General features: G+C 48.1%; 3 protein-coding genes, 1 long non-coding RNA gene and 1 pseudogene across 9 annotated transcripts in view; all 5 read right to left on the reverse strand.

The window, feature by feature from the left end:
* HSD17B3 (hydroxysteroid 17-beta dehydrogenase 3) overlaps positions 1-683 on the reverse strand; it is a gene marked incomplete at both ends in the record, with an annotated part of 52,445 nt that extends 51,762 nt beyond the window's left edge. Inside the window, one exon of the mRNA XM_079790988.1 lies at positions 530-683. Within this exon, the coding sequence (XP_079647114.1) occupies positions 530-683 (154 nt within the window). The remainder of the gene's footprint in view (positions 1-529) is intronic.
* A 4,488-nt stretch (positions 684-5,171) lies between these two features.
* On the reverse strand, positions 5,172-13,268 carry LOC307111420. Its single transcript, XR_013814566.1, has 3 exons — positions 12,966-13,268; positions 8,312-8,410; positions 5,172-7,278 (listed from the first exon to the last, which is right to left on the reverse strand). It is a non-coding gene; the product is annotated as an uncharacterized lncRNA (long non-coding RNA).
* A 6,415-nt stretch (positions 13,269-19,683) lies between these two features.
* On the reverse strand, positions 19,684-93,597 carry SLC35D2 (solute carrier family 35 member D2). Of its 5 annotated transcripts, none has more exons than XM_079791332.1 (12): positions 93,020-93,595; positions 73,976-74,009; positions 72,139-72,225; positions 55,417-55,484; positions 48,553-48,624; positions 47,041-47,109; positions 43,943-44,045; positions 42,323-42,415; positions 35,995-36,062; positions 26,479-26,588; positions 25,236-25,318; positions 19,684-24,175 (listed from the first exon to the last, which is right to left on the reverse strand). In XM_079791332.1, the coding sequence occupies exons 1-12, from the start codon at positions 93,145-93,147 to the stop codon at positions 23,864-23,866; spliced, it is 1,227 nt and encodes a 408-aa protein (XP_079647458.1). In that variant the 5' UTR covers positions 93,148-93,595; the 3' UTR covers positions 19,684-23,863. The 5 variants fall into 5 exon arrangements, with proteins under 5 accessions (XP_079647458.1, XP_079647459.1, XP_079647460.1 ...); XM_079791334.1 differs by having other exon boundaries at positions 23,927-24,175; positions 26,479-26,653; positions 93,020-93,597; XM_079791335.1 differs by having other exon boundaries at positions 23,927-24,175; positions 26,479-26,557; positions 93,020-93,593.
* A 1,292-nt stretch (positions 93,598-94,889) lies between these two features.
* ZNF367 (zinc finger protein 367) lies at positions 94,890-117,899 on the reverse strand. Its single transcript, XM_079790934.1, has 5 exons — positions 117,056-117,899; positions 109,481-109,631; positions 101,408-101,527; positions 99,953-100,091; positions 94,890-97,490 (listed from the first exon to the last, which is right to left on the reverse strand). The coding sequence occupies exons 1-5, from the start codon at positions 117,452-117,454 to the stop codon at positions 97,268-97,270; spliced, it is 1,032 nt and encodes a 343-aa protein (XP_079647060.1). The 5' UTR covers positions 117,455-117,899; the 3' UTR covers positions 94,890-97,267.
* LOC307111098 (protein S100-A10-like) lies at positions 112,383-116,838 on the reverse strand (annotated as a pseudogene). Its single transcript has one exon. The product of its transcript is annotated as a protein S100-A10-like (transcript).
* Positions 117,900-144,179: the final 26,280 nt, after the last annotated feature.

Here is a 144,179-nt window from a genome sequence, read left to right on the forward strand (position 1 = left end):
ACACACACCAGACCCAGATCCTATCTTCCAAAGGTGTCTCCACAGAGATCTTTGTTGCCTGGATTTTGTAATACACTCACTTCCCAAAAGGGCTCGGGGAAAATTTTGTAATAAAGTGCATTAAAACTATTTGGATTTCAGACTATTGAGACACCCTGTAACAACACGGAGGCACTCTGGGCTTCTGGCAATCTGGAGAGGAGGATGCGGAGCGTCTGCAGCATTTATATTTGTATCATCAGAAACTCCCCAAGGAAGAAAGTGCAGCTAGTGGGGACCGCGGACAAGCACGTGGGCGGTGGACACAGTCTCCCCCGGCCCCCAACTACTCTCCGCAGACCCCATCTTGTTGGCCCAACAATTCTAATTTTACTCATGCTTTCTAGACACCCTCCTCCTCCGCCCAACTTAAAATCACCCAAAGGAATTCCATCTTTGCTCAAAGGAAGAAAGATGCAGAATGCCTTTTGAGACACAAATAATAATAAGCAGGAACAACAAAACCCAAGAGGCGGAGCGCTTTCTTTACCTGCCCACTGTCCCATTGACTTCAAGAAAGACCTTGGCAGAACTTTCCAGAAGTGCAGGAAAATACATCTGCAGAATCTCGCCCACTTTACCAGGTAGACCAGGCACACCAGCAGCCCTACGGGAATGAAGACGAGCTCCAGGGCCTCCCCCATGATCGCACCGCAGCTCGGGCTCCCAGGCCTCGCAGACCCGCCGGGCCTCCTAGGGCGCAGCTGCTGAGGAGGCGGGTCAGGCACCTTCTGGTGTCCCTGGGTGAGTTCCACCGTGTTCCACTTTAGATTAGAGTGACTTCTTTGCACAATCCTCCGATTCACAGGCTTGGGAATAAAGTATTCTTTCTAATATCTTTAGAGCACTGTTAGGCTCTTGTGACCGTGGGGGAGCTGGTGAAGGAGTGGAAGGACGTGAAGAGAGATAAAGTGTGGACGAAATGAAAATGGCAGCTCAAGGTTCTCGCCCTGATTTGGAAGCTAAAAAGAATGCAATATCCTGTAAGACGTTTATTCAGAAAACACGTATGACTGCCTGCCAGGTGGCATAGCAGTCCGCTCGTTGGGAACATACCATGGAGAGAAGCCTGGGCCACGGCCTGGGGGAGCTGAGAGCCTCGAAGGGGGGACAGATGATAGGCAGAGAGCTCATAGGCTGGCAGACATCAGTGGCACAAAAAGTGCTATGAGTGTCCTGCTAGGGTGACTAGTGATCAAATAGCCCAGGGAGTGTTCAGGAAGGAATTCTGTAGAGATGGGCCCTTGGAGCTGAAATTTGAATGAAAAGACGGAACCGGCAAAGATGAGGTTTCCCTCCCGGCAGGAGGGGCAGCTAGTACAGATGCAGGGAAATGGGAAAGATCCATGAGTCTGGGGAATACATAACACAACCCAGTAGGGGCCGGTGTGCAGAGGACAGGAGAGAAGAATGGCGAGCGGTGGAGGTGTGGGGACCAGCCAGAGCTCTGCTGAGGAGTTGGGGCTTCAGTCCAGAAACAACAGGAAGCCATTGAAGAGACTGAGACAACGAAGTCCCGGCATCGGAATTATGCTTTTACAAGGTCACTGCACGCTGAACGGTGACCTTCTGGCGGTGGAGATAGAGGGTCGGCATGACGACTGAGGAAGGGGGAGTGAGACTACAGCAGTCATCCAAGACGTGCCCAATGTCACCCTTGTCTGTGATATTACCCAGTCTCTTGACTGTGGGGACTCTGTATGCTGAAGACTCCCCCAAATGTACACCAACCCAGGCTAGTCATCCAGACTTGCATATCCAACTGCCTGCTTGACACCTCCATTTGGGTGCCTCATAATATATCTGAAACCAATGTCTGATACTATCTTCAATGTCAAGCTTGCCTATCTCAAGAGATGGCAACTCTTATCTTCCAGTTGTTCACATTAAAAACCTTGGAGATACCTATGACTTTTCTCTTTCTCTTCCATTGCACAGCCAAGCTGTCTCCTGTTGGATTTGCTCTGTTTTAGATTGTGCTAAACATTGCTATGAATATTGTTGTATCTGTACTTGCCACACATGTGCAAGTTCCTCTCTCTCTTTTTCTCTCTTTCTCTCTCTCTCTCTCTCTCTCTCTCTCTCTCTCTCTCACACACACACACACACACACACACAAACACACACATATCTACACACACAAACACACACACACACAATAGCTGGTCATACAAATTACATATGTACAAGCTCAATTTTACTTTTATTAGTGTATCAATCAGCCCCACTTAGAAGACACAAATCACATAGCAATGTTAACAGGGACTACACAACATAAAAAATTATTAATTACTTATAAGGAATTTGCAACTAAAAGGACATAAAAGACAACTCAAAAGAATACCCCAGGGCTGAAGGAGAATATCTAAGGAACAAACCAACTTGGAAGGAGGCCCTGGACCCAAGATGGTTCAGGCCTCACTGGAGGAGTGTGGTTGCAGCCAACTCGATGGTGACATTCTCTGGGTTGCACTGAGAAACTGTTCCCAGTGAGGAGGAGGAAGAGGCTGGTTAGCAGAACTGCTGCCTGGGATAGGAAGTCCCCACTGGAATGCTGGCAAAACTTGCAGAAATCACCGGGGCCAGTTCTACTGGGGCTGAACTGGAGGAGAACTAGAACTATTTATTTTACACTATTGAGTCTTTCGACCTATAAACAAGGTATATCTCTCCTTTTAGTCCTTCTTAATATCTTCAATAAATTTTTATAATTTCTTTTAAAAGTTTTGCACTTATAAAAATTTATATTAAGAAAAATATCAAAAACATACATAAGTAGAGAGACTAATTTAAAGGACCCCCAATTACAGATATTCTCTAATGACATTTAATAATAAAATTTATTATCCTTTAATGTCCACTGTTACTTTGTATATACCCACTTTCCCCCCATCCGCAGAATGGCAAGGGCTTTTTTTAATTGAGATAACATGGGTTTATAACATTATACTAGGATAAGTTTCAGAGGTACAACATTATAATTCAACATCTGTATACACTATAGCATGGTACCACCAAAGGTCTAGTTTCCATCTGTCACCATACAATTGACCTAAATTTATCCATTTTGTTCTCCTCCTGACCACTTCCCCTCTTATAACCACCAATCTGTTTTCTGCATCTATCAATCAATTTGCTTTGTTTTGTTTGTTCATTTCCTTTACTTAGCATCATACCATAATGGGGTGGTAGGTGCATTAATATCACTAAAAGATTCATCAAAATGTTGTTTCTGGCATTAAAGAACAGCCTGCATTCTAAAATACAGAAGTTCATTGCAACCCTCCAAATGACAACTTCCAACTTGAAAAATGTAAGCTCTTTTCTCTATCAGCTATGGAGGATCTCTTAGATGTTGTTCTAAGAGAAACTGGGGTAATCTGATGATTGAAGCTTCTTAACTTGAAGGAGCAATAAAGAAAAGGATTCTTTATAACTTTATATATATCAGACTTATATATATACTAGAGGCCCAGTGCATGAAAATTCATGCACTTGGAGGGGGGCGTCCCTCAGCCCGGCCTGCCCCCTCTCACAGTCTGGGAGCTCTAGGGGTGAAAGACAACTGGCAATCAGGGGAAGACAACGCTCCATCACACCTCTGCTGCTGCCACTACCGGCGACGCAAGCATTGGCCGGCCCTGGTTACCTGAGCCTCAGATGGCCCTGGGCAGCTGGGCAGCCACCATGCAAGGCTTGCCTGTGCCTTGGGCCACACCTGGGCAGCTGGGGGTTGAGGGGACTGGGCAACGCCATCTATGGCTGTGGGCACCGCCATCTTTGAGGGCGGGGGAGTCAATTAGCATATCCCCTCCTTATTGGCTGTGGGTGCCACCATGCTTGCTATGGCATGAGGGTCAATTACCATATTCCCTCATTATTAGATAAGATATATACTAGAGGCCCAGTGCACAAATTCGGGCATGGGTGGGGTCCCTTGGGGTGACCTACAGGGATCGGGCCCCAGTTTGGGCCCCCAGGCTCACAACCCCAGCTCGTGCTCCCAGCCTTGCAGAACCGCAGCTCTGCTTGACACCCCACCATGGCCTGGCACTGCCCCTTCATCTGCTCCACCATCCTGCCTGTGGGGCAATCGATCAGGGCTGGGCCCCCTGCACAACTCCCTTAGCACCTAGGAGCCGGGCAGCAGGCCCACCCCCCCATTGCTGGTCGCCATCTGCAGGGCAATCAGGCCCCTGCTTGCACACGCCTTGGCCTGGCACCTCCTGCTCACCTGCTCCACCATCGCACTGCAGTCCTGTTATCATCAGGGCCCATCAGAACCAGCAGCACCTTCACTACCACCCACTGCCAGCACCTCATCACTGACACCCACCATGTTCCACGCCACACCCTGGTGGTCAGCGCATGTCATAGCGAGTGAAGGACCGCCCGCCCGAGGGGACAACTTGCATATTAGGCTTTTATTATATAGGATAACAGTAGGTTATATTGAGAGATGGAATCTAAAAGGAAAGACCCACACATAAATAGCATGACCTTCTGAGCCTGAGCTCTTCCTGATATGAAGGCCTAGTAAAGACGATCACTCTGGGAAGTGACTCCAATGAGCTGGCACTGGGAGACTGAACAGGGACAGACAAAATGAAAAGACACGGATGTGTCCCTGAGCTGGTCACTGCTGTGGGTGACTGAGGGTTCGTCCTGCTGGGAAGCCTCTGAGAAACTGTAGGATGCAGCTCAGACTCTTCTGGCTTACGTAGAGAAGTAGAGGGTGTTGTCCATTGATCAAGCCCTTGGGTATGACCTCCCTCATTTCCAGGTTTGCCCACATATCAGATGACTTGTGAGTGCCAGAGGGTGAAGAGGAGCCCCAGAGAGGAAAGTGAGAGATGCAAGTGTTAAAAAAAACACACACACATCACCTGAGAAAGTTTAAGTATCTCATTGGCTTTATTCACCTATTCAAAGAGGACGTTTCTAGCGAAGGTTGGATTATCTCAGGCAAGTTCATCTACCTATGGAAGACAGAAGGAGTCTGTCAGACTGACTGCCTCACTAGTATTGACCAGCTAATGCAAATTAACTGGTTAAAGATTACATTCCTCGGAGAGGCTAAAACTGCAGTCAGGTTAGGTATGAAGTCTTGGTTTGCTGACTGGGGGCTTAGTACCAGTGACTCCATTGGGATCTATTGTCTCCTTTAAAAAAAACCCTCTCCCACCCCTTTGATCAGATTCTCAGCCTGAGAGATGTGATCTAAATTTAAGGGACTCGTGCCCCTCGCACCTACTGCTCTGTAGTTCTCATAGCTTTAATACCCTCTGTGTGGTATTCACAGCTCATGACCATAGGCTCACAATTTTTAGTCAGTCATTCTCTTCATCTTTTTCCGGTGTTCCCATCTTCAGGAGATCATTTGCTTGGTGGTTAGCAGCTGTGAACATGCATTTAAAGCTTTTGGGAGAATTTAGTACATCAAGGAGAACATTATGATTATAAGCAGGGTAATTCCCTCCAACGTTTGGAGTGAACTTCAGAGCATGGTCCCCAGACCCAAACCATTCAAAATCAAGTAAGGAAAGAAAAGACTCCATTGTAGGGGTCACCCTTATAAACCAAGTGGCTTGCTCAGTGATCTTATGTAACTGACTTCTAGCTTCCCCACAGGTGTTAATACAGGCTCTGCAGGTGTGCTGGCTACAGCACAGGAACTCCTTTTTCAGCTAAAACCGTGGTGGTCAGCAAACTGCGGCTCGCAAGCCACATGCAGCTCTTTGGCCCTTGAGTGTGGCTCTTCCACAAAATACCACGGCCTGGGCGAGTCTATTTTGAAGAAGTGGCGTTAGAAGAAGTTTAAGTTTAAAAAATTTGGCTCTCAAAAGAAATTTCAATCGTTGAACTGTTGATATTTGGCTCTGTTGACTAATGAGTTTGCCGACCACTGGGCTAAAAGATAATCAAGGGCTGTTTAACTATCAAGAACAACTCTATCCAGAGTCTACGAATTTTTTGTTGTTGGGTAGCTATTGTCTTAGCAGTGGATTCATCAATATTTTCAAGAGTTAAGGAGAGGATCCTGACCATAACCTCATTTACACTCACTCCTAACCAGGGACGCAGGGCCCTGCCAAAGCAAGCAAATCCTGAGTCATGAATGCCTCCTGGCAGGTCTTTTCTAACGCCATGATGTAAATTCAAGGGAACTGACCAATAAAGTATCTCACTTCATTTGTGAACAGTTGAGGGCACAGATAAATAACCGAAGGGGCATTGCTTGGTTATGTGCCACCCATCTAGGCATTCATAGGCCCAGGGAGAATGATAATGACCACACAAAAAAAAAACCCTGTTGGGGCACAGCCATTCCCCTTAAGCTGGCATTGTCAATGAATTCATTAGCAGGAACTGTTGCATTTGCCCATTCAAGCCACGGGTTGGTTAGGTTTCCAGCGCATTTGGGAAGTCAATCTAACCTGAAATAAAAGTTGTTCTAAATTCCTTGCAAAGATGGGAGCTGCCGGTGAGATCTTTTTGTGATTGGGGGCAGATGTGGTGTAGATAATCACGAGAACATAGGGGTGGGAACGTACTAGGACTTACGTAGGCATTTATGTCGAATTGGGTAAGTACAGTGATCATTAGAGAAAGGAGAAAACGGGCACTGGGTGTTCTGGCCTCAAAGGTTGGCCTTGATAAGAGACTTCTGGGGCTGGAGGGGTGCAGTCAGTCCCAGTCTGCAGTGACGTTGGGGTAGAAGAGAAACTGCTCACAGGGCGTAGCCGGGAGTCTTTAGCATCAGGGACAGGTCAGAATATCTGATGGTGAATCTAGCAGTCTGAAAGGTTACCCCCTTAACAGTGGCCTGGGGTATACGGATGAGGACATTAAATTGTTAGACCAGTGCCAGAGTCAAGGAAAGAAAGGGGGAAATAAACAGTTTCGTGGTTAAACGATGGAGTCATGATCCAGTATCCTGAGTCGAAGTCAGCTACTTCTCTTCCTTGTCAATCTGATTCCAAGGTCTCCAGCGTCTGTTCAGGAAGGACCAGCTGGCGATAGAGCCTGGGAGATGGAGAGCCCAGGCTCAGGGCCTGCTGATGGGCGGCAGTGTTGGTGGTCAGCAGCACCTGGTACAGTCCGGTCCGCTCCAGTGGGGTGCGAGGGCTGTCTTCCTCGGATGGCATGTCCAGAACACCCAGCCACCAGGTCTCAGACCATGACCACCAGGATTCTCTGAGTCAAAATCTGGAAAAGTTTTTTTAACCTGTTGAAAGACTGTAGTATAACCCATTAAACATTTACCAGTATAATCAGCAGAAAGTCGTTTACCGATTTACATTGGTCTGCGGGTGGCTATCGCATGTGGAGTGAGTTGATTTCCCAAAGGGGCTACTGTGAACAGTCAGCAAGACCCAGGGCAACAGCTCAGGCTTCTAGTAGCTTCAGCAAGTTTAGAGATTTTAAATCTGAGGATCCCATTAGTTCTCTCAACCTTGCCTGATGGTCGAGGGTGATAGGAACGGTGATAATTCCAAGTATGTAAGGCAAAAGTCTGGGCCTGTTTTTGCAGAAGCAGAAGAGACTTTATCCACATGTCACAACCGTGACAGGTCCTGTTGCTGCTGCCTGTGCATGAAAGTCAGCTAGGGCCTTTCTGCAGCAGCAGGCGCTGTCCTTCCAGCGTGAGCCTCAGTGTGGGGGACAGTCCTTTCAGAAGGTTGGAGAATAGCTGTTTACTGGTTGCCCTTATTCTTTAAGATTTTTTTATTGGTTTTTAGAGATAGAGGAATGGGGGGAGGGAGGAAAAGGAGGAGGAGGAGGAGTGGGAGGGGACCAGGGAAAAAGAGGGAAACATCCATGGGTTGCCTCCTGCAAGCCACCCATCAGGGATGGAGTCTGCTACTCAGGCATATGCCCTGAATGGAAATCAACCAGCACCCTTTTGGTGCACAGGATGACACCCAACCAACTGAGCCACACTGGCCAGGGCATTGGTGCCCATTTTTTACTGGGGTCCTTATAAACATAAGAAAACCCCTTTGTTTCCATAACATTGAAAATCATGGAGGACCTCACAGGCACACGCGCTGAACATTAGCAATGTGTCCCTTTGGGCTAATGGAGACTCAGGGAGGTTCCCCCTTCCAAGTAGTTCATATTGGGTAGTAAGGGCATAACCAGCTTGGAAATTCCCTTTTTCATCTTTACAGTAGGAATCATCAACAAACACAATCAGATTCGGATTAGTTAAAGGGGTGCCTTGTACTAGGAAATCAGAGCGCAGTGTCATAAAAGGGGACGTGCTTACCTCCCGGTCATGGGGCTCGCCTTAGCTGGGAACCTGATGGGGCAGGAATGAAAACATTGCCATGTGGATGATGCAGATTGGGTGGTGAGGGCAGAGGACCTGCAGAGAAATGCTGAGTCAGTTCAGAGTTAGGAAGACTTCAGACGGCCTGTGGGGTTTGCAAGTAAATTAAAGCGCTGCGGCTCCCACTCACTTTGCTGCCACCCTGCCCTTCAGGTGGGGGGACGGGCACCAGCAGTGGAATGAGACTGGGATGGGCACCAGACGTGGAATGGGACTGGGACAGGCACCAGCAGTGGAATGGGACTGGGATGGATGGGCACCAGCAGTGGAATGGGACTGGGATGGACGGGCACCAGCAGTGGAATGGGACTGGGATGGGCACCAGCAGTGCAATGGGACTGGGATGGATGGGCACCAGACGTGGAATGGGACTGGGATGGGCACCAGCCGTGCAATGGGACTGGGATGGGCACCAGCAGTGCAATGGGACTGGGATGGGCACCAGCAGTGGAATGGGACTGGGATGGATGGGCACCAGACGTGGAATGGGACTGGGATGGGCACCAGCAGTGGAATGGGACTGGGATGGGCACCAGCAGTGGAATGGGACTGGGATGGGCACCAGCAGTGGAATGGGACTGGGATGGGCACCAGCAGTGGAATGGGACTGGGATGGATGGGCACCAGACGTGGAATGGGACTGAGATGGGCACCAGCCGTGCAATGGGACTGGGATGGGCACCAGCAGTGCAATGGGACTGGGATGGATGGGCACCAGCAGTGCAATGGGACTGGGATGGGCACCAGCAGTGGAATGGGACTGGGATGGATGGGCACCAGACGTGGAATGGGACTGGGATGGGCACGAGCAGTGCAATGGGACTGGGATGGGCACCAGACGTGGAATGGGACTGGGACGGGCACCAGCAGTGGAATGGGACTGGGATGGGCACCAGCAGTGCAATGGGACTGGGATGGATGGGCACCAGCAGTGGAATGGGACTGGGATGGATGGGCACCAGCAGTGGAATGGGACTGGGATGGGCACCAGCAGTGGAATGGGACTGGGATGGATGGGCACCAGCAGTGCAATGGGACAGGGATGGGCACCAGTAGTGCAATGGGACTGGGATGGATGGGCACCAGCAGTGGAATGGGACTGGGATGGATGGGCACCAGCAGTGCAATGGGACAGGGATGGGCACCAGCAGTGCAATGGGACTGGGATGGGCACCAGCAGTGTAATGGGACTGGGATGGATGGGCACCAGCCGTGGAATGGGACCGGGATGGGCACCAGCAGTGGAATGAGATTGGGATGGGCACCAGCAGTGGAATGGGACTGGGATGGGCACCAGCAGTGGAATGAGATTGGGATGGGCACCAGCAGTGGAATGGGACTGGGATGGGCACCAGCAGTGCAATGGGACAGGGATGGGCACCAGCAGTGCAATGGGACTGGGATGGGCACCAGCAGTGGAATGGGACTGGGATGGGCACCAGCAATGCAATGGGACAGGGATGGGCACCAGCAGTGCAATGGGACTGGGATGGGCTCCAGCAGTGCAATGGGACTGGGATGGGCACCAGCAGTGTAATGGGACTGGGATGGATGGGCACCAGCAGTGGAATGGGACCGGGATGGGCACCAGCAGTGGAATGGGACTGGGATGGGCACCAGCAGTGTAATGGGACTGGGATGGATGGGCACCAGCAGTGGAATGGGACCGGGATGGGCACCAGCAGTGGAATGAGATTGGGATGGGCACCAGCAGTGGAATGGGACTGGGATGGGCACCAGCAGTGGAATGGGACTGGGATGGATGGGCACCAGCAGTGGAATGGGACCGGGATGGGCACCAGCAGTGGAATGAGATTGGGATGGGCACCAGCAGTGGAATGGGACTGGGATGGGCACCAGCAGTGGAATGGGACTGGGATGGATGGGCACCAGCAGTGGAATGGGACTGGGACGGGCACCAGCAGTGGAATAGGACTGGGATGGGCACCAGCAGTGGAATAGGACTGGGATGGGCACCAGCAGTGCAATGGGACTGGGATGGATGGGCACCAGCAGTGGAATGGGACTGGGATGGGCACCAGCAATGCAATGGGACTGGGATGGATGGGCACCAGCAGTGCAATGGGACTGGGACGGGCACCAGCAGTGGAATGGGACTGGGACGGGCACCAGCAGTGGAATAGGACTGGGATGGGCACCAGCAGTGCAATGGGACTGGGACGGGCACCAGCAGTGGAATGGGACAGGGATGGGCACCAGCAGTGCAATGGGACTGGGATGGGCACCAGCAGTGGAATGGGACTGGGATGGATGGGCACCAGCAGTGGAATGGGACTGGGATGGGCACCAGCAGTGCAATGGGACTGGGATGGATGGGCACGAGCAGTGGAATGGGACTGGGATGGGCACCAGCAGTGGAATGGGACTGGGATGGGCACCAGCAGTGCAATGGGACTGGGATGGATGGGCACCAGCAGTGGAATGGGACTGGGATGGGCACCAGCAGTGGAATGGGACTGGGATGGGCACCAGCAGTGCAATGGGACTGGGATGGATGGGCACCAGCAGTGCAATGGGACTGGGATGGGCACCAGCAGTGCAATGGGACTGGGATGGGCACCAGCAGTGGAATGGGACTGGGATGGATGGGCACCAGCAGTGCAATGGGACTGGGATGGTAGGGCACCAGCAGTGGAATGGGACTGGGATGGGCACCAGCAGTGCAATGGGACTGGGATGGATGGGCACCAGCAGTGCAATGGGACTGGGACGGGCACCAGCAGTGAAATGGGACTGGGATGGGCACCAGCAGTGGAATAGGACTGGGATGGGCACCAGCAGTGCAATGGGACTGGGATGGGCACCAGCAGTGGAATGGGACAGGGATGGGCACCAGCAGTGGAATGGGACTGGGATGGATGGGCACCAGCAGTGGAATGGGACTGGGATGGGCACCAGCAGTGCAATGGGACTGGGATGGATGGGCACCAGCAGTGGAATGGGGCTGGGATGGATGGGCACCAGCAGTGCAATGGGACTGGGATGGGCACCAGCAGTGGAATGGGACTGGGATGGGCACCAGCAGTGGAATGGGGCTGGGATGGATGGGCACCAGCAGTGCAATCGGACTGGGATGGGCACCAGCAGTGTAATGGGACTGGGATGGGCACCAGCAGTGCAATGGGACTGGGATGGATGGGCACCAGCAGTGGAATGGGACTGGGATGGGCACCAGCAGTGGAATGGGACTGGGATGGATGGGCACCAGCAGTGCAATGGGACTGGGATGGGCACCAGCAGTGCAATGGGACTGGGATGGGCACCAGCAGTGGAATGGGACAGGGATGGCACCAGCAGTGGAATAGGACTGGGATGGGCACCAGCAGTGGATTGGGACTGGGATGGGCACCAGCAGTGGAATGGGACTGGGATGGATGGGCACCAGCAGTGCAATGGGACTGGGATGGGCACCAGCAGTGCAATGGGACTGGGATGGATGGGCACCAGCAGTGCAATGGGACTGGGATGGATGGGCACCAGCAGTGGAATGGGACTGGGATGGGCACCAGCCGTGGAATGGGACTGGGATGGGCACCAGCAGTGGAATGGGACTGGGATGGGCACCAGCCGTGGAATGGGACTGGGATGGGCACCAGCAGTGCAATGGGACTGGGATGGGCACCAGCAGTGGAATGTGGCTGCTTTACTGGGCCACAGGCCTGTGGTGATTGCCATGTTCTTGTGTGAGCATTCCCAGGGCGTGGTCCTCTCTTTCACACACCAATCAGGTGAAAGGTTCTGACAGTCAGGTAACCTTAGGGCAGGAGGTCCTTCCAGCACTTGTTTTGGTCTCAGAAAGGCCCCTGGAGTAAACGTGTAAGACCTCAGATTAGAGAGACGAATCTATGTACTTAACTGCAACATCCCCATGTTTGCTGTGGGAGGAGAAAGGACTGGGCCATATAAAGAAGTAAACAGGACGGAGTAACCAAGTTCACGGGGGTGGAGTGGGGGGGGAGACCAGTAGACATGCCAAGCAGCTGGTAGAACTTGGAGAGACACTCTGTCAGGTGAGGCCTCGCCTAGATATGGGCCCAAAGGGAGCCCCAGATTCAGGCCAGAAGATCAAGGAGAAAGGTCAAAGAACATCTTTGCGCTAAAAGACATGTGCAGAAAATTAAACAGAGAAACACTACAACTAGTATGCAAACGTGTGAAATAACATTTAACCGCATACATGATTAGAAATTCAAATCAGAGAGGGCAGGATGGGGGGTGAGAGGGTGTCTTCCCAAGGCTGAGGACCCCACGTGGACAGTAGGGCCGGCAGGGGTGGGCCGGTCACACAAGGCTCCAGGCCTCGGGAAGGGTGAGGCCGAGCGGGTGCTGCCTGCAGAGGGCTGGGCGCTCCTGGAGTCGGGATGTGGTACCACCCACAGGGTGAAGGGTCAGGTAGGGGGGTCAGGAGCCAGGGCGCAGACTAAAGGGGAGGGCACCCAACGGAACAGACCCGGTCTAGACCTCCCGCTGAAAGGGGTTGGCTGTCCAGGGCGGGATCGGGGTCAGAGGTTGCAGGTCTGGGGGTGGGTCCGGCCATTGGTCAGGAGTCGGGGGTCGGGAACACGGTCACCTTGAGCAACACCAAGAGGCGGCGGAAGGCGGGCGAGAAGAGCCGCGAGTAGGTGACTGCCATCGTGAAGAAGCGCGCGTGGAAGAGCCGGTCGCGCACGTTGATGAGCGGGTTGGGGGTGCGGGGCCCGAGCGCGGGGTCAGGGCCGCCGCCGGTGGGTCCGGGCCCCGGGGCCCCGGGTGCCGCGTGCTCCGACTTGCCGCCTAGAGTCGCGCCCTAACGGCCCGCGGGTGCTCGAGGGCGTCTCCCGGCCGCCAACGGCCGCCCTCTCCGCCGCCGCCACCTCCCGCTGCCCTGGCCCTTCTCTGCCCGCGAGGGAAGTGGGGTGCCCGCGCGGCCCCGCCCTCTCGCCCGCCGCGCCGGGGGGCGGGGCTGCGTCTGCCCGGACTTTTGCATACTGCCCCCACAATACACCGCGGCTACTAGGACATGCTTGGACTGTAAAACTAGAACAATATATAGAGTTTTACGTGATCAAAGACACCTTACATAAGCGCATCGATAGGAGATGATCTATGATGTGGCACTGTAAGGAGTCAGGTCAAATGGAAGTGTAAACTATGTCGCTGTAACTGTACAAATTATTTAACTGGCCGCCTTTAAAGGCTTGGCGCACGGCCGCCGTGCTAGTGCTCTTTGCAAATCGCTGCGGGCTCCACCCGATTTCCTGTGACGTCCGATGTTCCAGGCTAGCTTGGCCAGGCCCATTCACAGCTGCATTGGGCCCATTTGGCGACATAGGCTGTCTCGGTGCCCCGCCTCTCCCCTCATTGGCCAATTTGGTGTTTCGGGGCGGCTAGAAGGGGCGGCTTCCTAGCCGGGGTGCCAGGCTCGGAACCAGCAACTGCGCCGGCTGGGGACGGGCCCTTATGACTCATGAAACCCTGGCATGAGGGAAGAGTGGTTTGTTGAGCCGCGTTTTTTCTCCCCTAACCCCTGGCACATGCCCTCATTGCCTTTATTCCTTACAATAGGTTTTTGCCATCCTTCCTAACTGTTCCCTTTTCCCTCTATAAAGTGTGCTGTGTACTTCGCATGCCCCAGGACAGTGATCAGCAAACTGCGACTCGCGAGCCACATGAGGCTTTTTGGCCCCTTGAATGTGGCTCTTCCACAAAGAGCCTGGGCGAGTCTATTTTGAAGAAGTGGCATTAGAAGAAGTCTAAGTTTAAAAAATTTGGCTCTCAAAAGAAATTTCAATCGCTGTACTGTTGATATTTGGCTCTGTTGACTAATGAGTTTGCCCACCACTGCCCCAGGACTTCAGTAATAGGACCCAACAGTCATTGTGTGCCACGCGCTTCCCCTCCCACCACCGCCCCTACACACTCCAACATTCCAGGTTGGCTGCGTGCCAGCGCCCAAGGCAGGAGGACCAGACAGGAGGCATGGGGCCAGGACCTGACCAGGGCCCTCAGGGACAATGGACACCTCCGTCTGCGGAAATGGCTGGAGGGGAATGAGCACACAATGCCCAGGGCCCGTGCCAGTGCTGGTCACACACGCAGGGTCCCCGCCCTCACCAACTTGGGGGGCAGCATGGACACACGCAGACAGACAAGGGGGTGTCTGCTCTGCTTCCTGAAGTTGAGCGCCCAGCGTGAGGGATGCAGAGGGGGCCTCTGAGAAAGGCCACGACATGGGAGGTGGCGGTGGCTCTTCTCAGTTGAGTCGTCTGCTAAGGGAGGGAGGTGACTTCAGCTGTCACCCAGAGGCTGAGGAAAACCTTCCAGACAAACCTGTCGGGTTTCATAATCCTGGGAGCCCGACAGGCTGAGTGGGCGACAGACCCATACCTGCGCTACCACAACCAGGAGGCAAGAGTCCTTCTCTTCCTGTGCTCTGCGTGGTGCCCGCATTCAGGAGGTGCTCAAAAATGCACATTCCTGAAATTATTATGAATTCTCCCCTCCACCCCGCCCCCAGATCACTTGTTAGTTGCAAAGGGGGAAACGTACTTCTTTCCAATGGAGAGGCCAGGCCAACTTTACCCCTTGACCTGGGGAGCATACCCAGCCGCACTGTGGCAGGCGCTGGGGTCTCTGATATGTCCAGCGAGGCCCCATGCGCATGGGCTCCTGAGCAGGGAAATTTAGCCAGTCTGGCCAAGAAGCAGAATGTTAAACTTAGTGTGTTTTGATTAACATAATATACGTTGAAGTAGCCCCACGTGCCGGCGGCTGCTATATCCGGCAGTGCAGTCTAGAGCTCACTCCCACTTCATAGATACACGAGACCCACAATGCCAGCGCAGCTTCACCACGAGTTAAAACTGTGCCAGCCTCCGCACAGGCCTGGCCTCCTTGGAGAGTCACCGTCAAGAAAGGGAACAAGTGGGGAAAGAGCTCTACTCCTAAACCACAGGAGACGGAGGAGGACTGAATGCCGCGCTATCCTTCCGGGAACAGCAGGGAAGGTAGAAGCTTGGCTGGGTTTCCGGGGAGGCTGCGGGCTGTGTGTAGGTGGGGGGCGTGGGGGTGTAGCTGGTCTGGGGCATGTTGAGAGTTAAACTGGGGCTTGAGAGGGGGCACTGAGCAGATGACCCTCCAGCAGGGGCGGGAAGGAGGACCGTGCGGGCACCAGGTAGGAAGGTCAGGCAGAGGGTGTAGCTGAAGCAAAGGCCCTGAGCAGAGCAAGGAGAAGGCCCGCTGCCCTGAGCGGAGCAGGGAGCCTGGCGGACACCTTGTGGAGGGGTCAATGGGGACCTGGGGCGGATTGTGCGCAAGAGAGGTTCCTGACCCGAGTTGCCAGGCTGAGATTGTGACTTGTGTTGCTTTTGCTGCATCATGCTTCTTTGTCTGAAGGGTCCAGGAGCAAATAATGCCTTTTTGCACAGAGCCAGGGGAGCGCCTGAAGCCCCCCAGGAGGTGCCCAAAGCCTCTGCTGAAGGGCCCAGTCCTGGGTCCCACCCTGACCCTCTGGGTCCGGCTCAGAGCCCAGACACTGCAGGGACAGGATTGCCATAGAGGTGGCTGCCGGAAAGGGGCACCAGGGCCATCTGCTCCCGCAGCCCCCCTGTGCCAGACACCAAGACCCCTGCGCTCACTCCCGGCTGCGTGGCTCAGTGGTTGAGAGTCAACCTGTGAACCAGGAGGTCACTGTTCGATTCCCGGTCAGGGCACATACCCGGGGTGCAAGCTGGATCCCCAGTGGGGGGCGTGCAGGAAGCAGCCAATCAATGATTCTCTCTCATCATTGATGTTTCTGTCTCTCTCCCACTCCCTTCCTCTCTGAAATCAATACAAATACGTTTTTGAAAAATATCTCTGGGCTCACACCCCTGCCCAGCACCCGAGGCCCCTGCCGTCTCCCCAGGGGTCAGCCTGGTTGGATCAGTGAGTGCCGTGGGCTCAGGGCACAGGGTAGTTGCAGAAGCTCAAGACCTCCCGGCCAGGTTCCCTGGCTGAGGCCAAAATCCCTAAGATTTTGACATGTGTTAACTCAACAGCCTTTATCTCAGGGTTTACACAGATGAATCCACAGATGTCAGTCCTAAGGGCAGCAGGCGCTTTACAGACAGGAGAGGGAGGCACAGACGGGGGGAGGGTGACTGTGCAAGGCCACACAGCCAGGTGGGCAGTCATCATTTGAACCCGGCTCCAAGGCAGGGACACTGAAGTCAGAGAACTAACTACACAGAATCATATAATTCTATCAGTCAGGAAAAAAAAGAAATTCAAATTAAATAATAAAATACTACGTACACATAAATTAGTAAATACAACTACAAGCAGTTACACACTGCTCATGAGGATGCAATGAAACTGACATTCTCCTTCACGCATTAGTGGCCGTAGATTAAACTGGCAAAACTTTGTTGAAATGTACGGTATACAAGCAGGTGAGTGCTTAGGGCTGGGGATAGAAATGGAGATTGACTATAAATGGAATGAGGGGTTGTTTGGAGGGTAATGGAAAGGCTCTAAAACTGGATTGTGGTGATGGTTGCACAACTCTAAAAATTTACCAAAAAATCATTAAATCATACACTTTACAACTGGTAAATTTTATACTATTTATTTTTTTTAATATATTTTATTGATTTTTTACAGAGCGGAAGAGAGAGGGATAGAGAGTTAGAAACATCGATGAGAGAGAAACATCGATCAGCTGCCTCCTGCACACCCTCTACTGGGGATGTGCCCGCAACCAAGGTGCATGCCCTTGACCGGAATCGAACCCGGGACCCTTGAGTCCGCAGGCCGACGCTCTATCCACTGAGCCAAACTGGTTTTGGCAATTTTATACTATTTAAATAAAACCTCAATAAATCTATTTGTTTATTTGTTTTAATTGGGAAGGCTTGGATATAAACCCAGTCCATCTGATGCCAGAAGGTACCATCACAACAGAAGAATATACCACAGTTAGAAAATGCCAATCATCTAGACCGCAGAATATCCTCGGTTGATTTCCCAGATAAAATACACAAGGACTAGACCATCCCATTCAAAACTACACACATGGGAACACTATCCACCTCCATCTCTTCTGGCCAGGACCCCAAGTTTGCGATGAAAATGCATGAGCAACTCATCTAAAGGAATTGTCCTACCTAAACAAAAATCCCCAAGTCCCTGGGGAACTTCTTTAAAATTCACCCTCAAGTGATTTTTAGTCTCCTGTTGGAGACCGGGTGTAAGCTGACACGGTCCTTGCACCCGAAGGGAGTAACAAGGCTCAGTCCCCTATCCACACAGAATGTTCCCTGGCTTGTTTTGATGGCACTTTCCTATTGTCAGCAGAATGAGCAGAATGAGAGCGCCCTTTCCTAGCTTATCAGAAGTCTGTAAATATTTACCGAAAATTTGGCTTCCTGCTTTATCTTAGAGATTACGAGGAACAGAGAGTACATTCCTCTTAACTGACCTCCCATTCAGTATCTGTGTAGAAAAGGCATTACGCAGTCAATAAAGTTGCTGCAATCGGTCGATGGCTTGCCGCCCTCCCGATCCCGCTCTCCTGTCTTTCTTTCTTTTCTCAATTCCCACCTCCCTACCTCAGCCTGGTTCAACCGTCAGGTTGGCCCTGACAGTCTCCCCAAAAAGCCAACTTTTCAGAACAGTTTTCCATCAGCACGCCGCAAGGGCTAGGAGAGAGCAGAGCAGAGTCTGAGGAAGTACCTAACAGGAGCCACCATTGCTCTCCGTGGAGTCAGGACACACGACTTCCCCAGCACCGAGATGTGAGCACAGGCATGGAGTCCTGCCGACCAGGGACTCGGTGTTCAGAGTGGGGATCACGTCACAGCGTTTTCCATCGTGGCTCCGTTACACAGGCAGGACCGATTGCCCAATGGCGACCTCAGTCTGCAGCACCCCCAGACATCACCCATAGCCCCCACCCTAACCCACAGTATTGATCTTTCGGGGGTGGCCAGCCCCCACTCAGGTAAGGCCAGCCCCCATCTCAAATCACCCAAAGTCCCCAAGCAAACAATGACATTTCCATCAGGCCTCACAGGCCAAGGGACCAGGATGATCTCCCAGAAGCCCAGGGCCAAGCAGGCATCTTTTTGGCTAAGAGGTTAAATTCTTTACTGCACAGCCTGCACCTCCTGGGGAAAGTCTCCGACCTGCTCCTCTGGGTGCCAGGCCGGGTAGCAGCCTCCTCTGGTCTTGTCTGCTTGCCTCTCCCCAGCGTGGAGCCCCTGCCCTACCATCAGGTTGGGGTGAGGGTGACTGGGAACCCAGTATCTTGGCTACTGCCCCTGGGGGAGAGCCTCCATCCTATGGCTAGGGGCTTGGTGGAGGGTGGCCCTCTCGTTCAGCTGCACGCACCAGTCATTGAGCCTCTTCAACTTGAGATGAGAAATGCTGGCGGCCTGCCCTCCTACTCGCTATGGTGGCACTCCATTGGGACCTGAGAAGAGAAAGAGCCCGCCTTCTTGGCCACACGCACCTGGGATGGGGCCACCATCAAGCTGGGTAGGGGCTGGGGCAAGACTCAAATGCCACAGCCTCTCACTGTTCTTACCAAGTCTTACCAGGTTTTCTTGAATCAAGGTTCCCCCTTTGCTACATTAGGACAATTTCAAGAGATCTTAAATTTTTTATAGTCGTCTTTAGTTTCGCTGGTTCCCCTGGGAAGTGGGTTCACAGGGCTCCTCACGCGGTCATCCCAGGCCCATGGACGTTCAGCTTACACTCCAGCAGCAGGCACACAACCTGACCAATCAAGTTCTGTGCAGTGACACGGAGGACCCACATCCCTGTTCTCATCTTCGAACAAGGAGGCAGTGAAGACTCTCTCTCTCTCTCTCTCTCTCTCTCTCTCTCTCTCTCTGCCTCCCTCTGGCTGCAGACAGCTGACAGCACGGGCTGGAGGATGGCCCCGCCCACCATGTCAGATGCAAAAGAAGGCCCAGGGCTCATCTGCACCCATTCAGACAGCAACTCCACTGGACTCACCTGAAAACGGAACCATTTCTGAGAAAACAACCTGGACTTTTCCTCCCCCCGATGCAGGGTCCTTCCTTTTTCCTGTGCTGGAGGCCACAATGGCTCTCTAGGGATGGCTGTAGCCTCCTTCTCTGAATAATTTTAAATGCATAAAATAAAATACAAAAGATTACAAAGGAAACCCCTTTTAAAATGTTATCACACTATTTTCTAATTAGGACCTCCTAAAACATGCTTCTTGATGAACAGACTAAATAACAAGGCCTGGCGGAGGCTCTAAAAACTACCAAAACACAGAGCAGGGCATCGATGATTTTTTTAATAAAAACTGCAGGTGATAAATAAGTATCCCAACTTCTATTGATAAACAAGTACAGCTAATACAACTGTGTTTTTTTGCCTACGTTCAAATAAAAATAAATGCTAAATTTTGTTTCAGGGAATCAAGATGTATCGTTTCCCTACGCAAGTTCACCAGCCCCCTAGCCCAGGTTAAGAACCCCTGGTACTAACAGTATGGTCTAGAGTCTAGGCCAATGGCCCGGGGTAGCGCTTCTCAAATCCCGGGTTAAAATGCAGATTCTAACTCCGAGCTGCAGCCCGATGTTCTGCGTTTCTAACAAGCCCCAGGGGATGCCGAGATGCTGTTCCTGGGAGCCCACCGCGGGGAGAAAGGGCTGCAGGCTCAGCGTGGGGGGCTTCCCCCTGCAGCGGAGCGAGTCAGCAGTCACACAGACGGCACTTCCCGGCCTGCGGGGTCCCCAGCAGCAGCTTGGGGACATCCCAAAGGGCCACACTGTCTTTTCCAGGTGCTTCAGGATCTGAGGACGGAAATATGGAGATTCGGAGCTGCTGGGCGCCCTTGGTTTCCAGAAAACTCCCGGGAGTAGCCCTGGCTGGCGGGCTGGAGCTGACCCTGGGCAAGTCTCGGCACAAGGACACGTCTCCACGCGCAGAACACAAAAGTGACTCGCTAGTCGGAAACAGGACTCCCCGGGACTGAACAGTTGAAGTGATCGTGCAAAAGGAAGAAAGTAACTAAAGATTCTGAAATTATTGGCGTACATGTACCTTCATCATTTTCCTAAGGGCATAGAAAAAGAATAGAAGTAGATCTAAGAAAAGATGTAATGTGGATTGTTATATGTAATACATAAGAATGTATGTACTATGTAATATATGAACTGTGTAATATATAAAAACTTCGTTTCGCCCTCACCGGTTTGGCTCAGTGGATAGAGCGTCGGCCTGAGGACTGAAGGGTCCCAGGTTCGATTCCGGCCAAGGGCATGTACCTTGGTTGCGGGCACATCCCCAGTAAGGGGTGTGCAAGAGGCAGCTGATCGATGTTTCTCTCTCAGCGATGTTTCTAGCTCTCTGTCCCTCTCCCTTCCTCTCTGTGGAAAATCAATAAAATATATTTTTTTAAAAACTTCGTTTCTACACTAGGTTCTATTATTGAAGCAAGTTCTGCTGTCACAAACTGCAGTACCCTGTACTTGAGATATATTTAATATACAGAAAAATATTAAAACAACAGAAAAAAAAACAAGTGAACAATAAGTTGCTGTTATGAGCAGTACAACAGCCGAAGTAAGCAACATAATAAGGGCAGTTTTAGTTGTGCCATCCAGAGTGGTTTTGATGGATTTTTAGTGACAAAAAGGCAACGGGGGCCTAAGGGATTGTTTTCTTCTCGAGACTCCTTGGAGCTCAGGGATCCCTGGGAACCGCCTCTCCACGTCCAGCACCCTCAGCTCCCCGTCATTTAGAAGCCAGACTGGAGCTGCCACCTCGGGGACCGGACTGTGAGCGGGATGCAGAAAAGCCAGGTGCCCCCTCCTGGCCACCGAGGGAAGCAGGTGTCTTCCCACACAGGTAAAAAGGAAAGGTGGTTGAAGAACAGGCGAGGAGAGGTGTTTGGATGATTGCAAAAGGAAAAAAATCAGTAAGAGCCCCCATTCCCAACCAGCCTAGCTATGAAAACAAAGGACTGGCCATGTTGAAACTGGAAAAACACAAAAGCAATTTCCTTTAAGAATTCTAAAAATGAAAATTAGAAAACATTTTTGGAAGAAAGCAAAAGCTCATTTTTGTTTCTTGTCACTAAAAACGGATGGTGGTTACACAGCCTGGGAGCCCAGGGTCACACTCCACAAGCCTTTTAAAAATTAAAGAATAAATAAATAAAATAAAATAAAATAAAATAAAACTGGAACAATAAAGAACTCCTACAACTCAACAACAAGAAACAACCCAATTCAAACACGGGCGAAGAATGTGAGCAGACATTTCTCCGGAGAAGACACACAAATGCTCAGCAAGTACCTGAAATGGTGCTCCACATCACCGGTCACCAGGGAAATGCAAACCCAAACCACGAGACTCCACCTCAGACCCACTAGGATGGCTACGGCCAAGAAGATAATAACAAGGCAAGTGGTGGACAGACGTGAGGAAACGGGAAACCTGGTGCACTGGGCAAGGCTGTGAGTGGGGCAGCGTGGTCCAGGTGCCCGTGGCTAAGGGGATCGCAGCCCCATCGGTGGGGCTTGGAGGGCTTCCGGCTTGGTGAGCGCATTGCTGTGCCGGGGAGAGGAGGCCCAGAGAGGGCCGGCCGCTCCACCGGTTCCCACGTCCCTCGCCTGGGCACCTCTTCCCTCTGGCTGTGCCTGAGTCCTTTGTCATCAATCGGGAAGAGAAAGTAAAGCCGTCCCTGCCCTCCGTGAGCCCTTCTAGCAAACTATGGAGCCCGAGGGAGAGGAAAGCCCTGGTGATGGCTGGTTAGGCAGAAGCACTGGTCACAGCCTGGGACTCGGGGTTGGCATGTGAAGTGGGGGGAAGTCTGGAGGGACTGGGCCCTCGCCCTGCGGGGTCTGTGCTGGCTGCGGGGAGTGTCACCGGCGTCCAGAGAGCGGGAGAACTGCGGGATGTGACAGAAAGGCCCCGCACATGTGGTGTCAGAAGTGCTCCGTGGCAGGGGAAGCGAGTTTTACTTTGAAATCCAAAAAGAGCCCAGTCGGTTGGAGCGCCATCTCAATACGCCAAGGCTCGGGTTCCGTCCCGGGTCAGGGCTCACACAAGAACCACCACTGAATGCACAGCAAGTGGAACATCTATCTATCTCACTCCCTTCTCTCTAAAAATCAATAAATAAGGGTTAAAAATAATATCCAGAAAGAATTGAAAGCAAGGTCTCAAAGACACAGTGTACACCCAGGTTCATAGCAGCAATATTCACTCATGGCCAGGAAGTGCAAAAGCCCGTGGGCAGACAGACGTGGTCTCTGCACACGGCAGCTTAGCACTCAGCCTTAAAAAGGAAGGACATTCTGACACACGGGACAGCACGGTGACCCTTGAGCACCTTCTCCTGAGTGAAATAAGCCCGTCAGGAAAAGCGAATGCTGTGTGACCCCCCCTACAGGAGGCGGGAGAATGCCCAGCTCATGCAGGCGGAAAGCAGAACGGTGGCGTCCTTCGGAGAAGGGGACGGAGGAGTTGCTGTTTCATGGATACAGTTTCAGTTTGCAAGATGAGAAAGGTCCGGAGATCGGCTGTACCACGTGTGAATATATTTAGCACTACTGACCTGGACCCTCAGAAATGGCTAAGAGAGTGCATTTTATGTGTATTTTACAATTTAAAAATTTTAAGTTGAAACAACACATCAGCACAATCATTCCTTCATTTGCTGCCCTGGCCACATCTGGCTCAGCTTCCAAAAACTTAGGAAGTTAGAGCCGGCGGGGACTGAAAGGCCGACTTCGGTTTCACAGGGCAGACCCTGGAGGCCACGCGAGGTGCCGGGGCGGTCTGGTGGCCAGCAGCAGAGACAGGGCTGGAGGGAAGGGCTCTCGTAGCTCAGACCGAGGCCTGCCCTGCACCCCGACCCCAGCTCGCGATGGAAGAGTAAGAATAACTCGCATTCACTGGGGGGCCTTCCCACACCCAGGGCCTGGGGGCCAGGCGGGCTTAGGGAAGGAAATAGGCCTGTGGTTAAAGGCCACATGGTCTGACCGTCACGGCCCACGAGCGCACCTGGAGGGAGACAGGAGAGAGGTGACCCGCGGAGACGTCACAGGCACACGCGGTCTCGCAGCGTGTTCCCCCGGGCTGTTCGGTAACTTTCCCCCACACAGACCTTAGAAGGAACGGCACCCCTCAGGCCGTGAAGGACTGACCCTTCTCCTGCCCGGCTACCGGAACACCACACACAGCAGGAGGCGTGCGTGTGGGTTATTTTTTATTTTACTTTGACGGTTGGGAAAAGACCAACACGTAAGACGGAATTGAAGCTAACAGGTGATTGTACTGGCGGTTAATCGGATAATTTTGTGAAAAAAAGATAAAAAGCACTCTTGGTCACTGCTTGGGCTGGGACCTTTGCCATGAAGGCGGAGGCGCGGGTGAGAAAGTGATCGCCCTCCCAGCGCCTTGCCCCTCCTCAGGCACCTGCAGTCCAGGTCGGCCGAGGGCGGCCCGGCACCCACTGGCTTATTCCCATTCCCTTTGGGCGGGGGAGGCTTTGCCCGGACGCAGCTCTCGGGGCGGGCGCCGGGGCTCACTTGGCAGTGCGCGAGGTAGGTTCTCTTCGCGTTTGGCAGACATTCCTTTTCTTGCTTTAACCAGAGGGCGGCCCACGTCCAAGGTCAGAGCAACCCCTCGGCTGCCAGGCTGCCCGGAGTCTGCGATCTGCCCAGCGTCTAACTCTTCACCTCGGGGGCGACGTTCTCTTCGTCCACAGGCTGCTTGGGCTTCAGCTGGCTGCTCAGGGTCAGGAAGGAGTATCGCAGGCCGCCCGCCATGCTGAAAGGAGAGGAAGGGGAGATAAAGAACGCCCGCAGCTGCTCCATCGCGGTCAGCACGGTCAGCTTACTCAGAAGGGAGCTAGCGAGCCCCGTTTTACCCCTGTTTTTAGGTTACTTGATGAGAATTACCCCTCTTAGGTCAGAAATCTTTTGGGGCAGAGAAAAAAAGAGTAGATCAAATCGAATACAGAACTTTGTTGAGAAAATAAGCACTTGGTTATTACTGAATAAACTGTACATTATTACCCTAAAATAGCGCCCCATGTCTAGGACCCCAGAATGCCCTTTAAAAGTATTTTGGTCTCCCCTCCCGCTATCCTCAGCCCGTGGTGCTTCGATGGCGCCCGAGTTTAACGAGGCCAGTGCACCAGAGGGAGACAGACCGGGGGCTCTTCCGGGAGGAAGGCCGTGGATCAAAGCCGACCTCAGCCCTGGAATGTTCATTACTCATGACACACAAGGGCAAACAGATGAACGGAGTGATTTAAGTGAAATTATCTTAGAAATTGGCCTGTCAAACACCTACTCCTTCACTTATAACACACTAGAGGCCCAGTGCACGAAATTCGTGTGTGTGTGTGGGGGGGTGTCCCTCAGCCCGGCCTGCGCCCTCTCGCAATCCGAGACCCCTCGGGTAGGGTCCCTAGGCCTGGCCGGCGATCAGGGCCTATCCAGGCTTTCCTTCCCCGGGCTGCTGGCAGCTGGGCCCACCCCCGCCGCTGCCACTGCTTGCCATCTGTGTGGCGCTGCCCTCCCACCCCCACTACTGGTCGCCTCCCTCTGCAGGCGACAGGCGTGGGGTGTGGTCACTTGGCTGGCCTGGGCTTCCCTCTGCGGGGCAATCATGGGGCAATGGCGGGGGCCCCCCAACCAATCGCATCGCACCCGCCTTCGCTGGCCTGGCGCCAGTGCATGTCATAGCACCGTCATCCCGACGGTCGTTCTGCTGTTCGGGCCGTTCAGTCAATTTGCATATCACGCTTTTATTATTATAGATTAGTCAGACTTTTACCAATTCATATTTTGCAAAAATGTGTTCACTTAAAAACCCCACTTACCAGATATTTAACCCTATGAAGTTTAACACAGAGAAAACGTAGTCTCCACCGACTAACATCCCAATGTAGGCAATGGATACGTTCTGCAGGGAAAGAGACGATCGGTCATTTTAAAAGTGCAGAATTTAGGGGGAAAATACATGTCTAAGGTGAAATCTGAAATTAACTCTTTTAGTTACTTTGCACACAGTAGGTGCTCACAGAATGTTGGATGAATGGAAATCCATTGCATATAAAAAGAATGAAGTGAACTGTGGCGTGGCAATCACAGAAGACTGCATTATCCGTGCTTCACACACAGGAAGAAGAGGTAAGAGTTGGGTAATAATCCACTTTCCAGAGCCCATCTCTCTCCCATCACTGGGTAGTGAACGTTCATTATATTGACCCTGAACTTGAACGGGTCAGAGACGTCTCAACCATTCCACGCCGCGCTCTGCCCAGCGTACCGCAGGAGGCCTCCGGAGCGGCGGACAGCCTCCGGGCCCAGCGGCTTCCCCACCTCGTCCACGTGAGGAGGGAAACAGAGCAACTGTGGAAGGGAACGCAGACACCGTTCTCTCCGTCCGGGTGTGCACTCCGCTGCCTGCACGCACACACGTGCCCAGGCCCACGGTGAGTGGGCACCCTGCCACGGAGCGGCTGTCTTCACCAGGATTCCCTTTCTTCGTCGGCAGGTTCTCCCAGGAAGCCAACGTGCAGATGACGGGGCGTTTCGGCGAGCGTGGAAATTTGGCCACGTTTCAGCTTTTTTTACCCCATTTCCCCAGACCACGTCCCTGCACCACCCCTAATTAAAACATCATAATGTGCCTCCCCTTTTGCAATTAGCTAGTCCTCCCTCTGTTTTATGGGTTAAAACAGTGGTTGGCAAACTCATTAGTCAACAGAGCCAAATATCAACAGGACAACGATTGAAATTTCTTTTGAGAGCCAAATTTTTTAAACTCAAACTTCTTCTAACGCCACTTCAAAATAGACTCGCCCGGGCCGTGGTATTTTGTGGAAGAGCCACATGTGGCTCGCGAGCCGCGGTTTGCCGACCACTGGGTTAGAAGACGGGAGAAGTGATCGCCCAGGCACAGCTGGAAATGTCACAGCCTCCACTCTTACTCCACTGATAACAACAAATTCAAACTCGGTTTCTACAGCAAAGACTGGGTTCACAGAAAGTCCTGCTTCGACTCCACACCTCCCCCCCTCCCCCCCCCACCACACACACACCCCCGGCGTCAGCCCTTACCTTGATGGCGCCCACCACGGCCGTGGTCAGCGCCGAGTTGTAGTGGCTGCACAGCACGGTGGAGTACATCAGCAGGAACCTGCGAGGGAGCAACACCTGAGCGCCGGCGGCTGCGTGAGAACCGGGCTGCGTCAGCCGGCGAGTGACCCGCGGGCACTGGAGTGGGTTGTACCACCTACACGTTAAAGCGTCTTTTAACGCTGACCTCCCACAGGAGAAGGGTCCAGTCATGCGTTTGCCAGACTTCCTACCTTAAGTGTCCTTTTCATTTTGTCTGTCTCTTTCCCATTCATGGTTCCTCAAAAAGGGGGTAGGAACAATGAGGTGTTTTGAAAACGATCTGAAATGTCTCATTTGACAGATACAGCACTGGGTTTTCATCCCCTCTGTGCATCAGAATCACCTGGTGCACTTTGTTGTTGTTGTTAATCGTCACCCGAGGATGTTTTTTCCATTGATTTTTTGTGTTAGAGAGAGTGGAAGGGAGGAAGGGAGGGAGGGAGAGAGAGAAACATCGATGTGAGAGAGACACATTGATTAGCTGCCTCCGGCACGTGCCCCCACCGGGGCAGAGACAGAACCTGCAACCCAGGTCCGGGCCCTTGACTGGGACTTGAACCTGAGAGCCTGCGGTGCACAGGCCGGCACTCCGAGCACTGAGCCACCAGCCAGGGCACCGGGCGCGTTTCCACACGATGGTGCCTGGCAGAGGCTCTCGGCCCAGTGGTTGGGGGTGGGGGGGCGAGGCGGGGTGGGGGGCGGGGAGGCGTCCCGCAGGCAGTCTCAGCTCCGTGAGGAAGCCCACGAGCAGCCAGCGCTGAGCAGCACAGGTGTTAGGGTGGAAAATCAGCGAGCAGCCCGCTGGCTTTGGACAAAGGCGATTGACGTGAATGGATTTCCCGTGTCAGTGACACCCCGTACCCATTACCGAAGTTAACGGACAGGCATTCGACACTGTCAGTACTTTCTTACCCACTTGCCAAAAAAATGTCCACAGAACTGTGCCCAAGCACCAGACAGGAAAATACACACACCCAGGAAAGAACCTACAATCCAGTCACAGGGACAGAAAGAGATTCGTTACCACCAAGTAGTGAAGAAAACTGGCTTCCAGCTAAGTGGGGTGCAAAATACCACCCACCTGAATCGGGTGATCAAATGCTGACAGAGATCACAATCAACATGGGTACGGCAGGGGGGCGGGGAGGGGGGAATAACACTGGATTTTAAAGCCAAATCCCAGTTGGAAGGCAGGAGCAGAGGGAACCCCGAGAGAGGACTCAGCTGTGCACCTGGAAGATAAATCCTGCGGTAATTCAGCGCTCAGTCTCCAGTCCAGGCCCAAATCTCTCACTGCTGGCAACAGAATCAGAACCAGAACAGTGACGGCGTTTGGCCTGAGATGTTTATTAGCAGGGGTGGTAGCGAACAAAGATTAAAGTACATCACATGTTAACATAAAGTTGAGGAACAGACTCAATGACAATCTTCAATTTTGTAATTCTCAGAAAAATGTCTGTTCTCGAGGTAATTACAATAATTTGACAAGTGAGAGGAGCCACCATCTCGGCCCGTGTGGCTTTAACTTGGAGTGTGCAGCTGACAGACTTGCAGGTTTCATCTGAAAGGAGTCGGAGAATCTGAGTAAATAGGCACACGCTACTCGCACGTTGAAAAGAAGCTGATTTATTTTCAACTTCGGTTTCTTAGATTTCAGAGGGCTGCTTTGCTGTGCAAAACTACCAGGTTCATTAGCTTTGCTGGGGCCGAATTAGGGCCTGGCATTACTGGGGGGAATCAGGTAAAGCAGATTGTAAATGCAGTTTTAAGGGGTTAAAAACCTTTTAATTCACTAAGTTGTAAATGGAACTAATTTACAGTAAATTGGTTAGGAGATTTTAATCAGTTAAACTTGAGATAACAAACCATTAATCAAATAATGAAAGTAAAATTATGTTTATGCAGAAATTACTGGCTTTATAAATCGAGCAGCAGTATTTATATATTAAAGGCTTAACGAAACCTCCGTTTTAATTTTTTATAAATTCAACATTAATGTAGAGCCCCGAGGAACTATAAACAATCCCGCTCATGCATAAAACGAAAAGATTAAAAAACGCAGCCTGCGGCTGGTGAGGGGCGGCTCTGCGGGCCGGGGAAGAGACAGTGGCCCAGCATCTGCTCCGGAGGAGCCCAGTCTACAAAACCAGAGTGAGCCCGGGCAGGGACCAAGCCCACGCAGGGGCACAGGAGAGCGTCCAGCAGGCTTCCTCGCCGGCACTGCGGCCTCACCAGGACCAGCATGGACATCCTTTACTGTTATTTTCACTTTGAAGTTCCGATCCCAGGGTTCTGGTCACGCATTTTCTCCATCCCACGTTGTAGTGAAACCATCTGGGCCTGCGTTCAGAATCACGGACACCTCGGATCTAAGATCCCAATGTCCATCTACCACGAGTGTGGGCGACCAGGACACTCACTGGACAGCTGGGGGGGAGCCCCCTCTCTAACGTCCTGGCGGGCGCGGGGGGCGGGGGGATTGGAGGGGGGTGTTGGGTCTGAATTAGCCAGCAGATCTTGGTAAGAGATGGCATCTCCACAGAAAGGCTGCAGTTCTTAGGGTAACCACAGGGTGTCCCCAAAGAGGATGAATATAAAACCACAAGATCAAAGTGGTGTATTTTTTTTTTTTCTCTAAGAAACAGAATGGATTTCTATATGCAAATAAGTACCCTGTGCAATCCTTTGGTAAAGACCCAGGTTCTAAACTAAAAGAACCTCTATTAACTCAGTCCAAAGGAAACCACACCACTTTTAACACCAAAAAGTCGACCTGCACATGACAGTTTTGATTTTGGCACCTGTGGTTGAATAAAATGCTAAGATATTTAAAAGCACTGCAAATACTCAGCAGCTTTTTGCCACTCTGAATTTTTTAAATCGCATATCATCTGTGTATATTTGAAAAGTAATAGCACATATATGATACACATCTATTTAAAAAGTAATAGCACATATATGATACACATCTATTTAGATAGCAGATGCCAGCTATGCCCAAGGGATAGAGGTGCCCATGTGGACAGCCCTGGACCAGAACCCGCGCTCAAAGGTTTCCTCCTGTTTCTGCAAATCACACACACACACACACACACACACACACACACACACACACACACATTTACCCAAGCCTGTCTGGCACACGGGTGGCCGTCACAAACAGAACTCAAATAACCTCATTTACAACCTGCTGCTGGTTACCATCCCATGCACAAGCATATATAGAAATTCAAAACAGATGTTCAGATAATAAAAGGCACTGTAATACTCCTTGCACCGACCACAATGGTACCCGGAACATCATGTTCTATAATTCTGGGTTTCAAAGAACGTCAAGCATTCTCATCTTGCCGTCTCTGGTAGGACTCTCCAACCCCAGGCCTCCATGATGTGTGATGACGCTGGTCATGGGAAGAATAGGCCCGTCTTCCTAGAGCATCGATCACACACTAAGATTTGTTTGCTGAGGAACTATGGGAATATCTGCCACCTTCAAAGCTCTGTCGTCCCAGTGCCCAGCAATTCACAGCATCCTGTTTTCTCATGTGCTGCATCTTGCCAGTATCAATGACAGTTCAAAGAATAGAACACTTTTTAACCCGAGTAGGGAAATCTGATGCTTTTGTGTTTTTTATTAAGGAACTAGAGGCCCGGTGCACGAAATTCGTGCACGGAGGGGGGTTGTCCCTCAGTCCAGCCTGTACCCTCTCCAATATGGGACCCCTTGAGGGATGTCCGACTGCCCGTTTAGGCCCGATCCCACCTGGCAGTTGGACATCCCTCTCACAATCCAGGACTGCTGGCTCCCAACTGCTTGCCTGCCTGCCTTCCTGATTGCCCCTAACCGCTTCTGCCTGCCAGCCTGATCACCCCCTAACCACTCTGCTGCCAGCCTGTTTGCCCCCAACTTCCCTCCTCTGCCAGCCTGGTCACCCCTAACTGCCCTCTCCTGCAGGGTTGATCACCTCCAACTGCCCTCCCTTGCAGGCAGGGTGCTTCCCAACTGCCCTCCCTTGCAGGCCGGGTGCCTCCCAACTGCCCTCTCCTGCTGGCCATCTTGTGGTGGCCATCCTGTGTCCACATGGGGGCAGGATCTTTGACCACATGGGGGCAGCTATATTGTGTGTTGCAGTGATGATCAATCTGCATATTACTCTTTTATTAGATAGGATAGAGGCCTGGTACAGGGGTGGGGGCCAGCTGGTTTTCCCTGAAGGGCGTCCCAGATCAGGTGGGGGTTCCCTTGGGATGTGGGGTGGCCTGAGCGAGGGGCCTGTGGTGGTTTGCAGGCCGGCCACGCCCCCTGGCAACCCAAGCGGAGGGCCTGGTATCTGGAATTTATTTTCCTTCTACAATTGAAACTTTGTAGCCTGGAGCGGAGCCAAGCCTGGGGCTCCCTCCGAGGCCCGCAGCCATTTGTGTTGGGGTTATAATTGAAACTTTGTTGCCTTAAGCGGGTGGGCCCGGCCAGGGTGTGCGGAAAGCTTTGCTTCCCCTGTTGCCGGCGGCAACCCTGGCCTGCTCTCTCAAGCTCCATTCTGCCGCCATTTGTTTGAATTTGTTTACCTTCTATAATTGAAACTTTGTAGCTTGAGTGGAGGCTTAGGCCTGGCCAGGGCAGGCGGAAAGCTTGGCTTCCTCTGTTACCTAGGAAACCTTGCTCTCTGTGGCTGTAGCCATCTTGGTTTGGGTTAATTTGCATACTCACTCTGATTGGATGGTGGGTGTGGCTTGTGGGCGTGTCGGAGGTATGGTCAATTTGCATATTTGTCTATTATTAGATAGGCTAGGAGTCCCCCTTCAGCCCGTCCTGCGCCCTCTCACAGTCCAGGACGCCCTCAGGGGATGTCCAACTGCCATGGAGTCAGGAGAGGCTCCCACCACAACCCACCACCGCTCACCAGCCATGAGCTTGGCTTCTGGCTGAGCAGGGATCCCCCTGTGGGAGTGCACTGACCACCAGGGGGCAGTTCCTACATTGAGCATCTGCCCCCTTGGTGGTCAGTGCACATCATAGCGACCAGTCATTCCACTGTTTGGTCTATTTGCATATTAGCCTTTTATTATATAGGATACATTACTGCTTCCGTGGGGTTTAAAGGGTGTGTTTCTGGGGCAGAAACAGAGTAGGATAATCTCCCTCGGGCCTTGGGGCGGGTGCCAGTGGCTGGTATCAATGAACTGGAACCTGTCATTTCTCAGCGAGATTAAAAAGACCTGCAGAACCAGCTCTTAAAATCCAGCTGGGCAGCTTACTTCCAGTCTGTGTTTTACAATCTTCAGTCCCACAATCCAGCTTATCTTCCTGACACATTTCACTCCGTCATACGCTTTATTACAAATAAACTCCGACAAACGCCTGATTACAAATAACATTTCTTAACGCTGAGTCCTTCACCATAACTCCAAAGAAAAGTCCCTCCTTTTCACCATTCCATTGGCTTTTAAATCACATTTTTAAAGTGTTATAATTTTTAAAATTTACTTTCAACTTGGAATAGAGGTTCGGTGGTTGAAAAAGTTTGAAAAGCAAACTTGAGCGCAGTGACTGTAAGTAGGAGGCTGAGCGTCCGAGGCCTCGGGCGTCTGGGGTGGACGCTCCTTGAGCAGGGACCTGAGAGAAGGGACAGGCGAGCCCAGCGCCAGGTGTCTGGAACCCAAGGACGCTCTCAGAGGCTCAATCGTTCCTACTACGGTGAGGAAGCAATGGGCCCACCCCAGGGTCCTGTGAGTGAGAAACGGCAGAAAGCAGGGTTCTGGAAAACCCTCCAGGCCGAAATGGAAGCTTCCCTCTAGAGCAGCTTCAGAATGAACACTGGACCCTGGAGTAAAGTATACACCACAGCAGAAAACTCTCAAATCCATGCTAAGGTAGACCCAAATCTGTCCGAGTGAACAGAGGGCAGCAAGCCCTGGCCGCGTGGCACAGTTGGTTGGAGCGTCGTCCCATAGGTTGCAGGTCTGATTTCTGGGCAGGGCACCTACCTAGGTTGTGGGTTCGATCCCCGGTTGGAGTGTGTACAAGAGGCAACCAACCGATGTTTCTCTGTCTTTCCCTTCCTCTCTCTAAAATCAATAAAAACATATTCTCAGGTGAGGATTAGAGAGAGAAAGAGAGAGAAAAAGAAAGGACAGCCAAACTGAACAGGCTGGCCTCAAGAAACAGAAATATTAACAGCAATATATAATCCTTATTGAGCATTTCTATATGTGTGTAGCACTGTTGTAAGTGCTCTTTACTCATTCAGTTCACAGAACCCCACCTTATAAATAAGATACTTTAGCAGCTAAAGTTTAGCTCATTGTTCCCAGTTTAGAGGTAAGGAAACTGAGGCTCGACAAGGTTAAATAACTTAACCAAGAACCACTGATAATAAGTGGCAAAGCCACAATTGAAACACAGACCATCTGATCCCAGAGTTCAGACACGTAGCTGTTGGAATGATGTGATGATTTTAGTGTCCTCAAAAGACCTACTTAAAAAACTGAGGCCTACCAAGTTTTCATCCTTAACCTTTTGCACTCAGATGTCGAGTGTGACTTGACACGGTTAGCATCGGTAGCAGCTCTTTTTATACTCTTTGAATGTATCAATAATTTGAAATATAAAAAAAATCCAAATAAATAAGTTTGTATGAAAAGAAACTCCAGTTTTTTATTCTACTGCCGTGCTTTGTAAAATCTGGGGTATTTAAAAAATTAAATCCCAAGTAGAATAAAGGAATCGAGAAAAAAGCAAGCGAGTGCAAAGGGTTAAAGTTGGGTGAAATCTGAAATGTTAATGATTTCATCATTTTTACTAATTTATTTATACTTACTATGCTTTAGGACATTTTCATTTGCAAAGTGAGTACTGATAAAATAGTATACTAAAAACGTTTAAGAGGAGAGTATTTGTTTTCTAAGAAGCACATTATTAAATGGGGGGGGGGGTATATGGAACTGTTCACAGATGGGGTCAAGCCCCAGAGAGTGACAGCTCCCACCCAGCTCGCAGGCCACAGCACTTACAGGACAGCTCCCCCAGAGGGCTCACTTCTTGATTCCCTCCATGGAATGGTCACATGGTAAAGTACAGGTGAAAAAAAGTATCTCATCAAGTTTGTAACAACACTCAAAGCCTGGTGCACAACATTCGTGCACTGTGGGGGGAGGGGAAGGGAGTCCCTCAACCCGGCCTGCGCCCTCTCACAGTCCAGGGCCCCTCGGGGGATGTCCAACTGCCGGCTTAGGGGGAGCGGGCCTAAGCCGGCAGTGGCACAACCCCCGAGGGTTCCTTAGCGCTGCCATGGAGGTGGGAGAGGCTCCCGCCACCACCACTGCGCTCGCCAGCCGTGTGCCCAGCTTCTAGCTGAGCGGTGCTCCCGCTGTGGGAGCACACTGACAACCAGAGGGCAGCTCCTGCGTTGAGCGTCTGCCCCCTGGTGGTCAGTGCACGTCATAGCGACCAGTCGTTCCCCTGGTTCAGTTGATTTGCATATTAGGGTTTTATTATATAGGATGAGAAAAGACTTGGGAACTTGGCTCGGCTGCTCACAGGTGAATGGGCTGGGGCAGTAGAAAGGCGCTGGTCTGAGTTTGTATTGATATAGGTTGATTTCTTTTTAATTGGAAAGGGGGAAAACGATGGTTTGATAAGGGTAACTTACAACATGACTGTGTAGTCTGTTTTTGCAGTTAAGTGATCTCAGGCAACAACTGGGAAAACTACAAATATTTTACTAACTTATGTTAGTAAACAACAATGGCTGCCTCAGCACTTTGAGTACTTAGTACTCTCTCTCCCCTTGAGAACAACCAATGACTGGAAAGAACACATTACTGGAGAGACTGTTGGTCTTTCAAAAGCACTCCTTTGAAAGAGGAGGAACTGGTGCAGAGTAGTAAGCAATCAGGGCCAGGCAACAGTCAGGGCCGCAGACAGCGGGGCAGGGGCAGCTGCCTCGGGGCAGGCAGAGCGGACAGCACTGTCTGAAACTGAGCCCTGGGCCAACTCCAGGCGCGGGAGACGGACCAAGTAGCCCCCGTACCCAGACCCTCAAAAAGGCCTGAAGTGTCCAGGTCAGGGGCAACCAGCTGGAGCAAAATCGATTTGTCCCTGTAGGCAAGTTTCTCAAACTCCCAATTTCAGCCAATAGGCCTGATGAAGCCATAGACTCACAATCACAAGTCATCAAGCACACTAGAAAGAAGACCACAATGACAGTCACAAACTACACAGTTAGTCAATAAAGTACATATTTAGATTCTCAAGAACTGTGGATGTTGGAATCATGAGATACAGAACACAGAATAGCTATGCACGGGACACTTAAGGAAATAAAAGGGGCAGTCACAAGGACTGCCAATGAAAGAATGAGAAGACAAGTTTGAAAAAAGGCTGTGAACTTGGACAAATAAAACATAAAATCATTCAAATAAAAGACCTCCATCATCAGGTTAAACATTAAGTCAGACACAGCTACAGAGAGAATGACTGAACTGGAGGATATACATAAATATTTTTACTGTATGTGGCTGCATTATGCAATTACAACCCAGTTTGAAAATTGAGTGCTGATCAAAGAGATCATGAGTTACCTTTCTTCAGATACACATAATTAAAATGGCAGTATTCATGGTTAAAAAAAATAAGGGGGAAATTCATCTTTCTTCACAGGAAAAGCCTTTTGATAAGTAACTCCCTGAGACTCATGCAAAAACCCTTTTGTGTGGGAAAAGACACAGGTGCTTGTATACACATGGAGCCCAGCCCCGGAAGGATGCTCCAAAGACTTCCATCGGCGCTTGTCTCTGGAGAGGAGCCTGCGGGGCTGTCGGGCGGGAAGCAGGGACCGTGGGCGGATGGAGGAGGAGGAGGGAGGGAGGGTGGCTGCCTGCCCTGTGCATTCTTTCGCAGGTTTGGATTATTTGCTAGTTGCATGTATTACCTGTTCCTGAAAATGTTCAAGTTCAGGGAACATATAAAAGAGAAGAAGAAAAGAGAGACATGGCTACATGGCTCTGACAGAAGAATATTCCTAAGAAATTTTTTAAGAACAAAAGCCTAAAATTATTGGACAACATAATGACCTTGACACCTCTCAGAAATTTCCCTGAGTACAGCAGGTGCAGCACTCCAGAAAATGGCTGTCATTTCCACTATGTATGTGGGGTGGAGCTTGGAAAACGTGGGACATTGTGACAAAGACAAACACAGTACGGAATCTGACATGTCCGCTAACTTCATTTCAAACTCACTGTCGGAAATCAGTAGGCAGCATCATATCTGGAATAGACTGTGACACGTGACGTGGGTCCCAGTCCACTCCTCTGCTACAGGGGTACGTTCCAGAGAAAAGTGGAGAAGCCGAAACAAAGGAATTTTGACAGAACAGAGAGAATGTATATATATTTTTATATTACCTGTCAAGAGATGCCATAGACCAAAGCTTGTACTTATCTATGGTTTCTTACCCCAAAAAACAGGAAAGAAGAAACTGTATGATAAATAGAACATTCTTCCATTGGTTGAATTCAGTAGCCTGAAGAAAATGAATGATTAGATTAATAACATTACAGTTTAGATCTACTGGTTTTACCAAATTGTGCATTTTATTTAGTACATGAACCAAGTTCCCAAGCAGAAATACTTTTTTTTAAAATCCTAGGCAGTACCAGTTATGTGAAATTGGGCAAATTACTCTTCTTCCCTAAAACCTCAGGTTCATTTTACAAAGGAAGGATTATTTTCTTAAAACCTCCTCAAAAGATCCATCTGAGGATTTAATGAAATTGTTTAGAACCTTGCAGGTGACAAGGACAAAATGGTAGTTATGTTGCTATGGTTATCGTTAAATCTTCACTAAAATTGTAGTCACAAAATCAGGTTAGGTTTACTTTCTATAAAATAACCTTAGAAGAAAGTTTATTATAAAATTAATAATACTGGCATTAATTATTAATTATGAACTTAAGAAAACTTTAAGTTTTCAAGAACTTGCAAATGCTTAGGAAGTATCATAAACAAATAAACAATTATTTGTTGTTTACAAAGCAATAAAGTACTTCGATGGAGGAGCCAATGGACAGAGAAGTTTAGGACATGCTTTCTGCTCAGTCCCCAGCTAAGAAAATAAAATCAACCCTCTTGAAATGACAGGTGACAATAAAAAGGAGTATTTGAGTCATGATTTGTCTCTTGCCTGCCTCCAAAACTAATTTTAAGGTGACTCAAGACTATACATAAGTATTGTGAATAACATGATTAAACGTAAGTTCTATTCACTTTCTGTTAAGCAATTCTGTTAGCCAAGTTTTAATAATTTCAGGTTTAAAATTATTTAAATCCTTCTTAAGTTTATAATTCAAACTGTTTAAACCAATTAAATGGAATTCTCTCATCTGATTACTACAGCCTTGTCACACTTTACTGTCATTATTTCATTAGTAATGCTTTGCCCACCTCTCTTATAAAAAGACACACAAACCCCAGCCAGTTTGGCTCAGCAGTTAGCGCGTCAGCCTGAGGACCAAAGGATCAGGAGTTTGATTCCTGGTCAAGGTCATGTACAGCCTCAGGCAGTGCATGATCAATGTGTTTCTCCCATGTCGATGTCTTTCTTTCTCTCTCCCCTCCCCCCACACCCCCCTCTCTTTCACTCTCTCTGGAAATCAATGGAAAAGGTATCCTCAGGTGAGGATTAAGAAAAAAAAAAAGACACATATTAAATGTTGATAATTTCTGAAACTGGTTGCTGGGTACATGGGGATTGTTATACTATTCTCTCTCCTTCTGCATAGGTTTGAAAGTCTCCATCTTAAAACATTTTTCAAAAAGTGCTTACTTGTGAAAGAAAAATATGTAATGAGTACAAACCTGTCATACTGACTGGCAAGCCCCAGGCCAATCAAAGGGGCAGAAACCATCCCCATGGCTGACGCCAGGACTGAGATCAAAACCAGAGAGAAACTACGGACGGCTCTCTGTGTCTGAAAATCAGATAAAATTGGGAACAGGAGAAAACCATAATCCCCAAACTAAAACACTGACCTACTCAAAGAATGGCAGGTACATGTGTCAACAGTAAATGAAAGTTATATATTCCTGATGCCACATAACCAGGGGCGATGGAGAAATGTTCATGAATCACGACAACATCGGGATTCTCTGCCAGCTGAAAGTTTGACAGATTCAGCGGGAAGGTGAGGGAGAGGTGGGGGAGATAAGAGATCAAACAAAGGTCTTTTATGCATGCATATAAGCATAACCAAGGAGGGCATGTATGAGAGTGGGGTTGGGGGGGGGGGGGCAATGGTAAGATATGTACACATGTAATACCTTAATTAAAAAAGCGTGGAAAAAAGAAATCAGAGAAACATGTTACTTACTAGAAAAAAAAAGTTTGACAGGTTTTAGTTTTGTTTCTCTCATAATGATGAGGCTGTGTGGGTAGCATTTTAAAAAAACCCACAAGGTAGCATGACATTTATTTAAAACACAAAATAATTCATGAATAACAATAAAGTACTTCTTCCTTTACACTTATTATTGCTGTAAAAATATGTTGGTGTATGAATCCTTTTCACTTGCATTTAAGGACTTTCTAATCATAAGAAGGCATACTTATCCCTATTCATCAACTGTAGCTCACTAAATGTTCTGGGCACAGGGCCAGGCAGACAGTCGCGGGAATGGGAAGGGCAGCCTGGGGGATACAGACAATAACATGGTGATAACGACATACGGTGTCAGGGGCACAGGTACCGGAGTTACCCAGGTGACCACTTCTCAAGTTACATAAACCTAAGTGTCTAATCAACACACTGTACACCTGAACTGATACAATACTGCGTGTCAACTATAACTTCAAATTTTTAAAATAATTTTTTAAAATAAGTAAGTACTTTGATTCAAATGACTAAAGGAAGCTCACCCACTGAGTGTTCTCACAGAGGCCCAATCTGTGAACAGTCGCTGCTATTGGCAGGCCTACTGCCTGTGAAGTCGGGGCCCAGGAGCGACCCCCACACAGCGGCTCACACACACACACACACACACACACACACACACCACGGACCCGCTCCAGCCAGCCAGCAAAACTGACTCAGCACATGCTCCTGCCACCAACACCAGAAGTGGACATTTAGTCTAATCCATGAATCAGCTCCTGGTGCAAACCCCACTGGGCAAGTCCGGTGCAGTTTCACGTGGCGGACGCACACACCTCTGTACAGAAATGCCTCCTTTGTGTCCGTTCACCTCCTAACAGGAGGCAGCCCTGGTGGAACGACCCACTGGAGAAGCTTGTCCTGACTCAGCTGCGGGAGGAAGAACCCGCCCCTCGAGGCTCCCCGCCGGTCTGGACCACACACTGAGGAGGTGAGCAGCAGGCGGCACGGGCCACGGCACACTGTTCAGCCTCGTTTGCTCACCAGGTACCTAAGGCTCAGTTCTGGTCGCCATGCCTTCATAATATTGCTCCTACGGGGAAGTATGCTTTTCGTTTCCATCAGGTGCTGAACGAGTTTCTAGGAATTTCTAGATTTCTATTTCAAGGAAGAGATCCAGGCCATCTCTGAAACGGCCCTGAAACACCACCCGTCAGCACAGGAGGACTCCGGGGCGCCGCTGCCAGGCCCACGTGCTGTCCCCTGGTTTTCCGGGAGGAATTGTGCGAGTGAGACAGTGGTTTCAGAAACAACCATCGCCCTGCCATCGGCCCAGGAGTCCGGGGAAGCCCGCAGCCTCCCAGCCCCTGAAGGACAGCGATGGGGCTGCCTGTCAGCCTGAGTGCCCCGCCCACTGAGCCAGGATGGGGCTGCCTCTCAGCCTGAGTGCCCCGCCCACTGAGCCAGGATGGGGCTGCCTCTCAGCCTGAGTGCCCCGCCCTCCGAGCCAGGATGGGGCTGCCTGTCAGCCTGAGTGCTCCGCCCACTGAGCCAGGATGGGGCTGCCTCTCAGCCTGAGTGCCCCGCCCACTGAGCCAGGATGGGGCTGCCTCTCAGCCTGAGTGCCCCGCCCACTGAGCCAGGATGGGGCTGCCTGTCAGCCTGAGTGCCCCGCCCACTGAGCCAGGATGGGGCTGCCTGTCAGCCTGAGTGCTCCGCCCACTGAGCCAGGATGGGGCTGCCTCTCAGCCTGAGTGCCCCGCCCACTGAGCCAGGATGGGGCTGCCTCTCAGCCTGAGTGCCCCGCCCACTGAGCCAGGATGGGGCTGCCTCTCAGCCTGAGTGCCCCGCCCACTGAGCCAGGATGGGGCTGCCTCTCAGCCTGAGTGCCCCGCCCACTGAGCCAGGATGGGGCTGCCTCTCAGCCTGAGTGCCCCGCCCTCCGAGCCAGGATGGGGCTGCCTGTCAGCCTGAGTGCTCCGCCCACTGAGCCAGGATGGGGCTGCCTCTCAGCCTGAGTGCCCCGCCCACTGAGCCAGGATGGGGCTGCCTCTCAGCCTGAGTGCCCCGCCCACTGAGCCAGGATGGGGCTGCCTCTCAGCCTGAGTGCCCCGCCCACTGAGCCAGGATGGGGCTCCTCTCAGCCTGAGTGCCCCGCCCACTGAGCCAGGATGGGGCTGCCTCTCAGCCTGAGTGCTCCGCCCACTGAGCCAGGATGGGGCTGCCTGTCAGCCTGAGTGCTCCGCCCACTGAGCCAGGATGGGGCTGCCTCTCAGCCTGAGTGCCCCGCCCTCCGAGCCAGGATGGGGCTGCCTGTCAGCCTGAGTGCTCCGCCCACTGAGCCAGGATGGGGCTGCCTCTCAGCCTGAGTGCCCCGCCCACTGAGCCAGGATGGGGCTCCTCTCAGCCTGAGTGCCCCGCCCACTGAGCCAGGATGGGGTTCCTCTCAGCCTGAGTGCCCCGCCCACTGAGCCAGGATGGGGCTGCCTGTCAGCCTGAGTGCCCTGCCCACTGAGCCAGGATGGGGCTGTCTGTCAGCCTGAGTGCTCCCGCCCACTGAGCCAGGATGGGGCTGCCTGTCAGCCTGAGTGCCCCGCCCACTGAGCCAGGATGGGGCTGCCTGTCAGCCTGAGTGCTCCGCCCACTGAGCCAGGATGGGGCTGCCTGTCAGCCTGAGTGCCCCGCCCACTGAGCCAGGATGGGGCTCCTCTCAGCCTGAGTGCCCCGCCCACTGAGCCAGGATGGGGCTGCCTGTCAGCCTGAGTGCCCCGCCCACTGAGCCAGGATGGGGCTGCCTCTCAGCCTGAGTGCCCCGCCCACTGAGCCAGGATGGGGCTGCCTCTCAGCCTGAGTGCCCCGCCCACTGAGCCAGGATGGGGCTGCCTCTCAGCCTGAGTGCCCCGCCCACTGAGCCAGGATGGGGCTCCTCTCAGCCTGAGTGCCCCGCCCACTGAGCCAGGATGGGGCTGCCTGTCAGCCTGAGTGCTCCCGCCCACTGAGCCAGGATGGGGCTCCTCTCAGCCTGAGTGCCCCGCCCACTGAGCCAGGATGGGGCTCCTCTCAGCCTGAGTGCCCCGCCCACTGAGCCAGGATGGGGCTCCTCTCAGCCTGAGTGCCCCGCCCACTGAGCCAGGATGGGGCTGCCTCTCAGCCTGAGTGCCCCGCCCACTGAGCCAGGATGGGGCTGCCTCTCAGCCTGAGTGCCCCGCCCACTGAGCCAGGATGGGGCTCCTCTCAGCCTGAGTGCCCCGCCCACTGAGCCAGGATGGGGCTGCCTGTCAGCCTGAGTGCTCCCGCCCACTGAGCCAGGATGGGGCTCCTCTCAGCCTGAGTGCCCCGCCCACTGAGCCAGGATGGGGCTCCTCTCAGCCTGAGTGCCCCGCCCACTGAGCCAGGATGGGGCTCCTCTCAGCCTGAGTGCCCCGCCCACTGAGCCAGGATGGGGCTGCCTCTCAGCCTGAGTGCCCCGCCCACTGAGCCAGGATGGGGCTGCCTGTCAGCCTGAGTGCCCCGCCCACTGAGCCAGGATGGGGCTGCCTCTCAGCCTGAGTGCCCCGCCCACTGAGCCAGGATGGAGCTCCTCTCAGCCTGAGTGCTCCCTGCTGTCCTGACACCGACTCCAGGACCCCACTGCGGCCCAGCAACGCGCAGGGTAACGCCGCAGCAGGGGGTTGGCGCAGGCCACATGGACGAGGGTTTGCCCAGCACCTAGGGTTGCACCTGAACTTAAACATCTGCTGAAGGGGCAGGCAACGCAGGGCTGGCAGGGCGGGCACTCCCGCCACGGCTGGCGTCCCGGTCACACGCCCCCTAAGAGCGCCCCACTCTCTCCAGCGGGGCCTCCTGCATTCCTACTCACCCATCGCCGTGCGTCCCTCGCTGGTGTGCAGCACCGACACCCAAAGAAAAACACCTGCTCCCGACTTAAACACAGAGCCGGGACACAGAGACAAACGGGCACGGTGTCTGGAACGTGCTTTAAAGTATTCCGGGGGGGGGGGGCGCAGAGGGGAAGGGAGAGGGCACAGAGAGAGATGCGAGGTGAATGGGAAGATGCCAGGCAGCGTGGAAGCTGGGTGGGCCCCGGAGTTCGTTAAGTTATTCTCTCTCCTTTGTCCAGGTTTGAAAATGTCCGTGATCGAGGTAATAAATGAATAAGTTTGCTTTTAGCGTCAAAATCCTCTTCCCAGGCTCCCCACATCAGCACAGCGCAGCGAGACTCACCCTCGCACTTTTATGGGGCTTTTCCCCAAAAGCTCCCAGCCACCTTCCAGGCCCAGGAGAAGACATTACTGGGACGCCGGCCTCTCGCTGTCATGGAACCCAGCAACCTGCTCCCCTTTTATTTCAGCGGGACCGGAGGTCACGCATGAAAACTGCCGGCTGCTGGCGAGAGAGCAGCCGGGCGGCTCACCTGCCGGAGGTCCCCGGTGGAGGCGCTGAGGATGAGGGTGGGGACGATCATGAAGCAGGCGTTGTAGAAGAGCACCCCGTACTTGCCCAGCTCCTGCGACAACGAAACTCCGCTCAGCACCCGTCCCATCGCCACAGCGCGTGTCTGTGCAGTGAGCACGTGCACCCTGGCCAGCTCTGTGGTGGGCTATTTTCAGCACATTTCTGGCATAAAATGCTGCCCTTCAAGTACACTGTCATCTCAGAACAAACATTTGTGTCACACGGAAAGGACAGATAAAACGGAGGGAGATGCATGACCTCCAAGGTGCCACCCTTCTCTGACATCCTAACTTTTTCTATAACAGGCTGTTACAAATAGGAACTCTGGAACAAAATAAAGAACATAAAAAATGTTAATATACTAGCCATTTTGGCTCAGTGGATAAAGTATCAGCCTGCGGACTGAAGGGTCCCCGGTTCGATTCCGGTCAGGGGCACATGCCCGGGTTGCGGGCTAGATCCCTAGTAAGGGGCGTGCAGGAGGCAGCCGATCAATGATTCTCTCTCATCATTGATGTTTCTCTCTCTCTCTCTCCCTCTCCCTTCCTCTCTGAAATCAATTAAAAAAAAAAAGAAAGAAAGAAAGAAAGAAAGAAAGAAAGAAAGAAAGAAAGAAAGAAAGAAAGAAAGAAAGAAAGAAATTGTTTCAGCTTTGGCCTTGCGAGCTCTTTAAAAAAAAAAAAAAAGTTACTATAAACAAAACTCCTTAGAAACATCTGTTCTTTCCATTAAAGAACCACAGGTTAAGACACCAGGTCTCTCATTTTCCAATCTCCCGTAAACTGGCTTGTCATTGAAGTGGCTCCACCGCTTCCCACACAGGGTGACACACTGTGATTCTCAAAAGGCCACAAACCTGTTTTTGTAAAACTGCCACCGTCAGAACAAGTGGCTGAGCGGGGAAAGGCACGGGCCGTGAACGCAGCTCGTGGGAATAAGCCTGTCATCAGAGCAGCCCCTCGCGCGACACAAAGAACTTGGAACAAAGAAACACCCGTCTGGCTCATCCTCGGAGTCTCCGGAACAGCTGGCTGGGGAGAGGCTGGGCCTCCACGGAGGCAGCGACTCAGAAGAAAAGCTCATCCACCCACCAGCCCCTCGGGACTGGGCGAGGCGGGACGCGGACAGGACTCAGCCGCTGCGCGCTCCAGGCGTCCCGTCCCCAGAGGAGGACACTGAGGTCTGAGGAAGTCAAGTCACAATGGCCCCCGGTAAGCAGCACGACTTCGCTGTGGCCCGCATCCCAGACTCTCACACTGGAGTCCCTCTCAGTCTCTCCCTGTCGCAGAGGATGATGGGAAAAAGCTGCTTTTCACTTTAATTTCCTTTCAAAACAACCCCTTTTATATATTCTGACTTTGCTTCAAAAGGGTGGCATCTTTTCCTGTCCTATCTAATTTTCAACCAAAACTTTGCAAGGCAAGGAGTAACAAGAAACTATATGGACGAGATCACTGGAAAGAAATGAGGGACATTAGGTAAATTACATTACTTGCCAACTTTACAATTCATTTTCTTTGTTCACGTAAGTTCAGGGGCCAGATGACAACGCCTGAGACACAGGAGGGAGAGAGGGTACCTGTGGGTCCATTTTCTGCTTGGTGTAGACCCCATTCGCTGCCGTGAAGATGTCGTTCAGGAACACGAACACATAGCCTTCCAGGCTAAAAGCCAGGTCGGACCTGGGGGAGAGCACGGAGGGGGGTCATTCAGCTCACAGCTTGGCCTCCACGGCTGCCTGTTCCATCTTTCCCTGATAGATCCGCTGTGATGCTAGTAATTACTCCCCCCAACCCCCCCCCCCCCCCCCCCCCCGCGGTGAAGGCCCAATTCTCCTGCTTGGCCTCCAGACAAACAAAAGCAGGCCATCAGGCGGCGGCGCCTCCATCACAAATGGCTTAAACCCAGAGGACATGAACCGTCCTGTGACTGCAAAGCCCTTTCTCGTGCTGACTGACCAGCTGGCGTGACTGCTGAGCTCTGCTTTTCCAAGGGGAATGACGCTCCCACACAGCCCGCGGCCGTTGCTTATTGTAGCAAATAGGGCCATCCCCAGGGTCCAGCGTGGGGACAGCTGGGCAGTGACTGGGGCAAGAGGAGAAACGGACACCTCCATCTGGTGCCCAGTCACATCCCCAGCACCCCAGTACCCCGTCCGTCAAAAAGGCCAAGCAGGGGCCCATGCTCTCTCCACGACTCCTCTAAGGCTCCCCTCTTCCTATGCTGTTGAAACGTCTTCTCCTCCATTTCCACGTTACATAGGTGACACTAGCAGGAACAGGTTTGGGGGAGTGTGGCATAGGGAGGAGAGAGAACAGCAGCTCCGCCATGCATCCAGCGGCACTTGACCTTCAGGCAGCATCAGACCCACGTCCCAAGTCACAGACGGACACTGCCCAGGAGGTCCTCTGCCCTCTCAGGGTCAGTGAGTGGGGCCTGCGAACGTAACTGGCAATAGTCAGGGAAACGTAAAACCAGGTATACGGATTGCAGTCAGTGTTCTATGTGTACAGAGCCCACAGAGGCCAAGTGGAACTCCATGAAGCTGGGGGCTCTGGGGCTTCTACACCATTTTAACAAAGAAGAGGGTTTGGGTTTTGAGGAACAAATAAGTTGCAGGAGTGAGGGAAGCTCATGAGGAGCAGGGTTGTGTGAGTGAGGTCTGTTATGCTGACTCCTCACCGCCCGTGACAAGAACGGCCTTCCTGTTCCTGGGGGAGGGCAGGGCACCCTCACAGGGAAACTGTGGCCCGCTCGTAGGCAGAGAAGTCCTACACCTGTTGATTCTCAACCGCCTGGTGCTCAAAACAATGCTTAGGCCAAAGCGGCCTGCTTTGGAGCAGCATATCCTGGTCCCCTTCAATATCAAAACAAGATGATTTCTAACCAAAGAGGAGGGGTAGAGAGGGGCAAAAACTGCACCAGGATATGAACACAAACTAAACCAGATTTTGCTGGAAGCTTCCGCTGGCACTAGTACCTACAAATATATTTGCGAGGAAGTAAATTAATTTTAGATCATCGTAAATCAGGATCCTCTGGCTCAGGCACAGAAACAGAATCTCAGACCTCCTGCCTGTGCACATTCGGCTCAGTGTTTGAAAGGTGGCCGTTCCCTAAATTGGCAGAGTTGAGTGAGCAGAAAGCCAGGCTTCTCAGAGGGAGGGAGGGAGGTGGAGCTCGCTTCCTCAGGGAGCTGAGGGATCCCGGAGTTCTCAGATCTCTCTGGGGCTGGGGGTGGGGCGGAGTTCATCTGTTTAGGCCAGTAGTAAAAGCACAGAGGTTTGAGAAGAATTTACTTGTTTATAAATGCACAGATTCATGGTTAACCCTTGTGGTTCAGCTAGGGCTGTTCACACACATTCTATTTCAGCTTCTTCTGGACATGTGCCTTGATTTGGCAAATAAAACGTCAGAGGAATTAACTCGTCACTGCGGGCCAAAGTGCGCAGAGTCGGTGCGCCGTCCCCACAGGCCCTCTCCCGGCCTGGGGAAGGTAGGGTCCCTCAACCTGGATCCCTGAAGCTACACTGAGCAGAGCACACACAGCATGAACTGGTGGTGGGAGCAGAATATACTTGGTATGCTAAACCACCGATCTGAGATGTGGGGGCTGTTTGTTACAGCAGCGTCAGGCGGCTGATCCAACTGAGTCCATTCTAGGATTACTTGCATTTGGATGAGTTAATCTCAGCGAGAGGAGAGAAGGGTGGGTCTCCGCTGGCCTACAGCTCAGAACGCACGTGTCACCCACCAGGGTGGTATCCAGGCTGCGGGTGCTGAGAAGGGGGAAATCGAGACTCATGTTCCAAGCTGGCTCCCAGGGTGTGTGGGACATTTGGGAAGCACGCCCCCCTTCCCGCTCATCAGGGTGCCACGCAGGTTAACGATGAGATGAATTTCCACCAAGTGGTTCTGGAATGTGCTTCCCGCTCGCAGCACCTGAAGTGCCACTCCTCACCACCAGCTCGCAGACATTCTTCTAAACCAGTTTCCGTAAAAGTCTTCAACTGGCTCTAGGTCAGCGGTTCACACTGAGCTCTAAGAAACCCAGAAGGGGAGGCTGTGCAGAGACCCCCGGAGTGCCCGCCCCCTGCGTGAGGGGGGCACTCTAACAGAGCACCCCCTTTCGTAGCTACTTGACTCGTCTGATTTTGTTTGAGCAAAAGTCTTCAAGAATAAGACGGGCTTTCAAATGCCAACGTGGAGTTGCATACCAGGGAATAAGATGGGAGGCATGCGCTGGCACTGGCTCAGGTCTCAAACACACCAAAGCCTTTCATGGGAGGTTTCTGCCCGTGGACATACTGACTCCGAAGGCATCACAGCATTCACCGGCTTTATGAATCTGCTATTCTTCTTGATCAAGTGCCCACGTTTTCAAGTAAAAGTTTTATACTGAAGACAAATACTCAGTAATGAAAGTAAACAGTTCAGGCCTTTTTATGAGGGAAAAGCTGCATTAATATCCTATAACGCTCTCTTTGTATATTCTCGGACACGTTCTGGCCCACATGGAATCCAGCTTGGCTTTCACAGGAACACACGGGGGTTCCCCTGACATCAACGTGTCTGTCTCCCGGCTGCTCAGCCAGATGGGAAATAAAAGTGAGAGCGGCTGCGCCTATTGTCAAAGACACAAAGAAGTTCCTGAGCAGCAGCCGCCCAGAATCTTACCCTGCTGCTATGAAAGCGCCGAGAACGATGGCAAAGACGCTGATGACGATGTTCAAGGGATACTTTTTCCTGTCGCGGATAAATAGATGGTTAGCTAGACAGACAGACAGGCCAAGGAAAGAAAGAGAGTGGGGGCCAGATGACAACGCCTGAGACACAGGTAAACGTAAAACCAGGTATATGAATTGCAGTCTGTTCTTTCCATTGAAGAACCGCAAAACAAACAAACAAACTGAAAATAGACCTTGTTAACCGTTTTATAGCTAAAATCTAATGAATACTGCTTTTTAGAAAGCATTAAAAAAGTATCTTTAAGTAGATGAGTAAGTCGAACCAAATTTACTGCATTTCTTAAGCAACTGCCTTCATCTGATTATGAATGTCTTTCTCTGTTCTCACTGGAGAGATGCTGAGACAAAATGCAGGACAGCTCGTGCTGGTGGGGCTAGCCAGTACGTCCTTTATCAGGCATCCAAAGGTTAAGATAAAGTTCAACAGCAGGACTTCAAGCATTGGGCCACCACCCAAATTTCATGGCTAAATAACCTTCACAGCAAATCAGGAATGACCTTTTTGAATGTCAACCTCAGTATCCTTATGAGAAATTTCTAAACCAACATTATAAAAATCAACTTATTCTGATTATGTCACATCATAATCTCTGCATCAGAATGGGTATCCCAGCTCCCCTCCCCTCCTACCCTAACAGTTTGGTGTGGACAACTGTTCCTCTGTATTCCAAAATCAGTGTACGTTCCATCTGGATCAGGAAACAGATTTACATCTATTTGGTGGTGGTGGTGGCTTTTTATAAATATCTACCACAAACATGCATTATTTGTCTAATGTAAAACTACAATTAAAAAAATCACTCATGACTTGGTTAGTGTGGCAAAGTTGGTTGGACATCATCCCCTACACCAAAAGGTTGTGGGTTCCATCCCTAGTTGGGGGTGCATGTGGGAGGCAACCCATCGATGTTTCTCTCTCTCTCCCTTCCTCTCTCTCTCAAATCAATAAAAACATATCCTCAGGTGAGGATTTTTTTAAAAAAATCACTCGCCCTAGCCAGTTTGGCTCAGTGGATAGAGTGTTGGCCCTCGGACTGAAGAGTCCCAGGTTCGATTCCCGGTCAAGATCAGGTACCTGGGCTGCAGGCTCAATCCCAGCCCCCATCAGGGTGCATGCAGGAGGCAACCAACTGATGTGTCTCTCTCACATCAATGTTTCTCTCTGTGTCTCTCCCCCTCACTTCCACTCTCTGTAGGAAAATCAATGGCAAAGATATCCTCTGGTGAAGAATAATAAAACAAAACAAATCATTCATTAAGTTGGTAGGGAATCATGAAAACAGGAGACTGCTTTTAAGTTAAACTATTTGTCCTTAAGTTACAGCTACTAGTAATTCAAATCAACTGTTTGGAAAGAGGACAGGATGCTGAGGATTTGCTAGGGAGAAAGACTGCAGGGAAGGGAGAGAGGAGTCAGAGGGACCGAGGAAGAAGCAATCACCCGAGTATGATGGTTTCCAGGAGTAAAGTCAGCGGGATGGTAAACTTCCTGAGCACGGTGAACATCGGCAGGCTGTCAGGGAAAGATGCAAGCAGAATAACATCAGACCAAAAAAAAAAGGTTTCACATGTTTTACATTTTTAATTAAGGCACCGATTTTCCAAGTGAATATGAGGAATTAATCTAATTCTCACATATACTACTACTAACAAATCACATTAAATAATTCCAAAAATGAAGGTGAAATAATTTCATGCCACTTTCACTTATTAGCTATTTAAAACATCATAACATCCAACTACTACAAAACTGTGCTAAAACTAGTAGACAATGTGAAGAACCAATGGACCCTTCGGCAAAACGAACTGGGACTAGGTATCAGGAGTCATTAAATGGGCCCTGGCAGGTGCCTCAATTGGTTGGAGCATCTGGTAGACCTAAAGTTGTGGCTTCCATTCCTCATCAGGGCACATACCTAGGTTGTGGATTTGATCCCTGGTCAGGGCGCCTATGAGAGGCAATCTCTCTCTCTCTCTCTCTCTCTCTCTCTCTCTCTCTCTCTCTCTCTCTCTCCCCCCACCCCCCAATAAACATGCCCTCAGGTGAGGCTTTAAAAAGTATTAATGAAATAAAAGCAGGTAAGGTATACTTAATGATCAAAAGTTAAATTTTTGCCCCTAAGATCAAGAATAAGATCAGGAGGTTCTCTCTCACCACTATTCACTATTAAACTTGAGGTCCTAAAGAGGGCAATTAGGGGGGAAAAAGAAAAGAAAGGGAAGGGGGAAAAGCATACAGTTTGGAAAAGAAGAAAGAAACTTATCTTTATTTGGAGTGGATATTTAGAAAAGCCTAAGGAACTCATTTAATAATTATTACAACTAATGAGCTAAGCAAGTATGCAGGAAACAAAATGAGTCTACAAAAGTCAATTGTATTTATATTCACTCTCAATGAACAATCCAAAAGGAAATTACAACAATTCCACTTGGATAGCGTCAAAAAGAACAAAATTCTTAGGACTAAATTTAACAACAGAAGTGTAAGACTTCTACACTAAAAAGTACAAAATAGCCCTGGCCGGTGTGGCTCAGTTGGTTGGAGTGCCATCCCATACACCAAAAGGTTGCGGGTTCAATTCCTAGTCAGGAAATTGAAGTTTGCAGGTTCGAGCCCTGGCTGGGATGCATACCGGAGGCAACAGATTGATGTTTTCTCTCTCTTTTCTTCTCTCTCTAAAAATCATTAAAAACATATCCTCAGGTGAGAATTACAAAAAAGAAGAAAGAAAAAAAAAACCTACAAAAATATTGCCGAAAGATGAAAGATGATTAAATAGAAAGACATTTCATGTTTATGGATCAGATGGCTTATTGTTGTTAAAATGGAAATACTCCCCCAAATGGATCTATAGATGCAACACAATCCCTATCAAAACCTCAGCTGGCATTTTCCCCCCAGAAATTGACAAGCTGATTCTAAAATTAATATGGAAAGGCAAGGAACCCAGAAAGCCAAAACAATATTTTAAAAAGAACAGAGTTGGTGGACTGAATTTCAAAATTTACTACAAACCTACAATAATCAGTACTGGTTTAAGGATAGACATATAATCAATGGAATAGGGTCAATCAATAAACCCTTGAGGGTGTGTGTGGGAGGCAACCTCTTACATGGATTTATTTTTTCTCTCTCTCCCTTTCTCTCTCTCTAAAAATCTTTTTTTTTTTAAGTATTTAGGAGAAGCGTCCGTAGCAACAGTCAAACAAAGAGAGGACTTGGTTGCCAGAGCACCCCCTCAGAAGTGAGTTGGAAGTGAGTTGAGCTGTTGGTCATTGCCGTGGAGTCTTGAGAAGCTCAGCATCAGACTGAAATTAAAGATGGTGGCAGAGTAAGTGGATGCTGCACGGACATGCTCCCAGGAACAAACTGGAATTACAACTAAAACACAGAAAATTTCCTGAATAATCCAGACTCACAGGAGAGAACCCTGATACCGCATAGAGACTGGTAGGAAGGGTGGAGGCACAAAAGGGCTGGCCAGGTGCCCACAGATAGCAACTGAAGTTCTGAAGAGATATCTCAGCTGTGGGGTGGTGGTGGGGGGGCACTGAGAACTCTGGGGTCTAATCCCCAGGCTGAGCCCCCCAGCAGAGAGCACCACAACTGAGAAGGGTGCCCACACAACATTTGGCCGGGTTGCCATCTGCCAGGGAGAGACAGCTGGAAATGCAGGCACCCTCGTAAAGGGCCAACACAAAAATTCCCTGTGGAGCCACCCACCTTGTGCTCTGGCAGAGGGAGGGCAGAGTGGACTGGAGCTGTGTGAGCAGAAGCCAGGACTGGGGACTTGGGGTTAGAGCTCAGAAGGTAGACACCCCCAGTTTCCTGTTCTGAGTCATTCCCTCATGCATAGGAGGACATCTTTTCCACACAGACATCTGCCTTGCCTGGGAGGAAGACAGTTGACACACCCTATTGGAAAACACCTTGCCTGAGGCCACTTAAGAGATTAAAAGTAATAATTAGCCTCCAGGCAGAAGCAGCTGCCCCACCCTGTTGAAAAAAACTCTTGCCACACCTGAGGATGATTGCCTGGGGGCAATTCAAGTTGGAATCCTATTAGTCTGTAGGTAGAGGCAGTCTCTGGAGGCTTTGAGTCTTTGCCTGATCTAATTAGTCAGAAACAGTGTTTGACACTGTCCTGCACTAGAGATTGAGAGGTGTAGAGGACCTGCCTAATACATAGTCACAAACCAAAATAGACAGCCAAAATGAGGAGACAAAGAAACAACCCAAAAATGAAAGAACATGAGAATTCTCCAGAAGAAGAGATAAATGAAGCAGAGGTAAGAAATTTATCTGAAATAGAGTTCAGAGTAATGATAGTAAAGATGCTCAACAGCATGAATAAAGATATAGTAACTATGAAAAAATGAAATAAATCCTTACAATTATAGTCAATTATTTCCAACAAAGGTGCCAAGACACTACAATAGGGAGAGAACAGTGTTTTGAACAAACAATGCTGGGACAATTAAACATCAATTTTTCACCTAATAGTGACTTATCATCTAGACCCATTATTTCCACTCCAAATTGCAAAATGGTGACTTTCTAGCTATATCACCCCTTCTGCATTTTTTGTCTAAATTTCTTCAATAAATACAAATTTTCACCATTTCCCACAGGAAAGGCAGGATAAAAGTATCATTTATAAAGGTTCAGAGTCATAATAGTGTTCTGTCACCTTTATTGGTAACCAATGAGAGTTGTTTTTGCTGTCAATATGAACTCACAAATTTTCATTTACTTGATACAAGTCCTTTATCAGATATGTGTTTGCAAGTATTTTCTCTCAGTCTGTGGTGTGTCATTCTCTTAACACTGTCTTTCGGAGCAAATGCTTTCAATTTTAATGAAGTTCTGCTTTCATTTTTTTTCTTTCATGGACTGTACTTTTGGTGTTGTATTACAAAACTCATTGCCAAACCCAAGATCATCTAGATTTTCTCCTAAGTTTTCTTCCAGAAGTTTTATAGTTTACGTTTTACATTTAGGTGTATGATCATTTTGAAGTTAATTTTGGGAAAGGTGTAAGGCCTGTGTCTAGATCCAGTTTTCCGTGTGTAGATGTTCAGTTGTCTGAGCACTAATTGTTGAAATGACACTCTTTTCTGCTGGTGGGAATGTAAATTGGTACAGTATGAAGGTACCTCAAAAAATTAAAAATAGAGCTACCATAATACCCAACAATCCCTCTTCTGGGTATCTACCCCCAAAAAAGAAGATGTGGTACATGTATACAATGAAATAATACTCAGCCATGAAAAAAAAAGATAAAACACTGCCATTTACAGCAACATGGAAAGCTCTTAAGTAAAGTAAGTCAGATGGAAAAGAACAAGAACCATGTGTTTTCACTCATACTGTATATTCAATATAAAAAAAAAGGCAACAAATGAAGAAATGAAACAAATTTTTTAAAAAAAAACCTCACAGAAACAGACAACAGAATGGTGGTTACCAGAGGGGAAAGGAGTTGAGGGGAGGAAAAAGGGTAAAGGGGGTCAAATACAGGGTGGAGCAAAAGTGGGTTTACAGAGTATGCAAAACACAGAGTTTATTCTTGTATTATTATTTATTTATTCTTTGTATTAGCTTCCGTACGAACAACTGTAAACCTACTTTTGCCCCACCCTGTATATGGTAACAAAAGGAGACTAGACATCAGCTGGTAAGCACACAACAGAGTATATGGATGTTGTATTATAAAGTTGTATACCCGAAATTCATATCATGCTATTAATCAATGTTACCCCAACAAATTTAATTTAAAAAAAAAAAAAGATATTCCCACTAGGATCACTAAAAAAGAAGCCCTCATCTGGGAGGCAGAGCCCCGAATGTGAGAGGTGGGCAGCTGTCAGTTAGCTGAGGGCACGCCCAGAGCTGCAGCTAAACTCAGAGGAAGCCCAAGAGGATACATGGTAAGACAGCAAAAACCTCCACCATAGGGAGCTCTAAAACAAATTTGAGACAATTAAGGAAAAATGATTGCCCTGATCCCAGAAGGAAACAACAAACCAACTAAAATGTGTAACTGAAGCCCGGCCAGTGTGGCTCAGTGGTTGAGCATCAATCTATGAACCAGGGGGTCTTGATTCGATGCCTAGTCAGGGCACATGCTTGGGTTGCGGGCTCAATCCCCAGTGTGGTGTGTGCAGGAGGCAGCCCATCAATGATGCTCTCTCATCATTGATGTTTCTATCTCTCTCTCCCTCTCTCTTCCTCTCTGAAATCAATAAGAATATATTTTTTTAAAATAAAATAAAATAATACATTGTATATCTGAAAACAGTATTTTATGTTTTATTTTTGGGTGGTTTTTTTGTTTTTGTTTTGTTTTTAATCCTCACCTAAGGATATTTTTTCCATTGATTTTTCAGAGAGAGAGTGGAGAGGAGGGGGGTATAGGGGAGAGACAGAAAGAGAGAGGGGAGAGAGAGAAAAATCATGTGAAAGAGACACATCGATTGGTTGCCTCCCAAATATGCCCTGCCCAGGGACTGGGGATCGAACTTGCAACCCAGGTACATGCCCTTGACCAGGAATCAAACCCTCAACCCTTCGGTGCGCAGGCCGGCGCTCTAACCACTGAACCATGCCAGCCAGGGCACTTTTTTTTTTTTTCTGACCACACCTGTCCTTTCCAAACAAGAGCGAAAGGTAACAGGCCTAATTTCACAATTCTTCGTTTTATATGTACTTTTCCTTCTGGTCTACCTCCCACCTGCCTCTTCCACTCTTACTATACAGGCAGGTTTTCTCCATTTTTAAAAATGTTTTTATTGACTTTTGAGCGAGAGAGGAAGGGAGAGTGACAGAGAGAGAGAAACGTTAATGAAAGAGAAACATCATCAATTGGCTGCCTCCTGCACGCCCCCTACTGGGGATCGAGCCTGCAACCCGGGCATGTGCCCTGACTGGGAATCAAACCGGTTCATGAGATGATGCTCAACCACTGAGCCACACCGGCTGGGCATTTTCCTCCATTTTTTTCACCCTTTGCATAAACTTAATTATTTATATCTTTGTCACAAGATTAGTGATTATGATGTGTTCATTAGGCTACATATTTCACACCAGGTTTCCTCATTTATATGATGGCTGGTTCTTTCTACACTTACTTTTTTTAAAATATATTTTATTGATTTTTTACAGAGAGGAAGGGAGAAGGATAGAGAGTCAGAAACATCGATGAGAGAGAAACATTGATCAGCTGCCTCCTCACACCCCCCACCGGGGATGTGCCCACAACCAAGGCACATGCCCTTGACCGGAATCGAACCCGGGACCCTTCAGTCCGCAGGCCGACGCTCTATTCACTGAGCCAAACCAGCTAGGGCTACACTTCTATTTTTATTTTTTACAGTGACTTTTAACAAAAGTAGGGTCAATCAATGGACCCTAAAATAAATATAAATGCAAATTTCAGAAGTGTATAGCACATACTTGAAAATAATGCCTGTTATTTCAATCTCCCTGTACTAAGCTCAACCTATACCAAATCTAACAGAATGTTTCAGCTTTTATAAAACTGTGATGAAACCAAAAGTTACACAGAAATGGTTCTTCCTGAATAAATCACCCCTCTGTATCTTGATTCTAGAGGTCTCACTTTCTATGTTCAAACTTGAACATAAACTCCCCACCCCCGCCAAAAAAATCAGCTTTTTAACATTTATAAAAGCATTAACAAATTAAACTCAAAACTCCACCTTATTTTCTGCAATTATTAAATATTATCCTACATAATAAAAAGGCAATATGCAAATTGCATCACTCTGCTACGCCCACGATTGGGCCGGCTGGAGGCGCGGGGGGCGGGACTCAGGGTGGCCGATTGGCTGGCGGTAGGAGCGGGGGGCGGGGACTCGCGAGTCCCCGACTCCCGCTCCTCCCACCGGCCGTTAGGCCAACGCTGCGGAAGGACCCATGGGGCCGGAGGAAGACGCTGGTGGTGGCCGATTGCGATTGCGTGGCTGCCGGCAGCAGTTTTCCGCCAGCACCAGTTTTCCTCTGGCCACCCGCCTCCTGGATCGGAGTTCCTCTCGGGGGTAGCCGATCGCGCTGGCGGGAGGCGCTCTGATCGGCGGGTGGCCAGAGGAAAACTGGTGCTGGCGGAAAACTGCTGCCGGCAGCCAGGTGAAAGTCTATTGCACGAAACTTCGTGCAACGGGTTTCTAGTTATTAAATAGTATTATGTAGTACAGCAATATCTTTAAAAATCAGACTTGGTCTTTGCACCATTAGAAGCAAACACGTGAAGAACCTCCCATCCACCATTGCCCTGCACTCTACCTTAACTTGCTTGTGCTTGATAATCCACTGATGTGGTTTCCAACGTAGAGGAGAGGCAGGGGAAACAGCTTCGATAAAAGAGAATGAATATTTGGTTAGAACCCCAATTACATATTTCCCTTTCTATATAAAAACGGTGACATTCACTCCCGAGCAGGATTAAGCAAGTACTTCTGAGTTCCCTTCCCCCAGAACCCAAAATACATTCACACGTTTCTCCATGTGATCAAAATGGTTAGGTGGACATTGGTACCCATAATCATGGGGGAGCTGGATCGAAACAGAAATCCTGACCTGGTCCATATTAACAGACTATGATTCTAAAGGAAGGCTCTGGACAAAGAACTCTGTGGAGTAGAGACCCCTGGGTGGTGAGTTAAGGAGGGGTGTTTACAGCTTATGCATAAAGATCAAAAGGCTGTGAAAGGCGTGCAAACTTCTGTTATCTGGGCTTATAGTCACTCTTCTGGACAAAGGCATTCGTTTATATCTCTCACTGGAATGTCACAAGATTGGTGACCCCTTCAAAAAATGTGTGTCCCAGCCACATTCCTTTAAAGTTACTTTGTTTTAAAAGCCTAAAATAATTATCTACCTAAATCAAACAGCACGCTCTGTACTTGAATTAGGTTTACTGAGCCCTGAGTTCCTGAATTATTTTCTGATTGTCAAGAGATATGTTGTGACAGAGGAACCAAGATGGTGGCACAGGTAAACAATGGCACTCACCTCCTCCAGCAAGCACATCAATATTGCAACTAAAATACAGAATAACCATCATTCATAACTGCCTGAAATCTGGCTGAAGGGAAGTCTACAACTAGAGAATTAAAGAGGAAAGCATGCTGAGACTGATAGGAGGGGCAGAGGCATGGAATGGACTGGTCCCACACCCACGTGTGGTGTGGGGTTTTTGTTTGTTTGTTTGTTTTTTATTGGTTAAGGCATTATCTCACTTCTAAGGGGGAACCGCTCTTTTGGATTGAATTACTGGCCTCAGTTTTTATTCTTCTCTGTAAATTTCCAGTTCATTCTACAAACAATGAACTATATATATTTTTTAATTTTTTTAATTAATTTTTTTATTTTATTTTTTCTTTATTGATTAAGGTATTACATATGTGTCCTTATCTCCCCATTGCCCCCCCACACTCATGCCCTCACCCCCCTAGTGTCTGTGTCCATTGGTTATGCTTATACGCATGCATACAAGTCCTTTGGTTGGTCTCTCCCCCTTCTCCCCCGCACCCTCGCCTGCCTCCCCTCTGAGGTTTGACAGTCTGATCGCTGATTCTCTGTCTCTGGATTTGTTTTCATCAGTTTATATTGTTCATTATATTCCACAAATGCATGAGATCATGTGATATTTATCGTTCTCTGACTGGCTTATTTCACTTAGCATAATGTTCTCCAGTTCCATCCATGCTGTTGCAAATGGTAAGAATTCCTTTTTTACCACAGCGTAGTATTCCATTGTGTAAATGTACCATAGTTTTCTAATCCACTCATCTACTGATGGGCACTTAGGCTGTTTCCAAATCTTAGCTATTGTAAATTGTGCTGCTATGAACATAGGGGTGCATATATCCTTTCTGATCAGTGTTTCTAGTTTCTTGGGATATATTCCTAGAAGTGGGATTACTGGGTCAAATGGGAGTTCCATTTTTAGTTTTTTGAGGAAACTCCATACTGTTCTCCACAGTGGCTGCACCAGTCTGCATTCCCACCAGCAGTGCAAGAGGGTTCCCTTTTCTCCACATCCTCGCCAACACTTGTCGTTTGTTGATTTGTTGATAGCCATTCTGACAGGTGTGAGATGGTACCTCATTGTTGTTTTGATTTGCATCTCTCGGATGATTAGTGACTTTGAGCATGTTTTCATATGTCTCTTGGCCTTCCTTATGTCCTCTTTCGAAAAGTATCTATTTAGGTCCATTGCCCCTTTTTTGATTGGGCTGTTTATCTTCCTTTTGTTAAGTTGTATGAGTTCCCTGTAAATGTTGGAGATTAAACTCTTATCGGTGATAACATTGGCAAATATGCTCTCCCATGTAGTGGGCTTTCTTGTTGTTTTGTTGATGGTTTCTTTTGCTGTACAGAAGCTTTTTATTTTGATGTAGTCCCATTTGTTTATTTTCTCCTTAGTTTCCATTACCCTGGGAGGTGTATCAGTGAAGATATGTCTGTGATTTTGCTGCCTGTGGATTTCTCTAATATTTTTATGGTTTCCCGTCTTATGTTTAAGTCTTTTATCCATTTTGAGTTTACTCATGTGTATGGTATAAGTTGGTGGTCTAGTTTCATTTTTTTGCATGTATCTCTCCAATTTTCCCAACACCATTTATTGAAGAGACTGTCTTGACTCCATTGTATGTTCTTGCCTCCTTTGTCAAATATTAATTAAGCATAGTGATTTGGGTCGATTTCTGGGTTCTCTATTCTATTCCATTGGTCTATATATGTGTGTTCTTGTGCCAGTACCAGGCAGTTTTGAAAACAGTGGCTTTGTAATACAGCTTGAGGTCTGGTATTGAGATCCCTCCTACTTTGTTCTTCTTTCTCAGGATTGCTGCAGCTATTCAAGGTCTTTTTTTATTCCAGATGAATTTTTGGAGAGTTCTTTCTAGGTCTGTGAAATATACTGTTGGTATTTTAATGGGGAGTGCATTGAATCTATAGATTGCTTTGCGTAGTATGGACACTTTAATGATGTTGATTCTACCAATCCATGAACACGTTATGTTCTTCCATTCGTTCACGTCTTCCTCTATCTCATTTTTTAGTGTCCGGTAGTTTTCCGAGTGCAGGTCTTTTACCTCCTTAGTTAATTTATTCCTAGGTATCTTAAGTTTTTTTGGTGCAATGGTAAATAGGATTGTTTTTTTAATCTCTCTTTCTGTAAATTCACTATTGGTGTATAGAAATGCCATAGATTTTTTTTGCGTTAATTTTGTATCCTGCTACATTGCCGAATTCATTTATTAAGTCTAATAGTTTTTTTATGGAGGCTTTAGGGTTTTCCATGTACAGTATCATGTCATCTACAAATAATGACAGTTTTACTTCTTCTTTTCCAATTTGGCTACCTTTTATTTCTTCTTCTTGTCTAATTGCTATGGCTAGCACTTCCAGTACTATGTTGAACAGGAGTGGTGAAAGTGGGCATCCCTGTCTTGTTCCTGTTCTTAGGTGAAATGGTTTTAGTTTTTGCCCATTGAGTCTGATGTTGGCTGTGGGTTTGTCATATAGGGCTTTTATTATGTTAAGGTATGATCCCTCTATTCCCTTTGCTGAGGGTTTTTATCAAAAACGGTGTTGAATTTTGTCAAATGCTTTTTCTGCATCAATTGATATGACTGTGATTTTTATCTCTCAACTTGTTTATGTGATGTATCAAATTTATTGATTTGCGGATATTGTACCATCCTTGCATCCCCGGGATAAATCATACTTGGTCATGGTGTATGATCTTTCTGATGTAATGCTGGACCCGACTTGCTAGAATTTTGTTGAGGATTTTGGCATCTATGTTCATGAGGGATATTGGCCTGTAATTCTCTTTCTTTGTGTTGTCTTTATCGAGTTTTGGTATTAGGGTGATACTGGCTTCATAGAATAAGCTTAGAAGTGTTCCTTCCTCTTGAATTTTTTGCAATAGTCTGAGGAGGATAGGTTTTAGTTCCTCTTTGAATGTTTGGTAAAACTCCCCTGTGAAGCCATCTAGCCCCGGGCTTTTGTTTGCTAGAAGCTTTTTGATGACTGCTTCAATTTCCTCCATAGTTGTCGGCCTATTGAGATTTTTAGATTCTTCCTGATTGAGTTTTGGAAGGTTGTATTTTTCTAGGAATATGTCCATTTCCTCTAGGTTGTCTAGTTTGTTGGAATAGAGTTGTTCATAGCATTTTTAAACAATCCTTTGTATTTCTGTGGGGTCTCTTGTTATTTTGCCTCTTTCATTTCTGATTTTATTTTTTGGGTCCTCTCTCTTTGCTTCTTGGTAAGCCTGGCTAGAGGTTCATCAATTTTGTTTATACTTTCAAAGAACCAGTTCTTGGTTTCATTGATATTTTGTATTGTTTTTGTTTGTTTTGTTTTTGTTTTTGTTTTGGTTTTGGTCTCTGTGTCATTTGTTTCTGCTCTGATCTGATCTTTATTATCTCCTTCCTTCTGCTCACTCTGGGCTTTCCTTATCTCTTGTTATGACCTTCACTTTGAGGTCTATTTTGTCAGATATAAGTATTGCTACCCCAGCTTTTTTTTTTTTTTCATTTCCATTTGCCTGGAAGATATTTTTCCATCCCTTCACTTTCAGTCTGTGAGTCCCTTGTTCTGAGGTGGGTCTCTTGTAGACAGCATATATATGGGTCATGGTTTTATTCAACCACTCGATATCTTTTGATTGGAGCATTTAGTCCATTTATGTTTAAAGTTATTATTGATAGGTACTTGTTTGTAGCCATTTTTATTTTTATTTTTTTTTGCCTGGTGTGGTGTGTTTTTCATTGGGAGGAATATCTTGGCTGAGGAGGCCTCCCATGAGGAGGAAGGGTCCCAGCCCCACAGCAGGCTCTCAGCCCAGGGTTCAAGTGCCAGGAAGAGAAGTCCCAATAACTTCAGGCTGTAAAATCCAGCAGGGATTATGGCTGAGTGACAGGGAGGCAGCCAGAGACCCAGGCAGTTCCTCTTAAAGGGCCCATGCATGGACTTATCAGACTCACTCCCTCTGAGCTCCAGCACTGGGGCAGCAGCTTGAAAGGACCCAGGAACATATAGAGGAAATAATTTGTTTATCATCAGGGCAAGATCTGGAGGGGCAGCTTTCTCCCAGACAAAAATGCTGGGACGTCCCCACCACAGAGCTGATGGGCAGGCACCATATCCGAGCCTCGGTCAACCTGGCCCATCCACACTGTTCGTCCTGCCTTAGTGCTTCCTTTAAATCTAACCCCACCCAATTTGCATTTCCACCCAACCTGTTTGCAGTGTCTTTTCCATACGAATGGCCTGTCTTGGCTCAGGCTTCAGACTTTCCTAAAATCTCTCAAACAAGCAGCAGCTGGCCTCAATGTGCCCCATACCTCTCGATAAGTGGCCCCAGGTCTAACACTAGCAACAGCTTGCCAAGTTCACAGCTTGGCCTCTCCTGGGCACCTCTAAATCCAACACAAATAGCAGTCATCTGCAGATCACTCTGTAGCTCATGCTGGGTGGCCCCAGGCAGGGCGCAGGCAGTGGCTGACTTTGCACCTCCTGGGAGGCCCCAGAGCCAGTGCACCCAGTAGACAGCATCAGACCATATCAGATTACAACTCTACCTAATCCACGAGTGAAACACTCAAGGGGTGAACTTGGTGAGCACCAAAGCCCCACTGAAGCAAGTCCTGCTCCATAGAGGTATCTCCTACACAGCAACTCTTCCACTATAGTCCCAGCTGGTCCTCACAGCCAATTGGCCTAGGGGTCAATTCCTCCCAGTGATGCCGAGAGCAATCAAGGCTCAACTGCAACAGGACAGTGTACACAGCCCACACAGGGGCGCACCTAAAGTGCCCAGCTCAGGTGACTGGGGAGGCTGAGCCACTGGGCCCTACAGGACACCGACTACACCAGGCCACTCTACCAATTCCAGGAGACATAGCAGCTCTACCTAATACATGGAAAAAAGACACAAGAAAGCAGCCAAAATGCAGAGACAAAGAAACATGTCACAGATGAAACAGAAGAAATCTCCAGAAAAAGAACTAAATGAAATGGAAACAAGCAAACTACTAGATACAGAGTTCAAAACAATGGTTATAAGGATGCTCAAGGAACTTACTAGTAATGAGAGCTTCAAGGGACTTAGTGAGACTTTCAAGGAAATTAGTAAGAACATCAAAGACATGAAAAAGGACCAGTCAGAAATTAAGCATACACTAACATAAATAAAGAATCATTTACAAGGATTCAACAGTAGAGTAGAGGATTCCAAGAATCAAATCAACAAGTTGGAATATGAGGAAGCAACAAACCCCCAATCAGAAGAGCAAAAAGAAAAAAGAATCCAAAAATATGAAGATAATGTAAGGAGCCTCTGGGACAACTTCAAGCGTACCAACATTCACATCATGGGGGTACCAGAAGGAGAAGAGAGAGAGCAAGAAATTGAAAACCTATTTGAAGAAATAATGACAGAAAACTTTCCATACCTGGTGAAAGAAATAGACATACAAGTCCAGAAAACACAGAGAGTCCCAAACAAGATGAACCCAAAGAGGCCCACACGGAGACACATAATAATTAAAATGCCAAAGGTTAAAGACAAAGAGAGAATCTTAAAAGCAGAAAGAGAAAAGCTGTTAGTTACCTACAAGGAAGCACCCATACAACTGTCAAATGATTTCTCAAGAGAAACTTTGCAGGCCAGAGGGAGTGGCAAGAAATATTCAAAATGATGAAAAAGCAAGGAACTACAACCAATATTACTCTACCCAGCAAAGCTATCATTTAGAATTGAAGGTTAGAAAAAGAGCTCCACAGATAAGAAAAAGCTATTACATGAAATGTTGAAGGGTGAAGAAGAAGAAGAAGAAGAAGAAGAAGAAGAAGAAGAAGAAGAAGAAGAAGAAGAAGAAGAAGAAGAAAAAGAAGAAGGAGGAGGAGGAGGAGGAGGAGGAGGAGGAGGAGGAGGAGGAGGAGGAGGAGGAGAAGGGATCAAAAATATGAACAATAAAATGGCAATAAATACATATCTATCAACAATTGAATGTAAAAATCAAAATAAATGAACAAGGAATCTATTGAACAGAATAAACTAATGAATAAAATAGAACCAGAGGCATAGAAACATGGAACAGACTAACGAATCTCAGAGGGAAGGGAGAAGGGTGGGTGGAAGAGATTAACCAAAGAACTTGTGTGCATGTATGCATTACCCATGGACACAGACAATAGGGAGGTGAAGGCCTGGGGCAGGGCAGGATCCATGTGGAGGAGGGCAATAAGGGGGGGAGGGGGACATCTATAATATTCTCAACAGTAAAGGTTTTTTAAAAAGAGAGAGATATTCTTCAGAACATACTGAAGAAACAAAATGTAAGACCTAGTCTTCCTTAAGTGAAATAAATACGTAATTTTTCATAAGGTCATACAGTAACTTTTAAGAACTTTTTGATTGACATAATAGTCCATAGCAATCAAGGTGAATCCAACATTTCTTTTCCACTAAAAAGACATTAAGCATGTAACTCAGATAAGATATCCTTTGAAGTTCTGAAACACTTCCTTTGAAGTTCTGAAACACTAAGTGTCACGTGCCCCAAAAACGTTATAGAATTCCATTATGAGGAGACTTGCACAAGAAAGGTTTGAGAAAGAGAACCTATTAGCCCCTCCCCCTCTTTCGTCAATGTTCTAGCCTGCAACTGACTCAACAATAACACAGCTGGCCAAAGTACAACTTTTGAGGTTCTTAGGCATTGGTTAGAATCCGTTGCCTTCATTTCTGTAACTAATTCAAAATAAAAACAATACTGACTTGTAGTTTCTGGTAACAGTGGGCTAGATTATTTATGCTAGTCCTGCTGCTAGATAAAATAATTTAAAACCTTCATAAAAGCATAAAACAGGAAAAATAGGAATTCCCAGGCCAAAACTAAAGGGAGACAGACACCTAGAAAGAAACAATAGAAGCCAGAGGACAGCAGAATTTCATCTTCAAAATTCTGCCAAACTGGAACTCTGCCAACAAGAATATCTTTCAAGCCCGGCCAGTATAACTCATTGGTTGAGCATCGACCTATGAACCAGAAGGTCACGGTTCAATTCCCAGTCAGGGCACATGCCTGGGTTGCAGGCTCGATCCCCAGGGAGGGGCGTACAGGAGGCAGCCAATTAATGATTCTCTTTCATCATTGATGTTTCTTTCCCTCTCCCTTCTCTCTGAAATCAATAAAAATATATTTAAAAGAATACCTTTCAAAAACAAAAGAAAAACTTTGACTTTTTCAGACAAACCAAAACTATGGGACTTCAACAGCAGACCATCAGTAAATTCTAAAGGAGGTACTTCAATCAGGAGGAAAATGTAAAGTGTGAGACAAAAATAGTCAAGAAAAGCAATAAATACATGGATCTGTGGTAGGCAATTAGACGGACATGAGCAGAGCAAGGACAATGGGCCAGGTACAGAAGGTCACCAGGGAGGAAAGCCCTGGGTGCCTAGCAAAGGTCAATTGTAGGATGGTGGGGCCTCATCCCCAGGGTGACCTTTCCCCTCTAGCATGTATATGGTCAAGCAATTTGGACCCCTTGACCTTTCCTCTCTAGGGATAACATCTAGGCCTCAGTTGTATTTCAGCTCCAGGCCCAGAAAAGCAGGAAAACCAGACAAGTGACCCCATGGCTGACCTCAGGGACCAGCAGCATTGGACAATGATCCCTGCCCTGGTGTTGACTAATCAGTGGAGACCCCGACCCTAAAAGGACCCTGGAAAGCTGATGAATAGTCTATTGAGATCCTCCCCCTGGGACCTCCCCTTAAAACTCTTAGGATGGAGGACCCAGCACACTGTCCCTCCCTGGAGATGCCCCCGCCTTTCCCCTCTTAATGCCCCTCCCCATGTCCCCAGGCATCTCACCTTTCCCTTCCTCACTCCCCAGGGCCCTTCCTTTGCCTCCATAACTTGTCTCCTCAGCCCATTTCATCGTACCTCTCCCACCTCTGTGATTTTCCAAGTAAATGTTCTCTTATAGTTTGAGGCTTGGCTCTGAATTGTTTCCTAGTCAGAACCCAGGGATGGAGGTTCCTGAACCCAGGTCCGGTCTGACCGCACTGGTCTAACACCTGGTGCCGGTGGCACCACCCACAACAGGTAAATAAGAATACACATTGATCATTGTTTTAAAAAGGAAATAAAACGTATTGTGAAATTTAAATAATGGCCAAGTTTATACTAAAGTATCTGCTGACAAAAGCACATAAATTGTGAGGAGAGAGAAATGGGTGGAAGTCCTGGCATTGCTGAGGGGGAGGGTACATTTATGAATCCACTTTAGAATGTGGTAGTCAGGTGTGCCTGTGGTCATCTCCAAGGTGACACTAAACTAACTGAAACAGAAGAGGTCCTCCTCGTATAATTACACACTTCACTTCACCAGAATGACTTAACTAGTTAATTTTGTAGGCACCTAATGATACAGCCTCAAAATAAGTAAAACAAATCAAAAAGCCTGATGGAAATACCGAGAGAAATAGATAAATCCCCAGTCAGAAATGATGGCTATAACAATTCCACATGCTTTTAAAATGTGACTTTGACACTTCCTTCTATCCAAAGGTAGGATCTACATTCCTCCTCTTAAAACTGGATGAGACTGTTTTAACTAATAATGTACAAATTCAACGATGCTGTGTGACCTCCGAGGCGAGGTCATATAAAGCAATGCGGTTTGGGCCCTGCCTGCCAGAACACGCTCACCCTGAAGACTCAGCCAACACGTACCCATTATGACTCCCCTGAGCCTGTCATGTTGTAAGGGAGCCCAAACTAGCCTGCATGGGTGGCCACGTGGAGAGGCCTGAGCTTACGGGAAGAGAAAGATACTAACCAGCCCCAGTTGCACTAACCAAACCCCACCCCCAGCTCTGCCATCATCTGCAGCTAGATGGGAGCCCTGCGTAGAACTGTCCACTTGAGACCTTCCTGAATTCCTAACCACAGTAGCTGGGAGAAATAATTCAGTGATTATTGTTCTGAGTCACTAAGTTAAGTTTCACAGCACACAAAAAACACAGATAAAAGGCATCTACAAAAAACAACAGCAAACAACACCCTTAGTGGTGAGTTGTTGAAACTTTCCCCTCTGAGATCAAACGAAGATGCCCAGTACCACCATTTCTGTCAACCCTGCACCAGAGGGCCTATGCAACAGCGTAAGGAAGTAAAAGAAATAAAGGTTAGAATGTTGAAGAGAATGAAACAAAATTGTCACTTTTTTCAGACTAACTAATTGTGAATGTAGAAAAATCCAAAAGAAACTACAAATAAATTACGGTTAATAGTCCATAGTTTTGCAGGTACAAAAGCAATATAAAAATATGCCCTCTAATTTTCCAAACAATATATTTTTAAAAGATACGTTCAATAGCAAAAATACCTATGTAATCCCAATCAAAATCCCAAAAGTTTATTTTTCTGAAGGGTGACAAGCTACTTCCAATATTTATATAGAAATCTAAAGGACCAAGAACAAGGAGGGAAGACGTGTTCTACCTGATAGCAAGGCTTTTCCTAAAACTACAGAAATGAGACTGTGTGGCGATGCTGCAGAAAACACAGACAAATGAAAACGCAGAGAGAGTCCGGAAACAAACCATGCACATGTGAAGGACAGCACCGTCACGCAAGTGGCACACTATTAAGGACAGACTTTTCAACTGAGTCTGTGACAACTGATTGCCTCACACCATTTACAAAAAACCAACTCCAAGCAGATTAACAACCTAATTCTGAAAAACTATATGCCATTTATCTAGAAAAATATCTTTATAGCCTCAGAGTAGAGCAGGATTTTCTAAATTAGAAAAACAGTGATCAATCATAAAGGAAAAGACTGGTAAACTTTAGCTATTTTAAAATTAAGATTCCTTTTCATAATAGGAAATACATCATAAAGGAAAAAAAAGATATGCCCACAGAAAAAAATGTATTTGTAATACTGTATATAACTAACAAAAGGACTATCATCCTATCTAATAAAAGGGTAATATGCAAATTAACCATCACTCCATCACAAAGATGGCGGCACCCATAGTGGCTGGGGCGCCGGGAGAGAGGATGGGCGGGCAGGCCTCTGGCCAGAGGCCGGCCGGGGCGCACAGGACGCTGGCGTCGTAGCAGGCCGGGCTGAGGGACCTCCCCCCGGCCCCCGCCCGCCCGCCGCCTCCGTGCACGAATTTCGTGCACCGGGCTTCTAGTTAATATATATTTTTATTTTTATTTTATTTTTTTATTTTTTTTTTAAATTTCTTTATTGATTAAGGTGTCACATATTTGTCCTCATCCCCCCATTCCCATCCCACACCCCTCCCCATGGATGCCCCAACCCCCTGTTGAACTTAACCATTGGTTAGGCTCTTATGCATGCACACAAGACCTTTGGTTGATCTCTCCCTTCTCCCCCCAACCTCCCCTATCCTCCCTCTGAGGCCTGATAGTCCGATCGGTGCCTCCTTGTTTCTGGTTCTGTTCTTGTTCATCAGTCCATGTTGTTCATCATTTCCCCTAGATGAGCGAAATCATGTGTCACTAGAGATGTACTTATAAGAATTGAATGTGCGACGGGCAATAATAGTTATGCTGACAGGCAAAAAATCAGTCTGTAGTGAGTTTCTTTCTGGACCAACAGTTCTTTTGAGACCCAATATCAATGTCCACCAGTTCCTTATGAGTACATGTCGGCACTGACCCCTCAGCTCTGGATGGTGGACAAATGGTGATAATGCAGGTCCGACTCCCTCTGGTTTGGTCTCGGCCGGACCCAGGGGGGGCACGGCTTCACCCGGACCCGGGACCCAGGCTCACCCGGATCCAGGGGCCCGCGGCCTCACCCGGACCCGGGACCCAGGCTCACCCGGATCCAGGGGCCCGCGGCCTCACCCGGACCCGGGACCCAGGCTCACCCGGACCCGGGACCCAGGCTCACCTGGATCCAGGGGCCCGCGGCCTCACCCGGACCCGGGACCCAGGCTCACCCGGATCCAGGGGCCCGCGGCCTCACCCGGACCCGGGACCCAGGCTCACCCGGATCCAGGGGCCCGTGGCCTCACCCGGACCCGGGACCCAGGCTCACCCGGACCCGGGACCCAGGCTCACCCAGATCCAGGGGCCCGCGGCCTCACCCGGACCCGGGACCCAGGCTCACCCGGATCCTGGGGCCCGCGGCCTCACCCGGACCCGGGACCCAGGCTCACCCGGATCCAGGGGCCCGCGGCCTCACCCGGACCCGGGGCCAGGCTCACCCGGATCCAGGGGCCCGCGGACTCACCCGGACCCGGGGCCAGGCTCACCCGGATCCAGGGGCCCGCGGCCTCGCCCAGACCCGGGGCCAGGCTCACCCGGATCCAGGGGCCCGCGGCCTCGCCCGGACCCGGGGCCCAGGCTCACCCGGATCCAGGGGTCCATGGCCTCGCCCGGACCCGGGACCCAGACTCACCCGGATCCAGGGGTCCATGGCCTCGCCCGGACCCGGGACCCAGACTCACCCTGACCCAGTTCCCAGCCTCACCCGGACCCAGGGGCGCGCAGCTTCACCCGGATCCGGGACCCAGCGGGGTTTCGTCTTCTTGATCCCATTTCCTGTTGGTCAATTCCATCTCAGTAATTCCTTTGGCCATTTTCTCAGAGCTCCAGGGCAGCCGCCGCAGAACTCGTTGGGCGGCGGGCTCGGCGAAGCTCCGGTGTGCCCGGTGCGCGGCGGCGGGCTGGTCCGGGGTGGCTGCGTCGGCCCTTGGGTCTGCAGCGGTGGCCAGTCACCGAGCGTGCGCACCTGGCCGCTTCCGGGGCGTTGAGATTCTTGAAGGACTCGGAGGTCAGCAAGCGCGGAGTCTCCCACCCCATGACTCCCAGGGGCTCGTCTGTCCGTGCTCAGCAGCGAGTGGGGCCTTCCCCTCAGCCGGAGACCGCCGGGGGAACTGCGCCGAGCACGTTCCAGGCCGCCACTGTGTCGTCTGAGCCGTAGTTCTTAAAGTGTGATCTTTGGGTCGCCGGCATCAGCATCATCCCGAGTACCCCTCTCTTTTATTCTAGTTGTAGAGCGTCTGCTCAGTCAGCCCTCCGGTGGTTCTGGATGGTGTCTGCTCCGCTCTCCCGTCATAGACTCAAAATTGTTGTGGTAGGCAGCAATCAGGCTTCCGCCCTATGCCTCCATCTTGGTCTTCCTTTGTATAGTTAAGTCTTGATTGTTGTTGGTGTCGCTGGGAGGAATTGTCCTCCAGGCCAATTGGCCGTGCAGATCCTCTGTGTCTATAAAGGAAGAGTTGCTATGTAGGAGACAGATTTATGGGCCGGGTCTTGGTGCAGCAAGGCTTTGGCGCTCATTGATTCTGCCTCTGGAATGTGTCCTTTATGCGAGTGGTTGAAATCTGGTGTCATCTCACACCGACCACTAGATGCCCTCGTTTCTGGGTCTCCAATGGTGTGTAGGTCAGCTACTACCTGAGACCACTCAGCAGGACTTACGGCAAAAACTGCAGTTTCCTCCTCCTGTCTGAGCGTCCCTAGAGCAGTCCGACTAGAACCACAGTTTATCTGGTCAAGCTGCCATAGGGCAGGCCACCCACATGCAAAAGCCGTTGCTTGGAGCCCAGGTGTGCCTGCAAGACGTGCGGGGCGGACCTGCAAAACGAGCGGGGCGGGTCCCAGGGCGGGGCGGGTCTCAGGGCGGGGCGGGGCCTCAGGGCGCCACCAGGCCATGGCGAGGCGAACCGCACTGGCTGCAAGTCTGCTTTTTCTGTTTTCCACGTTTCCAAGCCCCCTCATTCCGCACTCCAGCGCAGCAAACACTGATTGCTGGGCGCACCTCCACAAGGAAGTCACTCCCACTCTCCGACAGGAAGGCCGAGAGTCCAGCCTCTTCCCGCAGGCGTCTGGGGGAGCTAATCTCCCCTAGGGTTGGAACAAAAGCCACAAGTCCCTTCCCCCGACCCACGCGCCTCCGCACCTCAGCTTCTCCAGAGTTCGCTCTTTCCTCTTCTCTCTTAGCTGTAAATCCACCATTCAGCCAGCTCTCCTGTGGTTCTGGGTGGCAGACGCTCTGTGCGCGGCGAAGTTCCTTTGTTTAACTTTGAAATTGCTGTGCGCGGCGAAGTTCCTTTGTTTAACTTTGAAATTGCTGTGCGCGAAGTTCCTTTGTTTGACTTCGCTGCCTTCTTAGTTCTCCTCTCTCAAAATGGCTAGAGGACTTGAGTGTAAGACAGGAAGTCTTAAGAATCCTCTAAGTCGGTGTTGGCGGTCTCCGGGGCCCCGAGGATCTCAGTGGGGAGCTGGGCCAGGTCGGTGACGCGGGTGGGCCCGTCTCGCAGAAAGATGGTCTCTTCCTTCACCGAGAGCCGCTGCGCCGAGTCCGCGGCCGCCGCCACAGCAGCTGCCGCGGCGCCCACGAGCTCATGGCCCCGGCTGCGGTCTAATATATATTTTTATAACTTCTACACAAATCAGTAAGAATAAGACATCTACCCAATAGAAAAACAGGCAAAGTCTTGAACAAGTACTTCACAAAAGAGGATATTCAAATGGGCATTAAAAAATGAAAAGGCACGCAACCTCACTAATAACTAGAGAATGCAAATAAAAGCCAAGAAGATGTTATTACACACCTACCAGATCAGCACAGTTTAAAATGACTGACATATCAAGAATTGGCAAGAAGGAGGAGCAACAGGAGTGCACGTCTGTCAGGAGTGTGAACTGGTACAACCACTTGGGAGAACAGTGGCCATCACCTACTCAAGTTGAAGATGAGCGCACACTCGGAGCCAGCAGTTCCACTTCTTGATGCAGCTCCCAGAAAAACGCATGCACACTTGCTGTTTTGGAATGAGATTCAGATTTTAAAGCCCTGACTCCCAGGTGACTGTATTTGCAGATAGGACATTTAAGGAGGTAACTAAGGTTAAAGGTTATGAGGGCGGAGCCCTAATCCACTAGGACCAGTGTCGTTATAAGAGGATGAGACCCCAGGAGTGCGTGCACACAGAGTAAAGGCCACGTGAGGACACAGCAAGAAGGCAGCTATCCACAAGCCACCGACAAGCACCTTGCCCCTGAACTTCCTGTCTCCAGACTGTGAGAAAATAAATGTCCGTTGTCTGTGATGTTTTGTTATGGGACTGCTAGCTGAGATCCAACTATAAGTATGTTGAAAACAGTACTTTTTATTTTTCTAGCTCCCAAACCAGAAACAACCCAAATTCCCTTAAACAGGAAAGCAGATAAGTAAATAAAAGGATACAGCTAGAGTCAGTGTGGATAAATCTTACCATCATCATCATCATCATCATCATCATCATCATCATCAGACCCAAGATACAAAAGAACACATGGGGCTTAATTCCCTTTGTATAATGCTCAAAAATAGGCAAAACTAAACTACATAACTCAGGGATGCATACAAATTTAGAAAAATTACCCAAAAAGCAAGATGATTATTATTACAAAAGTCAGAAGAGTTTTTGGTGAGGAGGATTCTGGGATCCCAGCTCACGACCTCAGTAATGATTACAAGGGTAATTCCTTATTCAACTTATTCGCATACAATGCCTTTTCCCTATGTATGGACCATTATTTCAGAATTTTTAAATGTTTAAAGTGTTTAAAAATTATAGTATATCATAAACAAAGTGTAAGCAAGCCCAATAATATTCTGATTTTTCCTATGATGACTGGCTTAATATCTTCTGTATACTTCAGTATTTTGTTTTTCTCTTTCGGTGGATGTCCCCGATGACTGATGTTGTACCTCAGCCTGATGCCAGCATTTTCCCAGGCCTCGGAGACACAGCCGTGAACAAGCCATGGGAGTTTCTAACCCTAAGGAAATGACAATCTAATTTAGCCTTTAGCCTCCCTTAATTCAAAATGTCATCATAACCCATTGCATACCACCTGTTCTTAGGAATGCTCTAAGGGTTCAATGTCTGACCTAATGCCTGGCACCCAGCATCTGTCCACTAAGTTCCATTCCACATCCCAGGAAGAAATGGCAGGTCTCATGTTTCTACTTCCACCATGGACAAAACTGTGTTATTTCTGTACATATCAAATTGTATTCTTCATTCCACTCATAGCTTTTGTCAATCCATGCTAAAAATGAAAACTTAAAACAGGGATCAACAAACTAGGACCCAAGAGCCAAATCCCACCTGTCTCTTATTTACGTAAATAAAGTTTTATTAGAACACAGCTACACCAATTCATTTATATATACCTTCTATGGCTGCTCTCATGGCACAGTGGCACAGCTGAGCAGTTACAGCAGAGATGGTCTGGCCCACAAAGCCCAAATATTTATGATCTGGTCCTTTATGTATTATCTGATACCAGACTTTGCCATTTCAGAAGACACAGCGTTTATTAAATGTCAATTGCTAAGCAATCACTTCTACTATTATTATGTTACAATAATGGACAACTGAATATACAAAATCGTAATTAAGAAGCTTCTACCTAATGTAAGCAGGAAGCATCGTGTATATAGAAACGGACATGTGCTCTAAGATCAATTTGTATTTATGTGCGGGAAGCCACCGCTTGCCAATACTGTCACAAGAGTACCAAGGAACGCGGAAGGCCAATGGACCTTGGGCAATAGAAGGACTGATGCTAAGCACCGATTGTTCGATTGTTCGTGTTGAGATAATGGTGGCTCAAGGCAATTCTCTAACCTGATCATTCTTTTACTGTTTACCAAACTTCACCTTTGATATGCCTGTATGCATTGCTAGAGAGCAAGATGTGTATATAAAACTGAATAAAAAGCAGACGGGTCCGAGTCTTGGTGTGTCTCTTCAAGAAAGAGGCTCCACCTGGCCCCCAAGGCCTTCTAAATACATATTTCATGTGTAGTACTTTCATTTGTGCAGAGACCGCTCCTTCAGATCCTGAACCCCACTGCGAACGTCATGGCAATTATGTAATATTTTCACATCTTCCATCACAGCTATATATCCTTTTACTCACATACCTTTACAGGAATTTTCTTGTCAAAATCAGGGAAGTGAATTATTTTATTTAGCTTGGACACATACAGTATCATTATGGTAGCCGCCATCTAAAAAGGGGTGGAAAGAAACTTCAGCAAAATATGTGGCTGTTTCAGGTACAAAGACATCAGAAGAAAACAGATTCATCAAAAAGCAATATATCTGTCATAGCTGGTTTGCTCAGTGGATAGAGCACCAACCTGCAGACTGAAGCGTCCCAGGTTTGAGTCGGGTCAAGGGCACATGCCTGGGTTTTGGGCTCGATTCCCAATAGGGGGCAGGAGGCAGCCAATTAGTGATTCTCTCTCATCATTGATGTTTCTATATCTCTCTCCCTCTCCCTTCATCTCTGAAATCAATAAAAATATATTTTTTTAAATGGACAGGAGAGAATCATTGATCAAGCTGCCTCCTGCACGCCCCCTACTGGGGATCAGGCCCGAAACCCGGGTCATCTCTGCCCTTGACCAGAAAAGAACCTGGAATGCTTCAGTATGCAGGCCCTCGCTCTATCCACTGAGCCAAACCAGCTAGGACTAGGATGCAAAAATTTAAAGACTCCTTCAACATGATCATAATCCTTAACCTTGATCCTAATAAGTTTACAAACTTAATGGGACCCATGCTGAATTATAACTGTGGTTTATATTTATGACTTACTTTATAATTCTTACAGAAATATACTAACACTTATTTAAAATATTCTGTAATTCAGACTTTTAAAAATAGGTCTGCTGGCCTCTTCCCCCAACAGATTAAAAATCAAAAAGACTTTATTTACCTTGAGTACAGCAGTGATTTTATTTGCCTCAGGGATTACCAAGGACAGTTTATCACTAATCTTTTAAATGCTTTTCTCTACTTATTTTCACAATGAAACATAAAGATAACATTTTTTTTTACTTTAAGGAAATATATTGTTTATTTTTTTCTCCCTAGCATGATGTTTCAAAGAGTACCTTATTAGCAAAACATGTAATCAGAACAATGTTTAATCAAATAAATGACAGCTTTTCCAGATTCACAATTACAGTTAACAAGATATAATTTCCATAATTTTAAATTTTTCTCCCTATAAATTAAAGCAAAGCAGGGCAAATAAAATCTCTGATGCCTGTTACCACTTGTCTACTGGAAATCACCAGCCTATGACCAAAAGAATAAACAATCCACAAATTAATATTAATGGAAAATTTCAGAAACAGCCAAGCAGGTTAGTCTGAAAGATTTTCCAGGTCAACTTTATACCTGAGAACAAAAATCGCAAACCACGGGAAGCAAACATGTTCTGTTTGGCCCACTGAGAGTTTGTGAAATTGGAATCCATTGCTGGCATTTACAAACGGGAGGTCTGATGTAAAAACTCAAATACCCTGCTTCTCTTGAAAAAACTCTGGAGTTCTGATAATCAGGGCCTCGTGGGCCCCACTCATCTCCCCAACCCTTTTCCTCGCTAGCACAGAGGCTTAAACTGAGTAGCAGGTGCACACCTCAATAGTAACTATGTTCCAGGCACCGCCCCCGCCCCCAGCCCATCCCTTTCTTACCCACCAGACAGACCTTGGAGACTGCAGTCTTCTGGCCCCTTGTTTTAAAGTAATTAAATTCCATTAAGGAAATTAAAATCAGTACTTGTTTTTCCTACAAATACACTGTTCCTAAATTATAGAATGACATAAAATATGTGTTATTTCATATTGCTTCACCAAAAGAACCATGATCAGATTAATAAATTTGTAAACCACAGTCTTAAATAAAAGCACTTAAAACTGCACCATGTGTACTGACTAATTAAGAGGTTGACTTTTTTCCACTTACCTGTCCAATTCCAAGAACAATTGGTGACGGGAAACTACAAAAAAAAAACACAACAACATAGAATAATAAGTGATTTTAGCAACTCATAAAAATCTGAAGACAAAGGGGGAGAGATCAACCAAAGGACTTATATGCATGCATATAAGCCTAATCAATGGACACAGACAACAGGGGGGTAGGGGCATAAATGGGAGGTGGGGGAGGAATGGGGGAATAAGGACACATATGTAATACCTTAATCAATAAAGAAATTTTTAAAAAATCTGAAGACAGTCTATAATACACAGTGATAGGCATTATTTAAAAAGTCTTCAACTTTTTTTCCACCTTAGATGAAATCTTAACATCAAATTTGTTCACTTTTTATCTGTTGGTTTCTCTTTTACTTTTTAAACTGATGGTTGCAAACCCTGGCAAATGTTATTGCCCCTTGAGCTGGACTGTCATTATATTAACAAACAACATGATTGTGTATATAGGAAGCCAAAGGAAAAAATTATCAGAAGTAATGAATACTTGAGCATGATTATTGGATACAAGACCAACATATAAAAAATATCTCTATACCAGAAAGACACAAAGAAAATGAAAATCTTAAAGACGTCATTTACACTAGCACCAAAAAACACAAACTAACACTAACTGGGTATTTTATGGTGCAAGGAATTATTTCTACACTAGAGGCCCAGTGCACGAAATTCGTGCGGGGACGGGGGGCGGTGTCCCTCAGCCCAGCCTGTATCCTCTCCAATCTGGGACCCCTCGAAGGATGTCCTACTGCTGGTTTACAGGGATCAGGCCTAAACTGGCAGTCGGACATCCCTCTCCCAATCCGGGACTGATGGCTCCTAACCACTCACCTGCCTGCCTGCCTGCTGATTGCCCCTAACCACTCTGCCTGCCGGCCTGCTCACCCCCAACTGCCCCCCGCCGCCGGCCTGCTCGCCCCCAAATGACCCCCCACCAGCTTGATCACCCCCAACTGTCCCCCGTGCTAGTGTGCTTACCCCCAACTGCCTTCCCTGCCAGCCTGCTCACCCCCAACTGCCCCCCCTGCTGGCCTACTCGCCCCCACCTTCCCTTGCCACTGGCCTGCTTGCCCCCAACTGCCCCCTTGCTGGCCTGCTCACTCCAAACTGCACCCCCCACCACTGTCCTGATCACCTCCAACTGACCCCAACTGGCCCCCCTGCTGGTCTGCTTACCCCAACGGCCCCGCCCCCCACCAGCCTGATCACTCACAACTGCCGTCCCATTCTGGCCTGATCACCCACAACTGCCCTCCCCTCTTGGCCTCTAACCGCCTCTACCTCGGCCCCACCACCATGGCTTTGTCCAGAAGAACATCTGGAAGGTCTCCTGGAAGGTCTCCCAGTCTAATTAGCATATTACCCGTTTATTAGTATAGATAGAGGCCTGGTGCACGGGTGGGGGCCAGCTGGTTTGCCCTGAAGGGTGTCCCAGATCAGGGTGGGGGTTCCCTTGGGGCGTGGGGCGGCCTGGGCAAGGGGCCTGTATTGGTTTGCAGGCCGGCCATGCCCCCATGGGGTGAGGGTCCCCGCTGGGGTGCCTGGCCAGCCTGAGTGAGGGGCTGAGGGCTGTTTTTAAGCTGGCCACACCCCCTTCAGGGTGGGGGTCCCCACTGGGATGCCTGGCCAGCCTGGGTGAGGGGCTGATGGCTGTTTGCAGGCTGGCCAAGCCCCCCAGTGGGGACCCTCACCCCATGGGAGTGTGGCCAGCCTGAGTGAGGAGCTGAGGGCTGTTTTCAGGCTGGCCATGCCCCCTGGCGATCCAGGCTCCCGGCCCCTCCTTTTTTTCTTTTTTTCAGTGCCTCCTTGAGTGGAGGCCAGGGCCGGCTGGAAGCAAGTATCTAGGATTTATTTATCTTCTACAATTGAAACTTTGTAGCCTTGAGCAGAGGCCAGGGCCGGCCAGGGTGGGCAGGAAGCTTGGCTTCCTCCATCGCCGGGGGCAACCCAAGCCTCCTGCTTGCTCCAGCTCCGTGGCCATGCCATCTTTGTTGGGTTAATATGAGTACTCCTGATTGGCTGGTGGGCATAGTGGAGGTATGGTCAATTTGCATGTTTCTCTTTTATTAGTGTAGATTTTCAGGTACAAAATGATATTGGGCATTATGTTGTTTTATGGGCAGCAGACATTCATGCGCATCTCTAACAGCTGGACAGGAGGCGGCACCTGCCTGGTCTGCTCTAGATCTGCCCTGTGAGGGCCACCACTCAGTCCGAGCCACACCCGCAACCAGCCCACACCGCGGGCCAGAACAGCGGTGTTTTGCACCCCAATTTGAGGTGAGGGAGGAAAAACAATCAGCAGAAGCAAACACCCTGCAAGGCTTTGTTTGTCAGCAGTTTGGGAGGAGGGGTTCCTGGCAGGGCTGACCCGTGTTCCGCTGGCCCCGCGGAGAGGCCCACGCTGGCGCGGTGGTCGCAGGCAGAGACCCCGGAGGAAAGCGGCTGGGACGCACAGACTTCGAGGCTTTGCGTTCTCTTTGCCCTCGGCCCCTTCTCCATCGGCATCCCCTGTCCTTCCCCCTGTCCTTCCCGCAGAGCTTGAGGCCGAGGGCTCTCTCAGTCATGCTCAGAGCCTGATTCGGACCGGCCCGTCCACTCTCGTAGTCTCGATGACCTGTGGCTTTTCAGTGATTTCTGCGTCAGCCCCAGGCCCTTCTGCGTCAGCCCCAGGCCCCGCGGGCCTGCTGGGTCCTTCCCACCCCTGGCTCTCCCGTCCGCTTGGCTGCTCGTGGTGAATGACCAGTGCCCCACTCCTCGGAAGTCTCCACGCCTCCTCGTGTCAGAGCTGAGACGGCCTGCGTGGGTGTGGCCTGCAAGGCCGTGGCTCACACGCCCTCCTCCACAGCCTTCCCTGTGGGCCCCCCACCCCCCATGGGGCAGGCAACGTCGCCTCCTCACCCTGGGCGATGTTTATTTTTTTTAAACAAGGTCCTTCTTATGTCTTAGAAATACATATTGGAATACCTATTATGATATACACTGAATGGCCAGATTATTATGATCTCTGAACACATAATAATCTGGCCACTCAGTGTATATCCTATATAATAAAAGGCTAATATGCAAATTGTCCCCTCGACCAGGAGTTCGACCAGCAGGCAGGCTGGCCAACCACCCATGTCCCCTTCCCCTGGTCAGGCTGGCTGGACCCCACCCATGCACTAATTCATGCACCGGGCCTCATATATATATATATATATATATATATATATATATATATATATATATATATATGTATATGTATATGTATATATATCCTATCTAATAATAGAGTGATATGCAAATTAACCATCACTCCGCGACAAAAATGGCGGCGCCCATAGACACAAGATGGCGGCGCCCAGTCCTCTCAGGCCCGCAGGAGTCCCCCAGTCCCAGGGAAGGCTGCCGCTGAGAGAAGGCAGCGAGCAGCCCAGCCTGTTGGCCTGGGAGGCGGCTTTGCCCTCTGGCCAGATCCTCTCCTAGCCCTGAACCTGGCCGTGGGTCTGGGAGGCGCCCTTGCACAGCCGCCATGATCAGCTGCCCGCCCAACCCGGGACATGGGTCTGGGAGATGCTTGAACATGGCCGCCATGATCAGCTGCCCTCCGGGACCTGGACCGTGGGTCTGGGAGGCGCTTGCACATGGCCGCCATGATCAGCTGCCTGCCCCAACCCAGGCCGTGGGTCTGGGAGGTGCCCGCGCACGGCCGCCTCCATCAGCTTCCTGCTTGGACCCGGGCCGTGGGTCTGGGAGGCGCCCGCGCACGGCAGCCTCCATCAGCTTCCTGCCTGGACCCGGGCCGTGGGTCTGGGAGGCGATCGTGCATGGCCGCCTCCATCAGCTTCCTGCCTGGACCCGGGCCGTGTGTCTGGGAGGCGATCGTGCATGGCCGCCTCCATCAGCTTCCTGCCTGGACCCGGGCCGTGTGTCTGGGAGGCGATCGTGCACGGCCGCCTCCATCAGCTTCCTGCCTGGAAACCGGGCCGTGGGTCTGGGAGGCGCCCGCGCACGGCCGCCTCCATCAGCTTCCTGCCTGGACCCGGGCCGTGGGTCTGGGAGGCGCCCGCGCACGGCCGCCTCCATCAGCTTCCTGCCTGGACCCGGGCCGTGGGTCTGGGAGGCGCCCGCGCACGGCCGCCTCCATCAGCTTCCTGCCTGGACCCGGGCCGTGGGTCTGGGAGGCGCCCGCGCACGGCCGCCTCCATCAGCTTCCTGCCCGGACCCGGGCCGTGGGTCTGGGAGGCGCCCGCGCACGGCCGCCTCCATCAGCTTCCTGCCTGGACCCGGGCCGTGGGTCTGGGAGGCGCCCGCGCACGGCCGCCTCCATCAGCTGCCCTCCGCGACCCGGGCCGTGTGTCTGGGAGGCGATCGTGCACGGCCGCCTCCATCAGCTTCCTGCCCCGACCCGGGCCGTGGGTCTGGGAGGCACCCGCGCACGGCCGACTCCATCAGCAGCCTGCCCGGACCCGGGCAGTGGGTCTGGGAGGCGCCCACGCACGGCCGCCTCCATCAGCTGCCCTCCAGGACATGGGCCGTGGGTCTGGGAGGGCCGTGGGTCTGGTCTGGACATTGCAGTTACATTGTGCAAGGCGTGCACAATCAGCTGCCTGCCGAGGCCCGGGCTGTGGGTCTGGGAGGCGACTGCACAAGGCCGGCGCGATCAGCTGCCCACAACGGCCTGGGCATTGGGCCTGCGAGGTTCCAGTGCATGGCAGGAGCCCTCTGCTGCCTGTCCCAGCCTGGGCTGTGGGCCTGGGAGACCCAGGCTGCCTATACACCTCCCTCCCCACCCCCCCCACCCTGCCCCCTCTGAGATCAGCTCCCATCTGCAGCTGGGGGGTGTAGGCCTGGGAGGCAGCCGTGCCCCCCAGAGCTATTCCCTCCAAGAGGCAGCCTGGGGTGTCAGGCTGCACCCCCATGGAGTGATCCCACACACACACTATAGCCTTGGAACTTCCCTTGCTGCCAGCCGAGTGATTCGAGATGGGCGGTGATATCTGGGCGATGCTGCCCAGCAAACCTCTCCCATTGGGTAGAAAGTTCTGACCAGGTTAGGGAGGTAAATGGGTTTTGTTTAAAATCTTTAGGAACCACATGGAAATGTCTGAGGTAGGGTTTCACATCGGAAGTAGCTTACAACTAATTTCTGAAGGCAAACCTGGAGATTGCAGTTACATTACTGGAGAGTGCCCCGAGGTCCGGAGGTTGGCTCTGCAGCGGCGGTGCAGAGTGCTCCCCACCCAGGAAGGCCTTTTCCCCTATAGTTTTCACCAAGGCAGGGAGGTTTTGTAGACATGAATAAGAAGTGCCCACGCACAAGTCCTGAAGATGCCAGGGCCGGCAGAAATGACAATCAAACCGGGAAAAGAGCAAAACCAGAAACACCACCAATCCCATCATAGATCATCTTTTTCTTCAGATGACTGTGTGTTTCCCTCTTCTTTGTCTTCTGGAAGCAAGACAGATTCAAGTACTGACAATTCTACCAACGGAAAAGTTAAGAGAAAGAGAGGACAGAAAAGGAAAAAAGAAAGAAAGGACAAAAGTTGAAACATCAAGAAAAAGAAAGAAAGAAAAAAGAAAGAAACAACCACATCATATCACCTTTCTAAGGTCTCATGAAATTCCTGTTTAAGTTTATTTTATGACACTTTTAGTTTGGGTTTACATTTTTACTGGTTTGTGAAGACCACGGCAGGTACACAGTCCAATATGTTAAAGAAAAAAACCCTATCTACTAAAGAGGTAATAGGAGGGGAGAGCATTTGGGAGTGACCGGGCTGTCAGGGGAAGGCAGTTGGGGATGACTGGGCTGGCAGGGGAACAGTTAGGCATTGATCAGGCTGGCAGCAGAGTGGTTAGGGGGTGATCAGGCTGGCAGGCAGAAGTGGTTAGGGGCAATCAGGAAGGCAGGCAGGCAAGCAGTTCGGAGCCAGCAATGCTGGATTGTGAGAGGGATGTCCGGCTGCCCGTTTAGGCCCGATTCTAGTAGGATCGGGCCTAAATGGGCAGTCGGACATCCCTTGAGGGGTCCCAGATTGGAGAGGGTGCAGGCTGGGCTGAGGGACACCCCAACCCCGTGCATGAATTTTGTGCTCCGGGCCTCTAGTATATATATATATATATATATATATATATATATATATATATATATATATATATATACACATACATACACACACACACACACACACACACACACACATATATATATATATATATATGCACACGCACACTGAGTGGCCAGATTATTATGCGTTCAGAGATCATAATAATCTGGCCACTCGGTGTATTTTAAAGTTGCTTCCAAATAAGCTGGGAGGAGGGATATAAATGCAACAAAGCTGTTGAAAATGAGTGATGGCTGCATAGTGATTCATTACATTCTTTTGGGTGGTTTTTCTTTTTAATAATATACCCAGGTATCCTATCTAATAAAGACAGAATATGCAAATTGACCACCACTCAGCAACAAAGATGGCAGCACCCACAGCCAATAAGGAGGGAATATGCAAATTGATGTGACAAAGATGGCAGCGGCCACTCCAGGCCTCTGGGCAGTGTGCGCATGCAGGTGTGGCATGGCCGGGGCAGGGCGGGATGCCTGCTATGATGGGGGCACAAGGGTAGAGAGAGCTACAGGAGGGCAGCAGGGCCGGAGCGAAGGCAGAAGGCAGCTCTGGCTGGAGTGAAGGCGGAAGACGGCAGCCAGGGTGAAGGCCCGGGTCCCGGGTGCCGGAGAGAAGCCGGTGCTGGCAGCCAGGGGAAGGAAGGCCTATTCTTGCACGAATCTTCGTGCATCAGGCCTCTAGTAAATCTAATAAAAGATTTCCAAGAAACACCTCTACATATAAAACTATAAGCCAATATTTAAAAAGTAAAGAAGCCCTAAATGAAGTTCTCAGATTGGAAACCCACTATTGTAGCAAGGACCATCATACTCAAACTGAGCCCACAATCAATGCGATCTCTGTACAAACATCAGCAGGTGCTTTGAGGAAATTGACAAGCTGATCCTAAAGCTGAACAGAAAGGCAAGGAGCACAAAGATTGCCCAAGATGATCTTGAAGAAAACATGGCTCTACTGGATGTCAGCATCCATTGTCAACTTATAAGAAATGAGACAGGTGCTATTTGGACAATGACAGTCCAAAGGCCAGTGGAAGAGAACAGAGATGGGCAGACACAGACACATACTGATTCGTGACAAAGGTGACAGTGCAGAGCAATGGGGAGAAGATGTCTTTCCACAAATGGCACATGGTAACGTAGATGCAGAATCCTGACCCCCACCTCACACCATTCTGAAGGCAGCACACCCCCTCAACCGGCTCACTCACTGTCCAACCCTTCACTGGCTCCCAGTCCTTCTCTCAAGCTACGAAAATAGGGGGAAACTAAAAAACAAACCACCTCAGCCCTCGACCTGCCTATCAAAAGGAAACACACCTATTTCAGACAGGTAAGAAGAGAATGAAAAATCAGGATAAATATCTGGACAGTACCACGTGAGAATAAAATTGATTCTAGTGGATGGACACTGGGTTGTGCCACCCGGATACCTACCCTCTTCACTCCCTAGGAGCCCAAGCGCATCCTCCGCTGAAAAATGCTGCCTTGCCATGGCACACGCCCTCTCTGAGAGCAGCCTGCATTCCAACCGTTGGTCTATGCAGACGTAGAAAAACTACGGCCTCTCACCCCAACTCAGGACAACTCGTTCAGAGTGGGATCAGCTTAGTTGTGCGCACAGCACAGCCCAACCTCTCCCCCTGCATAACCCTGCTTCCCTCATCCCCTGCGCTGGAGTGAACCCCAAGAGTGGCCCTCAAATACTTCCCCCAAATCTCAGAATCTGCCTCCTGGAGATTACAACCTGGGACAGCAAACAAAATAAAAGACAACAATATAAGCAAACAGTAAAACAACAACAACAAAAGGCTTACAGGAGGGAGACAAAGAGCCAGCCTAAAAGAAAATAAGACACATGGAGAGAAGGACCTCTTCATAATTGCTTCCGGCTAAAGAACACCTTAATAAGAAAATGATGACACGCTGGCTGGTGTGGCTCACTGGTTGGAGCACCAGCCTACACATACAAAGGTCAAGGGTTCGATTCCCAGTCAAGAGCACGGACCTGGGTTGCAGGTTCCCTCTCCTTCCCACCCTACCGGCCGCAGTGCGTGTGCAGGAGGCAACCAGTCAATGTGTCTCTCTCACATTGATGTTTCTCTCTCTGCCCCAACCCCCTCCCTCCCATTCTCTGAAAAGCAATGGAAAAAATATCCTCAGGTGAGGATTAACAACAACAAAAAAGGTGATGTCAACAAAACAAGACTTCAAATTGAGAAGATAAAACAATCAAATGAGAGGAAAAGGGAGTGTACAGATCCATGGAAACCAACTGAGAACCAAAACAACATACCTGCCACATGAATAGTTTAGAAATGACACGGGACTGAATGACCACTGCTGAAAACGGAATTACCAGCACTGGAGGCAATCAGAGTGCATACAGAGGAAAAAGACAAACTCAAAGATAAACAGATATGAAAGACAGACAAACACCCATGCAGGGCTAATTGCTGAGCCTGGTGTGAAGAACTCAATAAAAAGAGAAAATGATCCTATCTAATAATAGAGAAACATGCAAATTGACTGTGCCTCCATTATGCCCACAAGCCACACCCACCAGCCAATCAGGAGCGAGTATGCAAATTAACCCAATAAATATGGAGCTGGAGCAAGCAGGAGGCTTGAGTTTCCCCCAGCAATGGAGGAAGCCAAGCTTCCTGCCTGCCCTGGCCAGCCCTGGCCTCCATTCAAGGCTACAAAGTTTCAATTATAGAAGATAAATAAATCCCAGATACCAGGGCCTCCGCTTGGGTCACCGGGGGGCATGGCCGGCCTGCAAACCACCACAGGCCCCTCACCCAGGCCGCCCCATGCCCCAAGGAAACCCCCACCCTGATCCGGGACACCCTTCAGGGCAAACCAGCTGGCCCCCACCCGTGCACCAGGCCTCTATTCTATCTAATAAAAGAGTAATATGCAAATTGACCATCACTCCAACACACAAGATGGATGCCCCCATATGGTCAAAGATGGCTGCCTCCATGTAGACACAAGCTGGCCGCCACAAGCTGGCCAGCAGGGGAGGGCAGTTGGGAGAGACCAGGCCTGCAAGGGAGGGAAGTTGTGGGCAATCAGTCCAGCAGGGGAGGGCAGTTGGGGGGGAACAGGCCTGCAGGGGAGGGCAGTTAGGGGTGACCAGGCCTTCAGGGGAGGGCAGTTAGGGGTGACCAGGCCTGCAGGGGAGGGCAGTTAGGGGTGACCAGGCCTGCAGGGGACGGCAGTTAGGGGTGACCAGGCCTGCAGGGGAGGGCAGTTAGGCATCAATCAGGCTGGCAGGGGAGTGGTTAGGGGGTGATCAGGCTGGCAGGCAGGCAAGCAGTTGGGAGCCAGAAGTCCTGGATTATGGGAGGGCAGTCGGACATCCCTCAAGGGGTCCCAGATTGGAGAGGGTGCAGGCTAGGCTGAGGGACACACACACACACACCTGTGCACGAATTTCGTGCACCGGGCCTCTAGTCATAATAATAAAAGGCTAAAATGCAAATGGTCGTCACACCGTGATGCTGTAACGACCAATCAGCAGGGACCTGAGGCTGCGTGGTGCCAAGCCGGGGCAGGGAACCTCAGGCCGCACCCCCCGCCCAGCAGGGCTTGACAGGGGACCTCAGGCCACACCCCTGCCCCGGCGCCGGGCCAGGGGACCTGAGGCTACGCCCCCCGCCCAGCAGGGCTTGACAGGGGTGGGGCCAGCCGGGTCTGAGTCTCGCCCAATGGGGGTGGGGCCAGCCAGGTCTGGGTCTCATTCGATTTCGAGGCACACACAGGTGGGTAGGGACTTGATTCTGGGTCCCGTGGTGTGCCCCAGACTCTGACAGGAGGGAGATTTTCATATACATTTTACTAATTTTCTTTCATCTCTGACACTTCTATTCTAGAGAAAGGGCAAATCACAATATTAAAATATTTCCTCTAATTAATTCCCTTTTAATGTTCACGAATTTCATACACCGGGCCACTATTTTAAAGATAAAAGAAAGTCATTTCTGTGGCATAAGGAAAATAAACTGAGTCTTCAGATCTAAAGGCACACCTGTTACAGAAAAATCTGTTAAGAATACTGAACATGCCCTAACCAGTTGGCTCAGTGGATAGAGCATAGGCCTGTGGACTGAAGGGTCCCAAGTTCGATTCTGGTCAAGGGCATGTACCTTGCTTGCAGGCATATCCCCATTAGGAAGTGTGCAGGAGGCAGCTGATAGATGTTTCTCTCTCATCGATGTTTCTAACTCTCTATCCCTCTCCCTTCCTCTCTGTAAAAAATCAATAAAGTATATTTTAAAAAAAGAAAAGAATGCTGAACATGATTAACACAGCAGCCATGAACTCTCCATAAAAAGACTACCTGACAAGGGAATGCACCCCTTAGGAGTCAAATCAAAATAAAGAACCCTGGAACGGAGACATTGTGGTAAAGGGCTGTTCCTGATCACTGTATCCATCTAAACAGAACAGAGTCAAACAACTGTGGGATTATAATGACAGACCAGATGTTACATTATAAAAGAAGTTTTAGAGGAGAGAGGAGGGGGGAGAAGTGTGCAGGGGTCATCTTTCAGCAGAGAGTTTATACATATTATCAAAATTTAAAACGTGTTTATAAAATAAGCAGAATCACTTCAACTTCTTAATGTTTTTCATGACCTCTAAATCTGAGAGGGATCTTATAAGAAATATTAACTCTTGTAGTGAAGAAATATGTACTTGAAAGTCAACAATTCTTTTAGCTGAACTTTCTCTTTTCTCCATTCAAATCAGTTAGAAGTAAATTTCATACTTACATGCAACTTGCATTCTCCACCTTAATTAAGACTTCAAATGCAGGCAGCATGATTAATGGCGAGACAACCCCTGTAAGCTGTAATAGGAAGTTCACAGGGTCAGCAATGAAGTCGTGTTGCCAAAAATGTTTAATCTAAATGTAATCAAGTCTGTAGATCTAACTTTCAGGGAGGGAATAGAGGGAAATAAATTCAGTGAGACTTAAGAAAATAAATCAGGTAATCCATACCATGGGACATTTTACAACACAGCTGGCCAGGGCTTTCCAACAGCCAATAGCATGGGGAAGGGGTGGAATGAGGCCCTTTTCTAGATGAAAATAAACTAAAGACATAACTCTATGCAGTGCATGAAGCTTGATTGGCTCTTCATTCAAATATATAAAAACAACTATAAAAACTTCTTGGGGACAATAGGAGTAAGTATAAATTTGGTCTTAGGTTATTTTTGGAAATTGCTGTTAAATTTAACAGAAAAAATTATAACTATGTAGAAGAATATCCATATTTCAGGAGAGGCATGTTGAAGTATTTCAGAGTGAAGTATCATGATGTTTGCAACTTACTTTCAATGGTTCTGAGGAAAAAATGCAAATAGCAACATGTTAACCATTGCATCTCAGTGGTGTGTATATGGGTGTTCATTGTACTTTGCTTTCCATTTTTCTGTATGCTTAAAACTTTTCATAATAAAAAGTGATGGGGAGGATGTAGGTGATCCTCAAAAAAATTAAGTAATTAAGTGAAAGTCCCCTTCCCAACTCCTTTTTGGATTCAAGAAAACTATTTATAAATAAACTAGAGGCCCGATGCATGAAATTCGTGCAAGAGTAGGCCTTCCTTCCCCCGGCTGCCGGCACCAGCCTCCCTCTGGCATCCAGGACCCGCGCTTCCCTTGCAGCCCCAGCTTCGACCGGAAGGACGTCCGGTCTAATTAGCATGTTACGCTTTTATTATAGACTAGAGGCCCGGTGCACAAAATTTGTGCACAGGGGCTGTGTGTGTCCCTCAGCCCAGCCTGCACCCTCTCCAATCTGGGACCCCTCAAGGGATGTCCGACTGCCCAGCGGGATCGGGCCTAAACACGTGTAGAGAGCACCTGGGAAGGCACATGGGCATTCTTTAACTATTGTCAGCTGAACCCAGTGGCATTGGCAAAGCCACGCCCTGGGAACACGCTTTGCCAAAAAGGCAAGTGTGTTGTCAGCTTGACCTTCATTTCAGCCCAGGTGCCAGGGAGTGGGTTTTGATATGTAAATCCAGTCAAGCACCAGGAATGAATAGGACTCCGGCCCACTCAAGAATGCAAATGATCTCCTTTGTCTTGACTTTTGGTGAAACTTCCTGGTATTTGGGGGTATAAAAATAAACATGCTGCATCAGCTCTGGGTCACTGTCTCTCCATCAGAAGAGGGCAGCAATTCACCCGGTCCCAGCTTTTTCCTTCTATCTCTGTGTCTTGTCTCTTTTATCTCTCAATCCCCAGCCCCTCTACTCAAAGAACCGGATCATTCTCTTTCCGCGCTGGACACGGAAAAGAGAGACCCCGCCATACCTGGGCAGTTGGACATCCCTCTCACAATCCAGGACTGCTGGCTCCCAACCGCTCACCTGCCTGCCTGCCTGATTGCCCCTAACCGCTTCTGCCTGCCAGCCTGATCACCCCCTAACCACTCCCCTGCCAGCCTGATCGACACCTAACTGCTCCCCGGCTGGCCAGGTCCCCCACAACTTCCCTCTCCTGCAGGCCTGGTTGCTCCCAACTGCCCTCCCCTGCAGGCCTGGTTGCCCCCAACTGCCCTCCCCTGCCAGCCCAGTCACCCCTAACTGCCCTCCCTTGCCAGCCTGGTCACCCCTAACTGCCCTCCCCTGCAGGCCTGATCACTTCCAACTGCCCTCCCTTGCAGGCCTGGTCCCTCCCAATTGCCCTCCCCTGCAGGCCATCTTGTGGTGGCCATCTTGTGTCCACATGGGGTGGCCATCTTGGACCACATGGGGGCAGCCATCTTGTGTGTTGGAGTGATGGACAATTTGCATATTACTCTTTTATTAGATAGGATGAGTAAATATGTGACACTTGTAGTGTGGACCCATTTATATAAGAAGTAGTTCAATCTATGCATCTGTCTTCGATCCATCCATCTAAAAAGGCAGGAGGAGGTTAGGGGTGTGGAGGTGTCACATCAAAGAGCAAAGCCTGAAAGAGCCATTTCTGGGACAAGGAGAGCTGTTTGAGGCTCGTGATCAACAATTTAAAGTCAAACGCACCACCCAGAGTGGTTTTTCTCTCGGGACAGTCGGAGCTGCTCAAGCACTGAAGGAAGGAGGCAGATGAAAGGAGGCAGCGGTGCTGGACACGTGACCACCCAGGTGGGGGCCTCACGGGAGTCACGTGGCTTCCAGGGCTGGCCCTGTGGACCGCTGGACCCCTGGGCCCCAGGGAAGGGCTGCGGGGAGCCCCCTCCCCGCCCCCCACGGCCTTCCCCGCAGGGGCTGGAGCACATGGCCCTGGGAGCCGCCACGGCAGGACATGGGCCAGCGGCCACGGCTCAGGATGCTGCACGTGTACGCTGAAGCCAGAGGCTGACCAGACGACCAGGCCTCTCCGCTGTGAGTCCCGGGGCTCAGGTGCCAGCACAGGGAGCAGGGAGCTGGCGGGGGGGGGGGGGGGGGGGCGGGGGGGGGGGGGCGGGGGGGGGGAGGAGTCCCCAGGGACCTGTGCAGGGCGGGGACGGGGGAGCCACCGGCCCCTCCACGACCAGCGTCTTCCAGAGAGGCACGTTTTCATTCAAGTTTTGAGAAAATTAAGAACTGGTTTCGTTTTTTACCGTAGACTTCCCATTCCCCCACTGGCGGTGCCCAGGCCGTGGCTCTTCTAGAAACTTCTCTGAGTGGCTCATTCCCAGGCGGTCTGGGAGCCGCTGCTGGGTGATCCCACGCCCTGGGAGGCGGAGAGCAGTAGACACACAGCCGTGCTTGTGAGGTGAATGCCATTTAGTTCCGTCTTTTTAAAGCATCATTTCTAAATCTTTTCAGGTCATAAAGAATAGCAGTAAAATGGCAACAAAACCACCGACCACCTGCACAACCACCTGACTCTGAAAGCCTTCCTCTTCCCGCTCAGCCCAGCACCGCCGGCAGTTCAAGGCCGCCGGCGACCCCTCTGTCCAACCAGGAAAAGATGGCATTATGTTGAACTAAGACCAAATGAAATAACTAAAACAGGTAACCAAGGCCACCCATCCGTCTCGCACCCCAACCCCAAGCTGCTCAAAATCAAAGAGAAAAAACATCCCCTGAGCTACAGCCCGATGACCCTGTGAGGGAGGGAGGTGAGGACTAAGGTCCGTCCTTCCTTCCAACCTACAACACATCATCCCCGAGCAGCTAATGCTCAGATCAGATTTCTGTGGTTATTGTTGTAACCAAATCACACCAACCCTCCTCCCCCTCAAACCTGCTCCTGAAGCATTCTGAGAAAAGAGAATGAACAATGTTCTTTGAACAGGGTTCTCCAGTTGCATAACATTACATTACAGAACTGTGAACCGTTCACATAGAAGGTGATAAGGGTTTTGTCTTGCTGAGACAAAAACGCTATTTTCTCCTTCAGTCACGGAACGCGACATGTTGAAGATGGAAAGGCTAGAGCACGGGACGCCTCCTGTAACGCTCTTCCCGGCTGGGCACTGCCCTCCCCTGCTGACCGCTCCCTGCGTCCCACAGAAGGCACTGACCACCTGGCCAGAGAGTGCACCTGCTCGCTCAGGTTCAGAAAGCGGGGCTGAGCTTCTCCTGCCATCTGGCATAACTCCCAACCACGCCCACGAATCGTGTTCTCTTGTGTTGTACCAGAGGTGTTCGAGTTCTCTTTTTCTTTCGTTGGCTTCCCTTGCGTGTGTTAGATGACCCAGGTTCAGGCACTGGGCCGTTCTCATTTCTTTACAGCGGGCTTTGTGTTTCCCACGGACACCAGCAAGCATGCCGCAACACACTGGGGAGACCAACAGCCACAGGCCCACCAAACACACCCGCCATCTATTGCTCCCCCCATACCCCACGCTAACCCTACCCCAGACCAAGCAATCTCTTAGAATTATCTAGAATACTGCAACTGCTTCCTAGCTCTTCCCCCTGCTTCCAATATCATTACTGCTCCACCCGCCCACCAGCCAAAGAAATCTTTTTAAAAACACAAATTATGTCATATCATTCCCTTTGTAAAACCTTCCAAGGGGCTTGCAATTGCATTCAGACTGCAATTAAAATAATTTGTTTGGTTTGAAGGCCTCCCTGCGTCCACGCTTGTCCCCCATTATCTGATCTCAACACAGCAGCCAGAGTGATTTAGGCCATGCTATCCTCTGCTCCTTCCAGTGGCTCCCAACGAGCTCAGAGCCTCCACGGTGGCCACAAAGGCCCTACACAATCTACCAACCCATCACCTGGGACCCACCTAGTACCATTCATTCCACCCATCACCTGGGACCCACCTAGTGCCATTCATTCCACCCATCACCTGGGACCCACCTAGTACCATTCATTCCACCCATCACCTGGGACCCCCCTAGTACCATTCATTCCACCCATCACCTGGGACCCACCTAGTACCATTCATTCCACCCATCACCTGGGACCCACCTAGTACCATTCATTCCACCCATCACCTGGGACCCACCTAGTACCATTCATTCCACCCATCACCTGGGACCCCCCTAGTGCCATTCATTCCACCCATCACCTGGGACCCCCCTAGTACCATTCATTCCACCCATCACCTGGGACCCCCCTAGTGTCATTCATTCCACCCATCACCTGGGACCCACCTAGTGCCATTCATTCCACCCATCACCTGGGACCCACCTAGTACCATTCATTCCACCCATCACCTGGGACCCACCTAGTACCATTCATTCCACCCATCACCTGGGACCCCCCTAGTACCATTCATTCCACCCATCACCTGGGACCCACCCAGTACCATTCATTCCCACCCATCACCTGGAACCCACCTAGTACCATTCATTCCACCCATCACCTGGGACCCCCCTAGTACCATTCATTCCCACCCATCACCTGGGACCCACCTAGTACCATTCATTCCACCCATCACCTGGGACCCACCTAGTACCATTCATTCCCACCCATCACCTGGGACCCACCTAGTACCATTCATTCCACCCATCACCTGGGACCCACCTAGTACCATTCATTCCACCCATCACCTGGGACCCACCTAGTACCATTCATTCCACCCATCACCTGGGACCCACCTAGTACCATTCATTCCACCCATCACCTGGGACCCACCTAGTGTCATTCATTCCACCCATCACCTGGGACCCACCTAGTGCCATTCATTCCACCCATCACCTGGGACCCACCTAGTACCATTCATTCCACCCATCACCTGGGACCCCCCTAGTACCATTCATTCCACCCATCACCTGGGACCCACCTAGTGCCATTCATTCCACCCATCACCTGGGACCCACCTAGTACCATTCATTCCACCCATCACCTGGGACCCACCTAGTACCATTCATTCCACCCATCACCTGGGACCCCCCTAGTACCATTCATTCCACCCATCACCTGGGACCCCCCTAGTACCATTCATTCCACCCATCACCTGGGACCCCCCTAGTACCATTCATTCCACCCATCACCTGGGACCCACCTAGTGCCATTCATTCCACCCATCACCTGGGACCCACCTAGTGCCATTCATTCCCACCCATCACCTGGGACCCACCTAGTGCCATTCATTCCACCCATCACCTGGGACCCACCTAGTGCCATTCATTCCCACCCATCACCTGGGACCCACCTAGTGCCATTCATTCCACCCATCACCTGGGACCCACCTAGTACCATTCATTCCACCATCACCTGGGACCCACCTAGTGCCATTCATTCCCACCCATCACCTGGGACCCACCTAGTACCATTCATTCCCACCCATCACCTGGGACCCACCTAGTACCATTCATTCCACCCATCACCTGGGACCCACCTAGTACCATTCATTCCACCCATCACCTGGACCCACCTAGTACCATTCATTCCACCCATCACCTGGGACCCACCTAGTGCCATTCATTCCCACCCATCACCTGGGACCCACCTAGTGCCATTCACTCCACCCATCACCTGGGACCCACCTAGTACCATTCATTCCACCATCACCTGGGACCCACCTAGTACCATTCATTCCCACCCAAGCTCCATACTCATCTCACTTCGGTCTTGGCTCAAATGTCACTTCCTTGGTGAGGCTTCATGGACCATGATGAGACGGAATTCTTTCCCATGCCCACCCTCCCTACCTCACCCCCTTTCCTGCCTGATTGTTTTTTTTCTCTTGACTGCACAGCCACATCTGCCATGACATAAATTCTAGCAGTTTATTTCTTAACATAGAAGCCTGGTGCACAAATTCGTGCATGGGTGGGGTCTGGCCGGCCTCTCCCGATGGGGGCCCATCAGGCTGGGCTGACAGGGGTGAAGGGCCATGGGTGGTTGGCCGGCCAGCCCCACCCCCGACTGGTGTGTTGGGGGCCAACTGGGGGCGGAGCCAGCCAGGGAGTAGGGGCTGATTGGGCCCGGATCAGGATGGTTGGCTGCCACAGTGTATGTCATACCCACTGGTCATTCTTGTTGTTCTGCTGTGCAGGTCGCTGGGCTTTTATATAGAGAGATTCCTAGAAAGCTCCGTGTAAGCTCTGGGAGGATGGTTGTACTCCCTCTGACACTTAGGATGTTGATCTGCTTTATTCACTTCTGTATCCCAAGTGCCTAGAACAATGCCTGGCATAAAACAGGTGCTTCATTAATATTACTGAATGATCTGATCCTGCCTTCCCTGCCGACCTCCCAGTCATCTCTCCTCCCACTTGCTCATTCAGCTCCAGCCTCAGTGCCCTCTCTCTGTTCGAGCAGCAGGCCACGCTCATGCCCCTTCAACACCTTCCCTGCTGCCTGGAATGCTGCAGCACCAACCCCTCCACCGGGCACTCATTTCACAGCTGAAACCGCCTTGCTGATTCGTGAACCCACTGGTTTATTTTCTGTCTCCACCACTGACCTGGGACCTCCCAGCAGAGGCTTTGTGTGGTTCACAGCTGCTTCCCTGGTGCCTGCAACTGCTTGGCGCATAGTAGGTGCTGCTCAGTAAGTATGTTGCAGGTGAAACCAGCCCAGCCCATGTGGGTCTCCACTTTCTCAAGTATGATAAGAAGGCTGAAGATACTCTGGCATCTCTTGGTGCTCTTTATGAAATGCTGATTTTACAGTCCGCAGCAAGTATCGTTTGCAAAGAGCCTCACTTATGACAAGTCCTGCAAAGCTCTGGGAGGCAATTTACAGGATTGTAATTATCCAGCTTTTGCTTCTGAGAAAACTGTTTGTTGACTGTGGGTCTGGCCCAAGAGGGCAGCCACTCAATGGTGGAGCTGGGTCTGAATTCACAGCTTTCCACGCTGCTCCTGTGGCAGCGGAATTAAACAGGTTTTTCTAGTCCTTACAAACAGGTTCAGGGAACCACACAGTTGCTGGGAACTAATTCTGGGAACTTCCCGTTGTTTCCCCCGTTTTCCACGAACATGCTGGTCGTTTGAGAATGATCACACAATACCAATGAACTCATCCGCTCAGGAACGATACGATTATTGAACATCTAGATACGTAGTATTTTTAAATGTCCACTCGTTTCATTCAGCTCACGGTGCACCTGAGGGCACGGGGACCCAGTCACCCGCCGCACGGCCCCGCGGGGTGTCCCGCGGGAGGAAGCCGTGGCGAGGCTGCCCGGCACCGAGGCAGGAGGACTTGGTTCGGTTTGGCTGGGTTTTCGGAAGGTCCGGGCCCTGTGAACCTGGTCAAGGTGCGGAGCACCGCCGCCCGCTGGCCCTGGGACTCCGCTCTCCGGCCCCGCCCGCCCGCCCGCCGACCCGGCCTTAGCGCCCCGAGGGCAGCCGCAGCCCCGCCGCTCCGGCCCGGGGGCCTCGCGGGGCGCCCATCCCCGCCGGCGGCGCGGAAAGTGCCGGCTCCGGTCGCCGCTGGGCGCCCCCCCCCCCCCCCCCGCGCCCCGCCGGACCCCTGGCGCCCGCCTCACCCGTAGGTGGTGAGCAGCGCCTTGTTGACCAGCACGATGAGGAAGGAGCAGGTCCCGTAGAAGAGCGCCGACAGCAGCCGGGGCAGCCGGCCGGAGGCGGGGTCCGCGCCGTTGGCCTGGCGGGTCATGGCCCGCGCCCGCCGCCCGCCGCCCGCCGCCCGCCTCGGCCCCGCTCCGGGCCGCCCCACCCCAGTTCCGCCTCCGCCCCGTCGCCCCGAGAGGGCGCAGTCCAAACAGGAAGGGCCCCAGCGGGAACCCCACGTGTCGGCGCGGCCGGGCCGGCGCCCCAAAGCTGCGGGCGCGGGAGGAGCCCGCGGGGAGTCGGTCCTGCCTGCTCCCCAGCTCCCCGGGGAGGACGCTTGTTAAGTTTTAGGGCTGGTTTTACTTCCTTCCTACAGCGCTTTTAAAGGCATACCGTACATCAAGTGAAGTGCGGGTCTTCTGAGCCCACAGCGCAGTTTTGACAAATGCATACACCCTGTCCCCACCCAAACAGAGCAGTCCCATCACCCCAGGTGCCCTTTGGCCCGGCTGCCGGCAGTCGGAACGTGCTCCGTTGCCAAGGTCAGCTCTGCCTTTCCGGGGTCCCGGGGTAGGTCCTCCCTGAAGGCCTCCCCGCTCTTTCCGTCTGGGCGGCTCGCCCACGTTTCTTTTCAGGGTTGAGTGGCGCTACAGTGTGTCCACTCGCCAGGTGGGGCCTGCAGGTTGTTCCCAGTTTAGGGCGATTGTAACAAAACGTTTCCACCAACATTCGTGGGTGCGGGTGTTCATTTCCGTTCGGAAGGCCCCGGGGTGGGGGTGGGAGGGCTGGGCGCGGGCGTGCGGGCTCCAGGCTCCCCGGCTTCGGGGTGCTTCCCGGCGGTTACCACTCCCTCCCAGAACCGCCTGCTCTGACCAGAATCCACCTGCTTCAGCAATTTGTCAAGTGTCCCGTATTTTCATTGTAAATGATTAACTTTAAAAATCTGAAATCTTAGCTTTTAAGAAAAGCTAAATATTTCAACTTAAATAGATGTTTGAGCCTAATTATACCCATGCCATACAATTGTTTTTCTATTGTAGGCACTGAACAACCAAGAAATTTTTTCAACATTGATAAGCACTAAAGCAGACCTTTTGACAAATAACTAGCACTAAAAAAGGCAGGAAGAGTCCACATTACCCAAAACAAGAAAAAACACACAAGACCATTTTAAAATAGAAAATGAATTCATAGGCAAGTTGAATAAAATAATCTGAACTTGAAGTCATTTTGGTTAATTTCCTAAAAAATCAATTAAGTTTCCAGTGAGTCTCCAAAAAGGTTTTGACTGCAAAACAGTGAAGTCACTTTTAATGACAGCCTTAACAATATTTGCATTTAATTTGTTTCTATGTCCATACTTCCAAGACTACATCGCTGTTAAAATCTCATCCTTACTGTTAACGTCACACGTGGAGCGGAAATTCTTTTGCAAAGCCCTAGGCTGGACCTTGCCATTTCCAGTCCAGAACCAAAGATATACTAAAAATAAGTCATGGGAAATGCAAAGATTTGCTTGATCAGGTGCCCCCAGACTCAACACGTCCTGAATATAAGTAAAATGAAATCCCATTCCTGATTTCCCTAATGGAAGGTCTGTGATAGGGCTGGCAATACTATGTACACCAGTGTACTTTTAACACTAATAATGAACCAGATGAGAAAGTTAAATTAATATCTAAAACCTAAAAGGCCATCATTTTAAAGTAAGAAAATTCAATTCATACTATGGTTCCAACTATTGTAAAAAGATGACTGGAACGAAATATAAAATGTATCAAAATAATAAAAGAAGGGCTACAGGTGACATTTCTTTCTAAATCTTTATAATTTTTAAAATCATGGTTGTTATATTTTTGATAGGAAAACAAATTATAAAGGGTTCAAGAATGAGCATGTACTTTAAACTGTAAATTAAAATTTTATTCAAAGCATCTTTTCAAATTACAGCATGTTTATTTCTTATGCTGTTAATTCTGCCAAACTACAACTTAGCCATATGAAGCATAAAACACTTCAAAAATTTGAATGTAAACCACATTTTTAAAACAAAAAGCAGTCCTAACACACCTCAGATTTTAAATGCTAATGTATTTTGTCCAAGTATATAGCTTATATCAAAAAAATCCTTAGCTTTTATGCCCAAGAATCTACTTTTGAAGTATTATATTTTAAATATTTCTATAGTAAATAGTTGTAATAATTTCTGAAACTTTCAATTACACAAATAAAGAATGTTTGTGAATATAACTATTGTAGTTGACAAAAGCTGACCAGAGAAACAAAAACTCTTACCTTTGAAGGCCTTAAATTGTATTATTTTTGAATTGGCAAGTATTTGTATTTTTTAAATTCTTAACATCTTCCTTCTTTATGTAATTTCATCAAATTTTAAATTTCCCAAGACTGATAAGTGTTGCTTTTTATAGTTCATTTAATTCATACTTGAGAGGAAAAATCTAGAGAAAAATGTTGACAGCTAAACCAAGAAAATTCAATGCTAGTCTCTTTTACTGTGCCTATAAGTGCTCCAAGTTAAAATTCTATATATCAGATTACAAGCAAAATTCTTAGACCATTACAAATATAAATTTTCTTATTAAAAAAATCCTTCAAGATCTGTAATTTACTGTACTGAGGATTACATTTGTAAAGTATGTCCTCATCATATACATTATTTGTTATCATCTTTCACACTTTTGCTCCTTTTCAAGGCATTTCATCCCTCCCCTTCCCCACAGCTACATATGTGAAACTGTGACTGCAACACACTGGGATTTGGGGAGAAAGAAGCATATATTTTAGATAATGTTTAAACCCTATCTGTCGGCTACTACTTCAATTCAAAAACGAAGTAAAAGGCGCTGAAGAGCCCAAGTTTCCCTCTATTATTCTGAGGTTTACTCCAATTCAGAAACATAAAAATTTCTGTTGTGCATATTATTTAGTTTCTGCTTAAAACAAAAGCTAAAATGATCGAGGTTTATGCCTACATAAAGGAAGTGAACCGCTCAGCTCTTGATTTTTCTGTTCATGCTTCAGTACATAAAGTGGTGTTTTAAAATGTCATCTATTTGGAAAAATGGTTTAAAACCACCCTATAAGTTAACACACATGCAGTTAAAACTATCCCAGAAGGCTATTTATTTGAGTAGCTAATCTTTTCTGCAGTGTTTAACTGATAGTTGAATTTAGTGAGCACAAAATAGCTTGGCATGTTATTCTGAAAAGCAAGAAGGTGGCTTTATGCACTGAAAATATAAATAGGAGGCTTTCATTTGCTAATAATTCTAAACAAGCAGTACAATTGAAATTTAGTGTTTGCTAACAAAAGATCTAAAACAGTTCACTACAAAACAACCCTGTAGATGTCCCTTTTATTAATAAAAATCCAAGTGCCAAATCTTAGTACAGGGCCCATATTAAAAAAAAAAAAAATTACCAGGTTACCTAGACTTTGCAAGATTAACCACTCAATTTCAGCAAATGAGAAATATGAAATGTGCAAAAGTTCCCAAGTTGAGAGGGATAACAAGTGCTTTTCAAAACTAAACATCATAGTAAGTTGTAAAGCCTCAGAAAGATAGAATAAGACCAATTTTACTCCAATTTTAAAAATTCTGAACTATTATGCATCTTACCAAGATCCTCAAATATCTAATCCGTAACTTAAGACATCTTCTGAAACAGGCAGATTTCCATTTCTCTAGTCTTATTAGTCACACTATTTTGCAATTTAAAAACATCTTACACACCTTACACTTTCTCACTTACTTCAGTGTTGACAGTATTGTTAAATGTACTAGTACACATTGTTAAAAATGTTCTTATAAATAATCTCTCCTAACCTTCTTTGGCTACATGTTCCATTCTGTTTTTGTTATTTTTTTCCCCTAAAAGTGTCTTATTCAGAAAGTGCTTCCTGTGAAAACTGCTTCCAATGAATGCATTAAACTTGCAAAATCTAGCTTCCCACAATACGTAGTTTCCTACCCTGTACTAGAAGTCCCATATTTACAAAATATTTTAAACTTTACAACAATCCATTACCATATAAAAAAAAGTGCAATTCTCTCTCACCCCATATGTTGGGGCAATGACATTCTTCATCAATTTCTACAGAATAGCAGCCTATGGTAAGCAAATAAGGTGCTTAGCTTATGCCCCAGGATCTACTTCTGAAGTATGCTGGGCAGTACTGTGTACGGTGGGAGTCAGTGTGCAGGCTACTGGCGGAGCGGCGCGCCCGTCAGGTTGGCGAGCTCGATGAGAGCCAGGGCTCCGTGCAGGCGCTCGCGCTGCTCCTGCAGCCGCCGCTGGGCCCCCCTCTTCTCGTCGTCCTCCTCGTCCGACTGCAGGTATTCCAGAGGGTCCTGCTGCTCCTGGTCCGCCTTCTGCGGGAGCTTTCCTTTCAAGGTGGGGGTGCGCTGCTCTTTCGTTTCCCAATACCTGCGGGACATGCAACCCCGTGAATCAGAGGGTATGTAGGACAGCCTCAAAGGTTTACTTTGCTTGTTTAAAAAAGGGTTCTTGACCACGGTATTCAATGCGTTTTAGTTCCAAAAGTTACAGAATGATTTCACGTTTATTATACACCTTTCTCGTTACAGAGGAAACAATTCAAGTTCAACAAGTTGAGGGACTTCCTCAGATTTTCAAAAACTGACAGTTCTGGGTCTCATACTCAACTCTCTAATCACGTGTTTTTGCCATTTAACTATGCCTTAAAGATCATATGTAAAATGCACTAAGGTATAGAAACAGAACAAATAAACATTAAAAACCTGCTTATACTATCCACAGAGGGATGGTGACTTCTGAGTTAACTATGAGAAACTTAAAACTTACAAAATATGATTTACAGATTAATATCTGTAACACATAGAACCTATTTAAAAATTTAAGAACACCACCCTTATTCTATGACATGGCCAACTGGTGATTCACAAGAGAAAATGCAAACTTGGTAAATTAAAGAAATAAATGACAGTAACATTACATCCAAAAATGCCCTACAAAGACTTGTATATTAATGTTCATAACAGCCTTATTTGTACCCTGCAATAACCCAATGCCCATCAACAGATGACTGAATAACAAGTTGAAGTGTATCCACACGATGGATTACTACTACTCAGTGATAAAAAAAGAATGAACTATTGACACATGGATGAATCTCAAAATCATTATGCTGAGTGACAGAAGCCAAGCAGGGCGTGCACACTGGATGGCTTCGCTTGTACAAAACACTAGGAAATGCCAACTAGTTCACAGTGACAGGAGTAGGTCAGTGTGTTCAGGCAGAAGTGGGAGGAAGGGGTTATGAAAGGGCTTGAGGAAACTGCTGGGAGTGATGAGTATGTTCACGATCTTGATGGGTGATGATTTCACAGATGCATACATGTGTCTAAATGTGTGAAATTGCACACTTTAAATATGTACAATTCATTATATGTCAATTATACCTCAGTAAACCTGTTTTTAAAATTAGATACAAAAAAAGGACAACTACTAGATGTCAGAAAATCCAGACTACTCAGACTGGAAAAGTTGTGGCAATACTCAAAGAGGTATAAAAAAAGAAATGCAAATAGTTCGGTCTGACTTGAAGGACAACTAGAAAAGGAGAGTGGCAAACGGTAAGTTGAACTGGGTGGGCAGGGACCAGGTCAGGAAGGGCTCTGAAGGCCACAATAGGGTTTAGGCTTCACACTGAGGGTCACACTAGCATTTAGAAAGACCCTGTGGAAGCAGCATGGAGGATGGATTGAGGGGGATGACGCAGCTGAATGTGAGAGTTGTAAGGAAGTAGACTCCATAAGTAGAAGGGAGAGAGGATAAAGACAGGATGACCAACAGGTTTCTGGCTTGGGCCAAATTAGAGATAACGGGGCCGTGGGGGCCAGCCAGGAGGGAGCGGGAGGGAGGAAGTGGTGCCGGGGCAAGACAGACATCAGCCCTGCCCATGTGGAGCTTGCAGGGCAGCAGGGGAGACAGACACTGAGTGAGTGACTCAGTGTACCATGTAGGTCTTGAAAGGGAAATACAGTGTGTTCTAAAAGTATCTATTAAGGGAGTCTAACCTTGTGTTTTGGGGGTTGGTGAGCAGGTGAGGGAAGAACTTCCTGAAGTGAGGTTTAACCTGAGTAAGAAATGAAGAATAAGCCATGTGGCTAAATGGAGAGGGAAGCCAGCATATTTGCAGAGGCAGCAGTGAGCACGAAGGCCCAGAAACCACAGGGAGAGTGGTGCTGAGAAAGCAGGAGCCCGGATGGCAGTGCCAGAGGGAGGTGGAGCTCCGGCAGCACACTCAGGGGCTTAGACTTTATCCCGAGCGCAGAGAAAGCAAGGGAGTGGCACAGTGAGCTGCTGGTGCTTTGTATAAAAGAGATGACTCCTCACATCAAAATATCCTTAGGGATCATTTTTTATACTGTCCCCCCCCCACCTTGTTGCCATTAAAAAAAAAATTAAACTGGGTGATTCTTGGAACATCTCTATATATAGCTCTATCCACATACTATATCTGTATCTATAGATATGGGGAAATATGGATATACCTATATCCCCATAATAATCAGCACAGATCTAATTCTAATATAAGAAAATGAAGAGGGGCTGCACTAAACACAAATGAAATATGTATTAAATATTCTTTTTAAATGAGGGAAAACTCTTGCTTTTAAAATAAATTGTGGTACGGGCACTCAAGACTAATTAATATCATACAGTTTTCTATCACACACAATCCTAATAACACTCCTAACAATTCTGTGGTTTAAGAAAATAAAGCAGCATTTCAAGTTATTTCATAAAATGTGTATAGAAGCAACTTATTTAAAATGAGAGAACTTTGGAAGTCCCCACAGCAGCCCACGCGCGGGGTGGCAGTGGTCCGGGGAGAGCCTTACTTTGCCAACCACTCGGCGGCAGCCTGGTTGTCCACAGCCTGGTGCTTGCTGAGAGCATCCGTGGGCTCCTCCCGCTTCAGCCTGGCGTAAGGGTGCTTGGGACAGTGGCGGTTCGCGTGGGTGAATCTGCTCAGGCAGCCTGCAAAGCACAGAGGGGACACTCATTAGAATCGGGACCTGCGGCAGACATGGCAAACGTTCTCACTGGTAACCAGGAAAGTAACTAAGACAACGAGACTTAGCATTCTGTAACGGGGAGGAGGAATAAAACCCTAAGCACAGTATTTTATCAATGCTCGTGAGGGGGACGGGCGCTGGTCTTTTACCTCTTGGTCACTGCGTTATACATGCATGCAACCCCACTGGGAAGTGACTCATTTGCATGAGTCATAAATATGGTCAAACCCTCTGACCCTGGGATTCTATTCTCAGGATCTCTCATAAGGTAACATCCCAAAAGATGAACAAAGCTTTAACAAAGTTTAAGTGACTTTTAGCTTTGTTGGTAACAAACAATTTTTAAAACAAATTAAATATTCAATATCAAACAATAAGGCAATCAGTGTGTAAGCTGACTCTTGAACAATGTGGGAGTTAGGGCAGAAATCCAGATATAACTAGTATATGCTTCAGCAAATTCACTAGGTGAAAAAGCCTGAAGACATCTATAACTGACAATAATAAAACCATAGAGCTACAAAACAAAACTGCATTGAATTTTAATTATAACTGCATAAAAATGTGCACAAGAAAAACATCTTAAGAAACTGTGATGCCCTAACTGGTTTGGCTCAGTGGATAGAGCGTCAGCCTGCGGACTGAAAGGTCCCAGGTTCGATTCCAGTCAAGGGCATGTACCTTGGTTGCGGGCACATCCCCAGTAGGAGGTGTGCAGGAGGCAGCTGATCGATGTTTCTCTCTCATCGATGTTTCTAACTCTCTATCCCTCTCCCTTCCTCTCTGTAAAAGATCAATAAAATGATTTTTTTTAAAAAGAAAAAATTGTGGACATGTTATTGTTTTAAAAACAAACAAACAAACAAGAAACTGTGATAAGAGATTAAGAAAAATCACTTCAGAAAAGTGACAAGCAACTATTAACAGTGGCATGTTAAGATGGGAGTTTCCCCTTCACTGAAAACACAGACATTATGCTTTCTTGAGTTTAATAGATAAAATGTTTAAAATCAAAGTAAAAGCCTACTCTAAAGGCTGTATTTACTTTCATAGGTTTTTCTACTGCCTACAACTGAATATAGTATTTTTATTTGCCTTTTAAGATTTTCACCTAAAAATAATATTTTAAAAATCAATCTTTCCCCAGAAATTGAACATGGTGTTTTCTAAAATCTTGTTTAAAAAAACCTCTCCTCCCAAAAAATTCAAGCAAAAGATATTTTTTTAACTACTAACTCACTACTAGTTATTACATAAACTTAACTCTTAACATCATACCATTTTCTGAACAAACAAAAGGTTTCTCTCCCGTGTGAAGGCGCTGATGCGTTTTGAGCTGTCCGCTTTGAACAAAGGCTTTGCCACAGTCTGGATAGTCACACAGGTAGGGTCTCTCACCTATGTAGACAGATGTGATACATTATTTCTGAGAAAATAAGGTTAGAAGAAGGGGCAGGGGGTGAGAATCAACCTTTATATAGATCAGGGGTGGGGAACCTTTTTTCTGCCAAGGGCCGTTTGGTTATTTATAATATCATTCACTTAATATAAATTTATGTTGCTATGAAAAAAGCTCCTGGATTTATTGAATTTTGAGTCCTGCCTTCGGTTGCCCTGACAGGGCCAGACCAAATGATTTCTCGGCCTTATACGGCCCGGGGCCAGACGTTCCCCACCCCTGATAAAGGTCATACCGCCAAACAATAAAACACGTCAGCCTCTCCAGAACTGCAAGTGAAAATGCTGGACAGCACTCCATGCTCTGAAGCAGCTGTCCACTGGGAGCAGTGTTTTCCTTAGGCCTTGAGCTTTTAGGTACCCAGGTTCAAATCCTGGAAGTTATCATCTTCAGCTTAGCCCGTATTTTCTCCTCCCCATAAGCCAAATCACCTCCTGCGATTCTTTACAATGTCTCCCACTCCTGCTTCCCCTGCAACTTGCCCTGGTCAACTGGCAGCCCCTCCACCTCAAACTAACCCTGGCTGTCCTCTAGTCACTCCACCTGCACAGTACTTCCAAAATAGCTGGCACAGAACTCTTGCCTTTGTCATAGCAGCTACATCCTAACTCACCCCAAACCCTACTACACTCTTTGGACAAATAAAAATTATCTACTGAGCCCTAGCCAGTTTGGCTCAGTGGATAAAGGGTAGACCTGGGTACTGAGGGGTCCCGGGTTCAATTCTGGTCAAGGGCATGTACCTCGGTTGCAGACTCGTCAGGGCACTTGCGGGGGGCAACCAATCGATGTGTCACTCTCACAGACATGTTTCTCTCTCTGTCTCTCCCCCCTCTACCACTCTCTCTCTAAAAAAAAAAAAGTGTCCTTGGGTGAGGATTAACAAAAAAAAAAAAATTATCTGCTGACTTCTAAATGGTACCCTAAGATGTTCAATGTAGCTACTGGGTTAAGGGGCAGGGCTTATCTTTACTTCATCCCTGAGATTCATTCCAGCCAGGCAGTTCCTCATCTTGTTCTACTCCTTGCAAATCCCATCTTCTCTGCCCAGTCAAACCTTCTCAATCCTGTAGGCTCTCAGTGAAATTCCTCCTACCTCCAAATGGAGCTCTGTATCCTTTCACTCAGCATCCTGTGTTGTTCATGTATCATGGAACTCTCCTCATACAAAGATGCCCCATACCTCATACTCCCTTTAATTCTTATACTCAACACAGTGCTAGGCTGGAGAAAGTGCTCAACAATGTTGCTCAATCATAATTAAATGTATTCTTTCGTGAAAAATTATTCTTTGATCAACAATTATATACTGGTTCTTCCAATACAACTCAAAGACCAGGAACCAGTCCTCCCTAAATTGCTCATTAATGTACTAAATGGTTGTGATAGTTGAACACAAGTTAATAAAACACAGGAGATAGGGGGATTATTTAAAATAGTAAGAGAGAAGCTTTTTACAAAGTATATACTATTAGAGCTTAACTATACCAGTGATGGCGAACCTATGACACGTGTGTCAGCACTGACACGCGTAGCCATTTCTGATGACACGCGGCCGCTGAGGCGGCCGCATGCCAAGGATGAAACATTTGCTGCTCCTGAGGATGAAACATTTGCGAAATAATGTTTTTTTCCTCAAAGTGACACACTACCCGAGTTATGCTCAGTTTTTTGGAGAAGTTTGACACACCAAGCTCAAAAGGTTGCCCATCACTGAACTATACCATGATCTTGGGCTCAATTTCCTGATAGACTGCATAGCAGGCAGACACCTGAAAGTATCAGGTGACTCACAGTGGGTTAGTGATCAGGACTGGGACTCAGAGATCTTTTCATCATGCCACAAGGTCTTGAATCTTATCTACACTGGCAACATGTACTCCACAGCCTGCAAACCAATTACTTGGGGTATTTCAAACTAATTAGATATTTTCCCCAGTTTTTTTGTTTTTTATTTCAAGAAAAACCATTTTAAATACAATAATGTTACATGCAATAAACCATAATATTTCAAGAAAAACTATCTTAAATATGATGTTACATGAAGTAAACACCAATTATTCAAGAAAAATGATCTTACATATATTACATGCAATAAACATTAATATTTCAAGAAAAGGGTTTTAAGTATAATAATATTACCAAAACTGTACTAACATATTATGATATCACAAAAGTTGTAGGAAATATTAAAAATCTGCAAATAATAAGATTTCTTCTATTATATTCCTAGAATATTTCTCCCCCTCTGGCTCTATTTTTGTTCATCAGTTCTTGTTCCTTATATTCCACAAATGAGTGAGATCATATGATATTTATCTTTCTCTGACAGGCTTCTTTTGCTTAGCATGATGCTTTTAAAGGCTATTTTGTCAGATGAGTATTGCTACTCCAGCTTTTCTTTTTCTTTTCCATTTGCACAGAAAATTTTTTTTCCATCCTTTCACTTTCATCCTGTGTGTGTCTTTTGTTTTGAGGTGGGTTTTGAGGTATAAACAGCATATAGTTGGGTTATGTTTTTGTATCCATTCAGCTACCCTACACCTTTTGATTGGAGCATTTAATCCATTTACATTTAGGGTTATTATTGAGAGGTACTTATTTACACTGAGTGGCCAGATTATTATGATCTCTGAACGCATAATAATCTGGCCACTCAGTGTATATCCTATATAATAAAAGGCTAATATGCAAATTGTCCCCTCGAACAGGAGTTCAACCAGCAGGCAGGCCAGCCAACCGCCCATGCCCCTCCCCCTGGCCAGGCTGGCCAGACCCCACCCATGCACGAGTTCATGCACCGGGCCTCTAATACACACACACACACACACACACACACACACACACTGAGTGGCCAGATTATTATGACCACCCCATCAGTATTTTGTTGGGCCACCTTTTGCCTTCAATACTGCGGCGATTCTCCTTGGCATTGACTCCACGAGATGTTGAAAGGTGATGTGAGGAATCTGACACCATGCCTGATGAATAGCACTGTCCAGTTCTGTGAGATTTGATGGTGTGGAACCAGCTGCCTGATGGCTCTTTTTAACTTCGTCCCACAAATGCTCAATTGGATTGAGATCTGGTGATTGTGGGGGCCACCTAAGGTAAAGTCTCCCTCATGTTCTTGAAACCACTCCTGCACAATACGAGCACCGTGGCATGGCGCATTGTCTTGTTGGAAGAAGCCATCTCCATTGGGATACGCCATCAACATGATAGGATGAACTTGATCAGCAATGATACTTAGGTATGTTGTGCTATTCGTTGTTCCACATGAATTAAAGGGCCCAAATCATGCCAGGAAAACATGCCCCAAACCATAACACTGCCCCCACCAGCTTGAAGGGTTGTACTCATGCATGTGGGGTGCATGCTTTCATGCTGTTTCCGCAAAATTCTCACCCTGCCATCTTCATGATGCAACTGGAAATGTGATTCATCGGACCACATGACTTTTTTCCAATGCTCGACTGTCCAATCCTTGTGTTCCTGTGCGAATTGGAGACGTTTTATCTTGGTAACTGCAGACAGCAAAGGTGTTCGAACAGGCCTTCAGCTTCCATATCCTATACGATGCAGTGTACGGCTAATTTGCCTACAAACATCAGGTGGTCATAACCATCTGGCCACTATATATATATACTGAGTGTTGGAAGAAGCCATCTCCATTGGGATACGCCATATGAGATTGAGAGGTATCGAGTTTTCGGTTGATTATTCCTCTCATACACACACACACACACACACACACACACACACACACACACACACAGAGTGGCCAGATTATTATGCGTTCAGAGATCATAATAATCTGGCCACTCAGTGTATAGCCATTTTAATTCTGTATGACTAGGTTTCTCTCTCTGTTTCTTCTTCTCAGCAATCCCTTAAGTATTTCTTGTAATGCTGGCTTCGTGATGATGAACTCCTTTAGCCTTTTTTTGTTTGGGAAGCTCTTTATTTGGCCATCTATTTTTAATGATAGCCTTGCTGGATATAGTAATCTTGATCTCAGATCCTTGCTTTCCATTACCTTGAGTACTTCATGCCATTCCCTTCTGGCCTGTAGAGTTTCTGAGGAGAAATCAGGTGTCAGCCTTATGGCAACTCCTTTGTAGGTAACAGTTTTCTTTTCTCTTGCTGCCTTTAATATTCTCTTTGTCTTTAATTTTTGGCATTTTAATTGTGATATGTCTGGGTGTGGGTCTGTTTGGGTTCTTCTTGTTTGGGGTTCTCTGTGCCTCCTGAAGTTGTATGACTTTTTCCTCTACCAGGTTAGGGAAGTTTTCTACCATTATTTCTTCAAACACCTTCTCTATTCCTTTCTCCCTTTCTGCCTCTTCTGGTACATCTACTATTCTAATATTGTTAGGTTTCACATTGTCTCACAGCTCCCTTAAGCTGTCCTCCTGTTTTTTAATTGTTTTTTCTTTTTGGTTCTCTAATTGAGTGATATTTTCAACTCTGTCTTCTAACTCACTGATTCAATACTCCGCTTCCCCTAATCTGCTGTGTATTCCTTCCAATGTGTTCTTTATTTGTGTTACATCATTCTTTATGTCAGACTGTTCTTTTTTCATAGTTACTATATCTTCATACTGAGTATTTTTAACATCATTACTTTGAACTCTGTTTCAGATAAATTTCTTATCTCTGCTTCATTTATCTCTTCTTCTGGAGAATTTGATAGCTCTTTCATTTGGGGGTTGTTTCTTTGTTTCTTCATTTTGTCTGTTTGGGTTTGTGACTATGTATTAGGTAGATCCTCGATACCTCCCAATCTCTAGTGCAGGACAGTGTTAAAGGCTGTTTCTGACTAATTGGATCAGGCAAAGACTCAAAGCTTCCAGAGACCATCTCTGTCTATAGACTAATGGGATTCTGACTTGAATTGCCCCCAGGCAACCGTCCTCAGGTGTGGCGAGAGTTTTTTTCAACAGGGTGAGGCTAATTGTTACTTATAATCTCTTAAGTGGCCTCAGGGCAAGGGGTTTTCCAATAGGGTGTGTCTCCCCAGGCGAGGCATATGTCTATGTGGGAAAGATGTCCTCCACTGTGTAAGGGAATGACTCAGCCCAGGAAACTTGGGGTGTCTGCCTTCTGAGCTCTATCCCCTGAGTCCCCAGGCCTGGGTTCTGCTCTCACAGCTGCAGTCCACTTCACCCTCCCTCTGCCAGAGCACAAGGTGGGTAGCTCCACAGGGAATTTTTGTGTGCTGGCCCTTTAAGAGGGTGCCCAAACTTTCAGCTGCCACTTCCTGGCAGATAGCACCCCACTGCTTTTCACAGCCAGTTGTTATGTGAGTACCCTCCTCAGTTTGGTGCTCTCTGCTGGTGAGCCCAGCTTCAGGATTAGATCCCAGAGTTGTCAGTGGCTCCCCGCCACAGCTGAGATATTTCTCCGGGACTTCAGTTGCCATATTTGGGGGCCAGCCCTTTCACCCCTTCACCTCTTCTACCAGTCTCTATTCGGTCTCCACCTTCGATCCTTGGGTATCAGGGTTCTCTCCTGTGAGTTTTCCATTGATTATTCCGGAAGCCTTTCCGTATTTCAGTTGTAATTCCAGCTTGTTCCTAGGAGTATGTCCGTGCAGCATCCTCCTACTCTGCCGCCATTTTTCAGATTTTTTAAAAATACAAAGATTCTGCCCTGGCCAGTGCAGAATTTTGTCATAGCAACTACCTTCTGGGGGCTCAGTTGGTTGCAGTATTGTCCCATACACCAAAAGGTTGGGAGTCAGGGCACATACCTAAGTTTTGGGTTCAGTCACCAGTGGGGCGGATATGGGAGGCAACAGATCAATGTTTCTCTCTCACATCAATATTTCTCTCTCTTCTCTCACACTTCTCTCCCCCGCCCCTTTCTTTCCCTCTAAAAAAAAAAAATCAATGAAAACATATCTTCAGGTGAAAATTTAAAAAGAAATTCTCAAAATCAGATATTCACTTGTTTTGCTGAATGGTTCACAGTCAAAACTTCTTGGGACACCATAGTTCATAATTCAAAATTTAAATTGTACCCTTTTTCAGGAATTTAGCTAAGGATTTAGCTGTATTCTAGTATAACATTAAAATACGTCTTTTCAAAAACTAAAAAAGAAGTAGGTGATGACCATAAAAACAGTGGGGAAAATAGGGGACTAAGAGTTAAAAAACCAAATGCCAGACCAGTAGTGCCCAACACAAATCAAGTATAAACTACTTTGAGTAGCCACATTAAAAAGGAAAGAAAAACAGGAGAAATTAATTTTGATAGTATATTTTATTTAACCCACCATATGTAACATATTATCATTTCAGTATGTAATCAGTATCAGAAATTATTAAAGACATCATTTACTCTCTTTTTTTCATTCAAGTGTACTTCACACACACTGCCCATCTCAGTTTAGACGAGGCACATGTACTACTCCAGGGGCCAGCAGAACTCCAGACTGCAGGAAAGGAGAGGTGTAAGCAGTGGTATTTGCCGTTTGGTACCTCAGTCTCCTCAACTGTGAACTATTAGATACCATGACTAGAACCATAAGGCTCCTTCTGAGGCCTCCTTTCTCTGTGGAAAGAGCAAGGATGCTATATTTTTTGCTCTCTTTCTATATGGTATTTTAAATGCAAGTATCATTTCTCTACACAAATAGCGATGTGTGTTAAGTCTTGAAATAGCTGCCTATAATACATTAATTCTGAAAAGTTATGCTTCACCTTGGATTTAACCTTTTGCACTCGGATGTCGAGTGTGACTCGACACGGTTAGCATCGGTAGCAGGAATCGAGAAAAAGCAAGCGAGTGCAAAGGGTTAATGGCTAGGTCAAACACTTGCATGGCACACTGAGGGCTCTGGAAATTTTATTAAAAATTTGACAATTACTATTTTAGTATATGGCCTACAAGTCAGTTTAAACAATTATTCAGACAGGGGCCTATCAAGTACAACTCAGATAGGTAGAAGGATAACACTAAATGTAGTAATAACATCCCTCTGACTACTAGATTAATTGCCCTATAACTTTAGAAGTCACCTGGTTCAGAAAGCCATCACTTTCCACCAAAAAATAAACTGACTACCTGTAACAGTGAAATGCTTCCTTTCTCTTTTGGCCTTCAGCTAACTGCTCCTGCTATAGATATGATAATTAACTAGAGGAATTCTGCTTGTGGTTTTGGGGTTTTTTTAATTTTTATTTATTGATTTGTGAGAAAGAGAAACATTGATTTGTTGCTCCACTTATTTATGCATTCATTGGTTGATTCTTGTATGTGCCCTGACGGGCAACCAAACCCACAACCTTGGCATAGCGGGGACTATGCTCTAACCAACTGAGCTAGAGTTTTTGCAAGAGCAGCCCCTTGCCACAGAGGGTGCTACCCCACACCCCCAAGAGGTAGGAAATATGTACAATTCACAGGAGCCTCCACAACTGGACTCAGATCTCAGATCAGTGGGGTCGTGGAGGGGTGGGTGTCAATGGACCAGGACCAACTGGGAACAAAGGGATTGGGAAATTTTACTGTTCCTTGGATCCCTTTCAACACCTACCTGCCTACACCCACCCTTGTCTTGCCCCTCCTCCCTTCCCTTAACAATAAAAGATGCCTGAATTCCAGATTCTTCTTAAAATGTATAATTAGTTCATCTTCTCAAGCCAGGCTTTCTCGTTCAATAAACCTTTCCTTACTTCAAAACTCTGATCCATTGAATATTGGCCTTTCTTTTGAAGTATCAGGCCCACACACCTTGGACCTGTAATATACACAGTGCCTGTTCAAAAAAAAACTACAATGAGAAAATATAAGGCAACTAAAAAAATTAATTTATAAGCCCAAACATCAAATCAGCTTTCAGTTGGGTATTATTTTTGACATTCTCTAAAATTTGCTCAACCTACCTGTATGAGTCCTTTTGTGAGCCTGGAGCGATTTCTCCCGTGGAAACACCCTATTACAGATGTTACAACGAATTCTGCTGGACGAATGCTCTCCTTCATTTATTAAATCCCGGACAGTATCTGCTCTGGGTCTTCCACGCCGGATTCCATCCTGTAAACAATTTGTATAAACATTATTATATTTCTTGGACTCCACTCATTATAGCAAAATATCATAATAAATTATTTTTTAAACTCCTTCAAGAGTGACATCACCAAAAATGGTAGAGTAGATAGTTTCAAGGACCCATCCCTCTCCATATCACTGAAAAATCGAGCTGTCACAATCAGCTGCACAACTCCAGGAAATCACAGCCACTCAGCGAATACTGAGTCAAGAAAAAGGCAACTTGAAATAGTAGGAAAGCTTTATAGCATTTTGTACTTGCCCTTGCCCCCTCTCCTTACTACACAGTGGTCTTGAAGACAGCAGCCTTCATTCTCTAGCATGGGAACCTAGTCCCTGGCTCCAGAGAGAGCAGAGCAGACATTATTATGAGAGAATTGTGTCTGTTTGACCTGAAGGACTGAGGCAAGGTGTCTTTGTTCTAACTTAGAACTCTCCGGGGGGGGGGGGGGGGGGGGGGGGGGGGGGGGGGTGGGGGGGGGGGGGGGGGGTGTAACAGTGCTATTCAAAACCTCTGTGAGACAAATGACAACTGTGCTGCCACCTGGGGCAAAAGAATTCAACTGAGGCAAACAAATATGCCAAAAGCCTGGGAGGAAACACTGGGGAGAGAGTGTCTTTGGGAAATTAGGGCATTGGAAAGTGCCCTTGAGTCCTAAAGATCGGAATTTAGAAAGCCCAGGGTGGGAAGCATGCCCAGAATTAGAAAGCCACACACTTGCCCAAGGGTGGGAAGCATGCCTAAAAAGGCACGAAGCTTGCACCTTTGGCTGATGTTAGGCTCAACACAAGCAGGAAATGAAGACTAAGGCAGAGCTGTAAACAGTGTGGCTCAGCTTTGAAAAAGAGCTGGCACAGAGCCATTCTGCAACAATTACAAGTTTTTTCCTTTTCTTTTTGGCTCCAGGCATTTAAGATCTCTCTCAAAAGATGAGCTGATCACAAGCTAAAGAAACAGACTTTAGAGAACAAACATAACAAAATAGTTTTAAAAAACAGTCCAGAAAACTTGCCAGACAACTAGAATCCACAGCAAACAACAAAAACAATTCTGAGAGAGAATAATCTGATTTTCAGAGTTACCAAACAGAAAGTGGAATGGTGGTTGCCAGGGGTTGTGGGCAGGGAGAAGAGTTCAGTGGGCATAATGTTGCAGTTTTACAAGATAAATGAAGTTTTAGAGATCTACTGCACAACAATATATATATAGTTAACACTGAAAAATGGTTAGATGATACATTTTATGTTGTATTTTTTGCCACAATTTAAAAAAAGGAATGTGCAAAGGCACAGTGGCAGGTTATATTATTATAAAAATATTCACTGCCCTCTCTCACTGTGAGCCCCAATAAGGCCTATCTGGCCATATAACTCGCTTTGGCCAATAACATGCAAGTGCAAATTACTTGTGTAGATTCTGAGCACAAGCTCCAAAAAGCCACTACATGGTTCTTAAGTTTCCGTTTATAATGAAACTCAGAATTGGCAAGGTCCTAATTGGAACTTGACTTACTTATGTTTAAGTCCAAATTAGCCAATCAATTTGACAATTATTGATGGTTATCAAATATTTTCATCTTCACCTTCTTTACTCCTTGGCTATAATCCTCACTAGCTACATGCAGCATTAGTCTTTCTTGGTAAAATTGTTCATCCAGAATCAGCAAAGGGAGACCGGAATAAAATTAGAGAATCCGTTGCCATCACTTATTGAGCCACAACAATTGTAAGATTGTTGCTGGTTATAGTCAAATCATGAATAATTGTTTTAAATATTGCTTTTAAAATGCTAAACAAATAAATATAACATATGATGCATAAAAATAGGTGATTCTGTTAAGAAATGGAACATGAAATCAGTTTAATTAAAAACCTTAGTGATACAACTCCTCTGCTTGAAAAAATCCTTTTCCCAATATATTTATTGAGAGAGAAAGGGGAGTAGAGAGGGGGAGGGAGAGAAACTTCAATTTGTTGTTCCACTTATGTATGCATTCATTGGTTGATTCTTATATTGCACCAACTAGGGATTGAGCCCACAACCTTGGTGAATTGGAAGATGCTCTAACCAATTAAGCTATCCAGCCAGGGTCCCTGATATTGTTTAAATACCAAAAAAAAATATATTGTTGATTATTACAATTATTTTATTTTAGGAAATAAAAAAAATGTGTTTACTGAGGGCAAGAGGATGCAAGCAATATAAAAATCAAAAGCTTCTCTAGCTTTAAGTAGCTTTTCTTTCTCTTGTCAAATGGGGTGGGATTTCATTTGTACACTAGAGGCCTGGTGCATGGATTCGTATACTGGTGGGATCCCTCGGCCTGGCCTGCACCCTCTCACAATCCAGGACTCCTCGGGGGATGTCAGATTGCCAGTTTCAGCCCTATCCCCGCAGGCCAGGCCAAGGGACCCCACTGGTACACAAATGCATGCACCGGGCCTCTAGTATGCATATAAGATCTTTGGTTAATCTCTTCCCGCCCTCCCCCCTTCCCTCTGAGATTCATCAGTCTGTTCCATGTTTCCATGCCTGTGCGTTGAGTGTCTGCTCCTGGTGGTCAGTGCACAGCATAGCTACTGGTCGAACAGTCGAATGGTAGGATACTTAGCATATTAGCCTTTTATATATATTAGTATAGATTTCCTAAGGATCCCAATCTGCTCATCAAAGCCTTATACAAGGGGAAGCTGTGGGGCAGAGATTCCTGAAGCAACCCATTGGGAGAACTCTTATCAGGGCGGAGAACTGCTCAATGCTGCCTGCCTCTTTCCCTTCTGCTTCACGTGTACTACAGACAGTCATCAACGATGGTGAGCCAAGCAGTTAGGCGAAGAGAAGCTCTGGAAGCCCACTCTGCCGTCTCGGCACTGGTCCATGTCCTTCATTAGTCTGTCCACAGCCTCATGGACTTGGTGATTTTCCAAAAATCCAGGGAACTCCTTTCTCACGAGTACTCTCTGATCCTTATTTGTTAAAGAGCCTTTATCCCCAGCAAATTTGTGAAAGGTAAACATCATGGTTCCCATGGAGTGTTCTATTTGAAATGGCATTTTGGTAAGGTCCTGGCCAAAGGCACAGCAGGACCTCTGGGCTGGCTGGATGTGCGGCCGGCTATTACAATTTCAAATAGCTGATCAGTTCATTAATATAAAACATTTTAAGATTGCCCATTTCTATTTTCAATGTTTCTGGTAAAAATAAATAAATAAGCAAACATGTTTAGTAAGGAGGGAGATATACTTTAAAAAGGTAATCATTTGGCTGCTTTTCAGCAACTCTTTAAGACCTTGTTTCAGCTACAAACCACACATTTATATTTCCCAGATGAGAAATAGATAGCTAGAAAACACAACATCTTAGCCATATACAAGGCTCCACTAAGTGCATTCTTTGGACTAAGAAAATTAGGCCAGGCAAGTAAGTAATGATCTAATGCCCTAAAATCAGTAACTAAAGGGCACGTTGTAACCAGACATATAAAAATAAGCAGTGCTACTTAAAAAGAACCTTTCATTTTGACCTTAGCAATAACAAAACGTTTCCAGGTGCATTTTGACAATAATGGTCTCATCAGCAACCAAATATACCCGTAGCCTAAGAGAGAAATCTTGTAGAGACTGCTGGATTTGCAAGGAAAGGTTAACAAATTCTAAGACACCCCATTGCTATTATGTAGCAAGTGCAGCAAAAGAAGCTACTAGAAAGAAGCAAGATGATTAAATTGCCAAGAATGTTTCATACTTCGGTAAATTTTTTAAATAGAATCTCAATACCTCCAGAGGTAGATTAGTAACTTTTGAGTGTTTTTTAAACTATTTCATGATAAATATTTGAGTTCTCAATGTCAATAACTAACTTTAAAATTATTTAATAAAATTTGGGTTATTTCTCAACCCACTTAGCATAATGTACACATTTACTTAGGCTTTAGAAAAAGTTATATTAAGTTATATTAAGGCCTAGCTGGTTTGGCTCAGTGGATAGAGCGTCAGCCTGAGTACTGAAGGGTCCCACGTTCAATTCTGATTAAGGGCACATGCCCCGGTTGCAGGCTCTGTCCCCAGTGGGGGGCATGCAGGAGGCAGCTGATCAACATCATTGATGTTTTTATCTCTCTCTCCCTCTCCCTTCCTATCTGAAATCAATAAAAACATTTTTTTAAAAATAAAGTTGTATTAAAACTTGGTATTCATGTAATTACTAAAAAACTAAAAGTCTTTGACACATTTTTACACAAAGTAAAATTCAAATCAAGTACTCAAATAACCTAGAAGGAGAAGGAAAATCAGCCGCAGAGAGAGGCATATGTACATTGACGAGAAAATGTAATTTATCATATTTCCCCTTTCGAAATCAGATTTAGATACTAATTTCCTATGACTCCCACACGTGCATCCTAACCCTATCCCCCACTGTGACCTATCTGCAAAATTTCCCAAGTCTTACTTTGAATGCATCTATTATATTGTCTGTACCCTCATAAAGCATCTCCATGAAGTATAGACAGGTATCAATAGTGTGTGTTAAGTCTCCTTGCATTAGCTTATTAAAAATATAATAAACCCTTAATGTCAATTCATACATGTTATACATGGGAGCAATATCATGTAGGGATTAAGAGCAAGGGATCTGGAAGGCCCCAATCAGTTCTGCCACTTACTATATGATATTAACTTAATCCTAATCTTGGGGACTCTTTTCTGTAATTCCTCCTTCATCAGGTAAACAAGGTAAATTGGGAAAGGAATTCAAAACATTCAACACAGAGCCTAGCTACTATGTTATGTTTAATACGGTAGTGATTGCTCTGTACTAATCAGCTACCAGACGGTTCAAGAGTTCAGGTGACGATAGAAAGGGGAAGCAGGGTAGGCAGCTGACAGGTGCTGAAGGGTGAATGGTTTCTGAGGCCAAGCACAGAGAAGCCAGTGGAGAAGCAACCTCATTAATGCAGTTGGGTAGAGGGTACAAGGGCACAAGGTGGGGAGGCTTGGAGTACCTTATGACAAAGGGAAATCAGACCTGCCCTTTCCTCCCAAAATTCTATAGAAGATAATGCTAATATGTAATTATACCCACAAAAGTCTAAAAAATCTTGTGTTTAGGGGCCAAAATTAGTGGCTAGACGATGGATGTTCTCCCCACAGGCAGGGGAGGCAGTTTTGGATAGGAGCAGACAGACCAGTAGAAGCTGACACCAGGTGTGCAGGACTCAGGCACCTCCCTTGGGAGTAGCAGCAACACACAACCAATGAGCACAAATGTTGTTCTCAAAGCCACAGCTGTTGCTGCCTCTAACCCACACTGAGAAGGAGGTAGAGGGGAGTGTGCTACTAGCACCAGCTTTACTGCAAACTTGTCTCCCATCTTCCCAAAAAGTAAGCAGACTCAATCAGTATGATTCACGTGGAGATTAAGAACTGCAAGTACTTTCAGGAAGGAAAACAAAGGGGATTGGGCCACCCTGTTTTTTAGAGGATACGATCACAAATCATACTAGGTAACTTCCTTAAATAAAGGCATAATCCAGCCTCCCCCACCCTGCCCCAACTACCCCAACCCTGCAAGGTGAGGAAGCTTAAATGAGTGAAATTTTGGAGTTGTATTTGGATTGTTCATTGATGAAAGGACAAGTTAGAATCAATTTATCTAATAATTTATCAAACAGTTACAATATGAAAGATTGAGAAAATATAAATATAAAACAGCCTTTTCACTTTTACATGTTCTTCATAACTTCCAGTATATTTTAGCTCTGAAAAGAGGTGGACAAAGTGGAAATAAAATCCAAACCTGTGTGAGCAACTTTTATAAAAGGTTTGTGTAAAAATAAGTCTGTTTTAGGCCAAAAGAAACATATATACAGATTTCATTTGTCTATGATAACATTAATCTTCTTGGGTAATCCCAAATTAGATTCAGTTATAATTAATGAAATAATTCCAAAACCTTCCACAAGTATTTGCCTTTATGTTGCTCAACATATAACCTAACATGTTTTTAAAAAGGTCTAAACACCAGAAAACACACACACACACACACACACACACACACACACACACACATCTAGGATACCTATCCATCTTACTAAGGGCTACCTAGAAATAGCCAACAGTGATTGGTTCCTTCGAAAACTCACTCAACACTATTGTGAACATTTTTACTGCTTGTTCAAACTTTTACTGAAGTGCAGCTTCAAGAGTTGAAGTGTGTCAAAGCTCATAGTTTTGTAACTTTATAGCTCTTTAATAACAATGACATTAGAAACACAAAGTGTATCAATTTCCTCGGGGCTCAAACAACACGGAGTTTCAACATCTTTGCTACACTGAATGTAAAATGATCAAACTTGTTTCAATTTATAAATACAGTATTTGCCAATACAGATGTACTTATCCACTAGATGATTTGTTTTATCTTTGGCAAGCTGCTTATCTTATGTAGCCAGTTAACACACAGAATCTGAATAGTAACTTGGAGTAGCACCACTCATTCATTACATAACTACTTACAGAGCACCTTTACTCAACATTTACAGTGTGTAAGGTACTCAAGTCGAAGAGTCTACCAGAGAGAAAGGATCCGGCCCTCCTGGAGTTTACAGTCTACAGAGCTAAGTACATGTATGCAGAGAGGCAGCCCGAACACACGCTTCAGGACTAGGAGCCACAGAAACTCAACCCCAGGCCCAGCTCTCCCACTACCTAGCTGAGTGACCGTGGGGAGGTCCCTTCACCAGGCTCTAAGCCTCAACTGCCTAACCCGTACGATGTACGTTTGAACCAGGCAGTCACCCTTCCCGGCTCTAAACAGTCTCGGAGTCGATCAATTCGAGGTCAGCGACAACAGCGCCGCCCGCCACGGTGCCTCAGCACCTAGCAAAGCAGGTCGCTGGACGCACGGAAGACGGCGAGGGCCCGAGTTCCGTGGCCGAAGATTCCCCGACGTCCCTTCTCACTCGTCGGCTGCCTCCGCGAGGCACCTCTGGCGGGGCCGGGCCGGGTATCTACGGTGATGGAGCAGAAACTGCGCAGCCCGCTTCCTTCCCGCACCCCGAGGAGCTCCAGGGGCAGCTGCTTCCCTCCCTCTCAGGCCAGCGGACTCTGCGGGCGGCCTCCGCGACCCGGGCTGCGCGCCGGTCCCCGGCACCTGCTGGGGCCGCCCGGGCCGCCCGGCCTCGCCCGCGCGTCTGCGCCGCCGCCCCGCCACCCCCCGCGGGGGCCCGTTTTTTGGCGCGCGGCAGTGACGTCAGCGTCCTGTCACCCGCCCCCGCCCCCGCCGCGGCCCCTGCAGCTTCGCGTTTTAAACTCGGCCCCGCCCCACCCGCCGCGTCCGCGGGCGCTGCCAGCTCCCGGCCGCGCCGTTAACCGCCCCGCGGCCCCGCGCCCCGCCCCGCCCCGCTCACCTTGAGGTGGCCGCTGTCCGGGCTGCTCGCTTCCTCCTCTTCCTCGCCCCCCGAGGCGGCGGGATGGGGCGCGCCCCGGCCGCGGAGCCCCGGGCGCTGGGCGGCGGCGGCGGGCTGGGCGGCCGAGGCGGCGCCCCCCGCGGCCCCCGGGCTGAGCGTCACGTTGTGCGCGTTCTCGCCCCAGCGCCACGGGTACACCATGAAGTCGCTGAAGCCGGGGCTGGTGGGGATGAGCGGCGGCGGCGGCTCCGGCTCCCCTCCGCCGCCGCACGTGGCCTTGATCGGGGTCGTCCTGATGACCGACACCAGCACCCGCTTCGGGGAGTCGTGGCAGAAGATGACGGGCGGCGGCGGCGGCGGCGGGTGGTCCGCCATCGGCACTTCCACACCCCGGATCATCGCCCTTCCCCGATACGCAGCTCCACCGGCCGCCGGCCGCACTCCCTGAGCCCGGGCTGGCCCTTCGCTCCCGTTGCCCGCGCTGCTCCGAGTCGCTGGCTCTCAGTCCCGCGGGCTCATGGCCGCGGACGTTTCCCGGAATCCTCCTGTGCGGCGGCCAGCGATGGAGCGGGGCAGCTCGGCGGGCACCGGGGTCAGGGCCGGACCCCAGCCCCGGGGCAAGCCCGCCCTTCTCTCTTGACTCGCAGGCCGCAGAGGCGGGAAGCAGCGGGCGGCCCGGCTTGCGGGGACAGGAAAGCAAAACTCACGCCGCCGAACCCCCAAAATAACAACCTGCTGCTGCGGTCCCCACTCGGACTTTTCCCGCGTTACATTTCGCGCCTGGGCGGAACCAATCACAGCGAGGCGCCTGCCCACTGGCCGCAGCGCGGAGTGACAGATCACGCGAGCCAATGGCCGGGCCTGCATTTCTTTCCAGCAGAGCGGGGCGGGGCCGGGGCCGCGCGCGGGTTCTTCCTGACCAGCCATTGGCCGCCGCTCCAGTGTTTTTTCTGGCCTGGAGGCCAACTGCGTTCGAAACTCCCGGGGAGCGTGCGACGTCAGCGCTCGCCCCGACACCCCGCCGGGAGCCCCGCCTCCGCCGGGCCGGAGAGGATCGTAGGGGCGGAGGCGCGCGGGGGCAGGGACGGACAGGGGCGGTGGCAAGAGAGTTGCTGATTGGACAAGCGTTTGGCGAGAGGCGGGTCCGGGGCGGTGGTTGGCCGGTGACCCGCCTGTGGCTGTTGGGCTGTGGTTCCCGCGCGCCCGGAGTTTAAAGGTCTGGGGCCCCGGGGCCGGCCCGTCCTCCGGGCGCTCGGCTCCCGCCACTGGCTCTGCGGGTCCGGAGGCCTCCCACTACACAAGTTGTCACCGCACGCCCAGAGGTGCTCCGTCTCTTCATCGGTTTCCGTCTGCCCAGCTGTTGAACTGGCTGTGAACTGACCCTGTCCTCGCCCCTCGACTCCCCCCAGGCTTAGGTGGGCATCAGTCCGGACCTTGTGAGCCGGGGCCTTGGTTTTCCATCTTTGTGGAGTACTTGGTCTCCCAGGTCCCCGTGTGCTACTTGCGGCGTGGAGGGGACACGAACTCGGACGTGTCCGCGCTCACACCTGGGACCGAAGCCCCAAAGTCGCCCCAAGGACCCCCGCCGGCGGTTCCCCCCCCCCCCCCCCCCCCGCCCAGTCTCGAGGCCTCTGCTTCATCCCTGCGTCTGGATCCACGTGGAACTCGGGGCTCCCCGCAGGGTTCCCGCTGTTCCAGACTCCTCTGTCTGCCCGCCCTGCCTCTGAACCACACCCCGAGCCAGAGGGATGCTGGACAATCTTGCAAATCCGAGCCTGACAGTCAGCCACCCAGGGCCAGTGTAGGGCTGACGCACCACACAGCCGAGTGGAATGTCCAGCCTCTTATTCACTGTAATGGGGGAAAGTTACTGTGTCTGGTTTGCTCTTGGCTGTATTGCCAGACTAGCCTGACTAGTGCTAAGCCTTCAAAAAATATCTGTTGAATGAATTAATCAAATGAATGTATGAATATCCAGTAGTCAAGGGTTAGAATTGGTAACTAAATTAGAGCACGTTAGCGCTCTCTCTCTCTCTCTCTCTCTCTCACACACACACGCTAATATACAGCTATGTCTAATTTAGTCACAAAAAAATGTTACTGGTATGAACAACCGCTAAGGTACAGTTTAAGTGATAAAAAGGAAAATGTTAATTAGTAAGATTTCATTCATGTGTTTTGAAAAATAGGGAAAGAATATACATTTTTGCTTTTAGTTAAGCAGAATAGATATCTCTAGCAAGATACACAAGAAAATGATACATCTGTTGACTCCAAGGAGAATTATGTGGCTGGAAAAGATTTCAAAAGATACAGCATGTAACACTGTATCTTTTGAACTTTGAACCAAGTAAAAGTATCTTTTCAATAAATAAAATAGTATGTAGCTAACATTTTCTATGAATATACATCCTATATAATAAAGAGGTAATATGCAAATTAACCCTCACAAGATGGCTGCCTATGACCAGGCCAGCAGGGGGGTTAGTGAGGGAGGACCAAAACTGAACAAGCAGGCTGTATGGGGCGACCAGGCCGGCAGGGGGGTTAGTGAGGGACAACCAAACGGCTGAACAAGCAGTCTGAGTGGGGTGACCAGGCCGGCAGGCAGGTGAGTGATTAGGAGCCAGCACTCCAGGATTGTGAGAGGGATGTCTGACTACCGGTTTAGGCCCGATCGGACATCCTCCAAGGGGTCCTGGATTGGAGAGGGTGCAGGCTGGGCTGAGGGGACCCCGCCCGCCCTGTGCACAAATTTCATGCACCAGGCCTCTAGTATACAATAAAATGAATGGATGCTTCACTTACATTCTAATATCAACAATTCTGTGAGGCAGATGTTATTTTTTAAAATATATTTTTATTGATTTTAGAGAGGGAGGAAGAGGGAGAGAGAGATAGAAATATCCATGATGAGAGAGAATCATGGATCAGCTGCTTTCTGCAAGTCCCCCACTGGGGATCGAGCCCACAACCCAGGCATGTGTCCTGACCAGAATCAAACCTGGGACCTTTCAGTTCTCAGGCCGATGCTCTATCCACTGAGCCAAACTGGCTAGGGCGAGGCAGATGTTATTATTCCCATTTTACATATGAGAAAACTTGAGGCTAGCCCAAGTCACATACCTAGATAAATAAATCCTTTGGAAGGATGCCTCTGAAAACTGCCGACAGATTATGCCTCACATCTGCTGAACAAAAAGAAGAGGCTAAAAAATGGGGTCCCTAGATTTCTTAGTCACATTCCTCATATTCCAAAACTTTCAGATTTTAGGGCTTAAATCCAATTTGATACTTTAATAGTTGATGTGGAAAGCTGAACGTTCACCTCTCATTTCACTTAATTTAGTAAACATTCATTTTGTTTTTACTATTTAATATCAAATGATTGTGCCATTTAGTTCTGAATGAGCTGGAAGGAAAATATAATCCATCTCTTTCATACTTAAAGTAAAAAAAAAAAAAAGTGAGCACTCAAATTATGGGTTGAGCAAGATCTAACAGATTAAATACCAACTGATAGTTAACTGTTTAACATTCACATGCCCCAGAGTGCAAGATGAATCATTCAGAATCAAACCACTGACTTTCTGTTTCTAAAAATTACTCTTCATCAACAGTAACCTGGCAACTCCACTTACTCTCTGCCACCAGAGAATAAAAGGCATGCCAGGAACCTGGGAAGCGGTCAGAGGGTGATTGCCGGAGCAAAGCTGAGATCATGCAGCTTGTTTGGCTCCATTTTAATGCAACTAGAAAGCTGTCTGAAGTGTGTGTGTGGATCACCATATTCCTGGTGTCTGTTCTGCCCCAGACCTGGCCACCAGCCCGTAGTATATACTGATTCTGAAGAATACTAAGACCCATCTCAGAACACTTATTATATCACTAGTAGCCCGTTTGCATGAAAATTCGTGCAATAGACCTTCATTCACCTGGCTGCCTGCACCAGTTTTCTGCTGGCACCAGGGACCCAGGCCTTGGCTGTGGCCACCGCCTTCTGCCTTTTTCAGGGTCGGGGCTTGGCCCCGGGCGGTGGCCTTGGGCTCTGCGGCACCCAACATCCTTGTTAAGGATCGCAGGAGCCGACCCCCAGTGGTTTCCTGCGATCCGTGCAGGCTGCCCACTGGTGCCCAAGGCCCGGAAAGCCTCGGCCCCTGGGACCCCCGGGAGCGGCGGGAGGGGCCGGCCACGCCCCCCTAGGTGTCCGATGGACACCCGGGACCCCTGGGAGGGGCGGGAGGGGCCGGCCACGCCCCCCAAGTGGCCGATGGACCCCCGGACCACCAGGAGGGGCGGGAGGGGCCCGGCCATGCCCCCCCAGGTGGCCGATCGACCCCCGGAACCCCCGGGAGGGGCGGGAGGGGCCGGGCCACACCCCCGCTGGTGGCCTATCGCCCCGGGACCCCCGGGAGGGGCAGGAGGGGGGGGAGGGGCCCGGCCACGCCCCCCCCGTGGCCTATTGCCCCCCGGGACACCCGGGAGGGGCGGGAGGGGCCCGGCCACGCCCCCCGGCTGGCCGTTCACCCCGGGACCCCTGGGAGGGGCGGCATGGGCCTGGCCACGCCCCCCGGGGTGCCGATGGCCCCAGGCACCCCGGGGAGCAGCGGCATGGGCCCGGCCACTGGGCACCGCCATCTTGTTCTTCTCAAAGGCGGATATGCCACCCGGAGTCCCGCCCCCAGCCTCCTGCCGGCCCAATCGTGGGCATAGCTGAGGTGCGGTCAATTTGCATGTTTCTCTATTATAAGGTAAGTTAAGATTACAATAGTTTTTCCTATTGTTAAAATGTAGGCCTCTTCTGAGAAAGCTATATACCTCAAATCCTCTTTTTTAAATGTACTTCAAAGTTTCAAGATAAAATCTTGAAACAAAACAAAATTATTTTTTCACTTTGAAAAAATAAGAGCATTTGAAGCTGCTTGGTTGCTTTTATCCTAGTTAGCGTAGGAGTCTGAGCATAACATAAATCCTTTTCAATAATTTGTCTCCACGGCTACAAGTGCAGATAAAACAACTTTACAAATACACATAGATGAAGTAGGATAAAAATGTCTGATCACTTGTTTTGAGATTCACAGGAAGATATTTTACCATTAAAATTCTTCAAAATAATTTTCTCAATGTTCTGTTTGGCAAATATGAATAAAATGGCAATAAATGCATATCTACCAACAACTGAATCTAAAAACAAAATGAATAAGCAGAACAGAAACAGACTCACAGATACACAGAGACCTTTTTGTTGGTTGCCAGATTCGGGCGGTGGGGGCGGGGGGAGGGGCGGTAGTAGCAAAAAAGGTAAAGGGGTTAAGAAGTACATATTGGTTGCCCTGGTCAGGTTGGCTCAGTGGATAGAGCGTTGGCCTGCAGACTGAAGAATCCCAGGTTCAATTCCGGTCAAGGGCACATGCCCAGGTTGTGGGCTCTGTCCCATTAGGGGGCGTGCAGGAGGCAGCCGATCAATGATTCTCTCTCATCATTGATGTTTCTATCTCTCTCTCCTTCCTTCCTTTCTGAAATCAATAAAAATGTATTTTAAAAAAGAAGTACAAGTTGGTTGCTACAGAAGACACTAATGTAGTGATGTATGTAAACTATAATTTTAAAAACTTATTGAGAATTTGAAGTTTGGCTTAAGTGGGTCTTTCAATGCAGGCTTGATTCAAATTGGGTAAGGATCAGATAGAACACTTGAGGATTGGTGGGATGAAGCACATTATATATAGAGTGTCCCTAGAGGATTCTAATGACCAGTTCCAGGTTCTAACCTTGGCTTTGAATTTATTAGACACCCTGTTTCCTTTTACTAATTCTGTCTTGGTTTTCTAGCTGGTCTGACAGGCTTGCAACCCAAGTTAGATCTATTTGAAACCAAAAGAGCTATTTGTAAGAAAAATAGCAATACCATCAGTGCTCATCAAGAGATATTTGGGTATTTGTGACATTTAAATGTTTCAATTTTTCTAATATTTGAAAGATTAATGCCATGAACATTCTTAGTTATATCACCTTAGGTGCATGTGCAAAATGTTGCTGGGTTGGAAAATTACTGGGTTGAATGCTATAGAGCTTTTTAACTGATAAATATAGCCAAATTGCCTTTCTAAAATGCTGTGATTTTATATTTATACTAGTGGCCCGGTGTGCGAAATTAATACACATTAAAAGGTAATTAATTAGAGGAAATATTTTAATATTGCTATTTTCCCTTTCTCTATAATAGAAGTATCAGAGATTAAAGAAAATTAGTAAAATGTATATGAAAATCTTCCTCCTGTCAGAGTCTGGGGCGCACCGCGGGACCCAGAGTCAAGTCCCCGCCCACCTGCGCACGCCTCAAAATTGCAGGAGACCCAGACCCGGCCGGCCCCACCCCCATCAAGCCCCGCAGGGCAGGGGGCGCAGCCTCAGCTCCCCTGGCCCCGGTGCCAGGCCGGGGAGGGGGAGGACACAGACTCAGGTCCCCTGGTCCAGCCTCAGTTCCCCCAGCCCTGGCACGAGGGCACAAGGGCGCGAGGGCATGAGGGTGTGATGACCATTTGCATATTAGCTCTTTATTATATAGGATTTCTGCCAATAGTGTAAATCAGTTCCTATTTCCTCACATTCACTTTAATCCTGAGTATATAAATATTTTTTATTGTTGCAAAACTGATGGGCAAAAATAATTTATTATTTAAATTTGCACTTCCTTGCCCTAGCTGGTTTTGCTCAGTGGATAGAGCATCAGCTTGCGGACTGAAGGGTCCTGGGTTCGATTGCAGTCAGGGGCACATGCTTGGGTTGCAGGTTCGATCCCCAGTAGGGGGCTTTCAAGAGGCAGCCGATCAATGATTCTCTCTCATCATTGATGTTCCTATCTCTCTCTCCCTCTTCCTTCCTCTCTGAAATCAATAAAAATATATTTTTAAAATAAATAAATAAATAAATTTGAACTTCCTTGATTATGTTGTACTAGAGGCCCGGTGCACGAAATTCGTGCATGGGGGTGTCCCTCAGCCCAGCCTGCACCCTCTCCAACCTGGGACCCCTCGAGGGATGTCCGACTGCCCGTTTAGGCCCAATCCTCCAGGATTGGGCCTAAACGGGCAGTCGGACATCCCTCTCACAATCCAGGACTGCTGGCTTCCAACTGTTCGCCTGCCTGCCAGCCTGATCACCCCCTAACCACTCCCCTGCCAGCCTGATTGATTCCTAACTGCTCCCCTGCCAGCCTGATTGCCCCTAACTGCCCTCCCCTGCAGGCCTGGTCGCCCCCAACTTCCCTCCTCTGCCGGCCTGGTCACCCCTAACTGCCCTCCCCTGCAGGCTTGATCACCCCCAACTGCCCTCCCTTGCAGGCCTGATCCCTCCCAACTGCCCTCCCCTGCTGGCCTGATCGCCCACAACTACCCTCCCTTGCAGACCTGGTCCCTCCCAACTGCCCTCCCCTGCTGGCCATCTTGTGGCAGCCATCTTGTGTCCACATGGGAGCAGCCATCTTGTGTGTTGGAGTGATGGTCAATTTGCATATTACTCTTTTATTAGATAGGATAGAGGCCTGGTGCACAGGTGGGGGCCGGCTGGCTTGCCCTGAAGGGTGTCCCAGATCAGGGTGGGGGTTCCCTTGGGGCATGGGGAGGCCTGGACGAGGGGCCTGTGGTGGTTTGCAGGCCAGCCATGCCCCCCAGCGACCCAAGCAGAGGCCCTGGTATCTGGGATTTATTTATCTTCTATAATTGAAACTTTGTAGCCTTGAGTGGAGGCCAGGGCAGGCGGAAAGCTTGGCTTCCTCCATCGCCGGGGAAACCCAAGCCTCCTGCTCGCTCCGTGGCTGCAGCCATTTTTGTTGGGATTTATTTATCTTCTATAATTAAAACTTTGTAGCCTTGAGTGGAGTCCAGAGCTGGCCAGGGTGTGCGGAAAGCTTGGCTTCCTCCATCGCCGGGAAACCCAAGCCTCCTGCTCGCTCAGTGGCCGCAGCCATCTTGGTTGGATTAATTTGCATACTTGCTCCTGATTGGCTGGTGGGCATGGCTTGTGGATGTAGCAGAGGTATGGTCAATTTGCATATTACTCTTTTATTAGCTAGGATTGCTAGCTATTTTATTTTTTTCTTCAGAAAATTTCCTGTCTGTGTCATTGATGTATTTTTCCATTGAGTTGTCTTTTTCTCAATGATTTCTAAATATTTGTATACTAGAGGCCCATTGCACAAAGATTTGTGCAATAGGCCTTCCTTCCCCTGGCTGCCGACACCTGTTTTCCTCTGGCACCCAGGACCCAGGCCTTCACTCTGGCCGCCACCTTCCATCTTCGCTCCAGCTGGTGTCTTAGCTCCGGCCAGAGTCTTTAGTCTTCACTCCAGCCGGAGCACCACTCCTGTAGCTCCCTCTGCCCCCCCCCCCCCGCCCTCCCCCTCATAGCAGGCGTCCCGCCCCGCCTGGCCACTCCGCGCCTGCATGCATGCTGCCCAGAGGCCCAGAGCGGCTGGGGGGCAGGGCCACCGCCATCTTGGTTGTGTTAATTTGCATACTCACTCCTGATTGGCTGGTGGGTGTCACAGAGGTATGGCCAATTTGCATGTTTCTCTTTTATTAGTGTAGATTATATATATTTATATATTGTTGATTATAAATATAGTGATGTATGTGAACTGTAATAAGAAAAGGAAATAAACTGTTATTTTCTTTACATTGTTTACAGTATCTTTTGTTGTTCAGATATTTTTAGTTTTCATGCAGTTAAATCTGACAATCTTTTCCTTGATAGCTCCTAGGTTCTGTGATTTGTTAAAGGCCTTTACAACTCCAAGATTATTAAAAATATTTTGTTCTGACTCTTTCATAGTTGACTTTGGTGTTAGCTTATTAACCCACCTTAAATTTGTTATCGTGGATATGATATGAAATCCAAATCTAGCTTATTTTTAAAAGAATATATTTTATTGATTTTTTTACAGAGAGGAAGGGAGAGGGATAGAGAGTTAGAAACATCAATGAGAGAGAAACATCCATCAATCAGCTGCCTCCTGCACACCCCCTACTGGGGATGTGCCCTCAACCAAGGTACATGCCCTTGACTGGAATCAAACCTGGGACCCTTCAGTCTTCAGGCCAATTCTTTATCCACTCAGCCAAACCACTTAGGGCCAAATCTAGCTTATTTTTTAAACCTCAGTAGATAACTGTGGCAGGGATGGCTAGATGCTCACCCACACAGGTCTTCCTCTTCCTGGGCACACGGCAACCTCCCTTTCTTAGCCTTTTTTGCCATGGAGTGTGACCATGTGACTAAGCTCTAGTGACGTAATGTGGGTAGAAATTATGGACCCCATTTAGGCCTGGCCATAAATACTCCTACTCCCATCCTCCACACTCATCCCCCTTCTGGGTGATGCAATTGAGCACACACCCTTGCAAACCATACTTTGAAAGTGGAAATATCCTAATATTGAAGAAATCTTGATCCCTAAGGTATCATTTGGAGGAGAGCCCCCACCAGTCAGGAACACCCATGTTGGACTATAAGTGAGAAAGAAGTAATATTTTATGTTGTTAAACCACTGAAGTTATAGCAGGTAGTATTACCCCAATTTTCGCAACACTATTTATTGAAAGGTTCATCCCTTCCCCACTGAACTAAAATCCTTTTACCTTTATCATAAACTAGAGGCCCGGTGCACGAAATTCGTGCAAGGGGTCGGGGGTCCCCTCAGCCCAGCCTGCGCTCTCTCCAATCCGGGACCCCTCGGGGGATGTCCAACTACCGGTTTAGGCCTGATCCTGAGGATTGGGCCTAAACCGGCAGTCAGACATCCCTCTCACAATCCAGAACCACTGGCTCCTAACTGATCACCTGCCTGCCTGCCTGATCACCCCTAACTGCCCCCCCTGCTGGCCTGGTCACCCCCAACTGCTCTCCCTGCCGGCCTAGTTGCCCCCAACTGCCCCCCCCCCAACCAGCCTGGTCGCCCCTCACTGCCCCCCTCTATCGGCCTGGTCTCCCCTCACTGTCTTCCCCACCCCACCCCCCGTGGGCCTGGTCACCCCACACAGTCTGCTGCTCAGTCATTTGGTCGCCCCTCACTAACACCCCTGCCGGCCTGGTCGCCCCACACAGCCTGCTGCTCAGTTGTTTAGTCACCCCTCACTGTCCCCGCCCCTGCCGGCCTAGTCGTCCCCAACTGCCCCTCCCTGCGGGCCTGGTCACCCCACGCAGCCTGCTGTTCAGTTGTTTGGTTGTCCCTCACTAACCCCCCTCAGTTGCGACGGTCACTTAGGCTTTTATTATTATAGATAGTTAAGTTGTTAAGAGCACAGCCATGGCCTGGCCGGCATGGCTCAGTGGTTGAGCATCCACCTATGAACCAGGAAGTCACGGTTGGATTCCTGGTCAGGGCACATGCCCAGTTGTGGGCTCAATCCCCAGTGTGGGGTGTGCAGGAAGCAGCTGATTAATGATTCTCTCTGATCATTGGTATTTCCATCTCTCTATCCTCCCTTCTTCTTTGAAATCAATAGAAAGAAAAAAGAGCAGAGCCATGGCACTGTTTTGACAACGTGGGCATTATATGTACCTCTCTAAGACTCAGTTTCTCCATAAGTAAAGTGGGGTCAAAGAGAATATGGTATGCAGTGAGCTCTCAATAAAGTTGTTCTCAGTGTTGTTACAATTATTATATGCTAGGTCCCATTAAGCATGAGTCTATTCTATTCCATGAAATAGTTGTCTATTCCTTGTTTGTTTGTCCTATTTTTTATTGGAATTCAATGTTCATTTTGTTGGATTTAGTACCACCTGTAGACCTGGGAATCAGGGACTCTGCCATGGGCCCCCAACTTTATAGGCCCCCGCTCTGGGTGTCCTCCAGCCACGCTCCTTCCCAGTGAATGAAGAGTCTGTGGATGTGGACACACGAAAGGGTAGAGAATCAGCCTCTGCTACCATTGAAGGCTGGCTGAGTGAGTTTCCTTCTGTGTTGTCAGGCTGTCGACTCCAGTAGCACATGGTGAAAAGACGCTGATGAAAACTGCACGGTTGCAGCTTTACACCTACGTAGGCCCTGATATGCGACTCAAACCTACAAAAGACACTTTGTAACAAGAGGACTACAATTTCATACAATACAAATGTAAATTTGGGGCCCATGTAAACGACATAGAAAATACGTCTTGTCCCTTCTTACCCCCATGGGAGCACAGGAAATGTCTTCTTGGCTGCCTGTGTAACTGGAGTAACCAGATACAAATCACTGTTAACAGTCGAGTAACGCTGGGATGACCTGCTAAACCGCCTCAGCTTGTGATTGCAGAACTCGTAGTAAAGTAGGGACACGAGGAATCCAAAATTCTCACATGAGAGTGCTTGGGAGTGGCCGTCCTGTGGGGAGGCTGTGCCTGGGGACTTGCCTTCATACCATCTTTCATAGCAAACATGATGTTTTTACTTAGAGTGTATGTTACAGGTCATTACAAAACAGCAAACACTTGAGTAAAATTTACACAAGGTTGAGGCAATTTCAACTATTCATACAAGTGGATTTTACTATCATTACCTCCGGAATTGCTCTTGTTGACACAGGTGGTGATTTGGGGGGCTAGCCCATCTTTCGGCATTCCTCAGCACCCCACATCAGCAGCATTAGGAGATGGGGCAGTTTTACCCTTCCACATAGCCTTGACTGTGACCGTGGCGGAGAGGAAGGAATATTGATTCTCATATGTTCCACCAAAGACATAAGCTTCATTACAATAACACCTCCGTATAATGGACTAATTTGGGCAAGGGATGTCCATTAAAGCCAGAAGTCCATTATATAAAGTAGGTTTTCCAAGTGCGTATGTTAAAAAAATTGACAAATTAGTTTACCTGTTGTTACTTATGTAGACACATTTGTGTAATAAAAAGAATGTAAGAAAAGTTTAATTTCACAGAAAAGTTTTCTGTGTGTATTACAATCATTTTAAACTTATAGTGAATAGGGCTAGGAAATGGGTGCCTTCACCAGTCACCTCAAGTAAACTCGTGAAAACTGCTGCAGGAAGTCACATCACACGACACCATAGCCAATTATCGCTGAGGACACGATATGATCACATGCTAATCATTCCCTGGACTGGTTTACGAGCGCTGATTCTTGGATTTAAATATGTAAACTGTAGTTGTAGATATTTATTGATGTTGGCGAAATTACCAGTGGTTGTTTTGGTGTGTTTTTTCCAACAAAGGGCCTGTTCACTAAACTTTGTTAAAAATAACAGTGAATTAATAACCAAAAAATAACCTGTTAATTTAATTATAAGCAAAAATTTTTTAAAATTAGCAGGCTATTTTTCACAAATGACATACAGACTGGAAATTTTGTCCGTTAAATCCAAAGTCTGTTAAATTGAGGGTTTTCCTGTATTTTAGGCCCACAGTAATGAATTACCAGCTGGACTTGGAATCAAGTTTAAAATGACTTGTGGTTATACACTAAGTAACACTAATTTGGCATGCTAGAGTAAAATCCAAAACAGATTTAAATGAAGCAGTGTAATGAGGCGGCCGATGAATACTTTCAACAGGCACTGAAGTATTGAGAGAGGCCACTGAACTGACTCGGGATTTTATCACACGGAGGAGCTCTTGGGTGCACTAGTTGTAAGCTTCCGCCAAAGGTAATCAGCACATTTTGTATCTATGGGAACTTTCTGCGGTGGCATTTCATCTTAATCATTGTCATTTAATTAAGGTAAATGAGGACAAATCCATTTTTAAGTTCTATTCTTCTTCACTTCGTTGTGTCGCTGATTAACTTTGGAGAATGGTGTCAGTGTAGTTATCACACACACACACACACACACACACACACACACACACACACACACGCGCGCGCGCGCGCGCGTAAATATAACTTTTTATTCATAACTGATTTTGGACTTACCGAAGAGTTGCAAAACTAGTAGCGAGAGTTTCCAAATATCCCTCCCTCACTTTTCCCTACGGCTATCACCATACCCAATGACCAAAACCAGAAAATTAACATTAGGACAATACTATTAACTAAACTACAGTCCTTATTCAAATTTCATCAATTTTCCACTTTTTTCTCCCACGATCTAGCCAGAATCTCACGGAAAGGAGAACTGGTTACCACTTGGCCCTCTTTCCCTGCAGACAGTAACAGTTTTGCAGCGATTCCTTGTCTTTCATGAGCCAGACGCCTTCGAAGAGAATTGATCAGTTACGTTGTTGAACATCCCTCACTGTGAATTTTTGTGACTGGTTTCTTTCACTTAGCATGTTTTAAATGCTTATCCATGTTGAAATACACATAAGTACCTAACTCCTCTTTGTGGCTGAAAAATATTTCACTGCAGGCATAAATAGCACATGTTGTTTATTCATTTATCAGTTCATGGGCATTTGGGTTGTTTTCACTTTTTGTCTATGATGAAGAGTGGTGGTAAGAACATTTATATACAAGTTTTTATGTGGATGGATGTTTTCATTTCTCTTGAGTAATACCCAGGAGTGGAATTGCTGGGTCATATGGCAACTGTATGTTTACCTTTTTGAAGAAATGTCAAATTGATTTCCAAAGCAACCACCCCACTTTACATTCCCCCTAGCAGTGTATGAGGGTTCTGATTTCTTCACATTCTCTCCTGCACTTACTATTATCTGACTTTTTTATTGCAGCCATTCTTGGGGGTGCAATACCCCTTAATTTTAAAGAGTTCTTTATATTATACTAGAGGCCAGTGCATGAAATCCGTGCACAGGTAGGGTCCCTGGCGGCTGCCGGCTGCCAGCCGGGGCCTTCCTTCATTCCTTGCCGCCCCCCTGGTGGTCAGCACACATCATAGCAAGCGATAGAACTCCCAGTCTTCCAATCGAACTCCCATGGGGACACTTTGCATATTAGCCTTTTATATATATACTGAGTGGCCAGATTATTATGATCTCTGAACGCATAATAATCTGGCCACTCAGTGTATATCCTATATAATAAAAGGATAATATGCAAATTGTCCCCTCGACCAGGAGTTCGACCAGCAGGCAGGCTGGCCAACCACCCATGTCCCCTCCCTCTGGCCAGGCTGGCCGGACCCCACCCATGCACGAATTCATGCACCGGGCCTCTAATATATATATACTAGAGGCCTGATGCATGAAATGCATGCAAGGGACAGCGGGCCCTCACAGCCCCAGCCGGCCCTCGTAGCCCTTCGCAGCCCCAGCTTCATCCGGAAGGTTGTCCGGACGGTCGTTCAGCTGTTCGGTCTAATTAGCATATTAGCTCTTTATTATATAGGATATACACACACTGAGTGGCCAGATTATTATGCGTTCAGAGATCATAATAATCTGGCCACTCAGTGTATAGATAATACTAGAAATGGGGAGGTGATAGTGTGAAGCCCAAGTGTGTTCACCGGAGTGACCATCCTGTCACACCCACATCTTCAGGACTTGGTGCTACACTGGGAAGACTGCGCCTGCATTTCCACGGAATTATCAACCCCCTTCTGTTAGGAGGGGAGACAGCATCTGAAGAGATCTGCTCAATAGAGCTCGGGCCTGAGAGATGAGAAGTGGCCTTTTTGTTTATTTTTTACTAGAGGCCTTGTGCACGAAATTTGTGCAGGGTAGGGTCCCTAGGCCTGGCCTCCCCGCCTCCCCACTTCCTCCTTTCCTCACTCCCTCAGCACCTCACTGCTGATCGCCCACCATGTTCCGCACCACCCCCTGGTGGTCAGCGCACGTCATAGTGAGTGATCGAACTCCTGCTCTCCTGGTTGAACTCCCAGGCAGACAATTACATATTAGTCTTTTATATATAGAGATGGCCTTTTGTCTATGGCATATATGCTCTTAATACTTTCTCCCAGGTTGTCAGTTGTTTTCTGACTTGATTTAAAAAATTTTTGTCACACACATTTATTAGAAATTTCATCACCTTAGTGACTTAAGATGCCATCTTTGTCATATACTGTTTCCAAATGTATTTGGGTCTAATTTAATTTTATTTTATTTACCAGTGCCCTGGTGCATGGATTTGTGCACATTGAAAGAAAATTAATTAGAAGTTGGCCGGCAGGACGAGACTGAGTGATATGGGCTGGACACACCCTGGAGCCAACCTCCCGCAGTCCCTCCCCGGCTGGCCACACCTGGGGTGGCACCGTGGCTCAGAAGGGTGTCTGCAGAGTGAGCAGGGTCCCTCCAGCAGGTGGGGTCCCTCGGCCTGGCCTGCGGGGATTGGGCCAAAACCAGCTCTCTGACATCTCCCAAGGTGTCCCAGATTGCAAGAGGGCAGTTCTTGGGTGACACACCCCAGAATCGGGCTCCCTCCTCTCTAATTCCAGGGTGCATCACCCGAGAAGCGCAGCTGCCAAGTCACTGCAGCTCAGCCGCTCCTGCATTGAGCGTCTGCCCCCTGGTGGTCAGTGCGCATCATAGCTACCAGTCAGAGCGCATGCCCCCTGGTGGTCATTGCATGTCATAGTGACAGGTTGGACAGTTGGACAGTCGCTTAGCCTTTTATATACAGTAGGTCCTTGGGTTACGTCGGAGATCCGTTCCTACTGCACAACATAACGCGATTTTCGCTGTAAGTTGGAACCCACCTAACATAAGCACCTATGTCACTCACATGGAGCACATACATAGCAGTAATGAAGTGAAACAGTAAAAAAATTTAAAAGAAAGATAACAATTCCTGACCTTTACTTGTGGTAAGTAGATAATAAAAAAAATAAAGCACATATGTACATACATTGAAATGACGGAACTTTATATATATATATAAATAAATGGGAGATGGTGACGTAACCACAAAACGACGTATGTCGAGTCTGACGTAACCCGAGGACTGCCTGTATATAGATTTTTAAATCCTCAGTTGAGGATATGTTTTTATTGATTTTTTTAAAGAGAGAGGAAGGGAGAGAGAGAGAAAGAAACATAGATGTGAGAGAGAAACACTGATAGGTTGCCTCCCGTATACACCCCAACTGGGGATCAAACCGGAAACCTAGGTATGCGCCTTGACCTGGAATCAAACCTTCAATATTGTGGTGTATGGGATGACACTCCAACCAGGCCAGGGCCTTGGGTCTAATTTTAAGTTTATGTTCTATTTTACTGGTCCATTTGCCTATTCATTTACCAGTACTACTCTGTGTTAATTATAGTGACTTATATGTATTAATAGGTAGTAAAGTTAGTCCCCACATAGTTTTTCTTTTCCAGGGTTTTCATGGTTATTCTTGCATGTTTGTTTTTCTACATGAACTTTAGCATCAACTTTTCTGACTCTATAAAATGGCTTGTTAGTATTTTTATTGGAATTGCATTACATTTACAAATTAACTTTGAAAGAAATTACATCCTTATAGTGTTCAGTGATTCTACCCAATAACAAAGGATGTCTTTTTATTTTTTTCATGTCTGTTTTCATATGTTTTCAGTAGTGTTTTAGCATTTCTTCTTTTTTGTTGTTGTTGTTAAATTTAATCCTAAATACTTGTTTGTTCCTATGGTAAATGAGGTTGTCTCCAACATTATGTCTTCTGTTTATTGTTTGTGTATATAAAAGCTATTGATTCTTGTATATTAATGTTATATCCTGCCACTTCACTGAATTCTTTTATTGTTTAAATTAATTATATCATTGGTTTTTCTGTAAGTTTCCAGGTACAGTATACTATCCTATCATCTGCAAATATAGATATTTTTACTTCTTTACACATTCTGATACCTCTAATTGCTTTATCTTGTCTAATTGCATGGGTTAATACCTCTCACACAATGTTGAATAGTGGTGGACAGGGCACATTCTTGTCTTGTTTCCAATCCTAGAAGAATTGCCTGCAGTGTTTTTCCATTAAATAAGAAACTAGCTTTAGGAGTAATGTATGTATATATACATTTTCTCTACCATGTTAAGAAATTGTTCTTTAATTACTATCTTCTTGAGTGTTTTTATGATGTATAAGTGTTGACTTGTTCATTTTCCATCTTCTGTGGAGATTATGATCTTTTTATTAGATTTGTTAATATGGTGTATGACATTAATTTATTTCCAAATACTAAACCAGATTTGCATTTCTGGAATAAATACCACTTGGTCATGGTGTATTATTCCCTTAATGTGGTATTGAATTCTTTTTGCAAATATTTTGTTTAGAATTTTTGAATCAATATTCATGCATGATTGGCCAATAGTTTTCTTTCTTTGGACTATATCTGATTTAGATATCAGTGTTATATTTGCTTCATAAAAGAAATTAGAAAGTTCCCTGCCTTTTTAATGCTCTAGATTAATGGTTTGGTAAAATGCCCCTGTGAAATCATATGGGCCTGGTGCTTTTTCTTGATGTGGTTACTTAATCATTTTCTCTGTTTCTTCTATGGCAATTAGTCTCGTTAAGCTCTCTAACTCTAATGGGTTCGATATTGCTGATCTAAACTTACCCAGGAAATTATTTGCATGGAAGTCTACAAAGTTCTCATATGGTTTTAAATTTTTTCTTGCCCCAGTGGCTATCTCCCCCTTGCTGATATTCAATTATTGTGTGCTTTAAGAGAAGGCTAATATAATATGTGATGCTATGAAAAGAGAAGTTATTCTTTTTCTTGGTACATTTCTGTATTACATTTTTTTCCAGTGGAAATATTCATATATTATATAAATGTTTAAAAAGCCATATGAACAAAAGAATAAGGCCCAAGAGGGCACATATATGCAGAGGATGGTCTCTAACAGGTAAGTGTCTGCTAAATGGGGTCTATTGCTCCACACACTGCTTGATATCAGCTAACATGCCAGGATACAACCTGAGTCAGCCAATTGTGTTAAAAATTGCATTAGTATTTGGAGCACATTTTGGAAATGATTGCATTACTAGTTAAATGAGCACATTTTTTATGCACATGCTGCCCCTCTCCCCCTACTAAACGGAAAGCCTGTTTGTGAGGTTAGGGGTAGACTTCTCTCTTGGTCGCATCAGAGGCCCCTGGTTATACCAGGTGTTCAAAAGCTGAGGAGTGGTTATTACTGCGACATGAGTCTAACAGCTTGCATTTCGTGATGCAGAGCACTTCTGCGTGTTTCCTTATTTGGCTAACACAGTATCTCTGCTAGGTAGACTTGGAGGGGTGTCTGCATTTTAAGGCTGAAAAAAATCTCAGAGATTACGTGGCTTTGCTCAGGCCCTCCGGCCCCCTCGGGGTGGGGTTAGGAGGCACCAGGTCCACTCCTCTTCCCCGTGTGCTGGGTGCTCACCCAGCCTGACCTCTCCCGGCCGTGTGTCAATGGTATGCCCCATCACAACGTTTGCTAAACAATAATGTCAAGAGCAGAAATGTCAGATCGGCAAAACAATTTAGATATTGACCTTTCAAATGCTCACTCAGCCTTAGGAGGGAAATTATGTATTGACTTAGGAAACCCAGCCACTTTAAAAGACTTACTAGAATGGCAGGAATGATCTGTGACGCTAAGCAAAAGAATCAAGTACACTGTGTTGCTTAGCATTTCCATTTAGCCGAAAGTAAGTTCTTAGTCATTCCACTCCCGTTCCTTCAACAAACAGTTATGAATGCCAAGTCTGTGCCAATGGCTGCTGTCAGCACTGGGGACAGATCAGTGGTGACCAAGTCTCTACGCTCCAGTGGAGGGAGACAGACGACGCAGTGGGAATTCTGTAGAGGGAGATAAAGTGGGAAACGGGGCTTTAAATAAGCTGGTCAGGTGAGGTCTCGCTGATGAGGAGACATCTGAGCAGGGATGTAAAGGATTTAGGGAGTGAGCCACACTGGGGAAAGCTGGCTCCTAGCACCTCTGGGTGATGCAGCAGCTGCTGATTTCCATGCATTTCCCCAAGCCAACCATGGGTTTGATTGCTAATCCAAGAATAACAGTAGGAAGGTCCTGGGGCAGGAGAGAAATTCTCTCAGTCATCCTGAAAAGTGTAGAGGAAAGCAAGGCCTCTCATCCATAGAGGGCTGCAGGAGCTCACCATCTCTCCCAAGGTCAGAGAACTGGTGTGCTCAGTGTCTCGTATTTACGTGATTGCTTTTATTTAAAACTAGGAGTCCAGTGCGCGATTCGAAATCGTGTGGCGCCACCCACCCCGGAGTTGCCTGTCCAGCCCTCCCTCCCTCTCTGGCCCTTGAAGCAGCTGTGGCCGCTGCTGATCAGGCCCTGCCCCATCACAGGCGCACAGAGGTCCCTGCCGCCCCGCACCCCAACTCTTTGTGTGCAACCTCCTCCTGTCTGGTTGATCCGTTATGGCGTCCCAGTTAATTAGCATATTTCTGTATTTTATATATATATATATATATATATATATATATATATATAGCCTTTCTAGTAAACAGTAAAACCTATTATGCCTCGGTTGCCTAGGTCACATTTTTAAAAGAAAATATTGACCATTTTATTTATTCATCCATTTTTATCTTTATATCTTCACCATGTGGTCACTGTCTTTAGTCTTTGTTTTTTATTTTATTTTATTTATTTATTTATTTATTTATTTTTAAATATATTTTATTGATTTTTTTACAGAGAGGAAGGGAGAGGAAGAGAGAGTTAGAAACATCAATCAGCTGCCTCCTGCACACCCCCACCCGCCACTGGGGATGTGCCTGCAACCAAGGTATATGCCCTTGACCAAAATCGAACCTGGAATCCTTGAGTCCACAAGCCGATGCTCTGTCCACTGAGCCAAACCAGTTAGGGCTAGTCTTTGTTTTTAATACACTGAATATTGACCTAAAGGATTTACTTAAGCTGCACAGCATGAGGCTCTTGAAAAATGCAGTTGACCAGGGAAAACAAGCGAAAGAGCTGTCTTTTCAGCTGGACGCCTGCGGAGCTAACCGGCCGTTTGTGCTACAGAAACGTCCCTTCTTGCTCGGCTGTGTATCTGCCACGTTCTCCTGTTTTCCTCGCTGCCGGGAGAATATCCAGGACATGGGGTATCTTTGCGTTACTCCCCTCACAGCCCAGTGATCTCCAAACCCAAACCTCAATGGCTCCAAACAACACCAGGCTGTTACCTTACGGTTCTGTGGGTTGACCGGGCTCAGCTGGGCAACGCTGCGGGGCTTGCGTGGTGTGTCTCCCGCCGCTGCAGCCACGTGGCAGGCTGCGTTCGCGGCAGGGGGGCAAGAATGACCGAGTCTCTCTCCTTCCCCATCGTGTGTTGGGGCTCCTCCCCTCTGCGGGGCCTTTCCCGTGGCTGGAGGCGCCGTTCCTCTGGAGGGTGAGGCAGAGAATGAGCACAGCACCATTGCCTCTTCGTTCGTTTGGTGGTCAGGTCACAGCCGGTGCAGGCGCCGCGCGATTACTGAGTTCGGCAAAGAGAAGCTCATCGCGAGCCCTCGTCTCACCCACTCGTAGCGCAGCCATTGGCCCACCCTGAGGAGATGTTGGCAGCGGAGGCTGTGCTTGGGATGGGCAGGGCGTATATGGGAAACCTCTGTACCTTCTGCTCAATTTTGCTGTGCATCTAAAATTGCTCTAAAAAATAAAGTCCATTACATATGTGTGTTTTTTTAAATGCCAAATGGTTCCTAATAATTTTTTTTTTTTGAGAGGGTGGGGTGGATGGACAAATTATGAGGATTTTCTTTATCACATATTTTGGTGATATTTGAGGCTTTTTTTATTTTTCATATCTGTAAATGTTGAATCAGAAAAAAATATATAGTGTATATATGAGAAAACAAAAGTAAGGGATGGCTGCCCTGGGTGGTGTTGCTCAATGGTTAGAGGGTCATCCCACTCACCGAAGGGTCTCAAGTTCGATTCTCGGTCAAGGGCACGTACCTGGGTTGCAGATTTGATCCCTCACCCCAGTCGAGGTGTATGCAGTCTCTCGCTCTCTCTCTCCCTCTACTCCCTCCCTTCCACTCTCTCTAAAAATCAATGGAAAAAATATCTTCGGATGAGGATTAACAATAACAACAAAAAGTAAAGGATGGCCAGCTCCCTTGGGATGAATACTGAAAGCTAAAGGGGCAGAACCCGCACCTGCCACTCTGTCTCATGACAGGCCGGACACACGGCTGACGCTCGGTGCGGCTGGCAGATGTCTTCGCTTCGTGCCAACAGTCTGACCTGCACACGTGTCTGAGAAATGTCGTCGGGCCCATCCCCTTGAAGCCACCACTGCCCCTTTGCCGTTAGCTCCTGGCTGGGACTGGGAACGCCAAAGGAGAGACGGTGCCTTTGAGGAGCAAGACCTCTGTGGGCTGTGGAAAGGTGTTCAGGTTCCGCAGGAGGGTCCCCAGAGGAGGGCCGGCCGCTGGGGCAGCGTAGGAAGGCAGGGCAGGGACCTCCGGAGCGGTCTGGAGAGCCCCTGGGGATTGCTGAGACTTTGTGAGCCAACACAGAAGGTAACAGCCTACTGCGTTTTCCCCCCTTGGGCTAATTATATTTTTGCTAAAATAGGAAAGCAGCCGGGACTTGGACTTGAGGCCTGGTTTCAATACCAGCTTCACTACTCGTTCCCTCTGTGACCTTCAGCGAATGCTTTGGGCCTTTTCACTGTAATTTCCTCCTGGATAAAATAGGATAACAGCACCTATCTTTCGGGATCCTTCTAAGGACCCCCTGGCATGATGTGGGCTCTCAGCTGATTAATGAGTTGAGGTGTGTCTGTAAGAAATGAACACCAACAGGGTGTATTTGAGGGGTTTATAGGTAGAAACTGAGGGAGAGAGGGGCGTATAGGTCAAGCCTTCCACGCAGTAGATGGGCCCTAGAGGTATTTTAGTTCTGTTTACAAACACTATCCATGTGGAGTCTAATATAACAAATTAAAAATATTCCCAAGGAGAAGAAACTCGTTTCCTAAGGGGAGAAAGTGGGCCCCTCAGCGCCACGCAAAGCGGGAGCAGAGGGAGCTGTGGCCGGGAGGGCAGGGCCTGCGCACTGGGCGAGGCCGGGGGCTCTCCGGCCGGGGGCTCTGCTGACCGTGCAGAGGTGGGAGAAGAGGCCTCGGCGTGTGAAGACGTCGTGGACATCTTGGTCCTCCCCGGAGCGTCAATGCTCCCCAGGAACGCAGCTGGGCAGCTCTAGGGAAGCCCTTGGGCACCTCTAGGGACGCAGGCGGCAGCTGCATTCCCCAAGCCAACCATGGCTTTGACTGACTAACCCAGGAATGGGCTGTAAGTCTCATATCCATCGCCTCAACTTACAACTCTCTTCTAACCATCACTCAGGTGTGAGAATATGTATGCCTGGGTCATGCGTGCCAGCATTGTTGAAAATGGTGAAACATGGGAAACACCAAAATATGCATCGGAAGAAAACGGGTGAAGGGCACTACATTGTGCCAGTGACTGATTTACTGCCTCGCACCCCCAGTTCACCCTTCATTGCCTGCTCTGCAAAAGGGAATCTGGGCCCTTACAAACATTTTCTCTTGCCGGCAGATGCTGAGCTCTGGCTGAGGTGGGTGCTGGGAGGACGCGGGGAGAGGAAGAGCTTTCTCTTTCTAGTTCTGGGGGGGATTGCAGCCAGGCTACTGCATAGCGTGCCTTTTTCTCCACTGCCTAACTCAGGGGCCCTCAAACTTTTTAAACAGGGGGCCAGTTCACTGTCCTTCAGACCGTTGGAGGGCCGGACTATAGTTTAAAAAAAACTATGAACAAATTCCTCTGCACACTGCACATATCTTATTTTGAAGTAAAAAAACAAAACGGCAAAAACACCCGCATGTGGCCCGCGGGCCGTAGTTTGAGGACACCTGGCCAAACTCCTAGTGGGATCTATTTATTTATTTATTTATTTATTTATTTATTTATTTATTTATTTTGCTTTACCAACATTTATTGAGTACCTACGATGTGCCGAGCCCTGTTACTTATAAGAATACAATGACACATAAGATTTCAGAGAGAGGAAGGGAGAGGGAGAGAGAGATTGAAACATCAATGATGAGAGAGAATCATTGATTGGCTGCCTCCTGCATGCCCCCCACTGGAGATCGAGCCCACAACCCAGGCATGTGCCCTTGACCGGAATCAAACCCGGGACCCTTCAGTCCGCAGGCTGACGCACTATCCATTGAGCCAAACCGGATAGGGCTTGGTTATTGCTTTCATGTTTTTAACAGCTTAATTGTATAATCCATATTCCATGCAGTTTCCCCTACTGCCTGAGAGAAGCCTTCTCTGGCGGCCCACAGGGGCAGGGGCAGGGGCAGGGGCAGGGGCAGGAGAGCCAGGAGCCGCAGAGGCCCGGGCCTGTGTTTCAGCCCAGGCGGCTGCCCCTTGTGTGCACACCGGGCCCCGGAGGTGTAGCCACGTAGTGGGCCCGTCGCTGAGCTTTGTCCCATGCAGTGTCTGGGTCTCTCCAGCCCAAGCTGCACATAGAAGTGCTCTGGCTCCAGCCGTGTTGACGATGGCTCCAGACTCCCTGATGCACCCCCACCCCCACCCCACCCCACCCCCAGCCTTGACTGGCCTGAGCCCGGGAGGCTGCTCCTACATCCCCGGGGATTGTGGGCCATCTCTGCCCTGACCACCCGGCGAACCTCTCCACCATCCGGTGGGCTGTAACCTCCCCACCATCCGGTGGGCTGTAACCTCCCCACCATCCGGTGGGCTGTAACCTCCCCACCATCCGGTGGGCTGTAACCTCCCCACCATCCGGTGGGCTGTAACCTCCCCACCATCCGGTGGGCTGTAACCTCTCCACCATCCGGTGGGCTGTAACCTCTCCACCATCCGGTGGGCTGTAACCTCTCCACCATCTGGTGGGCTGTAACCTCCCCTTCCTCAAGGGAGTCTGGGCTCCCTTCCAACTTTGTTCTTCCTTGGGCACCCTCCCTCTGTCCCAGGACAGCCTTTAGGATTCTCTTCCCACTTTTTATTTTAGTCCTCACCCGAGGATATTTTTCCATTGATTTTTAGAGAGAGGAAGAGAGAGGGAAAGACAGAGAGAAACATCGATGTGAGAGAAACACATTGATTGGTTGCCTCCCGCACAGCCCCTGACCAGGGCCCGGGCTGGGAAGGAGCCTGCAACCGAGGTACGTGCCCTTCACCAGAATCGAACCCGGGATTCTTCGGTCCGCAGGCTGACACTCTTTCCATTGAGCCAAACCGGGCAAAGAGCTAAGCTTTTTGTTTTGTTAATCTTCACCCGAGGATATTTTTCCATTGATTTTTAGAGAGAGTGGAAGGGAGGGAGAGAGACACAGAGAGAGAAACATTGATGTGAGAGAGACACATGGATTGGTTGCCTTCAGGCACATGCTCAGATCAGGGCATGGGATCAAACCTGCAACTGAGGTATGTACCCTTGGCTGGGAATTGAACCGGGGAGCCTTCAGTCCACAGGCCGACACTCTGTCCACTGATAGAGCCAAACCAGCTAGGGCTGCATTTTTATTTTATTTTTTTACCACTTTTATATTTACTCTTCTGTCATAGTTTAAATATTCTCTGTATTACATTTTCCATTTAAATTACTATGTGCCTCTGCCTTCTGATTGGATCCAAACTGATATATAAAGCATTAGCATATGGCCACTAAGATAATAACATAGATGCATTTGTTGACAGAACTATGTCTATGACTTTCTTGAGTGAAAAAAGTAGATATGTAAAATTACATGTGCGCACATGTATGAAGAAGACTAGAGAATGCTTAGGAAATGTTGGCAGTGGTTATTTCTGGGTGGTGAGATTTCAGATGCGTTTTACTTTCTTTGTGTTTTTCGTAGTTTTAGTTTCTTTTCATGAGTGTATAATTTCACCCAAAGCAATAAAGTTCATTCTTCCCAACCCTCAGAAAGCTGGTGACACACTCTAAGTTTAAAAGGTGAAGCCCAAACTCCTTACAATGCCACATAAAGCTATTCAAGGTCTGGCCCCTCCCTATTGGTGTAGCCCATATGTTGCCATTCTATGCAAAAGTTCCAGCCAATCGGAGGCTCCCAAGGTCCTGCCTACTGGCATATGTAATTCTCCCTGGACGAGCTCAATCATTCACCTGGTCTACACCTCTCGCCTTTCTAGAGGCTTTCCCAACTCCTTCCCCTGAACCTGTGTTCAGGTGGTAAGTTCCTCAATGCACGTGGGGGAGGGCTTCACCGTGGGGGAGGTGGCCTGAAGGTTGCCTGACCCCCTGCTGGCCCAGGCTCTCCATCCTCCCCTGGGTGTCAGGCAACCTTCTTCACTGGGTGCCTTGGTGCCGGGCTCACACCTCAGCTGTGCCCGCTGCCGGATAATGCCAAACATGTCAGCGACAAAAGACAACTAGGCTTCCAGCAATGATCCCGACAGATTCAATTGCTGGTTTGTTTTTTGCAGGCCTGCTTCTCAAATTCTCCTGCGCACAGACATCTCTTAGGGAGGTTGTAAAGTGCGGATTCTGACTCACAGCCCTGGGGTGGCCTGAGATTGTGCATTTCTAACAAGCTCCCAGGCGAAGTGCAGCTGCTGGTCCTGGACCATCCTTGGAGAGCGAGGTGCTGGCTTACTTTCTAATACATTTCTGAAATCTAATCCGATCAGAAGAGCAGCCCTATTTCAACATCTTAGTCCATTCAGACTGAGCATGTACACATATAGTTTTTATCCCACAAAAGGATATTTTAAGGGAGGATCTAAGTATATCATTGCTTCTCACCATTTTAGTTATAATTATAAACCCCTCACTCAGCTCCCCTGATGGGCTTATGTGCACAATAATCCCTTCTCCCTGCTAAAATAATAGCTCTTCACGGAGAGAGGCCAGTCCTGCTCACATCCTGGCTGTTAGCATGGTGCTCAGTAGGAAAGGATAATTGGTAGCAGTGCAGACTGAAGCCAAACTGCCTGACTCAAGATCCCAGTCCCAGCACCTCCTGAGGCACGCACTGACTGTACGACAGGACAGCACAAGCATCTCCCTCCTCAGGCTGTTACAGGGATTGAGTGAACAGGCAGAAAATAGTTAGAATGATGGCTCCCACCTCGTAAGCACTATATAAAATTCAGCTATGCCTATTAGCACATGTGCAGAATAATGAATCTTTCCAAAAAAAGAAACAATATCACATCTATTTGATCATCTAGCATATATTCATTAATTTTCACACATTGATTTGTTTTATTTATATTTTTAATTAATTTTTTTTAGAGACAGAGAGGAAGGGAGAGGGAGAGAGAGATAGAAACGTCAATAAGAGAGAAACATCAACATCAATCGGCTGCCTCCTGCACGCCCCCTACTGGGGACTAAGCCTGCAACCTGGGCATGTACTCTAACTGGGAATCCAACCAGCAATCTCTTGGTTCATGGGTTGATGCTCAACCACCGAGCCACACTTACCGGGCTACTTTATTATTTTACACATTCAAAATTGTCAGGAGCACATGTATACAAACAAGAAATTCATTCACTCACACAGCAAATATTCCCTGAATGAAAGGCACCTTCCCAGGCCCTGAAGATGAGACCAGAAAAGGTAAGGAAAGGATACTGAAATGAATGAGATGCAATGCAGGACACGTCAGTCCAATGCTGCGAGGAGTATGCCAACCACATGCCCGTGCTGGTCACCGCCTGCGGGGAATTCCGTGTCACTGCCCACCTGCCCAGCCCTCTAGCCCTGCCTGCTGGGAGTGGAGACCATTTCCCTCGGGGACCACGGCTCCCACTCAGTCTCGGTGTTTAGGGGGTTGACTCCAGACTCCAGCTTGGTCTGGTTGGTGATCTGGGGCCTGGCTGATCAGAGAATGAAATACCCTTTGTTACAGCAACCAGTTCAAGTCTTGGAATCCTGCCCGTGTTGACATTAAGGTCCTCTCCTTTTCCTGCCGGGCTGATAACTGTAAGTCTTAAACACAGCATTGCTGGGACCATCTATGTAGAGAAACGAGTAAAGGGGAAGCCAATGCAGAAGAAAATAAAGCAGAGAGAGTGGGAGGGACAGAGAGAGAGAGGTCAGGCCCTGACATGGTTTACACCAATCAAGCTATGCCTGACTCATTCTTGGCCTTTTTTTTTTTGTCCAATGTAGGAAGCGGTTATAGGGTTAAGCCTTGGACTGACATGCTGGCAAAGTCTCAAACAAGTCCCAGCTTGGAGGGCACAGCCCTCTAAGCATAATTAAGCTTGACCTTATGATGCTCCCTAGATCTT

Source organism: Cnephaeus nilssonii, assembly GCF_951640355.1.
Source record: "Cnephaeus nilssonii genome assembly, chromosome: 14".
NCBI lineage: Eukaryota > Metazoa > Chordata > Mammalia > Chiroptera > Vespertilionidae > Cnephaeus > Cnephaeus nilssonii.

What these genes read in the sequence shown, in the direction of transcription:
- SLC35D2 (XM_079791332.1), bottom strand. Translation starts at nt 93,147, where the DNA reads ATGACCCGCCAGGCCAACGGCGCGGACCCCGCCTCCGGCCGGCTGCCC. An exon ending in TCAAGCACAAGCAAGTTAAG is followed by an intron (nt 48,625 to 55,416) that starts GTAGAGTGCAGG and finishes TTTCCCTGACAG; the next exon opens with CCTGCCGATGTTCACCGTGC. An exon ending in CTGGAAACCATCATACTCGG is followed by an intron (nt 47,110 to 48,552) that starts GTGATTGCTTCT and finishes TATCCGCGACAG; the next exon opens with GAAAAAGTATCCCTTGAACA.
- ZNF367 (XM_079790934.1), bottom strand. Translation starts at nt 117,454, where the DNA reads ATGATCCGGGGTGTGGAAGTGCCGATGGCGGACCACCCGCCGCCGCCG. An exon ending in TTTTGTTTGTTCAGAAAATG is followed by an intron (nt 100,092 to 101,407) that starts GTATGATGTTAA and finishes TGTGCTTTGCAG; the next exon opens with GCTGCCTGAGCAGATTCACC. An exon ending in GCCGCCGAGTGGTTGGCAAA is followed by an intron (nt 97,491 to 99,952) that starts GTAAGGCTCTCC and finishes CATGTCCCGCAG; the next exon opens with GTATTGGGAAACGAAAGAGC.